Here is a 136337-nt window from a genome sequence, read left to right as displayed (position 1 = left end):
GCAGGAGGGAGTGCCCACAACCTGCTCTGTTCCCCACCCTGCACCCTGACAGGCTTCCTCCCAGCCCACCTCCCTGGGACTGACTCCACGCAGGCCACCCTGAGCTCTTCTTCCCACAGGATGGGTGCCAGGCCTTCTCCCTGAAGCACCTGGCCCTGGCATGGCTCATAGGAGGAACCTAGAGATTGATGGAGGGACGGGCAATGAGTTCATTGACAAATTAACAATAGGTCCAATTTCCACAGGAAATTGATGGAATGCAGAATTTCTCAGGCTTTGGTGGCGGGGGGTATGGGTTAGGTTATGGAGGGGCTTGTGACTAGAGTAAGGGCCTTTTTGAAAGGAACTGAAAATCATCTTCTTGCTGACTTGCTGGGCAAGTGGCATGACCACTCTATGCTTCACCTACACAAGAAGAAGTGGAAATGTTATGAGGGCCTGGGTTTGGAGTCAGAGAGATCTAAGTTCAAATCCTGTTTGGTTATGAATTGTGAGATTTGGGTCTCTGGTTCTTGCAAAACGGCAGAAGCCCAGGAAAGGCACATCGGCGGAGCTCAATATATGGATCAATGTTAATTGTTAATACATTTTCAGCTGGGTTTACAGGAAGGGGAAAGAGAGATGGAACAGATGGTGTCATATCCAGATGGTGAGCAAGGGGCCTCGGCTGACTTACCCAACATGGCTCTTACAAATAGGCAAGCCCACAAAAAAGAGCTGGGAGAACAAAGAGCTGGAAGAGTAAGGCAAAGTGAGGAGCTCTGACTCTGACCTGAAAGGCAAGTTACTCGGAAGCAGTCTTCCTATTGGATCAGTGTTGGTTATTCCGGTCACCCGAACCAGTGGAAGCACCCTAGGGCAGGGCGTCTTCTCTCTAGCCCCAGCTGAACACATGGTGGGTGCTGCATATAAGTATGTGAATAGAGTAGGGGGCCTTCTTGGCCCTGAAAGAGCTGCTTATAGATTCTCACAATAGACTCTGCCTCAAAGCTGGATGGGACATTGGAATTGGCTAGCCAATCCCTCATCATATAGATGGGGAAACTGAGGCCAGACAGGTTCCCCTCCAGAGAGCCATGAAAGAGTTGGAGTCAAGGTCCACCGCCTGGCTCCTTGTCCAATGCTTCTTCTCCAATTCACTTTCACAGTCCAGGCAGCCACTGGCCTGCCTAGGGCCTTGGAGAGAACTGGAAGAAGGTGCTCCATCCTGCTAGCGAGAGGCTGAGGCTGGATTTTGTAGTCATTATCTCGCTTGACCACATGCCCTCGTGCAGGGCACAACCCATACACTATATGTGGCACACTACACTGCCCACTCTTCCTGCAGCAAGGATCACACGTGCTTTCAAGAACCGCCCAGAGGCCTCTTCCACCAGAGACCTTCCCTGATCCTCTAGACAATGCCCCCCCCACACACACACACACACAACCATGGCTCTTTTGCTGGGGAATGGATAGATCTTTATCCATCTGGGATAAAGATGTGGAGGGGAGTCCGCATCCCTCCCCTGACTCCACTACCCACTTGCCCAAAGCCAATTCACCAAAAAACAATATGCTCAGCAACACCCTCACTTCCAATTTGACATGTGTCTAATATTCCATTTAAAGAATTTTTGCATCCTTTGAGTTTTTCAAGGAGTCTCTTAAGCCAGTTCTCATTAGGACAGTTCTGTCTTCACTCCAGGTCCACCAGTGCATTTTAGAAGCTTCCAGGAAGAAATGGAAGATCTTAAGAGAAAGTCATTCATGAGTAGAAGAAAGGGCAATCACTCCCCTGTAATTAGAAGAACACCAGCCTCGTATTTCACACTCTCCTTATTTCACATTCTCTTTCATCTCTGCCCCTGCCCAAGGGAGAGAGGGAGGGGACATTTCCGGGGGTGGGGGGCTTGGAAGTGTAAATGGGGGGCCTCTGTTCAGCACATCCCCAGAGGATGTGCTGAAGAACTAAAGGGTTGAATAATTTAAAAGCAAACTGTACAACTACTAGAAAGCAGAATCATTAACTTCTCTGGAAAGGGAAGGTTTTCAAAGCTGGAAACAGCAGACAACACCATAAAAGAGAAGGTGGCGAATATAATACATCCAAATTTCCAAAGGTAAAACAAAACAACAAAACATAATTGAGTGAAAAACAATGTCTCAAAAGCTTTAGAAATGCTTTCACCCTTTGAACCAGTAATTCAGTGTCTGGGAAGCCTGTGTGGATGCATTGCCTTGAAATACGGACTTAGGTTATGCATGAAGTTGTTTATTGCAGAATTATTTATGACAGTGAAAAAAAAAAGCCCAGAAAATAACCTAAATTTGTAGTGATTCAGAAATGGCTAAGTCCATTTAAAAGAATATTATGAAATCATTTTAAATGTTGTTTCTAAAAATATTCACTGAGAGGCAGTCATACATAGCTTTAGCTATGTATTAGGCTTGTGGTCAGTCAGACCTGGGTTAGACACTCAGTGTCACCTGTACACCCTTGTGACTTAATCTCTCTCTAAACCTTAATTTATACATCTGTAAAATGGGGATGAGAATGGTACAGACCTCCTAGGGTTATTGTGACTATCATATGAGATGATATACATAAAGTACTCGGCACAAAGTAAGCCCTCAATTGTCACGTATTATGATTAGTTCTTATACATAACATAGGAAAATATCTACGTTCATTCTTTCATTAATTCAGCAAATATTTATTGAGGTCATATTTGTGCCAAGTACTGCTCTAAGTACCAGAGTTAGAGGAGTAAATAAGTTAATTAATGCTCAATGACAAAAACAGAAGGCATGTTTGCAGCATGAGCACAATGTGTTAAAAATAAAAAGCTGCCCAAGGGTAAAAAGACTAGAAGGAAATAGACCAAGATATGAGCCGTGGCTGTCTTTGCATGGTGAGGCCATTGGGTGGTCTGTCCTTATGTCCCAATTTTCTTTAATGAGTATGAATTTATTATATGAGTAGTAGTGAGGTTTCTATAGATGTAAAAAGTCAGAGAAAAAGGATAGTGTGTATTGATTAGCCTTTTATGATCCAGTATCAGTCTGTGATATGAGTGCTGTGAAAAGCAGGGCACTGGGGCCCGCCTGGTGGCTCAGGCGGTTAGAACATTGCGCTCTTAAGGCCGAGGGCGCCGGTTCGATACCCATATGGGCCAGTGAGCTGCACCCTCCACAGCTAAGATTGTGAACAACAGCTCTCCCTGGGGCTGGGCTGCCATGGGAGGTCTGCGTGAGCCGCCAGCAGCCAGCGAGAGCTGCCCTAAGCTGCCCTGAGCTGCTGTGAGCCAAGCGCAAGGCTCATAATACCAGCATGGGCCAGGGAGCTGTGTCCTACACAACTAGACTGAGAAACAACGGCTTGAACTGGAGTGGGGGGGAGGTGGAAGAAGGGGAGAAAAAAAGAAAAGCAGGGCACTGTGGTCAAGCGCGTCTCTGAGACCCCAGCACAGGGTCCCTCCTCTATCAAGCCAGCCTCACCGTCACAGGGAACAACGTGGGGTCATGTGTTGATTTGACTTGCATGTCCACATTGCAAAACAAGGTGTTGTTGCAGAAAAAGGTGTACAGAATCAGAAGAGAGAACAGAAAAGCAAAAAAGGAAAGACCCGACCCAGACCCAAAGGGTTGCAGCTGATGTTTGGGTCTGCAGCACCCTGAGCCATGAAATACTTCTTGGCGATATGACAGTGAGGAGACAGCCTCAGTGGTTGGGGCTGGGGGAGGCCCTGGAATTTCCTCCTGGGGGCTGAATGGAGTCCCTGGGGCCTGCAGATGGACAGGAGGGCATCTTTTTTCTCTCCTCCAGGGGTGGTCCTCGGGGGCTGGCTCATGCCTCCTGCCCTGGATGCCTTCCCAGTACCAGGGAACCTCTCCTCACCCCACCCCGACCTCCTGTTTGGAGAGGCTTTGGCAGCACCTCTGATGTCGCCCCTCCTTCCAAGCTGTGAGGACACTTACTGAATCTCTTGCTTCTCTGTGGGTACCCCATGGACCTCCTACCTGTGTGTCTGTAGTCACACAACACCCAACCCTTTAACAACCAGGTTTCTGCCCTGCACCAGCAGGTGGCTTTTCAGGTAAAAAGTGTGCCTTTATTCCCTTCTTGAGACCCACTTAGGTATCCAAGCCATCATTCCCTGGGGAGTTTTCAGAAAAGCAGCCACCCCACTGCTCTGGGGAGGGGCAGGAGAAGGGCTCCAGGGCTCCAGGGCTCCAGGGCAGTATCTTGGTTACCGGCATTGCTGGGTCCGTGCATTCACCCCTTCCCACTCCAGGCCCTCACTTCTGATTTCTAAAGGTGTGGGATGTGTTGGGTGGCTAAGATCATTGCCGCAGCTCTAACAGTGCAGCCACAACACAGGCCCTTTTCATCCTCAAATCAGGTTACGTGGTGTCTTCATCATTACCCCCACTTCACAGATGAGAAGACCAAGGCCAACGGTCATTAAACCACATGCCCAAGGTCTGTCCGCTAGTAGGTGGTAGAGCTGGGATGAAAAGCAAACCAGGTGCTGTTGACCACACTGTTGATAGTGCATTTTAGGAGACCAGCGTAAGTTTTGGGGGAAGACCTCCTTCTATTATATCCTGGGGTGCTATCTAAAGGGACCCAGAACTGGGAGGCATGCAGCCTGGGTTCTGGCCTTCGCTTAACCCCTTTAGACCTTGGGTAGGTCCTTCTATTTCTGGGTGTGGTAGGCAGAATAATATTGCCCATCTTCCTGAAATATCCTCGTCCTAAGCCCCAGATCTTCATATCCCCAGAACCTGTGAATATGTTCCCTTACGTGGCAAAAGAGACCTCACAGATGTGATTAGTAAAGGATCTGGAGAGAGGGCGCATTTCCTGGGTTATCCAGATGAGGCCAAAGTAATCACTGGGGTCCTTTACGGGGGAGGCAGGAGAGTCAGTCAGAGGAGTTATGACAATAAAAGCATAGGTCTGAGGGAGATTCGAAGATGCTGTGCTGCTAGTGTTGAAGAGGGAGGATGAGGTCATGAGCCAAGGAATGCAGGAAGCTTCTAAAAGCAAGAAAAGACAAGGAACTGGTTCTTCTTAGGCCCTCCAGAAGGAATAAAGTCCTGCTGACACTTTGCTTTTAGGACTTGTGACCTCCAGAACTATAAGGTAATAAATGTGTGTTGTTTTGTCACTAAGTTTGTGGTAATTTGTTATAGCAGCAACAGGAAATGACAATACTGGGCTTCAGCTGTCCCCCCTGTAAACAAGTGGGTGGCTGCCCAGATGGGCTCTGCCTGCTGTGCTTTCTCAACAGGTATTGTGGTTCTAGGCCAGCGGAGCCTGGAGCTGCTTTGACTGATTTTGTGGACTTCCTCTGGGAATCTTGGTCCCTGGGCTGTTCTTCCTCCCCCACGGAAGGCGCTGTAGCTTTCCCTTCTGTGGCCCTGGGGGGTTTGGTCTGTGATGAGTGAGGTTGGGGATGGAAAGAGTGGAGCTTTGCTGGGCAGCCTTGTTGGGGGTTGCTGGGCCCCTGGGCTGGGTCTTGTCTTGGGACCAGCTCTCCAAAAGGCCCAAACTGCCCTGTGGCTCCCGGGCAGAATTCCAGCTCCCTGCACAGGCTGCCCTTCCCCAGAATGGCCGGGGAATGCCTCACACAGCGAGGGGCTCCGTGAGGACTCTGAACTCCATGTGGCCCAGTCCTCTTCTGTGTTCCCAGCCCAGGCCCAGTGATGTACGCAGAGCAGGTGCTTAAGAAATGTGTGTTGAATGAATGATTCAATGACACAGACACACATAGCTCGGCACATCACACGGCCTGTTCTGTACCTAGACACACACCTAGTGCACACACACAAACACACCTGCATAAGCATGTCCACACAGATACACAGAGCTGTGCACACACATGGGCTGTTGAGCCCATATTCTGAAGGAAAAGAGGACACTTCTGTCCCATCGAGGGAGCTGAAATGTCAGCTAGCACAGCAGGGCCTTGGAAAGTTTTATGACTCCATGGGCAGCCTGCAGGGGCTTTCCTGCGGGGCCCAGCACCAAGGAGGACCCAGCAGGAAGGATGGAGTAGATCTCCCACTGATAGGAGGCGGGGAGCCAGATGCTGGCTGCCGTTGGTGGGCACTACACCTGCATCTGACTGGAGCTGGAGCTGGCACAGATGTCTGAGTCTGCCCCCTGCAAGGGGAGATGAGCCTCTGAAGTTTAGGCCCTGACTCACAACCCACCCTGGATCTTGGGGAGGCCCAATTCTGGGGCTGACGTAGAAACGAGGACATGCAAGCTACAAATGCCACTGGTTAAGTGAGAGGGGTGGGATGCAGGGTACTGAGTAAGGAGGGCCCCTGCTCTGGAGTTGGAAAGGCCCAGTCTGTCACTTATCAGCTGTGTGACCTTGGGCTGGTTCATTAGTGTCAGCTTCATTTCTGATATGCGCTAATGAAGGCACCTACTTACCAGGGCTGGAGAGGGGATTAGATGAGAGTCAAGCATTCAGCTCATTGCCAAAAATCCAAAAAATGGTAGCTTAGGAAAATAGAAGCACTGAGTCCAAAGTCTGTCTAATCTATCCTGAGCCAGAGTAACCAGGAAGGAGGTGAGGAGTCCTCTCAGCCACCTCCCAGCGGTCAGCTCCACAGTCTGGAATCCTCTTCTGTGTTCCCTGCACTGCTCAGTGACTGACATGGAACAGCGCTGGGTGGGATGATTCCTAGGAGGGGTATGGCCCCATGCTGACCTGGTGCTGGCTTGCTGTGTGACCTTGAGTAAATTGGTTTGCTTCTCTGAACCCCAGCTGCCTCCTTCTCTCCAGCTTGGAGAGTTGTGAAGCTCAAATGAGACTGTGCAACTAAAACTATTAGAAGTGAGTAATCCTCACTTAGCTGGACACATCTCTGGACATCTCTGGCCATTCCATATTGATGATGTCACTCTGCAGGCCAGCTGACCTACCATTCATCCTTGAGTCCCCGACCACGGTTCTCTTGCCACCTCTTACATCTGGTTCATAGGTGTTTACGGAGGCTGTTGACAGGATTCAATAGCATCAGCAGGGCCTCTGTGGTCAGCCTTCAGATGCCCCCATTCCCTCATCCAAACTCAGAAAAAGGCCCAGGTAGGGCCCCCTCCCAGCACATCTCTTATGGCACACATACCCTGGGTGCCAAGAGGGGAACCCCAAGATGCCTGGAGTGTCCTGGCTTCTGCCTTACTGTGTGCTCCCTCCCAGAGATGGAGGCCTGGGGGAGCCTGGCTTCATCAGGAAGCATAAATCTAACAGGCAGGTGAGACAGAGCCTGGGCAACCCCCATGACAGCACCCAGTGCTAAGTGAGACCCTACTGTCTCACCTGCTGGCCAGGAGCTCCCATGGGACAGGGCCCAGGTCTGCTGCACCTTGTCCTAGCTCAGCACGGGCCTGGGGACTAAAGGGATGCTAAGATGGAGAGGAAGCTGGGACTGTCAGGTCCAGAGTCACTGGGTTTCATTCCTATTGCTGTGCCCCACATCCCCACCCCTCCATGCTAAGGGAGGAGGTCTGGGTCCCTATCAGAGCCTGGTCTCCCACCAAGGGCGATTGTGGGGTGGCCATGGCCTGAGCCCACTGCAGCGGCTGTCTGCCCCAGGCTGGCAAGAGCCGGGTCAGTGGGCGGCCCTGTTTCTGAGCGCACCACACCCTCCTTGACTCATTCTGAGATAGCTTTGCCACGAGGGTTTCTGGCCTCTGAATTCACCTTTGGTTTGGTTTCTGCTCGGGCAGCTCAGAGCAGTTTTGTTTTTAAGTGCAAACCCACAAAGTTGCTTTCCACTTTCTTATTCCCCCAAACAAACAAAGGATGTTGGTCGCATTTTGGTTTGTTTTGAAGCTGAGAGGAAAGTAAGGGAAACGGGTCACCTCAGGAGCTTTGACGGTGGCCAGGCCAGTCAGGGAGTGTGAGGGTGTCTAGGGAGGGGTGGGTGGTGGCAGGGATGGCGTCTCCCTCCCTTGGAGGACAGGCTCGCCAACCCACCCTGGGTGGGCCTTGCACCCATGGAGTTCCCCTATTGCCAACAGGGATGCTTGGAGCTGGGGACTTCTCACAGGGCCAGGGGAAGCCCTGAGTGGAAGGCAGGAGGCCTGGGTCAGAGGCAAGGTTCTGAGGCCCCTTGCTTTGTGACATTAGCCAAGGCCTACCCCTCTCTGACCTTCAGTTTCCTCCCTGGTAAAATGAGGCACCGGGCTCTATTTCACCCTGTTTCTCCCTGTCCCACTGACAGAGGGTGGGGGAGGCACCACTAAATCCAATGCCATTCATGGCGCTGACTTCCAGGCCCACCCTGAGCAGCCAGTTCTGGGTCCATTGGAAAATCCCTTTACATCTTGCTGGGACCTTGGCCATGAGGCTGGGTCTCCCCCAGCCCCAGCTTTCCTCCTCCATCTTTCCTCTGGTCAGGCAGTGGCCCCACACTGTCTGGGGCCCATGATTCACGATGTGCCCCCATCGGGCCTGTGACCCCTCCAATAGTGTACTTCAAAGCAGGAATGATTAGTTCAAAGAATTTTCAGCCCGCAGGCAGAGGGGTCTCTTTTCTGTCACCTTCCAGGGAAAGAAGTCACCTGAGCAAGGTGAGCTCCATCAAGCCCAGAGCCTGTGGATGACCAGGGGTGTTTAGAAGGAGGCCCTGGGCTGGCCAAGTCCTTGAACCACCAAGGAAAGGGGCTGGCAGTGGGGTGAGCAGTAACTGGATCCCAGATATTTTGAATTTCTTTATTAAAGTCCATCTGTTCTGACAGTTCTTCATTTTAATCTAATGAAAACTATAGACTTTCCTTGGTGGGGTGTGGGGTGCACAGAATTTTGCACTAGATTAAAGGGGTTCATAGCCCTCTATGTTGAACTCTTCAGTAGTCAAGCTAATTCAGGGAAAAATGACTTCCTAGAGTGCCCCTCTTTCTCTTTGGGGATTAGGCACTGCTGGGTAACTGGGTTTTTCTTCCAAGGGCATTTTGGAGAGATGTGGAGCCAGTGGCTTCTTTTAAGGTGTGAGCGCTGCCTGCTTAGAGGTCTGTCTCTTGGTTGCCAAAAGGGCAGGTAACTTTCTTTGTGGACCCAGGGAACGGAGGCTCCCCTACCCCTGGGTCCTCGGAGGGGCCTCTTTTCGTGTTCCTGGAGATCCGGTACCTGAAAGGGGTGGGCTGGCACCCCTTTTGTTCCCTTCGTTGACCAGATCATAGATGCATGGGAGTTTGCTCTGTGTGTGGGGGTGGAGGCACTGCTTCTGGGACAGGGCCCCTGCAGTCTAAGGCCCACCGCCGCTCCAACCAGGAGCAGCCTGGAAATTTGGGGGAAACGCCTCTGGGCCAACATCACACACTCTTTGGGTGAGGAAAGTCCCTACTGGCTGGAGGCTGGTGCCTGCACCCCGAATTCCGAGGACTTCGCTTCCTCCCACAGCTGGAGTTTGCGAGACCTGCAGCAGCCCCTGGTTCTTCTTCGGTCAGTTTGTTCCGCCACCTGGTGGCTAATTCTCTAATAGCAACCGGGCCTCCACGAGGCCGCATAAGGTTCTCAGTCCTGGCCGCACGGTAACATCCTTACCAGAGGGAGCTTTTCAAAATACAGATGTCGGGGATGTCATCCCTGACCAAATAAATCATCATCTCTGGGGTGCGGCCCGGTACCACTGTTTTTTAGAGCTCTCCCAGATGACACCGACGTGAAGGAAGGGTTGGAATCCCTGTGACACCAGTAGGTTGGTCCCCTGGTCCTCTGCCAACAAGCAAGGAAGGGTGGGCGGGGTGGAGAGGAGAAATTCCGGACGCTTCCTGAAGAACATGCTTCATTTCCCTTGTGAGCGCCGGCTACAGTGTCTGAAAATTCAAAGGTACACAGATCAGGGAGTCGTGCCCATGACAATGGAGAAAGCTGTAAATAAAGAACTGGTCTGTGATTGGGCCTTTACATTAGTGTCTGTGCACATTTCATGGGGGTCCACATGCTTTCTATGGGCATTTGCTCATTTTGTGTCTTATCTCAGTGATCCCATCCAAAAGTTAACATAGACACGCCTTGCCTACCTGGAGGGCTGTTCACTGACTCCCGAGGTTTTGGTGTCTGAGGTAGCTTTGCAACTTATTGATGCCAAGCAGAACTGCTTTAATTGTCAGGGGTTAATTAGCAAAGGGTGAAAAGGCTTAATTGTTGAAGGATGTGTCTGAACCAGGCAAAAGCTCAGAGAACATTCCAGAACATTTTACAAATGAGGGTTTTATAGCAATTTGAATTAAGAGAGGGCTTGGGAAAATTGAGTCATCTTTTCAAAAATCTTTTCATGTTTGCAAAACAACACTAGTTATTTTGAACTCCTAAGCATCTGCTGTCCCACACATATTCACATTGCGAGTGATGTTTGGTGGAGGTGGGGAGGGGAAGGAGGAGCGATTGGCATTTGGACAAGAAATAAAGTCTCCATTCCTGAGCATGGCAGGCAAAACCCTGTAGGCCCTGCTCCTGTCCTCCTTCCAATCTCCTCTCTCACCACGCCAGCCACACTTGACTTTTTCTGCGTCTCAGACATGTCAAGCTTGTTCCTACCTCAGGGCCTTTGCACTCGCTGTTTGCTCTGCCTGGACCACTCTTTCCCCAGATATTTACATGGTTTGCTCTTTAAGTTCTTTCAGGCCTCAGCTCTAATGACCAGCCTAACTAAATTAGGACCCTTGCCTAATTCTTTCCCTTGTTCTGTGTTCTCCATCACCCTTTTTACTATTCGAAATGTATCCTTTAAGTATTTTCTTGTTTGTGAACTTCATCCATTATAACTCCTTGAAGGTGGAGGCCATAGCTAGCATTGACAGCGTCCCTCTGGTATATAGGTGTGACTTAGGAAATACTCTTTAAAACGAACAAACAAAAAAATCAAGTCTTTTATTTAAAAAAATGTTTAATTGTAAAAATACTGCCGAGAGTTCAGATATACTCTCGAGAGTTCAGCTTACTCTGTCAATATCACTATAACCATAGTACTGATGTAGGGAAGAGGCATGAGGACTACTTTTTTTTTTTAATTCTACAATCTACTTTTATTTATTTATTTTTTAAAAGATTTTTATTCAGGAAGGGGAACAGGACTTTATTGGGGAACAGTGTGTACTTCCAGGCCTTTTTTCCAAGTCAAGTTGTTGTCCTTTCAATCTTAGTTGTGGAGGGTGCCGTTCAGCTTCAAGTTGTCCTTTCAGTCTCAGTTGTGGAGGGCACAGCTCAGCTCCAGGTCCAGTTGTTGTTGCTAGTTGCAGGGGGCACAGCCCACCATCCCTTGCGGGAGTCGAACCGAACCGGCAACCTTGTGGTTGAGAGGATGTGCTCCAACCAACTGAGCTATTTGGGAGGCAGCTCAGCTCAAGGTGCCGTGTTCAATTTTAGTTGCAGTGGGGGGAGCCCACCATCCCTTGCGGGAGTTGAGGAATTGAACTGGCAACCTTGTGGTTGAGAGCCCACTGGCTCATGTGAGAATGGAACCGGCAGCCTTCGGAGTTAGGAGCATGGAGCTCTAACTGCCTGAGCCACTGGGCTGGCCCATGAGGACTATTTTTACAGAAGAAGGAACTAGGAGGTTGGATTCAAAGCCTGCTGCCAGACACAGAACCCCGGTGGATGTTAATTACTCACACAGAACAGACCATCCAAAGTCTATTGAGCAAATAGTTTCCATTGTAATGGTCATTCCCATAATTAAACCTATTACGAATTAGCCACAGGCTGTACCTTACAAAAGTTAAAGGTAAACTTGCCCTTAGTCTTCTTGTACCTTGCAGAAGTTCTCCAAATCAAGAAGTTTTCATTGGAAACAAACACATATAAACCCCAGCCCAACAGAAGAAGGTGGGATCTGTCTTCCACTAGTGATTAGAGACTATCAACTCTGTTTGTGGGGTGGCCTTTCCTTTCCTTTCTTTCCTTGCTTACTCTCCGCTAAATAAATTTACTTTCACTTTAAACCCTATGTCGGCTTACATTTAAATTCTTTCCTGTGTGAAGCCAAGAACCTTCTTAGCCCAGGGTTTGAGTCCCCACTCTGAGGGGGATTCACCCCTCTCTGGCATTGGTGCAATGATCCAAAAAGGAATTAACATTGATCCAGTTCAATTCATTCATCTGCAGATCTTTGACCCCATAATGTCCTTTTTGTTTTTCTGGTTGAAGTTGCAATCCAGAAATTCCAGCTTGCGTTTAGTTGTCATGTCTCTTTAGTTTCTTCCAGTCTGGGACAGTTCCCCAGTCCTTCATGATCTTGACACTTCGAAGGAGTATTGGCCAGTTATTTTGTGAATGTTCCCCAATTTATGTTTATTTGATGATTTCCACAATTAGACTGCATTTGGGCAGGGGTACCACAGATGTAATGACGTCTCTTCTCAGAGAAGGAGCACAGGAGGCACGTGTGTCCATAAGTCTCGTTACTGGGGACGTTAACTCTGATCACTTAGTTAAGATGCTGTCTGCTGGTTTCTCTACTGTAAAGCTATGATTTTTACTCTGTAATTAAAATATATCTCATGAGGAAATACATCGAGACTATGTAGGTATTCTATTTCTTGTCATAGTTTGGCTTCCTAATTTTAGCATCCATTGACAATTCGTGCCCTGCAAGGATTACTATGGTGTTTGGCGAGTGGTGCTTTTCTATTTCCATCAAGTTCTTCTACAGGTAGTAATTGGAATTGTAATATAAGGAAGACTTGTCCCTTCTTCCCCATTTATTTATTTAATAGATTATGTATTATATCAGTATGGATTCATAGGCATTTATTTTATTCTGTGAGTTATACTTTATTCATATCATGATTTATTTTGTTGTTCAAATTGTCCTATGTTTGGCAATCGAGAGCTCTTTTAGGTTGGCTCCTATGGGCACCTATCCTTTCTCCCCCCTCTCCCCCCAGCAAATCTGTGATTTCTGGAAACACCAGGTATACCACGCTCATCTTGTATTTTCTCTTCCTCAGTCCTGGGGCCTGCCATTTCTCCAAGGAGCCCTGGTTCCTTCAATTGGAGCATGATGCTTAGAAACCAAGATCTGAGTGCCAGGTGGGCTCATCGTTACTGCAGCTTCACTGCTTCTACGCCCTCTAGTGGACAGAGCCTGGAAATACATATAGCTATGGACACATCACGGTCTATTTCTCTTTCAAAAAAATAATCATGAATTTAAACTGACACCTCTGATCCCAATTCAATACTACAGGGTTTATTTCACCCCTTTCCTCATTTGTAACTCCTTTCTTCAAAAGTAAGTAAAATAATCATGAATTTAAACTGACACCTCTGATCCCAATTCAATACTACAGGGTTTATTTCACCCCTTTCCTCATTTGTAACTCCTTTCTTCAAAAGTAAGAAACCTGGCCCTCTTTATCCACAAATATTTACTTATTTGCTCAATCTTGATATATTAGGTTCCTGAGGTTACCGCAACAAATGACCACAATCTGGGTGGTTTAAAACAATGCAGTTTTATTTTCCCACAGTTCTGGAGACAGGTAGTCCCGATCGAGGTGTCAGCAGGGTTGGTTCCACCTGGAGGCTCTGAGGGAGAATCCGTTTTATGTCTCTCTCCTGGTTTCTGGTGGCTGCCGGCAACTCTTGGTGTTCCATGCTTTGTTTCCACATGACCTTTTCCCTTGTGTGTCTCTGTGTGTCAAATCTCCCTCTCCTTTCTCTTATAAGGACACCAGTCATTGGATTTAGGGCCCATTCTCATCGTGATATCTTTAACTTAATTACACCTGCAGAGATCCTATTTCCAAATAAAGTCACATTTGTAGGATTAGGACTTGGACATACCATTTTTGGGGGACACTAGTCAATCCAGTGCATACATAAAGTAGTTTTCGAATTGCTAACTGATACTCTTGTGAAGAACAAATCTACTAATTAAAATATATGTGTATAGTTCTTTTTTTGTCTTTAGTCTTACCATGTATATCAAAATAATGTTTTCCAAAGTTACTTAGAGAACCTCTTTTTCCCCCCACTTCTTTGGTGTGGCTGGACCTGTTATTTATTTCTGATGTAGCTAGCTAGATTAATTTATTACTATTTTTATTCTGTTTGGAGCTCTTCCACATCTTGGTTGGTTTTAATGAATTTATTTTTTGGTATGTAGGTGAAATATTACCATGGTTTTACAAAAAGAAGTGTACGAAAAGATACACCCAGAGAAGTGGCAGTCCCCCATCGTTATATCTACCCAGTCTCCTTCCCTCTTCTCACCACCTCATTCCCACTTTCCCCTGTCGGTAACCCATCTCATTAATTAATAGTTTCTCCTCTCTGTTTCTTTTTGCACAACGAGCAGATACATGTATGTTTTCTTAAATTCCCTTCTTTCTTACATGAAAAGTAGCATACCTAGATACTCTTTTGCATTTTTCCTTTTTCACTTAATATCTCTTGGGAATCAGTTTGTATCAGTTTCCTCAGTTTTATTTACAGCTGCTCCATTCTACTCCATTATGTGGTCATACCACATTTATTCAACCACTATACATGCACACTTGGGTGGTTTGCTAAATTTTGCAATCACAAACAATTCTGCAATGAAAAACCTTGCGCATGCATATTTTGTAATGTTGGAGGTATATCTAGAAGGGTTGCTGGGTCAAAAGGTAAGTGCAGAGGTAGTTTTGTCAGGTAATATATTAATTTCCTAAGCGTGCGGTAACAAATGTACACAAATTGAGGGGCTTAAAACAGCTCAAATTTATCGTCTTACAGTTCTGGAGGCCAAAAGTCTGAAATGGTTTCACTGGGCCCAAACCAAAGTCTTGTGAGGGCCATGCCCCCTGCCAAGCTCTAGGAGAGAATCTGTTTCCTTGCCTTTTTCCAGCTTCTAGAGCTGTGTTCTTTGGCGCATGGCCTCTTCCTTCATCTTCATAGCCAGCGGTGTAGCATCTTCCTGCTTTGTCACATTGCCTTCTTCTGTATAGAATCACCCTCTGTCTCTCTCCTTATATGAACACTTGCGATTGCATTTAGGATCCATCCGGATAATCCAGGTTAATCTCACCATCTCAAGATCCTTAATTTAATTGCATCTGCTAAATCCCTTTTGCTGTGGAAGGTCACAGTCACAGATTCCAGGGATTAGGACCCGGATATCTTGGTGGACCCAGGAAGGACATAATTCAGTCTACCGCAGGCAATCTGTGCTATTTAAAACTAACTTAATCCCTACAGATTTACTCCAAGTCTTTATTTTCCCATCTAGAAAAGACAGGGATAAGACCAGAAGGTCTTTAAGATTCCTCCCTGTCTCAAATGCTCGGGTTTAGTTCTCTCTTGCTCATCTGGACTGGTCAGCAAAAGTCTGCTTCTAAAGCTGACTTGATCCCCACATGAGGTGGTTATCTAGGGCTTCCTTGGGACAAAGTGCGGGGTCTTTGTAGTCTGTCTCATGAGTGACAAGTGGTGGTAATGGAAGCAGTGGCTGGAGCACTTTTCCTGTTGGGTCCCTTTCATGCATTTAGCACAAATGGAGAGCTGAGGGGAAGATTTTTCTACCCTGAAAGCTGTTTGTCTGAGCTTCCTTATTATTAGAGCTGTCAAACAGAACTTTGTGAGGTAGTGAGTTCCCCGTCACTAGAAGTTCTGAACAGATGCTAAATAACCATAATTTATTGCAGGGGGATCTGTGCATTGTTTAGGGCTCATTATCCAACATGGTTGGCACTAGCCACATGTGCTACTTGATGCTTTAGGCTTATTTCATATTTTGAAAACTTCTAAAAAACTTTTAATATGAAATGATGATACAGTTACAGGAAGTACCCTTCATCCAGTTGCCCCCAGTGATGACATTTGACATTATTGTAGCAAAATATTGAAACCAGGAAATTGATGTTGTTACAATGTGTATAGTGCTGTGTCATGTTCTCACTCATGTAGATTTGTGTAACCACCACCATAATCAAGATACAGAACTATTCCATCACCACAAAGATCTCACATGCTACTGTTTTATGGTGCCACCTACCATCCTTTCCATCCCTAACTGCTGGTAACCACTTATCTGATTTCCTTCTCCTTAATTTTGTCATTTTGAGAATGTTATGTAAATGAAATCATACACATGCCTTATTTAAATTTCAAGTTTAATTCATTAAAATTAAATAAAACAATTTAGTTCCTCGGTCATACCAGCCACATTTCTAACGCTCAGTAGCCACACTTGGCTAGTGAGTGACTATCATATTGGGTAGCACAGATACACGACCACTCCATTGTTGAGAAAATTTCTTTCTGTAGGCCAGGAGATCAAGACCGATTCAGCTGTGTGATTAGGGCTCAGAGCTTCTTATGTACTTGCAGTGAAATATTGGGCAGGGCTGCGGTCATCTGCAAGCTTGTCTGGGGCTGGGGATTGGCTTGCGAGTGGCTCATTTATGTGACTGGAAAGTTGGTATGCCTGTGAGGGTGGCCATGTGTCTCCATTTGCCCAGGACTGAGAGGTTTCCTGAAGGTGGGCTTCCAGTATAAAAACTGGGGCCGTCCTAGACAAACAGAGCAGTCATTGGCAGGAGAATTCAGATCCTTCCAACACGAGCCTCTTCCAGGGGCTGCTCGAGTGTCTTTGTGACGCGGCCACTGGTTTGCCCCAGAGTGGGTGATATGAGAGAGAGCAGGGCAGAAGCCGCACTGCTTTTCTGACCTGCCTTGGAAGTCACTGGCATCACTTCTGCATTTTTTCATGAAGAGCAAGTCACTAAATCCTCTGGTCCACAGTCAAGGAGAGGGGAACTGGGATCTACCTTTCGAAAGATTGTGAAAGAAGAAGTGGAGATATTTTAAACCCTGCACACTGGCATATGCCTGAGATCTTGACTGGGCAAATGGGGCAGGGCGCCAGAATTTGTACTTTATCAAGGTTCCCTGATGACCCACGTGCAGTCAGGGTTGCCCGCCACCGAGTTGCCTGGTGGTCGTCCTCAGTAAGCACTCAGAGGAGGGAAGTGGGGACGGCAACTCCAGGCCGTAGAAGCTGCGTGTGATTCCTGGAGCTCTGTCAGATTACACGGCTCTCCCTTGTCACGTAGAAATGAACAACGATTGGGGAACCATTTAGATAACCCTCGCCACACTGAGACATTGAATGCTGTTACAAATGATCGTCACCAAAGTACATAGCAACATGGGAGAAAAAAACTTACGTACATATATCAGGGGTGCCCAAAAAATGTAGACCCGTGACTGGTATTCATCTTTTGTTATCGGTATATATTGAGCACGACAATTTTAATACCGTTTTTTCCTTTCTTAAAATGTGTTTACATTGTTTTGGCCCCCTCTGTACGTAAGAGATGGTTGAAATGCTGTAGCAATACAGGGACAAGGCCTGGAGATGAATTTATTGTACAAAAGAGCAATGTTGCAGTTGTGGTAAGTGCGTGGGGAGAGGACTCTGAGTAATTTAAAGAAATGCCTATTACTGTCGGTTACATGGTCTTCTCAGTAAAAGAGGGCCATTCCTTCCTTGTACCTTAGCTCAATTCTTATCTCTTCAGAGGGCTTTCCATCCTTCTTGGTTAAGGTTGGTCCCCTCAGCATTACGTGGTATCTTAGCATCTTGTTGGTCCCCACATAGCACTTGTCACGTTTGCAAATGCATTGTTGTCTCTCCCTTGTGCCTGTGAATTCCGTGAAGAAAGGCAGGGACTGTGTCTGTTTTTTTCCTCATGGTCTCTCCAGGGTCAGCATAATGCCTTGGATGCGTTTGCTGTTCAGGAACTATTAAGTGCATCATGAATGAGGTGAGATCTGAGGGAAGAAGGAAGGGGATGCTGCAGGTGAAGGAGACAGTGGGAGGCCTCTCACGGCTCCTGGGGGAGCGGGTGGGGGAAGCTGGGGATCAGCCTCCTCCAGTGGCCCCTGACCCAGGGATGTGTAGGACTTCCCGGGCCATTGACTCTTGAGAATCTGATTAAATCAGTGTTTCTCAGCCTCAGCACTGTTGATCTTTGGGGCTGGATAATTCTCTGTTGTGGGGGCTGTCCTGTGTAAAATCCCTGCCCTCTGCCTAGCAATTGCCAGCGCCCATCCTTCCCTGTCGTGACAACTAAAAATAGCTCCATATGTTGCCAAATGCAACCTGGGAGGTTGCCCTTGGGGCTGGATCAGAAAACCAGCCCAGCACCTTATTGGGCCTGAAATCTTTGCGTGAAGATGTAAATGTGGGAGACGGATGCCTGTCCCACACACTGGAAAAGCCCTTGAGAATGTATTATTCAGAGCCTGTGGGTGACAGTCACGGAGTGTGCTGCCACCTGCTGGTAAAAGGTGGGAGCGCACCCATGGCCGCATCCGCCCAGGTTCCCAGTGAAGCAACTTGCCTGGCAGGTCGGCTGCAGTTGGGCTGGCCCAAAGGGCCTCTCCCCAAGAATGGGCCAGGGAAGCTCCAAACAAGGCCAGTCAGGGTGTGCAGCAATCAGGAGAGTCAGTGGGAAGGCGACATTTTCCTGTCATTTTGGTCAACTGTTTAATGATGTACTTGTTGAAAAAAAATCAGGCTGACTTAATTTATTTCCCTTTCCCTTTCTCCTACAGACACTCTGGTTCCTCTTCCTCAGACTCTGCCTGATTTGGGGCTTCACCCTCAAGAGTTTGTGTCAGGACAGGGACCCTGTGAGTTGGAGTGATGCCCAGCTTCTCGCTGCTCAACTACTCCCCTTGGCCAGGCGGGAGGCAACCCTCTCCCCCAGGCTGGGCTTGGGGGAAAAGGCAGAGCTCAGCACCTCTAAAGGCCGAACCCAAACTCAGCATCTTTCCTGCCCCTTTCCCTCCTCAGTGCTCCCAGCTCAGTAGGGACAGCGACAGCCCCTCGTTACGCAGCCAGAAACATCACCTCTATCCTGCAGGTTCTACTTCCTCACTCAGTCTGCTTCATCCACTCTCGCCACCTCCACTGCTGCTCGCACCACTGTTTGAGCCACCCTCCTCTCAAGCCTGAGCCAGTGCAATGGCTCAGTTGTTCCTCGTGGTATTGCCTGGGGTCACAGTTGTGGTTGCATTTAACTGGGAGCTTGGCCAGGGCTGGAATGTTCTGGATGGCTATACTCACATACCCGGTACCTAGCTGGCTGGGGGTAGGGGTGAGGGTGAGGAGGCAGGTGGGCCTCTTTCTCCAGCAGGGTAGTTGGACTTCTTATTTGGGGGCACTAGGGCTACAGAAGACAGAGAACAGAATGGAAGCTGACTGGCCTCTAAGGTCTAGGCCCACAATTGGCATAGTGTCCCTTCTACCACATTCCGTTTGTCACAGAAAACCCAGTTGTAACAGGAAGGGACGTAGACTCAACATCTTGATGAGAGGAGTGGGTGGGCAGAATCGATCGCCATCTTTGCAGACAACCACCCTCAGGTCAGGTCAGACCCTCCATTAAATATCTACTCACTCACTTCATTCATTTCTGCTCAAAAGTCACCTCCTCGGAGAGATCTTTTCTGACTGTCCCCCACCCTGACTCAATTTTCTGCAGGACACTTAGCAACACTTGACGTCACCGTCCATACGTATGTATTTGCTGTCAGTCTTGTCCCTGAGATAGTGAGCGCCAAGAGGGGAGGGACTATGTTTAGCTCACTGCTGAGTCCCCAACACCTAGAAGAATGCCTGGCGCTTGGTAGGAGCTCAATGCCTATTTGTTGAATGAATCAGTGTTTCTAATACTTTCTTTCATAGCACTTATCAAAGTTCATCATTACATGCTTATTTGTATGATGATTTGAACAAAGTCTGTCTGCTCCGCAAAGAGAAGGGACAGTGTCTGTTTCCACCCGCCATTATATTACATCCCCAGTTCGGAGTTCAGTGTCGGGAAAATAGCAACCTGCAGTGACTGTTGGCTGAACGAATGAACTCTGAGTGGGAAAGACAGGATGGAGGGCCGACAGTGAGGCATCCTCCCATTGACTTATCCCTCTTCACAACACATAGAAGACGCTGGATCTTGGAGAAGAGGGGTGTAAATAAAAATGTTCTCAATTGATTTTTTTCTAACCCCTATGGGAGCTGGCATTCAGAGCAGCCACACCCTGAATTTCTTTCTGTGAGGCTATGTAAGGTCACACAGCCTGTCTCCGAGCCTGCTGCTTGTGAAAAATGCAGGTCCTGGACCCACCCCAGACATACTAATGGGAACCCTGAGGGGCAAGGCCTCACCACCTGCATGGCCCACCAGTCCTCCCGGTGATTCTCATGTGCACCACATTTTGAGAAATATGGCCTTTCTGTCTCTGGGTTCTCAGTTTGGATTTTCTTGGGTTGCTCTTTCCTTCAGACCACCTTGTGATTCCGAAGACCATGGTAGCTTTATTTATTCATTTTCCTCAGACGGCTTTGTAAACAAGCAGACTGCTCGCTAATCCCTGGAAAATAAGATGTTTCCTTACCTTTTGGGGAACCTGATGCTTAGGGTCGTGGAAAGGTCATACGGTCCAGTCCCCTGTGGTTGGACAGGATCACATTTAAACACCAGGCTGGGAGGAAGCAAACTGGGTTCTCTCCTTCTTCAGATTTACTGTGTGGAATTATGAGGTTTGTGTTTGGGGCTTAGGGAGAGAAGAAGTGGGGTCCCTGATGTAGGGGAGCCTTTACACAGTCAAGGGGAAGAGAGCATTTCCCCCGGGGTGAAGAAGAGCTGGGGAGAGGTAAGGGAGGGATGAAGGGCCTAATCTTCTTACGTAAGAGTCATGGAAGAACTTGTTTTGTAATCCCAGGGCAGCAGGGCTGCTAAGTTTAGATTTTAACCTGAAACTTCTGAACTTCGAGAGGCATCTGAGGCGGCTGCCGCCTTGGGCTATGCTGGCAGGGGCAGGAAGGGCTCTGTCTGTGGCTCCTAAGTCTCCTGTGCAGCTGGGGGAGATGGTGGGTGTTAGAGGAAGGGGGCACCTAACAAGTTTTAGGAGAGCATTTCCAAAGAAAACCCTAGTGGTCAGCTCCCCCTTCCCCAATTGCTCCTCCATCAAAGACCAGAGTCAGTCATGCACCTGGGGGGGTGGAGGTGGTGGTGGGTGGGGGTTGGGGTGGGTGGGGGGGCAGGCATGAGAGGTGAGAGGCTGGGGTAAAGACGATGACGTGGACACTTGGACTCAGCAGCCAACTTGGCTGCTGATTCGTTCTGTCTACCTGTCACTGCCCACATTGGAAAGAAAGTCCTTCCCATCTGCCAGGACAGAGGAGGAGGCACTTGTGGTGGGGCCACTGAGGGAGCAACTCCTGGAAGGGGCCTTCTGGGACTAAAAACTAGTGGGCAGTGTGGGCTTAGCCAGGGCCAGTGCCGAGTCTGACAGCAGAACTTGGTCAGCTGGGAGAAATTAGGAGAGAGTCGTCCTGGTATAGGAGTGTGTGTGTGTGTGTGTGTGTGTGTGTGTGTGTGTGTGTGTGTGTGGTACTGCAACACCAGAGGGAGTGCAGGCAACAGGCCACTGCTGACACCAAAGGCAAGTTTGGGCATCTCCATGACCACCCTTAATTTGATAACTCACTGGCAGGACTCACAGAACTCACTGTGATACTCACAGTTATGGTTTATTACAGGGAAAGGGGGCAGATTAAAATCAGCCAAGAGATGAGATGCATGGGGCAAAGTCCAGGAGGCTTCCAAACATGGAGCTTCCTGTTGTCCTCTCCCAGTGGAGTCGCAGACAGTGTGAACTCTGGCAATGAGGCATGACACTACACAGGGGGTATTGCCAACCAGGGAGGTTCACCAGAGCGTTGGTGTCCAGAGATTTGTTGGGGCTCTGTAGTCAATTGTCCACGTAGCTGACATCAGCTTCCAGTCCCTCCAGAGGTCCGGCTATGACTGTGTGACTCAAAACATCCACCCTAAATCACATTGTTAGCTTATCCAGTGGTTAGTCCCCACCCTCCAACACATTGTTAGTTTATCCTGTGTCGCCAGCCCTCACCCTAAATAAAGATACTCTTATCTGGCATGACATTGCAAGGGTCAGAGATTACTTCCCAGAAGCTGACATTAATGGCCAGACCTCTCTTGGGGTGTGGTTCAATGTTTTACTACGCAATCCCCAGCCCACACAAGGGCTGTGCTCTCCCTGTTTGCACTTGCCAAGAAAGATCATGTGAGGACATCCCCAAAAGAGGTTCTCCCCCAAGAACCTGACCCTGATCTCAGACTTGCAGCCCCCAGAACTGTGAGGAATACGTATCTGTTGTTGAAACCACTCAGTCTATGGTGTTCTGTTATAGCAGCCGGAGCTAAGACACCATGCGAACAAATCATTTGTAGTATTGTCCTCCAGAGATTCGCGCACTAGTTTCCTATTGGCGCTATAACAAACTACCACAACCTCAGTGACTTAAAACAACATAAACTTATTATTTTACAGTTCTGGAGGTCAGAAGTCCAAAATCAGTCTCACTGGGCTCAAATTAAGGTGTTAGCAGGGCTGCTACCTTCTAGAGGTTCTGGGGGAGAATCCTTTTTCAGCTTCCATAGGCTGTCTGTATCACGTGACTCATGGCGTCTTCGTCCATCATCAAAGCCAGCAGCATATTATCTTCCGATCTCTCCCTCTGTCTCCAATTTCTGCTTGTTGTATGGCCTCTCACTTTCACCCCTGGTCTTCTTCTTATAGGAAGGACCCCTGTGATTACACTGGGCCCACCCGGACAATCCAGGTTAATTTCTCCATTTCAAGATCCTTTATATAGGGGGCCAGTCCGGTGGCTCAGGCGGTTGGAGCTCCGTGCTCCTAACTCCAAAGGCTGCTGATTCAATTCCCACATGGGCCAGTGGGTTTTCAACCACAAGGTTACCAGTTCAATTCCTCGAGTCCTGCAAGGGATGGTGGGCTCCGCCCCCTGCATCTAAGATTGAACACAGCACCTTGAGCTGAGCTGCCGCTGAGCTCCCAGCTGGCTCAGTTGGTTGGAGTGTGTCCTCTCAACCACAAGGTTGCCGGTTCGACTCCCTCAAGGGATGGTGAGCTACGCCCCCTGCAACTAACAACGGCAACTAGACCTGGAGCTGAGCTGCGCCCTCCACAACTAAGATTGAAGGGACAACAACTTGACTTGGAAAAAAGTCCTGGAAGTACACACTGTTGCCCAATAAAATCGTGTTCCCCTTCCCCAATAAAATCTTAAAAAAAAAAAAGGTCCTTCATATAATTCATATAATCACATTTGTTAAGTTCCTTTTGACATGCAAGGTAACACATTTATAAGTTTGGGTGATTAGGACATGGGTATCTATGGGAAGTCATTATTCTGTCTACCATGGTTTGTGTCTCTCATTTTTAACGTTGTGGTTGCATTAATACTAAATATATGATTGCCCTCAGTTAGCATTGTAACAGAAATATTTCCCCACAGGAAGTCTTTGTAACCTTCTTTCCTCAAGGCTCTGAATCTATAGAGGGGATGTGCTTCAATTTGCTGAAGCTGGAAACCAGGCTATGTTCCATTCTGGGCTGCTATACATCTGCCTGAAGCTAGGCTGGGATTATTGCCATAGCATAGGTTCCCAGAAAGAGCCAGAGGGAGTAGGTTTTAGGTTTTGATTCTTATTACATATCGCCTAAGTGCTTTCCAGGATTGTGTCAGTTTACACAGCCTCTCCTGATTAACCTCATTTGGCTTTCTTAAAAATTTCTCTCTTTTTATAGTAAAGGTATTGTATCATTAATAGAATGCTTGGGTAATATAGAAAGGGCCAAAGGAAAAAAATCATAGTCTCCTAAATTGAAACACAATTTTCTCTAACACTTAATACATTTCTTTCCAACTCTCTCTCTCTCTCTCTCTCTCAACATGGATATGATATTGGAACTTCTTGGTACTATTTTAGATCTAGGACACCTCATATTTTGGGGTACGCAAGAGAAATATTTTTATTATGTTCATCTTGGGATGGTTTTCATCCTGTTTTCCCAGCTGACTACTGCTCTCCGTGTCAGTCAGAACCTGGAGGCCAGGCTAGGTCCTTCCCTGGAAGATGAGTGTCAGGGCACAATGTGGAGAGTGTAGCCTGAGATTCTCGACCACACACCCTCAATCCTAGCTCCTGCCTAGACTATAGTCTGGAATATGGTTAGAAAGGTTAGGTTTTATGACAATTCAGTTTTATATTCTAATTCATTCATGCTGGTTACAAGCAGAATATTTTTCTCTTTAAAAATTATATATATTACATCTTCCATTTCTACTTTCATAGACCTTATCTTTCTGTTCTGATTACTTGGCAAAGATGGTATTAAGAAATCATCTTGAGGTACATCTGGCCCTGAAAAGAAGTGTGGAAAGTGTTTCAACATAGGTTCTTGGTAAATATCTATATACCTATATAGTAGACACGTTATGCCTGTAAGCTAGATATAAGAATTTCCCTAGAATGAAATAGTCTTACACCAGCCAACCATTCCAGTATTAAAAAGAAAAATCTCATCTTCTCTGGATGTTGAAGGGAGGAGTGGAACTGAATTAGGCAGGACCTGGAAGAAAATCTCATCCAAACGGGACTAAGTAAAAAGGAATTTGTCAGCCCAGATAGCACAGAGGGTGGTGTGAGGCCTGGCTAGGTCCAGGACATGTTGTCCCCAGGACCTGGTGTCTCTCTTTTGTGGGCTGAGTTCATTTTTAAAGTATTTACCTCAATAGCCCCAGGAAGTCTGACTGGGTCTCACTGGTCCATCCCTGTGGCCAGGGGAGTACAGTGTATTGATTGGTCAGGGTGAGTCACAGGGCCACCTCAAGAACGGCCCTGGAGTCAGCTGCATGAGGATTGTGTACTGAGAGGAGAAAGGTCATTGCTCCAAAGAAAAACTGTTAGACCTTACCTGGGTTTCTTACTTCAAATTTACAAGAGAGGACCTGATTGGCTGGTCTGAGGTCAGGTGCCCATCCCTGGCCCAATCAGCAGTGGCAGCCAGAGTGGAGGTGGAGCTGGGGTGGGTAAGCCTGGTATGACAGATTGTCTTGGCTCAGCTCTTTCCTCAGGACTACAGTGGTGAGAGGTCGACACTAGGGTCTGAGGGCTTCTGTGTCCCAGTTGATTTCTTCACCGTTTTCTGAGTGCTTACTTGTTACACAATCCATTTTAAACTCACAACAACCCCCTGAAGTTGAAGCTGAGATGTTAGGCCCATAGTGCAGGGTCACACAGCCAGTAAGTGACCCAAAGGGTGCTCAGGTGATTAATCTGAAAGCAGCATGTAGGGGAGTCCCAGAAGGGACCCAGAGCAGGTGGGGCATGGGGAACTCTCCTCAGGTTGCAGGTCCTGGAAGGGGGGTTGGCAGGGAGGTGCTGGTAGAGCGGAGGGAGCAGCTTGGACATTTGGTCTAAGCAGCACATTTGGGCTTCACTGACCCAAGGTGTGGCACCTGCTCCTAGATCATGTGAGATTTCCAGAATCCCCTCTTCCGACAGAACCACCTGGTCCTGCCCTACTTCCCGAGGTCCTGTCCTCCCAAACTGCCTCATTGCTCTTGTGGGTGACTCTGTGACTTTCCCTGCCTGACCCTGTCCAAAAGTGGGCTGGGGCCTTTGTGTGTGGGGTGGGGACAGCCAGGTTGGGAAGCCCAGTCAGCCATGGAGCATCTTATGGTCCTGGGGAGAGTTCTAGCATAGGTCTTCTATTCTCCAGGACCTCGAGGGGTTCAGGGGCAACTCCTCATATGTTCAATCAGACCTGAGCCCCCTACAGAGCTCAGGGTCCCCTGTCAGCACCCCTCCCCCTCATAAGCTCCTTTCTTCAACAGCTGCCTCCACTGGAACACCAGTTGCCACTTGCCCATTTAAGTTTGCCGACTCTTTCCAGCAGCCGGCCTGATTGCTTCTTGGCACGCCCGGGAAGTGTGCCTACTCCTTTAACTTGTGCCACAGCTGGTTGTGAGCGAGTGTTCTGTCTCTGTAGTCCGGAGCCTCCTCTACCGGGCCCTAGACGCCTCAAGCCTTGAAGAAAATTGGCTGAAGGCGAAGGATGTGCAGAATCTTCACGCCACGAATTCGTTAATTCTTGACGGCGGCTTGGGGAAGTCGGCTTGGGATGGCCCTCGCGCGTGGGATGCCGTTGACACTCAGTGGTGATGGAGACCACACGCGTAGGCCTAGCGGGGTGACTCCAGACGCTTTATCTGAGCTCCGCGAGGAGGCAGGGCCCGGGTGGACGCGGTTCCGGGTTCCCCAAGAGGCCATGGGCTGGCTGTAACCTGTGGTACCTCCCGAGCACCATGAGACCCAGCAGATGTTCTTGCAAAACGCAATTTGCTTTTTTCACTTCTCAAACGCTCCGAAAATGATTTCGCTACCGGGGAAAACTGCTAATTTGGATTGCAAACTTGGCGCACAGGGGTTTTCTGGGCGCTGCCCCCCGGCACCGCAGGGGTCTACGAGCCGGGCGGGCGTGAAGAAGGGTCCGCGGCGCCGGAAACAATGTGTCGGGAGCGAAGAAGTAACAGTCGTGGCCGCTACTCTGTATCTGCGCTGCCTGGGCGCCCGATCCCCAATCCGGGTCTGGGAGCCCGATTTAAAGCCCCGCGCTGGCTTTGCTCTGGGGTACCCGGGGTCACCTCGTCCACCCAGGCTAGGTCCGGGTCCAGCGCCACCCGCCAGCCACATCAGCTCCTGGGGGAGAGGGGCTGTCTCCCAAACGCAAGGCCGAGCACGAGGTCCTGGACCCCGCGAGTCTGCATTAGCTCAGAGGATCCCTGGCCGACGCTCAGTTAACGGGAACAGCCCCCCGTCCCCCCCCATCCCGGACGCTTCAACCCGGTGGGATTTCCAGCAGAGACTGGCGGGCGCTGGTGGCCGGCACGCGTGTTCCTGCGCACGCACACACCGTGAGCACGTCAGCCCCGCCGCCCCGGGCCCGGGTGCACGCGGGCCCTGACGCAATCCCGCGCACGCCCGTGGGCTCTCGCGTCCGCAGCGGGCACTGAGGGGCGCAGAAAGGTGAGAGCACGGCTCAGGACCCGGACCGGGACCCCGGCGTGGGCCTGGGTGGTGTCCGGGGCGGGCCCTGGGGCGGAGCTCGCCGGGCTGGACGCGCAGGGTCGGGGCGGGTCCGCGCCGCCGCGGTCCGCGCCGCTCCGCCCTCGGCCCCGCTGTTCTCTCAGTTCCTAGCGCTGCAGCCCCCGCCGTAGCCGTCGCTGAGCCCATCGCCACTGCCTCCGAGGTAGGCGCAGCAGAAGGGCCCCAGCTCTGCCTGCGTCCCGGGCTGTGCGCCTTGTCCCTGGGGAGTTGGGGAGGAGATGGGGGACGGACAGGCGAGGGCAGGGGAGGGAGCCGGAGCGGCCCGCGCGGGCCTGGCGGGTCAGTGGCTGCAGAGCAGGCCGCGCGGGCGGGTGGCGAGCGGGCTGGGGTTGGGGAGCGAGAGGCCGGACATCCGGAGGCGCCTGCGGCTTGGGGCCAGAGCCCGCGGGGACTTAGGGCGGAGGGACACGGCCCGCCGCGTGGAGGCCCAGCCGGCTGCAGGTCTAGGTGACCTTTCCAGGCGGCGCCCTCTGGCCCTCGATGCCGCCAGCGCGGGTCGGGCAGGGACCTGTTTGTTACCCAAGCTCGCGGGGCCGGGCCCACGGACGTATGCAGGTCACGCTGTTGCCGAGAGGCGACCGTGGCGACCATGTCCCGGCGCCCCCAGTCCCTCACGCCCTGTCCGGCCTACGCCCGGAGAAGCTGGCGCCGGGCACTGTCCGCGCGTGCCAGCGCCTTCGGGGCGGAACGGGAGGCGGAGAATTGACTTAGGCCGCGGGGTCTGGGGCTGGGCCCTGGGCAGAAGGTTAGGCCTAGGAAAAGGAGGCCCCGCGGAGCCATGTGGCTGGTCTCTCGGCCTAAGCAGGGATTCCTGGTTCCGGCGCTCATTCATTACCAAATGAGGCTGTGCATTCTCGAAACTGGTTCAGAGCTTTCGATTTGAGGCCCGCAGCCCAAGTGACTTGTCCAAGGTCACACAGCTGGGAGGATACCACTCCTCAGTTTTCCCATCTATAGGTTGGGAGCAATTGTACCTCTCCTTCGTTGGATTTTTGGGAATAAAATGAGTTGATGGGCGAGAAGCCTTCAGAATAGTGCCTGGCAAGGAGAAAGTCTCGGTAGAAGCCTTGACAAGGCTTTTTGGGGAGGACCTTGCCCATTCCCTGCAGACTGGTTTGCTCCACGTGGCGTTCTGGAAAAGATTCAATAAACACAGCCCCTGATATTTTACATGTTAGGTAATATGAAGCATTTGTGTGCTAGGCATTGAGTAACTTTCATGATAATTCATGAAAAATCGCTGAAGTTTACAGACAGGATCAAGGTGGAACTGGAAATTGAATGTGGGTGCAGAGGTAGGCCTGTTCCACCTGAGGCCCCATCCTCTTGCCCACCCTCCCCAGAGGAGATAGGGAAATGGGCTCCTTGGCCTAATATGCTGTTGGCAAGGCCAGGGTAGACTGCCCAGGGCCTGCCTTCTTTCTGTCCACCTCAGCTGTGGACTGAGTTTCTACACCCTCTGGCATATGCCCTATGCAGCTTTGTTTTCAGTGCCTGTGGTGCCACCTGGCACACAGTAGGTACTTAAGAAGGGTCTGTGGGGTAAAGGCACTTTGCTTTTTATCTAGGAGTTGACTCACGCTTATGGACAAGATAGTGTTTGCTTTTCCAACATGTGGCTTATAGTAGGTGCTCATTAAGGATTTGTGGAGTTATTGAATGGGCGTGTGGAGCGACTGCAGGCCCAGACCATCGCGCCTTGATGCTGGACATCCTTTTTGAGGGACACTCACATCTCACTCACTTCCAGGAAGTAGCCTTGCTGAGCAGAGAGTCACACATAGTCAGGTTGCCAGGGTTTGTACAGCCCTAGAGCAGTGAGAGGCAAAACTTCCCTCATTTGAAATAACTCCTTCAAAGGCGTTACCTTCATTCTGTGACTTTCCAAGTCCTGTGGGAAACTTGTTGAACTAGTGTTTCTGGGTTTGCAGGGCGGGTGGCATGGGTGGCTGGGATGTTCCTAAAGGCCTTGGGCTGTCACCTCGTCCCTTGTACAGTGAATGGGCCAAGGGCTTCTGCTGGAGTTGACCTGAATGAAGTGCTTGACCCTGGGGACGGTGGCTGCTCTCAGTTGATTAGTTTTATTTCTGCTCTTCTAAAGCTATAGGCAGGGGCCCTTGATAGACACAGACGTGGGCTCACGGGGCACTCTAGTGAGGAATCGCCCGTGCGCTTCTGGTCTGGCGGGACTCTAGGTGGATGTGGACGACCACTGCTTAGTTGGTGTTGACAAGGCACATTCACACCCACCTTTCCTGGTCAGATGCCCCCTAGATGCTGAAGTCCACGTTGCCCTGGACGGCGCTGCTCACAGTGTGAACAGCTTTGAAGGTAGAGACTGAGAGAGGTATGTGTGTGGCTGAGGGCCAGCCAAGCCTGCAGGCAGCCCCTCCGGGCCCACAGGGCCTGTGGCTTTAGGCTCCCCACAGACTCCTCTGGTAGCCCCTGAAGAAAGGTGAGCAGTGGGGTCCTCAGCTGGGCCTGGGCACAATGCTCCCATTTCCTGCTTGCTCTCAGGAGGGTGAGGGTGAGTGGGAATCTAAGTGCTTTACCCAGACTGTACTGGAAAGAGTCCTGGAGAGCAGATTGAGCTTGCAACACAGCCATAGGGTCTAGTACAGATCTAGTCACTTTCCTGTCCCTCAGTTTCTCCAGTATGAAAGTGTCATCATCATCACATTCATTGTTTATTGATTGCACGCTTAGCACCCTCGTGGGGGCTTGACATATGTTCTGTCACATTGAATCCATCATCGTACGTGCCCTGGGAGAGAGTGACTGTTGCTTCCATTTCATGGGTCAGAAGGCTTGAGCACAGAGAGGTGAGGTGAGCATCCAAGGTCACACAGCTCAGCAGCAGTGGAGCTGGGGTTCAGGGTCCGGTTTGGCTAGTTCCAGTGCTGGTGCTTTCAAACTGCAGTTGTCGCTCCAGGGGGCCATTGCGAGGAGCTAGTAGATGGGAGTGCTTTTTGAAAAGGAGCATTTGCTGTTCAGAGGGGAAGCGCTATTCGTTCACACTGATCAGAGTTAGCCAGGTGCACAGCAGGCCAGCTGTCAGGGGATTGCTGTCAGGGGAGTCACCCCAATTTGTTGCAAGGAAAGTGGCACTGGGTTTCTATCAGAAGGGCCAGTTTTCCCGGGATAAGGTGGGAGTTATTCTTCTAGGACCTGGCTGGACAATATTCAACTAAACAATACCTCATTATGGTCACGGAGGACTCTGGACCCTGTGGCTCAGGGTGACCTTTCGGCCGCCTGCACAGCAGCCATAATGATAAGAAATATATAAAGTGAAAACCTGTAACAAAATGCTATGTTTGTTGCATGCTTCCCAGGTCCTAGCCACTGTACCTAGTGCTTTATATTAGCCTAATTTAGTCCTCACAATGATGCTGAGTCACATACTCTTTCCCCGTATTAGAGCTGAGGAAAAATGAGGTGCAGATAGGTTGGGACTTGCCCACAGTCACATGTCTAGAGGGTGGTAGAGTGGGATTGGAACCCAGGACTGCTTGACTCCTAGCACTGTCTGTGTTAACTGCACTGGATCAGTCAGGAGCCTTGGGTGCACCTGGGACCCAGACCTTGGCACGCTGCCCTTGATGGGTGGGTGGGTGGGTAGGCGGCCCCCAAGTCAGCTGCATTCTCTTGAGGCTTGTGGAAGGCTGTGCTGCTGGTGGCCCAGCTCCCAGGATGTTTTAAAATAGAAGCAACGCCTGGAAAGCGGGGCTGCCCTGTGTGAGACTGTCGTTGAGGGGGAGGGGAGGACAGCTGTACTGGGAACACAGACTTGCTACCAGAGCAAGGGGCATCGGCTTTGCCAGCATCCTGGACACCCAACCACAGGCTGTTCTCCTCGGCTGCCTCTTCTGGGTGAGAAAGTGTGGGGTGACTCCTGATGGTGGTGGCCCCACATAGTGGCTGGCAGAGCTGGGCTGGCCTCCTGCTGGGGAAGTTGCTTTCCCTGGTCCTTGGAGTTAGGGGAAGGTGCTTTTGCTCTAATCCCTGGTTTGTCTGATGCTCCTCCTATAGGCTGGCCCTGTTCTGCCCTGACGTGCCGCCTAGAGTGGTGGTAGAGAAACAGAGCCAAAGGCTTTCCCATAAGTCTCCCTTCCAAGGGGAACCCAGGGTGGTGACGGTCCTCGTGATGAGTGCTGTGTGGGTTGCCGTCCTTGCAGGAATCAGACCCACACTCGTGCGGGGTAATCAAAGAAGCACAATGAGGGATCATTTGCGAAGGTGTGGGTAGAGAGTGGCGCTCCAGACCAGGGGTGTCTGGGTCCTTTGGAAGTGGGAAGCGGCCCTTTGCAGGAGCCGTGGGCTTGGGTAGTGGAAAGTAGTCGCTGGCCACCCAAGGTCCAGCAGGGAACAAGCTTGGGTTGGGGATGAGCACCCCATCCTCACCCCATATTCTGCTGATGCTTCCTCTTGGCCAAAGCCAGCCATAGTCCCTTGATACCAGTCTATATGGTCAGGTCTTGGGGCACAGAGCAGGATGGAGGAGGGAAGGGCGGTGCGAAGACTCCCGCGCAGTGGGTTGTGGTTCCCATCCCACGTATTGAGCGCTCACCGTGTACCAGACATTCCTCTGTGCTCCACCTGTGAACGCACTTAGTCCCTGCAGCCAGTCGGGTGGAAAGGCACAATTGTTAGCTGCATTTTATAGATGAACAAAACGAGACTGGGAATAAAAGTTATACGTGGCTTGTCCACAGTGACACAGCTAGGAAAGGCTGGCGCCAGCTAGAACCTCTGCAGGCTTGCAGCCCCTTCCAGCAGTCACTTGTGTCCTGCGGCCTGGGCACCGGATGGGCTGGGAAATGCCGTGGCAGGGTGGTCCTAGCCCTGTGACACCCTTGCCCTTGGAGATGTTGTCGCTCAACCCATTGGCTGTTACCTGTGTTCAGAAGACTTTTCCTCCCAGCTGAGGTTTGGGGACCGAGGGCTACCCTGCTCCCTGTGTCAACCATGGCAATGGCTGTGGGCTCTCTGAGGGCACCAAGGCTCCCCTGCCTGGATCCTTCTGAGGGAGCCTTGGTAGAGAAAAGAACATACTTCAAAGTGGGGGTTCTGGGGTGGTCCTTGGTGCGGGGAGCGTGCCCTCTCTTCTCAGTGGCACATAAGGGCTGCCCTGCCTGTTTGTTAGGCAGGAAAAGGCTGAGAGGGAGGGAAGGAAGCTTCTGAACAGGTGCCTCAGGCGATTCTCATGCACACTGAAGTTGGGGGGCTCTGCCATCCTCCTTCCTTCTGGGCTGGGGCCCAAAGCCATAAGGGGTCACCTGCGAGTAGAATGTGCCCCCTACGGGCCTTGCTTGTTAACCCTGCCATCTCAGTGTGGTTTGACTCTGTTCTTGGAACCAGTATAGCTTTTCCTCCTGGCACCCCGGCTGCCACAGCCTTTTAGAATGTGACTTGTTGTGGCATTGCAAAGGCAACATGGCTTCATTTCAGGCACGTTGGTTGGATTTGTAACATATCCTTAAAACAAAAACAAAAACAACGTACACAAACAGCTTACACAATGAAGGAGAATGAAAAATGAAAATCCTCTTTTAACTCCACTCCCTAGACTCCCCTTTTCTTTGCAGAAGCAGTGCCGAGGCAGCCGCATTCACAGCTCGGCTCAGGTCCTTCCACGGCCTTTTCCGTTCATTCACACGTGTGAACATAGGAAGATGTGTATGTAAAAAGGGTTTCCTCTAACTCCGTGGAATTGCTTTTTTCATTTAACTATAGTATAGGCAGCTTTCTCTGCCACCATACATGTATAAATCCACCTCATTCTTTTAAAAAGATTTTTATTAAAAAATATAGCTAACATACAACATAATATCAGTTTCAGGGGTGCACCATGGTTGTTCCACCTCATTCTTTTTGCTTATCACATGGTGTTCCTTAGTTTGCAAGTACCTTAAGTTTTATTCATTTATTTCCCTATTGATGGACAGTTAGGTTGCGTCTGGGTTTTGTGTTACGAATAATGCTGCAGTGAGTGTCTTTGTGTACCCACCTTTGGGAGCCTTGGGGACTAGGGTGGGTGGGTCCCTAGCAGTAGAATTGCCCCTAGGGTTGGTTCGTGTACGCCCAAGTAGGACTGCCAGCAGTTGGTTCCAACAGGGCTGTACTGTACCTAACACGCCCACTTGGCGTGAATGGGAGTGCCCTTTTTCGACACCAACAGTAGATATTGTCATTTACATTTTTGGCAATCTGTTGGTTGAGTGAGTTTCCCAAGCAGGCGTGTAACTCACCCTCAGGGATCCCCAAAGCCCTTAGAATAAAGTCCACACTTGGTTCTGAGTTCAGAAGCGGCAGTGCTCACTTCTGAAGGCACTTGGCCTCCTCAGCCTGAGTTCAGCTCTCCTTAGGCCAAGGTGGGGGTGAGGGTACTAGTAGGGGGTCTCCCCATTCCCCATTCCCCTTCCCTGGCAGCCGTGCAGTTGCCCTGCAGGGAGTTCCTGCTTCCTCGTTACATTGTCATCTACTTAGTCTCTATTTTCAGATACTTAGTTTCTATTTTTTTCCTATTATAAATACATTTTGGTGCTCATTGCGCATATACTCTTTAAAAAGACATTTACATTGAATACCTACTATGTGCCAGGCCTTGCCATCTTTGTACGCATAGTGTTTTCCATGTTTTGGATAAATTTATGCATGACAGGCTCTGGGATGCTTTGAGTTCAAGGGTGTGATTTGGGGGTAGGTGTGTACTTGTGGGGTAGTGGGGGTGCTGGGGGTGCTGGGAGCAGAGCAGCTGTCACTGCCATGCAGCTGATGAGTCAAGGAGGATACCTCACCCCAAGACTGAGGTTATGTAAGCGTTATGCCAACCATGCTGGGCGATATACTGTCCCTCCCCTCTTAGCTTCCAGTATGGGCTGGATTTTCGTTCCTGAGCTGAAGTGGCGCTTGCATAAGCTGTTCAAGGTCAGCCAGGGAATGGCTGGATAGGTACGCTGGCACGCAGTGGAGGGGAACCAGGACTCCTGCCTCCTGGTGTGATTTATTGGTCCTTCTCAAAGTCACCAGTGACGGCAACCGGCCCTGCTTGTCCCTTGTTTCCCACTTAGCCCGGGGAACCAGGCTCCCAAGGCTCTGCCTTGAAGCCATCCCCCGGGCACAACCTGCGCTCCTGCCTTCTCCCGGCGGGCTTTGGGTCTGCATCTGTCTGGGGCTGGCTGCTTTGCCCATGTCAGTGTGCCCTGCTTCACGCTCAGCCCCTGGAGACCCTTCTGAAGGCTCGTGGGCTGCACGCTGTGGAGACAGATGGGGAGCGGATCCAGGTGGGGGGGGGGCGGGGTTCAGCCTCCGAGTCAGGGCGGGCAGCAAAGGGAATGAGAGCAGAATGCTGAATTCTCTTCCTTCCAGTGCTGGCCTGAAAAACAGGAATGGAATCATTATTTCTACCAAAAAAATTGTTTTTGAAGCAGGTGCGGAGAACTGTGTAAAATGGGCATTTTCTGGGTGATGTTTGCAGTTGTAAGAAAGCTGAGCTCAGAGAGGCAGTGACCTGAGGCCCTGTCCCAGTCCTTTCAGATAAATGCAGCAGGAGACCCAGAGACGAGAGGGGTGGGGAATGGGGAAGGTGCACAAAAAGCAGAAGGGGAAGCTATTAATATACTATAACCCACGGCAGTTGGGGGCCTTAGTGAAGGGGAGTCATCCTCCTGCTCCCTTGGTGGGTGTTACCTCAGGTCCAGGAGGGGTTTGGCTCCTCAGCCCGGTGCTGAGCTGGAGCCGCAAGGAGCTTGGCCTTACCTGAGGTCCCTGTGCTGTCCCAAGTCCCTTGTCCTTGGAGGTAATCTCCTTAGTGGCCACATACTTAGTGTGATGTTTGCTGTGCGGGGAGTGGTTTTTGACAGGTGGCTTTGTCCATTTGGGTTTGGGGATTAGTGATGAGAGAGGGCATTTGGGGAACGTTACATGATCAGTGTTCTGCCTTTTCCCTGAGGGACGGACCTGTCCAGATGTGAGAGCTGCTCGTGTCTGGTGAGGCTGGTCCTGGAGCCAGAGGAGGGTACTCGGGAACGCCGTGGTCCCCAAGGTGCAGGGAGGTCTTAGCTGACCCACAGATAATGCCACTGGACTGCTCTCCCCCTCGCCCCGGGGCTGAGTTTGTGGCCCAGCGGGGGAGCAGGCAGCCCTGAAGAGGGGTGCTTGGTCCAGTGATACGTAATTGCGGGGAGAATGTTCTGGGCTCTTTGCTGAATTGCTCTGCAAGTCCACTTGGGGCTTCCTTACCTCAGCCTTCCCTCCAGGGTTGTTTCATTGCTTCTCCAGGGAGGGGGCCACACTGGGGTATTTCTGGAGGGCCTGGTGGATGGTTTCCTGGTCTGTCCCGATGGCGGGTGTCCCGATTTGGGTGGAAGGGGAGAGCCCAGGCTTGAAAGAACCCGTGGGGGCAGCCTCAAATGGATCTTTCCCACATGTTCTTTGTGCCCTGACCCTACGTGGACTGAGCCACCCATGGTTCCAGTCTGACCATGTGTAAGAAATAACTGTACGCAAAAATACCATATACAGCTCACTGGGCTGCTTCTCTGCTCAGACACAAAAGTGAGTTGGGGCAGAATAAGCAAAACCTCTGAAAAAAAGTAAACTAGGACCTGGACCATAATTCTTATAATGTAAAATCATGCAAGTTTATAGTTGTTTCTTTTACAATGTGTTCATGGGTTCTGTGGGCTCCCTGCAGTGTCTTTGAAGGTAAGGCTTCAGTCAGGAAAGGGACTTCCCGTTGTGTTGTTCCCCTGGGGCCCCTTACCAGGAACATGCCATGCAGGAGTGTATTTGTGTGAGTACATATATGTGTGACTGCAGATGGGGAGTGTGCAGGCGTGGTTTGCTGGTTTAGGGATGCTGTATCTTACACATTAACGGAACCATCTTTGAGTTAATTGAATTTCTGGCTAGTTGAGGATAATGATTTTGGAGATGGAGAAGATGCAGAAGATGGTGCTTTCTCATGGCCCCTCTGCTCTTGGATGGAGCACCCAGCGTGCACCGTCCAGGATTGGGATTTTAATTCTGTGTATGTAACGTGCCCAAGCAAAGCCTCCCAGGGACGCAGTGTGGTCTTTGAGGCAAAGACCGTTTGAATTAATTCATCTTTGAATACCGAGCAGCCTGATACGTGCTTGCATTGCTTTTCATGTGAAGCGTTACCCAGTTGGTTAAATTTCACTGTATTCCCTGAGAGGATATGATGCTCTAAAAGTGAGTTCCCCTAAAATGCAAAAGTTCTGTGAAAAGTTGGGTCCATGCTGGCACTAGTAGGTACTCTGTAAATATTTGTTGAGTGAATGAAATCAGGACCGTACGGAAAATAGGTTGCCATGAAAAGTTCTGATTTTTCTTCAGTGCGTTTAATGCCTTAGCAGTCAGCATTCTTGTGAGAAGATACGTTTTATTGGCAAGAGTCCCGTAGTTCAGTCAAGTAGCTGGCTCATGGGACTGTGTCTTGGACAATTAATTCATTCAGCAAATATTTACTGACTCCTGCTATCTGCTGGGCCTGTGCTCAGCCCTGGGGTTGCTGGTGAGAAGAGGTCTAAAGTCAGGGTGATCTGCTGTCCACAGAAACGTGCTGGGTGTCTCAAGCTCTGACCACAAAAGGAAGCGTGAGACAGCACAGGCGTCTCTGTCCACACCTGGGAGCAATAGGTACCTAGACCTCAACGCTACTGATGTTTATTGGTTGTTCATTATACCTAATAATTATTATTGATGGAAAACTCATTTCCATAATTACCAATGTATTTAACCTGGTGGTTCTTTTATTGTAGCAGAAGATGGCTGTGCCTCCCACATACATTGACCTGGGCAAATCTGCCAGGGACGTCTTCACCAAGGGCTATGGTGAGTGTCGCATGGAGTGGCCTTTCAGCTCACAGACCAGAGTGGCATGTTTGCTCATCACAGTTTGAGAGCCTGGGTCAGTCAGCTCTCAGAACTTCCACATCCGGGGACGAGGACGAGCTTTTTATAGCTAGGAAAGCAGTGTGGGTTGTGCCCCCAGTAGGGTGCTGCAGACCAGTGGGCATTTTGTGCCCTCTCCCAGGCGTGGGGCAGCTCTGTGGGTGCCGCTGCAGTGAAGTGCAAGTTCTACATTTAGCCCGTCCTTAGGCACACGCCCACGCCATTCTGCACCTTTTTCTCAGACTCCGCTGGCAGCGCAGGTGGGCTCCAGGTGGGGCCTGTACCTGTGTTGCCTGCCACTCTGCCATGGCAACTGATTCCGTACACAGGCGGCAGTGGCAGAGACAGGCGCCCTCTGTACGCGTGGCATTTTGAAACAGCGTAAGGGAGGCAGAGATGCTGCTCTCGGGTTACTTATTTAACCTTTTAACAGTTACTATCTTCTTTCTTTAGGATTTGGCTTAATAAAACTCGATTTGAAAACAAAATCTGAGAATGGACTGGTAAGTTGTCTGACCCACGGAGCGCGTGGCTGTTTGTTGTAGATGGGTAAATAACTGCTGTGTCTTGGGTGGCAGAATCAAATGAAGGGAATTTTTTGATTGTGGCAGTTTGTGGTTGTCACATTCATTGCTTCCTGTGTGGGATGGGTGGTCCAGGGGGACCGTGCCAATAGGTTCCCCAGTTCAGTAGCTATTAATAGTCACAGGTATAGGAGGCAGGCATCAGTTTTATTTTTCCGTGTGTATCTTATTTCAAAACTGACCTGTGTTCAATGCTGCATAATTATTAAAAAAAAAAATCTCAGTAGCCCCTTTTAGACTGTGCATGTGGTAATTGTTGGAAGGAAGAAGTTTTGGGGTTGAATTACTGCAATGTCAGCTTCAGCTCAGTGCTTTTTCTCTGTACTAGGCTGGAGGCAGGATGGAAGGAAGAGTCCCTTCCTGTCCAGACTAAAGAGTTACAGGGGAAGAAGGAAGCTGTCTCCTGATAAAGAATTCCCCATGAGATTCCTTTAAGCAGCAGACTCCTTCACCCTGCTCTGTACTTTAAATATCTCATTGAGTTACAGAAGTAGCTTTGCCCCCACACATTCAGGGTCTCACCCTAATTGTTTAGGGGTGGTATCTGGTGAAGCCCTGGTGGGCAGGCTGTGACTCTCTCTCTCCTTGAAAGGAATTTACAAGCTCAGGTTCAGCCAACACTGAGACCACCAAAGTGAACGGCAGTCTGGAAACCAAGTACAGGTGGACTGAATATGGGCTGACGTTCACGGAGAAATGGAACACTGACAACACACTAGGCACGGAGATTACTGTGGAAGATCAGGTAATGGTCGCCTGCGAAGACAGTGTTTTAGTGCTTGACGTCTGCTGGCCTGCTCGTAACTAAACCTACTGGCACATTTCTTTTACGTTCAGCTTGCACGTGGACTGAAGCTGACCTTCGATTCATCCTTCTCCCCCAACACTGGGTAAGGATCTCATGTTTTCTCCGCAAGGACATGTAGCAGTGTTTTGTAGCAGTAAGATTCTGCACTGTTAATTGTTCTCCTGTCTCGGCTGTGGAGGCTGCAGGATTTCTGGTCCAGTTACGCTCCGTTCCACGTGAGTGAGGCGGCTGCTTACGTAAGTGGCCGAGGTGGTGGGGCAGCAGGCAGCCTTTGGAAGCAGGGCTGACCGGTCACCGGGGCCAGGGCCCTTCCCCGGCTTCCTGCTTAGGGACACTGAGAGCGTCCCTGATTTCTCTGTGGCTCCGGAGGCTGCATTTTTTACCCCAGGCTCTCCAGCCACAACCAAACGAGGCTGGATGGATGGTTACTGGAAACACCAGGAGGCAAGATGGCGTGTTGGTCGGCCTCAGCTCCTGGGTGCTTTTCAAAGTGGTCAGAAGGAATCGTTCTTTTCTAGAACACTCATGTTTCTTTCTGCCCACCGCAGTGAGTCTCCTAAACTCGGAGACTCAGATGACTGGCTCCAGGGCATGTAGCCATTCCATATTATTTTTCTCTCTCCCTCTCCTTCCTTTCTTCCCTTCCAATAAGTGTTTATTAGAATGAGGGTCTCCTGGGTTTTGACCCTGTACTGGGTGCCGGGTGACCACAAGGGGCTGGGCAGGCAGGCTCCTGTCTCTGGAGGTTGTAGTCTTTTTATAACTTGGTTATGGATGATCCGAGGTCCATTGGCCAGGAGCTGAATTTATTCTTGTTCTCATCTTTGCTGTAGTTTCTTCTGCGGGAGCATTGTCTCCTTGCTTGTCTACCCCTCTCCCTCCCTCCCCCCCCCCCCCCCAGCCTCGATGGAACAAGTTATCCAGAGAGAGCCTCTGGTAGGACGAGGCGCTGGAGGATGTCCCCACACAGATGAATTTGCTGCTTAGGACTTTGCTGCCCTAGATGGCACATTTTGCAATTTGTAAGGGATTTCCTGTTACCTTTGGGAGGTTTGCGGAGAAGTCTCCAGGTCCTGCAGTAATAGCCATAAGGGGAAATGTTTTTTAAAAATTTTAATGTTTTATTTTGAAATATTTCAGACTTCACGTAGACAAAAATGTTGCACAAATAGTGTGTAGGGTTCTCATTTATTCTTCACCCAGCGTCTCCTCACGTTAACATCTTACATAACCATAATATAATTATCGGAATCAGGAAAGTATGTTGCTATCCTACTGTTAATTAATTTATTGTCCCCCTGATGTCTTATTTCTGGTCCGTGATCCAGTTCAGGATGCTACCTGGCATTTAATTGTCGAGTCTCCTTTGTGTCCTCTGTTCTGGAGCATAGTCTTCCTTTGTCTTTCATGACCTCGACGCTTTTAAAGAGGACTGGCCAGTTATTATGTAGAATTCTTCCATTTGGATTTGTCTGATGTGTCCTCAGTTGAACTCAGGTTAGGCAGTTTTGACAACTACAGAAGTGAAGTGTTGTGTCCATTCTGTTGCTTGACAGCAGGAGGTACATGTCAATATGCCTCATTACTGGCGACACTAACTTTCATCACTGGATTAAAGTGTTTGCCAGGTTTCTCTATAAAGCTACTGTTTTTCTGTTTGTAAACAGTTAGTACCTTGTGGGGAGATACTTAGAGACTGTGCAAATATTCTATTTCTTATACTTCGGCTCACAAATATTAGTGTCCATTGGTGATGCTTGCCTGTAACAAATATGTTTGGCAAATGGTGATTTTTCTGTTTCCATCATTCCATTTACACTTATTAACTGGGATTCTACTGTAAGGAAGATCATCTTTCTCCTCCATTTATGGAATCATTTATATCAGTGTGGATTCATGCACGTTTATTATATGGGTTATAATCCATGACTGTCATTTACTTTGTCCCTCCTACTGTCCCCGGTGTGGCCACTGGGAGTGCCTTCAAGTTGACATCCTCTGTGTGTGTGTGTGTGTTTAAAATTTTTTTATTTTTCAATTACATACAATATCACACTAGTTTCAGGTGTACAACATAGTGATCAGGCATTTATATAGCTTATAAAATGATCACCCCAGTAAGTCTGGTACCCATCTGACACCATGTATAGTTATCACATTATTTTTGATTATATTCTTTATGCTGCACTTTACATCCCCGTGACTGTTTTTATAACTGGCAATTTGTACTTCTTAATCCCTCCCCCTTTCACCCCCTCAGCCCCCCTCCCATCTGGAAGCCATCAAAATGTTCTCTGTATTTATGAGTTTGTTTCTGTTTGTTTTTTATTTGGTTCTTTAGATTCCATATATAAGTGAAATCATATGTTATTTGTCTTTCTCTGTCTGACGTATTTCACTTAGCATAATATCATCTAGGTTCATTCATGTGGTTGCAAATGGCAAGATACTGCATTGAACATAGGGGTGCATATACCTTTTTGAATTAGTGTTTTGGGTTTCTTTTAATACCCAGAAGTGGAATTGCTGGGTCCTTTTTTTTGTCTCTTATTATAGCCTTTGTTTTAAAGTTTATTTTGTCTAAGTATTGCCACCCCAGCTTTTTTTCATTTCCATTTGCGTTAAATATCTTTTTCCATCCCTTTACTTTCAGTCTGTGTGTGTCTTTCGATCTGAAGTGGGTCTTTGCTTACTTTCTTATCCATTCAGCCATCCTGTCTTTTTATTGGAGCATTTAATCCATTTACATTTTATTATTTATAGTTTTGATCTTTCTTTCTCTCCTCCTCCTCCTTCTCCAAGTCCCTTTAACATTTGTTGTAATACTGATTTGGTGGTGATGAACTCCTTTAGTTTTTTCTTTTCTGAGAACATCCTGTGTGTTTTTGACAAGCCCCTATCATTTTTTTTTCTGGTTTTTGAGCACTTCTTTAGAAGATGTACCAGGTTTATCTTCTACTTATTTTTCCTTAGTCCTGCTGTCAGCCATTTCTCCAAGGAGCCTTGATTCCTTTTATTGAAGAATGGTGTTTTGAAACCAAGATTCGGGGTTCAATGTGTAACATTGCTACTGGGTATTTGAGGACAGTTGGGATGACTTGATGGAGATTGGAAATGAGAGGCTTGAAATGGCTTTCCAAAGCAGCTGAGGGGTATAGGCTGGGAAAGCATCACGGTTTCCATAAGGAGCTGAGTATAACCACATATGAATGAGGCTGCAGACCTCATTTAGGGACCAGCACCCATCCTGAGTACCTACCACAGGTAAAGCCAGCTTGTTAACTACAAATCAGTCATGCCTCTCTCAGGTGCTTGTCAAATTAGCACCACTGTTTAAAGAAGAAAATCTTAGGAATATCTGAAAGAGCAATAGCTCAAGAGCCATGGAATGCTGAATTAGATCAGAAATCTGGAGAGAAACCTGAGCCACTGTTCCAGCACTGCCCATTCTCTGGGGACCTTGTGTCCCTGGCCAGAACCCAGTGAGACACTGTGTGGAGGAGCTGTGTAAACTGTCCAGTGTGGCTGGTGTACCCCACTGGGCGGAAGCCCTGCCACAGGCATCACACTTCGTGCTCAGCAACAGCTTTTTACCTAGTAGTTGTAAGATGCTCAGTTTTTACATTTCTTGGTCTCCCTCTCTTTCTAAATGTCAGCCTCTGAGCAGCTGTCTTCATCAATCACCCCACCCACCTTGGTGCCAATTGGATACTTGGCCAAAATCCAGGCTTCTTCCCCCAGAGAGCAGGCAGACCAAAAGAGGTTTATTTTGAGTCTTTCCTCTTGAGAGAGAATTTGGTGCTTACGCCTTTCCTTTAAAGCTTGTGAAAATGTACAGAAGGAACTTGAACAAAAGTTGCAAGTTTCATTGTCACTTGGGCACAATGTTGGCTTTATTTTCAACTATGACCTCTGAAATTCTTATCTCATTGAGGACTTGGGGTGTTTCACCTTAATAAAATTTTTTATTACGGAAAATTTCAAACGCACAAAAGAATGCAGAAAAGTATATTAAATGCTCATATTCCCATCACCCAGCTTTAATAAACATGACCACGGCCAGTCACGTTTTATTTACACATTCATAATTAATGCCTCCCACCCTCAGATAATTTTGAGGTAAATAACAGATATCACATAATTACACCTATAAATATTTTAATATGTATTTTTAAATAATAATTCTTAATTAAACAGTATAACCATAATATCACATTGTAAAAATAGTCATAATTTCTTAATATTTTCAAAGCTGTAGCCTGTTCAGATTTACATGATTTCATGAATTTTTTTTTTTTACAGAATCAAAAATCGTTCATGCAGAATTGTAAAAAATTGGTTCCTATGTCTCCTAAATCTCATAATTTTTAGATTCTTCTTCTCTCTCTGTTCTCCCCTTGCCATTTATTTGTTGAAACGAGATCATTTATCCTGTAGAATTACATATACATTTTGCTGTTTCCATCTTTGTGGTGTCATCTAACCCATTCCCTGTCCCCTGTATTTCCTGTGAATTGGTGAGTGTAGAGGCCTCGTCACATTTTGATTTCATTTAGAGCAGGGCTGTGCTGACATACTCGTATGCTGGTAAGTGGTACTGTCTGCGCACACTGGGTTGCACGTAGAAGGCCTGCTTTTCTCTGTATGTTAGTGCTATTCAGGATCCTTCTTCATTTATTAGCCTGAGTATTTCAATAAAAGGAAACTTCTCAGCAACTATTTGGTTACCTTGCAACCTAGTACAGGAAAGGTAGGATAATTGTTTGATTCCTTTTTTATTTACTGTTTTCAAAATTACCAATGGGTACTCTCTAAAGGAGGCTGATTTGTGTGTATTTTGTCATTACGAGTTCATAGATTTACACATTCAATGTGTTTCAATCCATGGCCGACATTTTCTTCAGGACACTCCCGTCATCCCATGTTTGAAGCCCTTGTCCTCCTTGGGGTGGCTCCAAGTCCTTCTGCTTCCGCCTCAGTACCAGTCTTTGACAGATGCTTCAAGCTCACCTTGCACATTTCCTGCCCCGACCTGGAGCCTAGTATTTTTCCACGGAGCACTGGTTCCTCTTAGGAGGGAATGGTGCTCAGGGCCGGGTCTGGGTGCCGGGGATGAAGCTTTCACCTCGGTGAATGGAGCTGGGGTGGACATGGCTGTGTAGTCTTGGGCCTCTGAGCAGATCTGGCCTCCCCTGGGGGCTCTGCTGAGGTGGCAGCTGGCTCTCGGTGGGAGATGTCCCCTTTGTAGCTGAGTGACAGAAACACTCAGGTGCAAATAGTCTCGATTTTATCTGGTAGATGTGATCTTGTTTCCAGGATTGACTTTTGGTAAAAGGCATGGTGATACTATTATTTGCAGGTGACACGACTCACCTACTTTTCCTGAGGAAGCCTGGGTCTTGAATAATTGGCAAGGGAGGCACTGACCTGGTCATACGTACGCATCTGGGGTCAGCAGACTAGACCTGGGGTCTTCCTGGCCCCCATGATGGCAGGGCCCCAAGTTCCATATCAGTACCCAGTTCTCTGAAATATATACTCACTAGAGTCTCATGAATGCTGAATTAAAAGCTGTCTAACTTTGTTGTATTTACTTAGATGGGCTCTAGTTTTTATTTCTCTTTTTACTTAAGTGTGTCACAAAGTAAGAAGACGTCCATCTCCTTAAGAGCTGCTGCGTAGATAGTGTCTTCTCATGACATGGATAATTATATGGTGGCGCTCCACCTAACCAAGGCCTGCGTCGGCCCCTGCATTAAATACAGAGAGAGGATCGTGAGAGAAAATGACTGAGCTCATTTGTGTCAGGCTTGTGTTCTCACTTTGTCATTGCGTCCTTTTTGCAGACTGGATGTGTCCTGCCCCTTGTGGCACAGCAGCTGCCGAAGGGAGGTCTGGGACCCTGACTTGGGCCCCCTACCTCCTGATTTAAGCTGGGATTCTTTATTTAAAATGTACATTTCTTGGCCTGGTGCTCTCCATGTGAGTTACCTTCTGATGCTAATGCAATTTCTTTTCCTTAAGGAAAAAAAATGCTAAAATCAAGACAGGGTACAAGCGGGAGCACATCAACCTGGGCTGCGACGTGGATTTTGACATCGCCGGGCCTTCCATCCGCGGCGCTCTGGTGCTGGGCTACGAGGGCTGGCTGGCGGGCTACCAGATGAATTTTGAGACCGCAAAGTCTCGCGTGACCCAGAGCAACTTTGCGGTTGGCTACAAGACTGATGAATTCCAGCTTCACACTAATGTGTAAGTACGGGAGTGTGGTCGTGCGAGGGTGTGTGTGTGTGTGTGTGTGTGGGGGGGAATTCTGCTTCGCGATTGTTTCCTCAGCTCAATTTTTCATCACTGTCAAGTGAGTTTTTTGGACTCAGATGAACAAAATGGCCTGCTGGTATTTTTCTGTTTCCCACCTACTCATTCCCTGATGTGACTTAGGTTCTTTCTCTTCTGGGAACAGTCAGCGATGTCACTGGGACACAGAGAATGATCAGTGACAGCAAGGGCGTGATGTCCGTCCAGAGAGGTTCCTCTCCCTGCAGCTCAGTGGATATTAGAGGGCCTTTCGGTTTTAGTTAACAAAACGGGGGACAGGTGCAGCTCTCTCTCTGTCTCTCTTTTTCTGTTGTCTGTGGGGATCAGCTTAATGGAATGTAGACATGGGAGATCAGTCAGGAGATGCTTAGCTTGGTTAAGTACAGAGCGTCTTCTCTGCATGACGGAGCACTTAAAAGTTGATTAACTCCTGGACAGTATAGTGAAGGGAGGAGAAAATTACAGCTTAGGTTAGAGAGAGCCCTTGTAATCCAACTTGAGTTGAAGTAGAGTGCTGACTTATGTGAAGGGAAACAAAAATTTCATCAGTAAAATCCCGGTGCACACGAGGAATTAACCTGTGGCATAAATGAGGACAACTTTACCAAATTTCCTTCTTTCCACTAGAGGTCACTAAAGAAATGACTTCTTAACTAAAAGACTAGTAAATGGTGTTAGTGTCTAAACGAAGCACATTTCTGTTAACAAAGTTTTTTGAGGAAATTTCTATGATTAATAATATAATAAATGGATATTAATAAATTTAGAGTCTTTTCAAACTAAAACGTCACAGGAAACTTAGAGATGGGTTTCAGTCCATTTTGAGCAGAAACATTTTGTAGTGTAGCAGGTAGCGCTTTCTCATGTCCCACCAGGACCACAGAGGTTGCCGCAAGGACCAACAGAATGCGCAGGTGGACGAGTCTGAGTTGTAGGTTAAACTCTTTTGTAATCGCTTCTCCTCCAAGGGGCTGGGTCAGTTCTGGCTGTGTCCCCCCAGCTGTATAGCTGGTGGAGCTAAGGGCCACAACCTGCTTTCTGCACATGTGGCACAACCTTTCTTGCCATTTCTGGCTGTGTTCTCTTCTCATTTGCTTCCCCTCCCTTACCATTTCTATGATACAAGCATTTATTTTAAACATAGTAATATTAGCAGCAGAAGAAAGAAATCATTCAGAATCCCGAGTCCCAATGCCCTAGTTACTGCATCTTTTTAAAAGAATATTTTGGAAGCCAATTTCACCTTCCATGCAGCCTGAGTCGTTGACTGAGCTGCCTTTGGTTGTTCCCAGGGATGGCTGAAATAGCCTTCCCTTCTGCCCCTGAGCCTTCCCACCTCTGGTGTCTGCTCCACTCCTGTCAGGCTTCCTGTTATTTGGTGCCTGCTTTGGATCAGTTCACTCCATTCACAGCATCCCTGTCCTGTCAGACGTGGGCAGCCCTGACCTGCTCTAGCCTGTCTTCCTGGGCGGCTTGACATCTGTGCTGTGCTTGTTTGCAGAAATGATGGGACAGAGTTTGGTGGCTCCATTTATCAGAAGGTGAACAAAAAGTTGGAGACTGCTGTTAATCTCGCCTGGACAGCAGGAAACAGTAACACTCGCTTCGGAATAGCAGCCAAGTATCAGATCGACCCCGACGCCTGTTTCTCGGTAGGTACCTCTGGAATCGTGCATCGCCCAGGCCCCAACAGACCCCAAGCTTGGAATCCTTCTGGATTGCTGGAGTTCCATGCTTTGGCTAGAGATTTTCTCACTGTGAAAAGAGATCAAAACGAGTAACATAATACTAGTAATAGTACTTCCTGTGGGTGCCAGGCCCATTACATGTGGGTTACTGTAGTTAATTCTTACATAACCCATTGGAAGTAGGTGCCTTTCCCACCCTTCTTTAAAAAAATCATTCATTGGGGTGGCCGGTTAGCTCCTTTGGTTGGAGCGTGGTGCTGATAGCACCGGGGTTGCTGGTTTGGTTTGATCCCCACATGGGCCACTGTCATCTGTGCCCTCCTTAAAAAAAAAAAAATCATTCCATCTCTATTATCACAAATTAGGAACTGGAAGCTTAGAGAAGTTGAGTAACTTGCCCAAAGGCAGACATTTGGTAAGTGCTGGGGCCTGGATTTGGCCCAGACTGGCTACGGCACCTCCTTCTCTAACCAGTCCCTGTGCCATGCTGCAGACTGTAAAGGGGGGTTCCCTTGAGCCCTAAGCTTTTAAGTGTTCATTTCCCCCTCATTTGTCACTCTCTTGCCCAGCTCCTATATCACAGATTAAGAAAACAGGCCCTGGCATTGGGCAGTTGGAGTCTTATCTTGCAGACCCTGTAGCATTGCTCATGGACCCATCCTTGGGTTGCTGCATGCACAGTTTTTGTATTAAGTCCTGTCAAGCTCAATCTCTGACGTCACAAGTCACTGCCAGCTGTACCCCTTTTGGGGTGGAATGAGGAAATCTCATGTTGCAGGATGGTTTCTGGGCTTGTTTGTATAATTTACAGACAGCCCGTTTTAAGTCTCCTGAAATAGGAACTGAATTTGGCTCCTTGAATGTTAAGCATGTAAAAACGAAGGAAAAGGGGCCTTGTTACTTGGATGGTATGTGCAAAAAGGAAGGGTTAGACGGGTCGCTGCCTGCCAGGAGGCTCTCCTTACCCCCTGCTCTGCTCTTCTGAGGGAGATGTCAGGTCTGAAAACAGCCTTTGAGCAGAAAAACAAACTGCTCGGAAGCCCATCTCTTACCAGTATTTGGTGTTCTTGTGGCTTGAGCTTTCTCTGCTCCTGACCCCTTGTTATGTCACCAGAAAGGGGTCAGAGAGAGGCCCAGGTTTCCCGATGACTCCGGCAGAAGAATGAGGGCAAAATGGTTATGGACTCAAGCTGCTTTGTTGAACTTGATGATTCATCCACCTTGACTAAGTACTGAAATTTAAGTGACTGGCTGAGTCATTCTCTTGCTCCAGTAGACATTTTAAACTCGTTTGTCAGTGTTGAACTTTCTTCATGTCAGTGGGATTTTCGCTTCTCTTTTTCATGATGAAGAAATTCTAACAGTGTTCTGCCTTAAAAAAAAAAAAAAAGTCTCAAAACCCTGTCTAACATTTGCTCTGTTTTCCCTCATCCAAGCAATAGATGTTTAAGAAATCCCCCATACTAGAAAGCCTTTTATCTCTCTGGCCATACATGAAAGTGTCCTCATATGTTATAAATTAAATACAGACCTACTCAGTATACATGCAATTGGGGGAAGAAAAGAAAATGGGCATTCATACCTTTAGGAATCAAATGTAAAGAATTTCCTTTTAACTGAAAATTATGTTGACTCTTTGAGTTTCCCTTGTGAGACCAAGCTCCCAAATTTGGTATATTTCATATTGAATTTAATGAATCCCATAAACAAAGTGGTCGTGAAAAAAGACAGAATTTGATTCTGAAGTCCAGAGTTGGTTGATGAAAAAGCCCTTATGCATTTTGGACACGGAAGCGTGAAGTACTAAACATTTTCATTCTGTCTTCTCTTTTCCTTGACTAGGCTAAAGTGAACAATTCCAGCCTGATAGGTTTAGGATACACTCAGACCCTAAAGCCAGGTATGTGTTGGTTCTGTGTGAAATTAGTTCTTCGTCTTAAAAATTGTGGTGCTGGTTTGCTGCTTTATAAATGCCTGTATAGTACCTGGTAAATGAGTGTCTATAAAATTTTATAATGATGTGTTTATAAAGGAGTGCAGAGGCATTATACAACGTTTGGAGAACAGGAGAAGTAGCAGATAGGAGAGAAAAAGACCAAGGCTAACACACACGTTACATTTTTGGTTCTTTGCTTCCATCCTTTTTTTCCCCCCAGTGTACATAATGTTTGAAACTAATTTCCAGCAGGTTCTTAAAACTAGCCCGTAAGTCATCCCCACAGTAAAACTGGTTTGCAGGTTTCCTCTGCACAGTTGGTTAGTCCCTGGTATTTAGAGCCATAGGAGATAATACCAGCTTGGGGTTATTTTGGACAAGATGGGCCTTTGAGCCCTGGAAATCTAAGATTACATGTCATAATCAAGCTTTTCTAGGGAAGATATCAGTTGTGTGTGTGTGTATGTGTGTACGTGTGTACATGCGTATATGCATATGTGCATGTATACATGCTGTCAATGTGGATGTCAGACCTCGGCGTCTGGTTCCTGATTGGGGTTTCATTTCAAGGGGCTATTGCTGAAGGAGCTTACTGCTTGGCGCCAGTGGTAGAGAGATGAACTGTAGCAGGGGACAATGAGAAGAAAAAGGAAAGGGGAGTCCCTAGAGTGGATTTGGGGAGGCTGTGGAATAACACTGATTGTTTTATAAGCTCATTCTAGGCTACCTGTTAATTAATCAGATGGTGCTAAGTAGCAGGAATAAAAGGGCCATGTGATTTTTTTTGCCCCTGCTGATCACACACAGCTAGAACAGGTTCTGAATTGGGTGTGGTTTTGCTAGTGTGCTCCAGCATTCTTCCGTGTGTCAGTCTTTCTAGTCCGTGTCAATCTCTCTTTGCCCTCTGTGTTAACGTTTCTTCTCTTTTCCTTCCTCTATCCCTCCCCCTTTCCTCCTCCTGATTTCCCCCCTGCAGGTATCAAACTGACGCTGTCAGCTCTGCTGGATGGCAAGAATGTCAATGCTGGTGGCCACAAGCTTGGTCTAGGACTGGAATTTCAAGCATAAATGAATACTGTACAATCGTTTAATTTTAAACTATTTTGCAGCATAGCTACCTTCAGAATTTAGTGTACCTTTTAATGTTGTATGTCTGGGATGCAAATGTTGCTAAATATTATGTTAGACCTCCAGGTTAAAGATGATTCAGCTTTAAGGTGTTACCTTTTCAAAGGTACAGAAGAAACCCAATTCCCAAAAAGGTCCTTTCAGCTGTAGACTTGGCGGGAGCTTGGCGGCCCCTCTAGAGATGTCAGGTTTCTTTTTTATCTAGAAATGGCTGCAAGTGGAAGCTGATGATTTGTAAGCACTTTGTAAATTTGTATCGCATAAATGAATGAAATTGTGACTTCCTGAGAATTGAACCTTGGTTTCCCACTCTAACTGAGTCTCACTGTTTGATGTTGTGTACAAACTCATCGAAGGGACTTTTTTAGATAGATCTTCATGACCTGCTTCCACCCGGGTCCATCATCTCTTTTACACCAAAAGTAGTCTGCAGGGTGTCGTAGTTTCTTTTGTGCCATTTTGGGGTGGAGAAGGTAGATGTGATGAAGCCAATTATTCAGGATTTAATTCCCTCTCATGTTGTGGTTTTTTGCCCTTGCACCAGAGTGTGAAATAGGTTCTAAGAGCGCCAGCTGTAAGCTGGGAAGAGTCTCTGTGACTGTAATCACATGGTGACAACACTCGGAACCTAAATTAGACTTCTGTTGTACTCTCGCCACTCAGTTTATTTTTTAGCAGTTTAATGGGTACATTTTAGAGTCTCCCATTTTGTGTGGAATTAGATCCTCCCTTTCAAATGCTGTAATTAACATCACTTAAAATAAAACTTGAATAAAATATTGAAACCTCATCTTCCTCTGTTGTCTTTATTAATAAAAGTGTAAATAAACAGGGCATTTGGTCCCTTGCTGTGTGTGTGTGTGTGTGTGTGATATTTTTAGTTTTCTATTGCTGCATAACAAAGGACCACAAATTGAGTGGCTTAAAACAACACTCATTTCTTTCTTTCACAGGTGTGTAGGTCAGAAGGCCAAGTCCAGTGTGGCTGGGCTCTCCGTTAAGGTTCTCACAATGCTGAAATTACGATGTCAGCCACACTGTGTTCTCATACGGAGCTTAGGGTCCTCGTCCAGGCTCACACGGTTGTGGCAGAATTTAGTTCCTTTTGCTTGTAGGATAGTGGTTCCTGTTTCCTTGGTGGCCATTCGCTAGGGGCCACTGAACAAAGGGAGCCTCCTGTGTTCCTTGCCACGTGGTGCCGTCCGTCTTCAAAGCTGGACAGAAACAATCTCACCGTCAAATCCCTCTCACACCTCAGAACTCCAGGAAGAGCTCTAAACACTTTAAAATTTTTATTTTATTTTTTTAATTGAGAAAGAGCTGACATATTACATACTAGTTTCAGATGTACAACATAGTAATTCAATATTCGTGTACACTGTGAACTGACCACAATAAATCTAGTTAACATCTGTCACCATACGGTTACAATGTTTTCTTGTGATAACTTTGAAAATCTATTCTCTTAGTAACTTTCAAGTATACAACACAGTACCATTAACTATAGTCACCATGCTGTATATTACATCTGATAACTTATAACTACCCCACCCCTTTCAAGGGCTCACCTGGTTAGGTCAGGCCCACTGAGGATAATTTCCCATTCTTAAAATCAGCTGTGCCATATAACAACCTTAGCACAGGAGTGATCTCCCATCATATTCACGGGCCCCACCCATACTCAAGAGCAGGGGTTCATACAAAGGCATGGGTCACTGGGGGTGGTTTTAGGATTCTGCCATATATTTATATTTAAAAAAATGATTGTGGAAATTTCAAACACAAAATAGAATAGTAACAAACTACATACACATCCAGCTTTAACAAGTGTGAACTCTCTTTAATGATATATGTTTTTAGGTAGAATTCCTTTTTATGAAGGTTTGGAAGTGATTAATTCCACACAGGTATCAGATTTACTTCTAGCATTTTGTGTAACTGATCACTCCAAACCTGCTGGCCTCAGTATTTGTCATACTGGTCTTCACCAGGTTCATAAAGACATGCAACTATTTCAAAGTGAACTTTATTGAATTTGTCCAGAGATTTTTGTACGTAATTAGATACTGGGTACAGCCAGTCAGATGCCAGGTACAGTACTGGTATTTTGAAACATAAAGGGCCCTCTGAGTATGAGGGAATGTCTTGCTTGTTGTATGCGGCATGTTGGAATATTGTGCAAAATGCCTTCGTATCTCACCAGTAAGAGAATTGAAACAATCTGGTATGGGGACAGAGGAACAAAGCAGACAAGTGAGGATTGAAAGTGTGTTTATGACAGATAAAGGTCTGTTTAAGTCTGAATCCCCCAACAAGCAGCAGCTAGAATTGAGAGGCATACCCCTTAAACTGAGTGATGGTTTCTGTACTCAGAAGGGAAAGCTCCAGGGGAACTCCGGAAGACTTTGTTGTTCCCTGGCGACCTGGAAGGTTTGCGGCAAGGGCACCATTCAATCTCTGGGCTGCTGGTGGACTCGGGGAAATGAACAGATGAATGACCTCTTAGTTTTCTTAACAAGGTAGAGTTTGTGTGTTTCCCTGTCACCAGGGAAACCAGATTCAGGAGAACACAGGCCCTTCTCTCTCCAGACAGCTCAGCTGTGTCTGGGGCATAGCAGCAACATTCTGAAGGAATCATGGAGACCAGAGTGGTGGAACCGGGGGTTTAGTAAATGTCTTGCTTTGTGACACACTGATTTTCCTGCAATCTGATCAAATGGAACTTTTATTATTTGAAGACTATAGATCTTTACTAAGGAAACATTCACAGCACATACAGACCAAAGCACGGCGCCAGGGACTTAAAGGAACTCCCTGGAAGTTTCTAAATTTGCATTTTCATGTAGTGGGGATTTTAAGTTACAAAATTTAAAAAGTAATAGAAGTTTATTGTAGGAGATTTGGAAGCTGTTTGAGCCTCTATTTCCCAGCTTTTCACCATAATACCTTTTCCATTTTTATATAGTGTGTATTTTACACTACAGTCTCCCTCACAAGGAAATAAACTCCATAAAGGTAGGGGCTCGTTTTGTTCACTGCTGTATACTGAAATTTGGAGAGGGTCTAAATATTTGTTGAAGTAATAAATGATTATGGGGAAAGAAAAAATAAAACATTTACCTATAATTCCACCACCCCGATATGACCACCGTTAACATTTGTGTTTCCTTTGCCTTTGGGGATCAGTCTGTTATACACTTGGTTCTTCCTTTTAAAAATGTTTTAAGTCACTTTTATTAGCCGTGTGGTATCCCATCTCGTGGGAGGCAGGGAGGGGCTCGCTCTTCACACCTCACACCTTACACAATACATCCTTAACCCGCAGCCGAGTTGGGGGCCCCCCTTCGCCGCATCTCCCACTCTCCTCTCTTATTTCCTTCCTTTACCAGAGCCCCGGTGCAGGCTGTGACGTCATCACGCTGGGACGTACGGATCTAGGGCCGTGATGCCTTACGCAGTGTCTGACGTCATGACGTAGAGCCTAGCAACAGCGCAGACTCCCGGCCGAGTCCGTTATGGCCGCTGTCGCCCTGAGGAGGATGAGTGGGGTCGTGCAAGCGAAGCTGCCGCCCAGGCTGGGCGTCCAGGCCCCCGGGGGTTTGGCGCGGCCGCTGGTCCTGGCGTTCCTGCTTGTGTCCGCCACCATGTCCAGTGGTAAAGCGGGCGTGCGCGCGGGAAGTCGGGGAGGGCCGGTGCGCGGGCCGGGAGACAGGCAGGGCCAGCGACAGGGCGCTTCCTTGTGTCCGGGGCAGAAGGCGATGTCCAGATGGGGCAGGGGTCCCCGCGGGCCCGAGGAGGGAGAGTAGGCTGTCTGAAGTTCGGAGTCTGAGGAAGGGGGGTGTCTAAGCGGCCCGAGAAGTGAGGTCGAATGCAGGACCCAGGGAGCAGGGAGCGGAGTGTAAATGGGCGGGGAGGGAGGAGTGGCGGTGTCTGGAGTCCTGAGTGGGTCGCCACAGGGAATGGCGGGCGAGGAGCTCCAGAGTTCGAGGTCCTCTGACCCCTGCAGAATTAGGCGGAGGGGTTTGTGAGGAGCGTCTAGAAGGTGGGGCGGCGGAGACAGGTGCTGAGGGGATGGCCGAGGTTAGGAGGTGTGGTGTCTAGAGAGGGTCAGGCTTGGGAAGGGGCACCCAGGGGTCTAACAGGGCCAAGGCAGGCCGGTGAGGTCAGTGGTAAAGCCCAGGGTGGGCAGGGGCAGTGACCCGACGGAGCTGATGGAATATTTTGGAGAGCGAAAGTGCAGGGGAAAGAGCTGTCTTCCGGTTCTGGTGCGCGTCTCAGGCCTGGGAGGTTCTGGTGCTTGGTAAAGACCAGCGTAGTGAGGCCCTGGGCTGCGGAGGGGCCTGGGAGGAGGAGAGGGCTTGGGGCAAGAAGAGTCTTTGTAAACATGGCCCCCCTTCCCTGTACTGGGTTAACTGCACAACCCCGCTTCATTTTAATGGACCCATAGTATTTTTAAATTTAAGCTTTTATTATTATTTTTTACTGAGGTATAATTAATATATAACATTATATTAATTTCAGGTGTACGACATAATGATTTGATGTTGGTATACACTGCAAACTGATCACCGTTATAAGTCTAGTTACCATAGGTCCTCATACACAGCTACAAAAAGTTTTTCTCTTGTAATGAGAACTTTTAGGATTTACTCTCTCAGCAACTGTCAAATATGCAATACAATATCGTTAACTATCGTCATCATGCTGTACATTACATCCCCATAACTTATTTGTTTTATAACTGGAAGTATGTACCTTTTGACTCCATTTAGGACCCCACCCCCCCCTCACCGCCCCCAGCCACCAATGTACTTTCTGTATCTAGAGCTTGGCCTTTTTTGTTTGTCTTGTTTTGATTTTTTATTTTATTTTGTTTGTTTGTTTGTTTATTTATTTATTTATTTATTTGGGAAGGGGAACAGGACTTTATTGGGGAACAGTGTGTACTTCCAGGAGTTTTTTCTAAGTCAAGTTGTCCTTTCAATCTTAGTTGTGGAGGGTGCAGCTCAGCTCCAGGTCCAGTTGCCATTGCTAGTTGCAGGGGGCACAGCCCACCATCGCTTGCAGGACTGGAGGAATCGAACTGGCAACCTTGTGGTTGAGAGCCCACTGGCCCACGTGGGAATCAAACCGGCAGCCTTCCGAGTTAGGAGCACGGAGCTCTAACTGCCTGAGCCCCTGGGCTGGCCCTTGTTTTGATTTTTTTTTAAAAAGATTCCACATATAAGTGAAATTATATGGTATTTGTTTTTGTTTGACTTATAGCATAATGCCTGCAGGGTTCATTTGTGTTATCGCAAATGGCAAGATTCCGTTGTTTTTTATGGCCGAGTAATATTCCATGTATGTACTTGTATCTCACATCTTCCTTATTCATTCATCCATTGATGGGCGCTTAAATTGTTTCTATATCTTGACTGTTTGCAAACAATGTTGAATGATTAAGTATTTCTTTTCTTAGAAATGTTACATTGTGAATCAAGAGACTGAGGCTTCATTGAGAAATGAAGAAATCTGTAAACCAGGACCTGAGATTTAGGGGGAGCAAATCCACTAATAGGAACTTATAATGATTAAGCAGTATTTTGTTTAGTAGTCCTTTTTTTCTTTCAGGCCAAAACTCAATCCTGCTTTTCTCTCTAAATCATTTTTGAGTTTTGAGGTGAAAAATAGCCTGAAAGGAATAGTGTTCTCTTGTTTGTCAATAGGGGCTGTCTAGCCATACGTTCCTCTACTAAAGCGCTGTGGTTACTTAGGTTTTCCCAGCAGCACTGAGGGCAGAGCAACTGGACCATCCTCCCAGAAGTGTATTTATGTCTGGGGAAGAATTGTGGTCAATTTCCCGGAGGCCCTTTCCTCATTAGTAAACTGTAATGAGGGTTTCCCTAGCTGACGCCAGTCGTGCCTGTTCTTAAAGTGCCTAAGAAGCGTGCTTGTTTTGGTCATTTAATTCTCTAAGAAGAAACTAACATTTAGACATTTACATTTTTTGCTGGGCTTTAGTTGTGTTTAGTGGGAGGAATAGGGAATAGTGTGTCTGCTCCATCTTCCTGGAACCAGTCAGAATTCATTTTGAACATGTTAATTGGAATGTCAGACATCTAAGAGGAGATGTCAAGTAGGCATTTGGATTTATGAGTCTAGAGTTCTGGTAGTTCATGAAAGTCTTTTCTGATGACTTCATTTTCCCCAGAGAAGTTTAGTAAGTGATGTCATTAGTTGAAAACGAGGACAACAGAGAAGCTGTTGGAAGTTTGAGGACAGAGGAAAATATGAATGGTCTCCTAAGGGAGCAGGAGGGTGAATGGGTTAGGGAAATACTATATAATTGCCCACAGCATTGCATGTACACCTGAATTTTTGGCATTGAATTTGGAATGAAATAAAAACAGTGGCATGGTTGTTTATTTATTTCTGGCTATGCTCAGCTGCTTGGTGCAGATGGGGAGTAGTCAGAGGGTTTGATTTAACTCCGGACGTTGCCTTGCCAAGTAAGTGGGACAAAGGGAGCAAGGGGGAAGGGGATTGAAGGTGTATGTAAGAGCAGGATAATAGCTGATCACACAGTTGAATCTGGGTGAAGAAGGAAGAGAGAGCATTGGGCGAGGTGGGTTGTGTCCATGGAGGACTGAAAAGGCGGTAGGATCAGAGAATTAGGTGCTAATGGAGTTAGAATGCGGGGGAGGAATGAGAAGGCTAGGAGATCACGTGGAAATTGAGATTCTGGAAGAATTGTGATGATGGCTAATGACCATGGGAGTGAGAGTTTAGGGTAAAGGGGAGGGCTGGCGCACCAGAAGAGGAAGGTCGAAGATTTTGAAATCAAGATGGGAGCCCTTGAATAGAGTGACCTGGATCCAGGAGCTAAAATCATTGAGAATTAGGGACTTTGACCAGGAGTTGGTGGACAAAGGTGAGTGGGTGATAGCTGATGACAGGAGAAGCAAGGCTGGGGGCACGTAGGGAGGGGAATGGGAGAATGGTCTGAGAGGGGCTTCACCTCCTTTCCTGGAGGGTAGTTCCCTCTCCTCCAGACTCAGTGGTATAAAGATGTGGGAGAAAAAAGAACTGTTAATGAAAAGAGCTGCAGGGAAAGTGTGTCCTTAAGGGAGATTCAAGTTTCAGTTACAGTGAGACAGTGAAGGACGACTGGGAAGAAGGGATTTGCTGTGACTGACTGACCAGAGTGCGCAGTGAAGGGTTTCTGGACACGGAGAGGGTGGGAGATGGCGACAAACTGTGAGCATTCCCACCCGTCAGACCGTGCCCTTTAGCATACGTGGTTATGCTAAAAGTCAAGCACAGAAAAACAGTTTTTTAAAAAATTTAAGGTTGGTTTGTTGGCTCCCAGTTTAAAATTTTTATTTTAAAACATGTTTCCCCACACTTGGGCAGGAAAAATTAAGTATATCAGAGAAATAGCAATTTGTAAATGCCTGAATCATAACTAAGTTGAGGTGATAAATGTAAAAATCCTTTTAAGAATGTACTCAGTTGTAGTCCCTGTTTCTTCCAGTGAAAAATTTCAAGGAACCAACCGTGGAAAATGTTTTATGAGAATTTTACTAATTTAATACATTTTTTACTAATTTACTAAATTACTTTTTTCTGAGAGATTCTATTCAGTCCAATGGAGACTTTTAAAATTTTTTCTACACAAAATACATGTCAACTCTGATACACACACCAGAGTGTATTCACATAAACAAACAGTTGTCTGTTACTGCGTTCGTTTGTGTACATGCACACATGTTGGAAAGCGCAGGGATGATTTGGTTTAATCTTACCCCTATAAAATATTTTCCTTTACTTTGATAGACTTTAAAATATTATGAGTATTTTTAGATCTCATGGGACGTTTTTTAAAAAGTATGTATATTCTTGAAGTTGTTCAATACTACATTAAGTTATAAATTAGACACACTGTTAAATTTCAACAAGTATTACCCTGAACTTTTGGTATGTAGAGTGACTTCTGTAAGTAATTTAACGTTTACTTCAGTAAACCGTGCTGAGTGGGTAGGAAAGTAGGGAAATAAGAGCTTTACATTTTTGTGTCATCTCCGTACTTAGATTGCCGTCCCCAATCTTTAAAATAGTCTAGTTCATACTTAGTTTTTTGAAGTTCCACTTTCCAATTCTTTTCCTTTAGAAGTTTTCCCTTTCTTCTCCCTAAGAATACTTTTCTTTTTTTTAAGTTTGGGAGAGGAGGTTTTCCAGTTCTAGTGTCACTTAGAAATGCTGTCTACATTAGCTTCTCTAGAATTTGTTGTAGTGTGTTGGAAATATTTAAGTTCAAATTTCATACCTAGTTTGTGACCTATTTGAGCTCGGATCAGCCACCTCTCTGTCTGGGAATGGGGTGGAGTCTGGCTGGGCAAAGCTTACTGAAGTCCAACCTCTTTGCGAAATGAAAACAGAAGGGGTGGGTGAGAGCTCTGTGTGGACTTTGCCTTTGTGACCGGAAGTCAACCTCTTTCTGTGTTTCCTTTTTCTCTCTCGGTGGCTGGCTCTGTAATGCAGTAGGTCTTTGCTGCGTTAAGTTGTTACTGTCTGGCAAGGCAGTTGTTATCTGATGAATAATTGACTAAGAAGAAAGGTAACTGGTTGCTGGCTATTAATAGAGACACATTAAATAATCCTCAAGAGCAGGATATAGGGATTTAGCAAAGAGAAATGCTCAGTGAAACATTTAGGTACATATGCTTCTAGCTTGGTGGAGATAAAGTCGGAGATTTCACTTTGATGTTCTTTATTCACTTATTTTAGCTCAGTCGCCGTCTGACTCACAGAGCCAAACTGTACTCCAGCCAGATGTTTCTACTTCAAATCTGAGTGCTGTTTTAAAACCTGAAAACCAAACCAAACCTTCCATTTCCCAAACCAGCACCACTCTCCCTCCCACAACTAGTACAGAGAAAAGTGGAGGGGCCTCTGTGGCCCCTCATCCCTCACCTACCACCACCCAGTCTCCAGAGGAAGCTGACAACAGTGACGCTGCCAGCATGGAGGAGGAGGACCTTCTCACCCTGAACAGTTCTCCGTCCACCGCCAAAGACACTCTGGACAATGGTGATTACGGAGAGTCGGACTACGACTGGACCATCAACCCCAGGGACGATGAGTCCAGCGAGGCCTTGGAAGAAAAAAGGGGCTACATGGAAATTGAACAGTCAGTGAGATCTTTTAAGACCCCATCCTCAAGTGTAGAAGAGGAAGACAGCCATTTCTTTTTTCATCTTCTTATTTTTGCTTTTTGCATTGCTGTTGTTTACATTACGTATCACAACAAAAGGAAGGTAGGTTTGCGATTTTTCAGCCCCTCTAGTTGCCTTTTAATATCTCAGTCGTATTTCTTATCAGTACTTTTGATGACTCAGTTGTTTACTTTTGTCAAGTGTCAGTGGATGGTAAAATATTGAGATGTCTGATCTGTTTATAAATCTGGTGCATTTTAACAAATTACAGAATTAACAATTTACTGCATGTACTTTTAAGAAAAGGAATCAAATTACTTTTTAATGAGCAAAACCAAAACCCAGTGATTTTTTTCTTAAAAAAAGGTTTTATATCTTAGTTTAGCATTTCTACTTCAGTGGGAATACTTTTGGAGAAAGATTGTGAATTTAGTACTTTTAATTAATTAAGCAGTGATATTTTAATAACTGTTTTTCCTGGTTGTAAAAGTATTACATATTTATTTTAGGGATTTCAGAAAACACAAAAAAGCATAGAAAAGAAAATACAAGCTATCACCCCAAACTGAGCATTGTTAACATTTTGGTGTGTTTCTGGTCTATAAATATGTATATAATTCGGACAGATATGTGTACGTTATCTTTTTAAGTGAATTTGATCTCATGCAGAGTTTTGTATCTTTTTACCTGATGAATCAGCATTTTCCACTATCATTAATATTCTTTAAAAATGTGATTTAACAGTTATTAATACATAATTTATTTAGCTATTTTCCAGTTGAACATTTAGTTGGCTTCCAATTTTGGGTTCAGAAATAATGTTGTGATGAACATTTCGGTACTGGAATCGGTTTGCTGGATTCCATGAGGCAAAGGGGGTGTAAATAGGACTGAAGGGATAATTGAGTGTGAGGGTTCATCTTGGCACTCTTAGTCCCAGAGCTGCATAGTTAAGCTTTTCAGATATTAAAGGGAGATCGAATACACAATGACCTTTTTAATACTTACTGGTCAGAAAAATCTCGGTTCTTGACTTTATTGTAATTCGCTTTGTGATTCCTGGCCAGCCATGTTCCCCTTCGGGTGTTGATTTTCTCACCTGAGAAATGACAAAAATGGACCAGATAATTTCAAAATGCCTTATTTGTGGTTTTGAGTTAGAAAACAAGCAAACAAACAAATCCTTTTGGTTATTTGCGGTTTAGTGGTCTATCACAATGTGTGTAAATATTTGTAGGTGTTTGAAACTTTGAGTGCCAGGGATATGCTGTCCCAGTGCTCAGTGGTGGGCCAGCTCTATTACAAACACCTAAGCGACTTGTGAAAACAGGTAGGTTCCTGGACTCCACTGCAATCTACTAACTCATCTCCGAAGATAGAACCCAGGAGTCAGTCTTGAATGGACACTCTATGTACATTAAAATTCGAAAATCACTGTCTAGCCTTGTTTGCATGACAGAATACAAAATAACTCTCTTGTTGTTGATATTTTACTTTTTGTATTTGGGAATCTAGGAGAGAGATATTTCACTTGTTATAGAACTTTTTAACATCTCCATTTTCTCTTTTGTATATATATATATAAAATTTATTTTGTTTTATTCCAGATTTTCCTTCTGGTTCAAAGCAGGAAATGGCGTGATGGTCTTTGTTCCAAAACAGTGGAATATCATCGCCTAGACCAGAATGTTAATGAGGCAATGCCTTCGCTGAAGATTACCAATGATTATATTTTTTAAAGCACTGTGATTTGAGTTTGCTTATTATGTAATTTGATTTGCTTGACTTTTTATACAATACCGTGCAGATGTTTGCCATAGGCATTTGGTATTAAATGAGAGGTGGGTCTCTCTTTATTTGCCTTGGTGCTTTGGAAATCGAATGTCACAAACAAGGAGTATATAATTTTTTATCTACATTTTTAGAGGTGAATTCAATCAGGTGTCCAAAATGTGGAGCTAAGCATTATCTGTTAGTTTTTATTGTTTTAGATTTCTTTATTGTATTTCTGGCAGTATTAGTAATGCTACGTCAAAAAGTTCCCAAACTTGTAACTAAATTCTAATATGTCTGGTACTGCTGACTCAGATTCTCTTTCTGCCATCCAAATACTTTTTTTTTAAGGGCACATTTCTTTGTGCTCCCAAACTGTAATCTCTAAGGATGTATGTAATAGTTTGCATATAAGGAACATTTTTTTCTCCAGGAAAATTGCTTTGGATAGTTTTGGATAATTTAAACATAATTTAAGATAATGATATTACTCAATCTGAACACAATTTTAGGTCAATTAATAAATGTTTCTAGAAATTCTGGCAATAGAGACTCTGCAGTTTGCAGTGGACATAGACAAAATGTTAAAAAGATATCACTTTTTGGTTTGAATTACTGAGTTAAATTTAGAGGTGGAAGTTGTGGTAAAATATTAAATACATGTACAATTGCTTTTCATTAGCAATTGATTATAGCACGGGTTCCTCCAAGCTTTCAAGCAAGGGGCGGAGTTTAAAATTACATCAGATTTTTTTCACTTTGTTAATTATTTTATAGTAAGTTTGAATAAATTTTAGGGGCTGTTATCACTTAAGTATTATATGCAGGTCTTTCAAATTAAAATTATACCTGAATGAAGTTGTATACATAAAGAATATATGTATACGCTGACTTTTTCTCCCCCTGTATTTGTTTTCTTCCTTTTTTTAACAGCAACTAGACATTATTTGCTGTATTTCATTTTAGCCTGTCTATCACAAAGAATTGATCAATGTGTAAATATGTGATTTGAACCATGGTTGACTTACAAGTGTCACTTCAATTTTTTGAAAAACAATAACCCCTAATATATGTTAAACAAAGCCCAGGTGAGCAAGTGGGCGTGTGCTTTGGGTAGAGATGGCAAAAGCAGGGCAGTCCATCATTTCTCTCGGGTGGACAATTTAGTGTCCTAATAAGGAAGGGAAGCACAATGGAAATACACCTGAGCTGTTTTATTCCAGTAATTTTTTTCATATCTGAAATTGTATTATTTAATATTTTGAATAAGATTTTAAAAAATAAATGGCAAAGATATCAACCCATGATTTATTAGTGTGTTTCAATTTAATGATGGCATGGGGTCCTTTATTTGGGTGGTGATAGAGCGTTCATGCTACGTCTGGAGGAAGCTAAACTGACTAGCTTGCTTTTGTTCCTGTTAACAGTAGAACTCTAATTCCTCTGAATTTCTGTCCAATTTACAGCTAAGTAGTGAAGTTGTAAAGTGTAGCAAAGAAGGATTGCAAAAAGCAGTAAAGCAGCTAAATCAGTGTGTGCTTTCTAGGATTTGTCTCCCTGTCAAAGGCACCCCCATCCTGGAGAATTCCCCTGAGTGGATCCAGGGTTCCTGGGGACATCCGATGGCACAGTCTGTGCTTCTCACGTCCCAGTGCTGAAGTTGGAGCCTCTGACTTTTAGAGATCAGATCGTAGTTTGATTGAAAATGCGCCCAGAGTCACAGAGCACCTCAGCTGTTGGCCTATAAATATATAATTTGGACATTTATGTGTATAATTTTTAAATGAATTTGATCTCATGTAGAATTTTGTATCTTGCTTTTTACTTAACAAATCATGAGCATTTCCCATTTCGTATCATTCTTTGAAACATTTAATATCTACCTGATTTATTTAGCTATTTTCCTGTTGTATGTTTAGATGGTTTGCAATTTTTGGTTCAGAAATAATATTGTGACGATCGTTTCCATGCTGGAATCAGTTTGTCGGGTCCCATGAGGCAAAGGAGGTGTAAATGGGGCCAGATGGCACAAGTAAGACCCACATTTGAGTCTTAAAGCAGTGATGTATTCTTCTCACCTGTGGAGTCTGTACCCTTCTCCTCGTGCCACTTTCTGGATAGACCAGGAGCTCTGCACCAAATGTTGGTCCTAGTGGCCTAATAGGTTACCCTTTAGCTCCCGTTTCTGTTCTTACTGAAATGGAATGTGTGGAAACTTGTGAGACAGACAGAAACATATTTAGAATTTGTGTCGGCACGCATGTCTTGACTGGGGTTTTGACTTTAGACGTGCACTCACGAGAGAGAGTGCAAGCTCTTGTGGAATGTGTGCGTGCAGGGGGTGGCCCTCTCTCTAATGCCCGTAGAGTGTGAGCTGGAGAACAGAGACTGGTCTGACTCGTCTCTAGCGCCTTATTCAGCACTGCCTGGATTCAGGCACTGCCTGGCACCAACTAGGCCCCTTGAAACGGTTCAGTGGCATATTTGCGAAATTAGATGGGGAGAAAACCAAGGCAGATCAGGCTCTGCACGGACTCATGTGGTTGGCACACAGTCTAATTCTACTAACACCCAGGGCCTAGAACTGCGTCCAGTCGGGGAGAACCAAGGTGTGGTGTGTCAGCTTTACCTGAACGTCCACGTGAAGCTCAAGCCCGTGTTAATTGTGTGAGATCTCACCCTTCCCCCAGATCCCAGGTTCTCATCAGAGCAGCTGCTGCCCAGGAGGCAGAGTGGGTGGAGAAGGTTACTGCAGGCAGAAGCTGCCAAATGTTTCAGTTCTCCCTCTGCCTCTGGCTGGCTGACTGCCTTTGGCCTTCTCTCAGCCTGGTCTGGTGGTGCCCTTCTGGATTCTGCAGTAAGACGTTCCATTCTTCCCAGCAGAAGTTCAGGCGGTTAATAAAAGTATTCTTCTGAGGGCCGGACGTCTTCCAAGGGAATGGAAAAGGAGGCTGTGCCCTGGTTTGAGTCCAGTCTGTAGTGGGATTGTATTCACCTGGGTTTTTACTGACCTTGACACAAGGAGGGAAGTTGCTGGGGCACATCCTGGAAATGGAGCTGGGGCCATTTCTGACTCCCATCTCAGTGGCCCCGTGTGGTGGTGACCTGTTGTCTAGGCTACCGAGTGACTCATGGGGGCCTGATTTTGGACCAGTAAGTAGCAGCTGCTGCCTCATAAGCCCCAAGCCCACCCGTCTTCCAGCTCCCTCCTAAGGAGCCCCAGACTCTTTCGCCACTAGGATGAGGCTGCAGATTTAAAAGCCTCTGCTCCTTAGGGAGCCTTTCTCTGCCTAACACCCTACTGTGTCTGCCCTGAAACCCTATGCTGCTTTTTCTCACAACCCCTAAACTGCCTCATTTCTCAGCTGGGAAACCCAGAGATGCCAAGTTCTGGAGCCCTTTACTTCCTGCACACCCTTCTCATAGGCCCTTGTGCTTCTCTCCCAGGCCACCCCTTGGCATGCGGAGTGGACAGCATTCCCATCCAAGACCCTTCCAAAGGAGGCAGGAACCTGGCAGTGCATTAGAACAATGGGGAGCCCCGGAATCAGACAGGTCTGGGGTGGATTCCCACTCGGGGCTTGACCTCTGGGCTCAGAGTCCTCCCCACACTGCTTTGCAGCCTCCAGGGAGAGGCCAATACATTTCCTGATTCCCTCGGGAGTGAGGAAGGGTCTGGGTTCTCGAAGGCTAAGTGGAATGTGCTGGGCTTTGCTGGGGCTGAGGCTACCTGGCCCATGTTGTACCTAGCTGTTATTCTAGGCAGACAGACCTGGGGAGAAATGGAGGGGAAGGAGGAGTGTGGGGTGAGGTCAAGGCCGGATGACGTGGGTCTGAGCTTCATGTTTGTACCAGTCTCCTTGTAAAATGGGCAATTGATTAGCTCACAGTTTTGTCAGCAAGCGAAAATGGATTTATGTCTGTGAAAGGACTTTGTGCACGGAGAAGAGTTTTCAATGTGTCACTGACCACAGAAGAGCCTGCTTGAGCCTTGGGCTCACCAAGGAGTGAGAGCCTGAAGGAGCTACCTCCCCCAACCCCCAGTCCTGGGACTGCCTTCCGGGCTCCCCTAGGGCTCCCTTGAGGCCGGCAGCTTGTCACAGCTGGGTTCATCCTGAATCATCCAGGCATGTATGGCCTGCTAGGTGACAGATGGGGTTTCCTTGGAGCCTCCCAACCCCATTCCCTGTTTCCATCCTCAAGGCCAAAGGGTTCCTCCCATCATGCCCTGGGCCGTTCCCAAGAACCTTTGCCTAGCAGCAGTGGGACCCAGGACCCCAGATGGAGCTACTTTTAGGCTATTTAGCTAAGCCTAAATATATACCTGAGCTAAGGGACCTTACTACACTGGGGGAGCAAAAATGGAGGCGGGGCTTGGGCTCTGCGGCTCACTCTCAGGTGTCCATTCTGCCATTACTGCAGCATCCGTTAAAAGCAAGACACCTGGGCTCTTTTCACTCTGGCCTTGTGCCGCGAGCTGGGGATGGCTGTAGGTCAGGACAGACACTGGCTCTGTCCCCATGGTGCCCACTGTCAGGCAGAGAAGAAGAAGAATTGAGTGATCACAGTGAGGTGTGATGAATGTTATACGCCCAAAACTGGGTTTCACTTTTGTTTCTTCGTGGTAAAGGTAATTTAGACTCATTACAATAGCAGCTAACACTTAGTGAGGACATATGATGGACCAGGTACTCACTCACTGTTCTCTGTGTGCCCACCAGCCCAATATAGATAGCCCCTAACTTAAGATGTTTTGACTTGTGTTTTTTGACTTTATGATGGCATGAAAGTGATACAAACTGAGTAGTCACTGCCCTTCGAGTTTTGAAAACTGATCTTCTCTTGGGTTAGTGGCAGCGAGCTACAGCTCCCAGTCAGGTACGCAATCACAAGGGTAAACAACTATGGGGACAGAGCCCCAGAGAGCAGTTTCTAGGCTCTCGGCCTCACATGGAAAGATGCTGGCTCAGGTAGTAGATGGTCATCAACTGTGACTAATTGGCCATCAGCTGTTACTGGTTAGCCATTAGCCACTAATATAACTGCCGTGGCTACGCTAGCAGAAAATGGGGGCTAGCAAGAAGATGGTGGCTGAGCTAGCAAGAGCGGATTGCAGTTAGCACGGTGGGTTGCAGCTAGTAAGTGAGATTGGATGTCAGAGAAATGGACAGCGGTTGCGGACAGTGTGGCTCCTGCTTCCTGTGTCTCCAACCCCGCCGCCAGCGAGACTATAGTGGTATGACTCCCCTACCTATGGCTCCGTGGGTGTTCCTTTTTGGCCTCACCATATCCTGAGGAGCGGAACCAGAGACCCCGCATGCCACCCTGCACGACAACAACCCACACTCTATAGTGTATTCCTGTGTGAGATGTTTCTGCCCACTGTAGGCTCCTGTAGGTGTCTGAGCACCTTTACGGGAGCGAGGCTAACCTATGATGTTCAGTAGGTTAGGTGTATTCAATGTCTTTTCCACTTATGATATTTTCAGCTTATGGGTTTAGCGGGACATAACCCCATCGTAAGTCAAGGAGCTTCTGTATCACCCCATTTCACAGATAAGGAAACTTTTTATTGCTGAGTAGTATTCATTGAACGAATAGACCACAATTTGTTTATTCATTCTCCTATTAGTGGACATTTGTATTACTTGTAGATATATACATCTATATCTATATCTGGGTGTCATGCGGGGGATCCTGCTCACAGCGCCATTTGTCATGCGGGAGACCCTGCTCGCTGCGCCATTTGTCATGCGGGGGACCCTGCTCGCTGCGCCATGTGTCGTGCAGGGCGGCCTGTGGGGTCTCTGCTCCCGCTCCCCATACAAGAACGCAGGACATGGTGAGGCCGAAAAGGAACACCCACGGAGCCATAGATAGGGGAGTCATACCACTATATTCTCTACCACTATATTCTCTCTGGCGGCACTATACTCTCACTGGAGGCTGGATTCACACTGTCCGCAAACCGCCATCCACGTTTGCCAGCCCAGCCGCCATCTTCTTGCTAGCCCCCATTCTTCTCCCTCTCCCCCTCCTAGCATAGCCACAGCAGTTATATTAGTGGCCAATGGCTCACTGGTTACAGCTGACGGCCAACTAGCCACAGCTGATGGCCATGCAATCACAGTTGGCCATTTACTACCTGAGCCAGGCACCTGTCTATGTGAGGCCGAGAGCCTGGAAACTACTCTCTGGGGCTCCGCCCCCACACTGGGTTTAATATATGTTATACATATATCAAATACATTAATTATATATTTTAATAATTTAATGTTTTATAATTAATACAGTACATATATATTACAAATATATACAACATTAAACTTTGAATTTTGAGATAATTATTAATTCACAACTGTAGGAAATAAAATAGAGATCCTGTGTATCCTTTACCCAATTTCCCTTGATAACATTTTGCAAAACTGTATAGTACACTATAACAACCAGGATATTACCTTGATACAGTGAAGACACCGAGTTTCCACTCTTACAAGGATTCTACTTGTTGCCCTCTGACGGCTATTCCCACTTCCCTCCCACTCTCAATCCCTCCTTAATCCTTGGCAACCACTAATCTGTTCTCCATTTCTATCATTTTGTCATTTCAAGAATGTTATGTAAATGGAATCATATAATACATAACATTTTGGGATTGTTTTTTACATTCAGCATTATCCTCTGGAGATTCAGCAGATTGTTGCAAGTATCAGTAGTTCCTTCCTTTTTACTGCTGAGTAATAGCCCATGATAAGGACGTTCCGCATATTCTTTAACCCTTCACCTGTTCAAGGACCTCTGGTTGCTTCCAGATTTTGGCTATTATGAATAAAGCTTCTATAAACATTAGTGTACAGATTTTTGTATGAACGTAAGTTTTCATATTTCTGGGAAAAATACCCTGGACTGTAGTTGCTGTGTTATGTGATAGTTGTATATTTAGTTTTTTAAGAAAGTGCTAAAGTGTTTTCCAGAGTGACTACCATTATACATTCCTACCAACAACATATGGGTGATCCAGTTTCTCTGCATCCTCGCCAACATTTGGTGGTGCCATTTTTTTATTTTTTTACTTTAGCCATTCTGATAGGTATGTAGTGATGTCTTATTATGGTTTTAACTTGTATTTCCCTAATAGATAATGATGTCCAACATCTTTTCATGTGCTTGTCATCTGTATATCCTCTTTGGTGAAATCATGTCTTTTGCCCATATTGTAATTGGATTGTTTGCTTTTTTGCTGTTGTTTTTTAAAAAAACTTTTTTATTGTGGTAAACAATAACATGAAATTTATCATTTTAATCGTTTTAAGTGTGCAATTCAGTGGCATTAATTACATTCACACTGTTTTGCAACCATCACCACTGTTTACAAAACTTTATAGAAACAGAAACTCTGCAATCATTAAGCAATACCGCCCCCACCACCCCTGCCCCATAATCTGTAATCTTTCGGTCTCCATCAATTTAGCTACTCTGGGTATTTCACATAAATGGAATCAGACAATATTTGTTCTTTTGTGTCTGACTTATTTCACTTAGCATAATGTTTTCATATTGTAGCATGTATCATTCCTTTTATGGATGAGTAATATTCCATTGTATGTATATACCACATTTTGTTTGTCCATTCATTTATTGATGGACACTTAGGTTGTTTCCCTTTTGGCTTTTGTAAATATTGCTGTAATTAACATTGGCATACAAATATCCATTTGAGTCTTTATTTTAGATTTTTCTTGGTATATACCTAGGAGTGAAATTGCTGTGTCTGTGGCAATGCTGTGTTTAGCTTTTTGAGGAATTGTCAAACTACCACAGTAGCTGCATCATTTTTACATTCCCACCAGCAATGTAAGAAGGTTTGAGCTCCACGTCTTTGCTAACACTTGTTTTCATTCATTCATTCATATCGTAACGGGTATGAAGTGGCATCTTACTGTGTTTTCCACGTGTATTTCCCTAACGATTAAGAATGTTGAATGCTTTTCCTTGTGCTTCACAATCACTTCTATTTTTTGGAGAAGTTTGAGAAAGAATGAGGTCAATTATTCTTTAAATGTTTGGTAGGATTCACCAGTAAAGCCACCTGGTCCTGAACTTTTCTTTTTTGAGAGGTTTTGATGTCTGATTCAGTCTCTTGACTTATATGTTATATGTATTACATACTGTATTCTTACAATAAAGTAAGCTAGAAAAGAAAATATTAAGAAAGTCATAAGGAAGAGAAAAATGAATTTATAGTATTTATTGAAAAAATCCACGTATAAGTGGACCTGTGCAGTTCAAACCTGTGTTGTTCCAGGGTCAAGTATAGTTAGATCATGCTTTTAAAAATCTATTCTGCCAATCTCTGCCTTTTCACCTGGAGAGTTTAATCCATTTACATTTAAAATAATTACTGATAAGTATGGACTTCTGCCATTTTGCTATTTGTTTTCTGTACGAGTATACCTAAAACTTTCTTTGTCCCTCCTTCCTCCATTACTGCCATCTTCTGTGTTTAGTTGATTTTTTGTAGTGAACCACCTTGATTCCACTCTTTGTTTCTTTTTACTTTTTTTACATTTTTTTTTTTTTTTTTTTTTACATTTTTAAAAAATTTATTGGGGTGACAATTGTTAGTAAAATTACATAAATTTCAGGTGTACAATTCTGTATTACATCATCTATAAATCCCATTGTGTGTTCACCACCCAGAGGTAGTTCTCCTTCCATCCCCATAATTTGATCCCCCTTACCCTCATCTCCCACCCCCCACTGTTTTTTAATACAAATTTTATTGGGGAATATTGGGGAACAGTGTGTTTCTCCAGGGCCCATCAGCTCCAAGTCATTTTCCTTCAATGTAGTTGTGGGGGGTACAGCTCAACTCCAAGTCCAGTCACTGTTTTCAATCTAGTTGCAGGGGCGCAGCCCACCATCCCATGTGAGAATTGAACTGGCAACCTTGTTGTTCAGAGCTCCTGCTCTAACCAACTGAGCCATCGGCTGCCCCCCTCTCTCTCAGTTTTGAAGGACAATTTTTCTGGATTTAGAATTGTTGTTTGACAGTTTTTTCTTTTAGCACTTTAAATATGTAATGCCACTGTCTTTTGGCTTCCTTGGTCTCTCATGAGAAACTGGCTGTTAATCTTAGTGAGAATCCCTTGGATGTGATGAGTTCTCTCTTGCTACTTTCAAGGTTCTTTCTTGGTTTTTCTAGGGTTTGATTATAATGTGTCTCAGTGTGAATCTCTGAATTTATTCTGTTTGGAATTTGCTTTACTTTTTGGATTTTCAGATTTGTAGATTCATGTTTTTCATCAAATTTGGGAAGTTTTTGGTTATTATTTCTTCAACTATTCCTTCTGCCCTTTCTCTCACTCTTCTTCTTCTGGAATTTTCACAATGCATATATTGGTCTGCTTGATGGTGTCCCACAGGTCCCTTAGATTCTGTTAATTTTATTCCCCTCCTAACTCCCTTCTACTCTCTTCGCTTGAAAATTTCAGTAGTCCTATATTCAGGTTTGCTGATTTTATTTCTGCCTGCCCAAATTGATATTGAATCCCTCTAGTGAATTTCAGTTATTGTGATTTTTAGCTGAAGAATTTCTAAATGTCTCTGCTGAGGGCCAGGAGTAGTAATAGGGTGTTAACATGTGTTAATGAGATTTCTTCACTCTGGCAGGGCCATACATCAATTTCCCTCAGCACTTTTGCTCTCAACCCAGTAGCAGCATCTATCTGGCAAGCCGTAGGTGGTCTCTTCCCACATATGTGTAACCGAGCCATCAGCCACAGATTTACAAGGAACTCCTATGTTGACCTATTGGGCCCCCTATCTGCACAGCTCTCTTCTCTCCAATTCCTTATCCTTCAGATTGTAGTTGCTTTTATTGCTTCTCAGCCTTTTGGCTAAGATCAAATGTGTATAGTTGCTTCAGCTGCTTTAAACTGTGGTTTCTGCTTCTCAGCTCAGCGATACTGCCATGCTCTATTTGAAACATGTTTAGCAATTTGAAACATGATTGGGAAATTGCCCTCAATCAGAGAGCTGGATGGTGGAGCGATTGTGTAGCTTACCTCATGAGTTTCCCTTTCTCTCAGGGATCATGGTCTTATACTGCCTATTGTCCCTGCCTGAAGAGTTGTCACATATAAATGTACCAGTCACGTATATGTATGTGTGCATATGTGTGTGTGTGCGCGTGTAGTTGTTTATGGTGGGAGGGCTAGACTGGTACCAGCTACTCCATCACAATTAGAGGCAGAAGTTTCCCTCCTTCTATCTTGATGAAGTGGGTTATGTGTTGGCCAAGATGGTGAAACAGACGTCAGGCAGAACCAACTACTCTCTCTGAGCCCCTGCTTTGTCAGGTCCCTGTGAGTAATAGAGCAATCATTTGTCAGGCTCTGCAAGTGCATAGATATGATATCTTGCATCCCCTGTCCTTACTATACTTCAAATGAAGGGACTTCTACTACATGAGCACTGATGGCAAGAGTCTCTTGGATCCTGGAAGCCATCACCTTATTGTTACTAATAAATAGTATGTTCATTCCCCATGAAAAACTCATTTGTGTCTGTATTAGCGTGTGTTTTTGCATCAAGGAAGTTAAAAAGGTTGATGGTGGATGGGAACATAACACTTTCAAAGGTCTATCTGGCTTCTTTGCTGCTCTAAGTCATTAGCACATGGACCAGACTCCTGGCCTCGGGCCTGCAGGCAGAAAGCCATGTAGTAAACTGTGTTGCAGCAGAGGAGGACACACAAGGGAAGTCTTTCACCCCATTAGGAAGGAGGCACGCCAAGCCAAACACCAAAACAGAGAAGTTACTCTGAGATGTGCTACGCCTATAAAGGCATATGAAGCTTGGCATCTCACCCTGTTCCAGGGGCCCACAGGCAACTCATTTATTCAGTAGACATTTAATGCTTGCCTGTGTTGGGTTCTGGGAATGTAGAGCAAGGGGAAGATTCATCAAGAACCTGATGCTTGAGTTGGCTCCTGGGGTCAAATCTTGGTTCCAAAGAAAATTGAGGAAAAAAATTGCAATGATTTCATCTTTCCATATTTCTGTTAGGATACAAGATCCTACAAACTGAATTTATTTTCTGGAAATGGACCCAGAGATTTCATTTCGGAGACTGGGACACTGTTTCAAGGAGGACCTCGGGCCTTGTCTAACCCACACACACAGTCTTGGAATAGGCCTCTGAAAGCCCATGCCTAGTTGTGTCTCCACAGCTGAGAATAGAATGGGCTCTGGGCTCTCTGGAGGGCAGAGGACTCCTGGTTATCTTGTTCCTCCTCCCCTCCTTTCTCCAAGAAATAGTCTGAGTTTGAGGTGGCCCACCCCACAGTGCAAGGTTAGCTGTGGACCTTTAGACTCCATCCCTGGGTTACTCCTGGGACTGGACCCTCTTCACTTGTCCCCCTGGCCCACTTGGGTAGATAGAAAAGGGGAATTTCTATTTTGGGTATCATGGCCTCACTCTGGAACAGGGAGACTGTTGGCTGGGTGAACATTTGTGGGTCTGTGTGTTCTTTGTATAAGTGAAACCACCACCCTCAAATAAGTTCTTGGTGTATTCTCTGAAAATTCAGTTTCTGTTGAAGGAAGGTCTTTGTAGGGCCTAATGGTCCTAAGACTTCAGAGACGTTCTAGGTTTTCAGAGATGATTTCTGGCTTCCTTTTGGCTAGCTTTACAAATACCTTTGACTTCTTTTCTCGGTCATATTCTGTGAGCCCTTTGGCTTAGGGACCTGGAGTCATAGAATAAGGGAGGCAGGCAGGGCTGTCTTGCCTGCTGGGTGTGGTTTTCGGGTTCTTGTGGTCACATTGGTGGATAAAAACTCCCGTTTGGGGTCTGTCGTGTCTGGGCAACACCCTTGACCATTCCTTGTCCTGCTGTCCCCATCCTCTCTCTGCTCCTCGCACCAGGTCACACAGCCCTCTCTATTTTATCCATAGTCAGTGGGGTGATGATGATGACGGTGCCTTTCCAGGGACAGCCTTAGGTTTTGAGGAGACACAGATTTGGTTTTTTTCCTTGAGGGAGGAAAAGACTGATAGATGGTCAGAATGAATTATGATGGACATTTATTGATCTAAAAATAAAAGAAAACTATTAGGTCTGCAAAAGATACCTTAGAGGACGTTGTCTCAGTGGAAATACGTGGACTACGGGGTATGGAACGGGATTGTTACACCAGGAGGCCGGAGCCTGCACTGAGCTGCCACAACCACTAGAGGTCCTCAGAAGTCAGAGCCGCGACATTCCCGGGTGGTGGTCACAACTTTGGCTCTCTCTCTCCTCTCAGGAGAGTAGGTGTGTGTGCTAGTCAAGAAAGGGGAAACTGTTCTATCAATTTGCTCTATTGTACAAAGCAAGTAAACCATTTGGTAATACTCACCAAGGATCACGAGGGAGTAATGGGACAAAGGCTTAAAAATGGTGCTTTAGATTCTCCAGGAATGTACCAGAAGAGGTGCAGAAGCGGGGGGAGAAAGGGGAGTTTACAGTTACTTTTGACGCAAGCAAAACAAACAAACAAACAACCCCAAACAGATAAATGAATACGGGAAATAAATGAAAACATGAGCCAGTATTGGCCAAACGTATCCAAAGCTTCCTGATAGACCAGACTTTGAAGAAAGGTTTTCATGATGCATAAACTGCTTGATGTCCTAATGAGTCTGATTCCTCTCTTCTCGCTCTCCTGGCACAGTGAGAGGAAGCTTTTGTATAATTGGCCCTTGAAACATTATTACAATCACTTTGTGGACTCCTTCAGCTTATTTTTAATTACAAGTCCTATTGCATTGTTAAATTATTAACTCTGACAATTACTTATCTTGGCATTTTCTTATCTTGATGAAAATGAAAACAGCAAGGTCACGTTAGCTCACTGGAGATTTTGGTTCACCACAGTTTAAATTAAGTTGTATCAGCTCAGCAAAGTTTGCAGTGGGGAACGGGTGGGTTTGCAGAAGGTCTGTTAATGGAACCAGGGCTGAGAGGACTCAGCACCCACAGGAGCTTGTAGTGGGGCATTTGGGGCCAGGCCTCTGTGGAAGGGGGAGGTGGGCTGTGTGCTGCTTCTTCCCCTCTAACTTGGAGGAAGGTCTGTGCTTAGGGCTCACACTCTGAGAAGCTATCTTTCCTGGGAGAGAGAAGGCCCCAGGCAGAGTCAGGAAGTGGAGTGCATGCCTCTGCCTTTCCTGATACGTCCCAGCTCTGCTCCGGCTCATTGTCCCCCTATGCTTTCAGACCCCTTCTTCCCTGACCCCTCTCAGGACACACTGACCTTCTGTGGTGTTCACTGTATGACAACACTGGCAACCATGACCATGACAGCACCTAGACAGTGACAATAACTAACACGTATTGAGCGGTTACTGTACACCTGGTGCCTTGCCCACAGCAGGCTCTTGGCAAACATCCTCCAATGCAGAGCACGGTGGTCTCATCGTCATGCTACCTTCTGTCCAGCAGGGGGTAGTGTGACCACACCATAGGGGACCCTCCTTCTCCACGTCTCAGGAAAAGGGAAGCTGCGGAGCTTCCCTGGATCCTGAAAGAATGCTTCTGGTGTGGACAGTGGATCCAAGGCTCTGACAGACAGTGAGGGCAAAAGGATGCACAACTACCGCGTTTCCCTGAAAATAAGACCTAGCTGGACAATCAGCTCTAATGCGTCTTTTGGAGCAAAAATTAATATAAGAGCCAGGTCCTATATAAGACCCAGTATTATATTATGTAAGACCCGGTCCTATATTATAGTAAAATAAGACCAGGTCTTATATTAATTTTTCCTCCAAAAGATGCATTAGAGCTGATGGTCCGGCTAGGTCTTATTTTCGGGGAAACACGGTATCACCCCTCCACGGAGGGCAAAGGGCAGGCACGACTTGGGGAAATGGCTTTGGCCTCAGTTGACAATGCTGATTCCACGGCAGATACTTGGCTCCTTGCTTCCTTAGAGGTACACAAGTAATTCCCAAACCAGGTCTGCTGAGTTTTTACTTCAGGAGGGAGTTTTGGTATCAGGACCCCAGCAAGGATAGGCTGAGGGGTCTTTCTGACTAACTTCCGTGAGGAGTTCAGATCCTGGGTCCCTCCGTGCAGCCCACATCTGAGCCTCCAGCTCTGATGAACTTAAAGATCGATGGTGATGGCCAAATTCTCAGCTTCAGAAGTGCTTTTGGTGCAGATGTTCAAAGCAGGTATGAGTTGTCTCTGTAGCTTCTCCAAAGTCCTTCCCTATTTGCTAGGCCCCTGTGAAGAGAAAATACTAATCTGTCATTAGCTCCTAATGACCTCCCCACAGCGGCTCCAACCTACTGAGCCGGCGGGAAGAGATCTGTCAGAAAGCGTCCGCGCTGTGAAATGTCTGTGTGTCCAGACAATGACCACATTCAAGGCCTCTTGTTACCCTCCACCACGCCTCACCCTGAACTGGCCATCACTGTACAAACGTCTCAAGTTCAAGGAAGCTGTGTGTGTGCTCACCCCAAATTCATTTTGAGCTACAGTTGGGGAGCCCATATTCCCTGATTCCTGACCTGGGAGATCAGTTGGGATCATTTGTGTAGTCTGGTTTAAAATACTATGACTACTACTATTGCTAGTATTGCTACTATTATTACTAGTACTACTGATACTACTATTACTAGTACTGCTAACTGGCAGTTTTGAGTACTTTAACACTAGCTAGGTTCTTCACGTGGATTACCCAATTTAATTTTCACAAGAACCCTATGATGTGACTGCTCTATATAACATAACACAAATATATATGTTTATATATATTTTATGTGCTTTATACAGAGGTTGCCAAAAAATGTATACACATTTTAAGAAAGGAAAACTGTTAAAATTGTAATACCCAATATATACCAATAACAAAAGATGAATACAAGTCACGTTGACTTCTGCAATTAAAAGAGGTGCCCAAAGTGGTTGCCATCAGCATCCAGACACTTCTGACTACGGCGAACTGCTGCTTGAGCAACGTTGACCAAAGTGTCCACTTGTATCCATTGTTTTGGCACCCCGGGTATAGCGCCACCATTATATCAGGTGGAGCCTGAGGTGTGTGGCAAGGTTAAATTAAAGGTCTGTCAGGGAGGAAGTTGCTGAGCCAGAAACTTGGGGAAGGGGCGCAGAGGAGGCTGACTGAGGAGCAGGAGACAGTTTCTGACCCCTGCCAGCCGCAGCTACTGGCATCCCCCTGATTTGGAGGGACACGGGGCTTGGGAACCACAGCACAGTCTTAGGACCATGGAGGAATGGCTTTGTCCTTCAGGCTTGAGAAACGACACTGTTCTACCACACTTTGATCTGACAGATGGATTGATTCCTTGGAATTCCAGAGGATGGCAGAGCAGATGTCTAGCAGATGGGGAAACTGAGGCCAGAAAGTGTAGAGTCTGCTCACAACTAATCAACACTCTCTAGTCTGGTTCACTAGTCTCCCTCACTCTCTGGGAATTTGGGGGTCTGTCTCATTTAGGTTGGCCTCCCTCTTCCGGGCTCTTTTTAGACCAGCCTTCTGGTCCCATACCTGGTCTATAAGAACATTTATGTAATAGTGGCCTTTCTTTTGGCCAAAGCACAGTTGGCTCCAAATGACTGTCTGTCTCTCTCAATCTCTCTCTCTTTTCCTGTCCTCTCTTCTCCAATCATCTTCTCTTCTCTCCCCATCCACCCCACTGTATCTCACGTGTAGACTCTTCAGGTATATAGCATGTTTCCCTGAAAATAAGACCTAGCCAGACAGTCAGCTCTAATGCGTCTTTTGGAGCAAAAATTAATATAAGATCCAGTATTATATTATATTATATTATATTATATTATATTATATTATATTATATTATATTATATTATATTATAGACCCGGTCTTATAGTAAAATAAGACCAAGTCTTATATTAATTTTTGCTCCAAAAGATGCATTAGAGCTGATTGTCCGGCTAGGTCTTATTTTCAGGGAAACACGGTATCAGACACCAGCCTCCCAATTCCAGAGACCACATCCATGCCATTGTCCTGAAGCTCCTCTTGCTAGACTTGCAGCTCTGGGGACCTCAGATGAAACTTAGGTAGAGGGCCCCATTTCAACAATGTGTTACCCTTGCCTGTACGATTTATATGCATGAATTGTCTCCGGAAGGACCCACAAGAACCATGATTATATCAGGAGAGAGGAAAGGGGACTGAAGTGGGATGGAGACTTAGTTTTCACCACTTACCATTGTATACTGTTTGAATTAATTCCTCATGCACATGTTTTAGCAATTCAAAAAGTACAAATTAATTCACATTTTAAGTTAGAAATTTTGTAAAGTGACTGCCTTGCTTCTAACCTCACTGAGCTGAGTCAGAGCTCTAAAAGAAATTGCCTCCCCTCTTTCCCTTTCTTCTTGTCACAATGCTCAGTGATGCCTATTTAATGGGTCGAAAGTGAGGTCCTGGGCATCTTTGTTGAGGTCTTGAGAATCTTATTTGGTGGTACAACTTTCACTCGGAATTAATGTACTGTATGGTGAGGGGGATGAATAAACTCATTAAGAGAGCCAGCCGATGTCCTCATTGTCACCTAACAGGGTTCATTGTGTATGCTTAGAATAATGTCTTTTCTACAAGCCAAAAGGGAAAATGCTCTAATGTAGTTCCCTGAATTTGGCCTGCCATGATTGTAAATTACCTTGCTTAGTGGACTTTGGGATTCTGTTATCTGTTTGGAAACTTCTCAACCCCTGGAGAACCCAATCAAGTGCTTTCGTCCCCTAAAAGGGAAGGCAGGCTGAGAAGATTTATGACTCCATGACCATCGTTATTGATGTCTGTTGTGTTTTGCAAACAACTTTCCTGTGGAACAAGTGCTTTTGATGAGGCTGTGGGCCCTTTTTTTGATGTCATCCTGAAGTAATGACTACTCATAAATCCCCTCTGGAAATCAATATGCCAGGAAGGTATTTGTCAATGGTTCTACCCCCACTCCCACCCCGGCTGCATGTAGGAATCCTGCCAAGGCTCTTGGCAACCTTCCAGTCATGTACCCAGAACAGCTAAAATAATCATGATCACCACCACCACCACCACCACCACCACCACCACCACCACCACCACCACCACCACCATCACCACCACCACCACCACCACCACCACCACCACCACCATCACCACCACCACCACCACCACCACCACCACCACCACCACCACCACCACCACCACCACCACCACCACCACCACCATCACCGCAGCTCACATCTATGGGGCCCTTCACAGCTGGCAGAAGAATTCAAAGGCCTTATCTCACCTGGTGAGATGTGGAAAGTGAGGCCCAGAGAGGTTAGCCAGGAGCCTGCACCTCCTGACCTGCTTCCACAGTGTTTGCTTTCTAACAGCTGGCATGGTTAGTTTTATGTAAAACTATGTTTTTATGTGTTTTATGTGTTGACTTGACTGAGCCACTGGTGCCTAGATATTGGGACAAATATTATTCTGGGTGTTTCTGTGAAGATGTTTTTGGATAAGAGTAACATTTGAATAAGTAGACTGAGTAAAGCAGATTGCCCTTCCTAACGGGCCTCATCCAATCCATTGCAGGCCTGACTAGAACAAAAGGCCGACTCTCCCCTGAGTAAGAGAATTCCCTTGCCTGATGACATTTGAATTGGGACATCAGCTCTACAGATTTTGGACTTGCCTCCAAAATCATGTGAGCCAATTTCTTATAATATCTCTCTTTCTCCCTCCATTTCCCTCCCTCTCCTTCCTTTTCCTTCTCTCTCTCTCTTTCTCTCTCTCTGAATGTTGGTTCTGTGGGAACTCAAATATGACCCCTTTCTCCTCGTGTTGTTAGTTCCATGACATGCCCTGACTGCTGGTCCCTGAGCTGAGGCACAGGCCTGAGCTGGGGGATACGAAAAGGCTAAAATTGGTTGTAAGAGTAAAGGTTTAAAAAATTTAAAAAAAATATTTTTAATTGTGATAAAATACACATAACATAAAATTCACCATCTGGCCATTTTTAAGTGTGCAGTTCAGTAGTGTTAAGTATATTCATGTTGTTGTATAAAGTTTTGATTTAAACTGAACTAGACAGGACTTTTTAATACCTGAAGGTGAGCTCATCCTTATAGCAAGATGTAACCCTCCAAATTAAGGGATTTGCCCGAGATGGCTGGAGGAGCACCATGCCACCCCCGAACGCCCCTTGAGCTTCCAGTCCACACCTGAGAAGCAGCATTTTATAAATAACTGTGTTGACAAACTTTAATATAGCACCCTGGGAGCTTAATTACCGAGTGGCAGAGCTGTAAGTAAGTACCATCTGGGGTGTGACTGTTACAGCTTGTGGTGCAGGGAAGGGCAGGGCTTCTGAAGTGCGGCTGGGCAGCCCTGGCTCCAGGAGCCCCCAGGCCTCCATGCCCTGACCCTTCCAACCAGGACCAGCCTGGAGGAACAGAGCTGTAGCCCCCTGGGAGCAGCAGCCTTTGGCTACACATAGAGAAGCGCCTTGGCCCCCTCTTGTGGCCCCACTCAGTCCCGCATCCCTCTTCTGATCAGAGAGACACCTCTGGGTCCTCTGTCTTGACTAGCTTTTCTCAGAGACCATGAGCTAGGAGAGGTCACGGCCAGGATAGGTTGGGAGGAGCCAGCTGCCAGGGTCAGGCCTAGGACCCTGCTTGGAGGATTCTACCTGAGCTGTTCAGACCCAGGAAATGGACTGGATCCCAGGTCTGGAGGGTCTGACTCCGGCCTGTTCTCAGCGCCCCCACCCCACACTGTGCTTTCCACACTGTGGCCAGCGGCACATTCTTTGGGCACCTCACAAGCACCAAGCCCAGACTCCGCCAAGCGCCCCTCTCTGTGCCCAGAGCACCCTCCTCTTCTGCTCCTCTAACCGGCCCCTTCGACACACCCTTCACGTCCAAACCTAAATTCTGCCTGTGGGCTTTCTCTGACCACCGCACACCTGCCCCGGCTGAGGGTGGGACCCCTGGTACACTTGTGAGACATTGTGTTTTCCCAGGTACCTCAGATTTCTGTAGTGAAGCCCTCATTGGTGAAGCTGTTGGCTGAATGTCTGCCACCTTTGCGAGACTGCCTACAAGACAGGCTGTGGAGAGGTGAGGCCTCCTGGGAGGGGTACCTGTGTACCGTAGGCTGTCCAGCCTTCAGGAGGGGAGGTGCATGACTCCAGGGTATGGCAGGAGACACAGAGACGAAGTTGCAGGGAAGACACAAGGATTGGCTTTAGTTCTCACATACGGAACTTTTTCTGATGAGTCCAGGCTTTGCTGACTACACCAGCAGCCTGATGACTCAGTGATTTAGATCCTCTGCTGGAGAGCTGGAAGTCTGGCACCTCTGGGCAGCGACAACCCAGTAAGTTCCGGGGGTAAGGAAGAAGATTAGCCAGAGGGAACAGTTGACCCACCCGGGGCCACAAGTCTCCACAGCTTGCAGAGCTCAGGTATCTGAGAGGAGGGGGATGGGAATGGGGGAGGCAGAGGAGGAGAGGAGAAGCATGGGAAAGAGGAAGAGGACAGGAGAAAGGAAGTGGGGGGACAAGGCATGTAGTGGGCCTGGTAGAGACCCACCTGTCCTCATGGCCACCGGGACAGGTCCTGGTCAGGCACACACCTGGCCCCAACGCTCCCCCTGGAGAGGCAGGGCCGAGCCTGGTGCCAGGGGCAGGAAGCCTTCCGGCCTGAGCCTCACATTCACAATCACCTCCTCACATTTAGACTTTAGGAATTATTCCAAGTGAGGTTTTAATGTTAAAAGCTGTAATTTGTTAAACGTAAGCATTTGAAACATGCCACAGGTTTTGCAGCTCTATCTTGTCATGTCTCTGCTTTTTAATCTATTAGAGGCCTAGAAAAGTGGACATGGTCTAGACCTCTTGTCTGTGGGCAGCCCAGCTGGGAGAGCCTTTCTCAGGGACAGAGCCCCGGGCTGCGGGAGCCCTGGGCCCGGTCCTGACCTGCATACATTCGCTGGTGTCTCACACTGCTGGCTCTGCACAGCTCTGCACGGGCCACGAGGCCTCCCCTGCTGAGAGAACCTAAGGATGTTTGTATTGCCTCTTATTCACTGCATTGGTGAGGCAGGGAGTCCTACCCGAGGGTGATAGGGAGGGGTGGCTAAACACACAACATCAGACACTGGACAGATGAGAGTGACAACACTTTACTAGTCACGTACACTCACAGCCTGGGGGAGGAGGCACAGACTCCACGTGGGGCCACACGGGGTTGCATGTGGGAACAGAGTGAGCAAGCAGGGGCTGCGGGAGCAGACTTTATAGTATCAAAAGGGTGAGGTGGCCCCAGGTTCCTGTGGGAGGATGCGATTGACTTGTTGAAATAAATCCATGGGCTGGCAGAAAGCTAAAACCTGCTACTCAGAGACAAGCAGGAGCTGCACCTGGACCCCTAGATAAGGAGGGTTATTAGGCCCAGGGACCTTATCTGTGGGAGCAGCGTGGGAGGGGAACTTGCACTTGGGCCAGTCGAGGCCCACCTGGTTTCACCAGATATCGGGCAGCACATAATATTAGGCGACAGCTTTAGGCCTCGTACCACCAGAGAGGTAATGGCCTTAGAAGTCCTGCCTCACGTGCAGGGTAAAGCACAGGCCGAGACTGAGCAGACAGCTCCATGTTCGAGGGGCTTGTGGGCGGCTGCCAGGGCTTTGGGAGGTCACCCAGGAAGACAAATGACAGTTGTCCTCTGGCTGGCATTTTCCGTAGGTACTTCTTGAGGCTGCCCCTGCTGTGTTTAAATCAAAACTTACTCCCAGTGGAGGACAGTCCCATTTTTTCTGACCTGATGTCAAAGCATATATGCTAGGGTATCTTTGGGGCAGGGGTCCCAAGGCTAGGAGCACAGCTACCAGGAGGGTGGACTGACCCAGGTAGGTGCAGCCTCAGGCTCCCGGGAGGGAGGAAGCCCTCCAGAGTGTCCTCGGCTGTTTCCATGCCTCCTCGTCGCCATCCCTCCTCATCCCCCCGCCCTGAAACTCTGGATCCTCAGGGAGAACGGAGGCACCGTGGGCCTGTCAGAGATCCGCCCTTGATGCTGCCTCAGGGGTGATAGGGAAGACTGAAAATATTACGATCCATCCTGAATATTTTACTCTCTACAGGACCCCCAAGAATATTGAGTGACTCTAGGGAAGGAAAGAGGCCTCCCTAAAATCTGACAGATGTTGGATTCCTCGTCAACCTTGGTGAGTGACGTGCTCATGAAACACGGCGTGCTCATTTCTTCCTAAGTAATTTTTCTTAGAAAATTTGGAAAATATGGAAAACTACAAAGATGAGCGACTTCACCCAGAGCCCCACCACCCTGAGGTAAGCACTACTGCCCCCTGGGTATCTTTCCCTCCAGTCATACTTCATGTGTATTTAGATATGGGTACGTCCAGTTTACAGGATGGGGATTCCACTGTAGGGCATTTTGCTTACTGCTTTTAAAATTGGCCCAATATTCCGCTTGGAGGGTCTGTAATTATATAACCATGTCCCCTATTTTGGGTTGTTTGGATTGTTTCCAGTTTGTGGCTATTATTAGTAACGCTGCAGTAAATATCCTTGCACATCAATCTTTATGTATGTCCCTGATAAAGTGATTTGTCAAGTGTCACCATGCAAAGGCCCTGCTTGGGAGTAATTGGGTCTCCAGACCCAGAGGTCCACAGCCAGAGGCAAACGCCCGTTTTCAGAGATCTCTTCCATTTAGTGAGGGTGGTTAGAGCGTGTGCTGGTTAGAGCTACACTTCTCTTTACCTACGTGACCTCGTCCAAATCAACCGCATGACTTTTTAAGGTGGGTACTATTTCTGCCTCGCATTGACAGATGGGGGAACTGAAGCACAGAGGCCAATAAATTGCCCAAGAGCACCGAGCCCACAAGTGGCATTGCTGGAACATAAAGATAAACAAAGCAAACGACCGACCCACGACTCACACAGAGCAGAGAGGGGGCTCCGACTTGAATGCAAATCAGATGGTCTCTAGCAGGCAGGCTCCCGCACCCACCCCAGCACCGCTGTCCTTCACTTTCCCCGCCGCCCGCATTTCACACACCCATCTTTTTGGTGGGTGTTCGGAACACTCTCAATTCAGGACAATTGAGACTGACACTTCCTTAGCATTTGTTTAGCTCAAAGCTGCTGTCCACCTCTACCTACAACATCTGAAGCTGTGAGAAGGTCCATCTCCACCTACAACATCTGAAGCTGTGAGAAGGAACCATGAAAATGCCACTGGAGCAGCAACGTCACGCAGTGACTCATTATTGGGCTCTGAGACTCTGGAAACACTCCTCTTGGCGGGGGGGGGGGGGTCACTGTGGCCAGTGGAGCTTTGTAAACCCAAAGCCCTGCCTGAACTACCCCCAGAAGAGAGGATACCCCATGGTGCTCTAGAAGCCACCCAGGGTCTCGCAGGGGACCACGCCTCCACAGCCTCCTCCACACAGGCTCTGAGGAGAGAGATCCAGACTGTGGGTGGTAATCGTAAGTCCCCAGTTTCCACCACACACTCAGGGCTCACCCCAGTCCCAGGATCTTGCAAAGCTGGACTTTGTTCTTCTGGAACATTCTTCCTGACAAAGCTTGAGGTGCTGATGAAGAAAAAGCAGAGTCAGACCATGATGCTGGAGAACATGTTCATGGGGGCTGTTGTGGGTTGAGTTGTGCCCCCCAAAAAGATATGTTAAAATCCTAGCCCCCAGTACTTCAGAACGTGATGTTATTTGGAAATAATTTTCAGATGTACTGTATTTCCCCGAAAATAAGACCTAGCCGGACAATCAGCTCTAATGTGTCTTTGGAGCAAAAATTAATATAAGACCCGATATTATATTATATTATATTATATTATATTATATTATATTATATTATACTATACCCGGTCTTATATTATACTATACTATACTATACTATACTATACTATACTATACTATATTATACTATACTATATTATATAAGACTCAGTCTTAATATATTATAGTACAATATTATATTATACTATATTATATTAAAATAAGACCAGGTCTTATATTAATTTTTGCTCCAAAAGACACATTAGAGCTGATGGTCTGGCCAAGTCTTATTTTCGGGGAAACACGGTAGTTAGTTAAGATAAGATAATACTGGATTAGGGTGGGACCTAAATTCAAAGACCAGTGGCCTTATAATTAGGCCATGTGAGGACACACAGGGAAGATGGCCATGTGCCAATGGAGACAGAGATTGGAGTGAGGTGGCTTCAAACCAAGGAACACCAAGAACTGCTGGCAACTACCAGAAGCTGGAAGAGGCAGGAGGGATTCTCTCCTAGAGGCCTCAGAGGGAGCACGGCACTTTGATTTTGGACATCGAGTCTCCAGACACTGAGTGAACCAATTTCTGTTGTTTTAAGCCACCTATTTGTGATAATTTGTTATGGCAGCCCTCGGACACTAATATAGGGGGTAAATTGGGGTGCTTGGCCTGCCTGAGGTACTCCCAATCCTGGAAGAGGGGAAGGTGTCCACAGGAGAGGAAGAAAGTGTTTTTAGAGCTGGGTTTTCTACCCAAAAGTCCAAGCAGAAGAAAACATAACCGAAGCATCATCCCTCAACTTGCCCTCTTGGCAGTCGGAAGTTCTCTCTCTGGAGTCTCCCCATCTCTTCAGATTCTCCGACCTGTGTGGACCTGGTGGGGCATATCTAATGCCCGAGGACTGGTCTGGCAGAGACATTTTTGTAGTTATGGGATCAATACTGAGATTGGACTTTGTATGTCCTAACGCAATTTTCTTTAAATCACCTCAAAAATTTCTGACTAGGATTTTAAATCTTTATCAATACAAGGGACTCTCTATCACTTTCTAAAACACCATCCTCCCCTGTTCTTTTTCTTTTTTTAACCAGAAAGTAAAAACAGTTTCACATAGTCATAGCAGAATGGGGAAACCACCTGGTTCTCACCTTCTTTCCTTTCTCTCTCACTCTCAAAGGGAACTTGGAGACGAGGAGTGCTGGCTAGGGGAGGGAGGCCCTGGCCATTTGCACCTACGAGGAAGAAACCTGGGCTGGGTCCATGGGGGCTCAGTCGCTGTTATCGAGGCCTCAGCCACCTTAGACCAGAGCGAGTGTTAAAGCATATTTTGGTGGTGGTGGGGGGTGTGAACCACACCCAAATGATGTGGTTCAGAGTAAAAGTTATCTTTCCCTGTTTTTCTTTTGTCCTTTGTCATATTTGAAAATCCTTCAATCCCTTTTAGAGTTCAGACCTCACTGGTGTTGACACCACTTATTTACTTGTGTGGTTGTTGATTATGTCTGCCCACTCTGAACTGTCAGCTCCAGGAGGGCAGGGGTTTGTTCCTTGTATTCACTGCTGTGTCCCCAGTGCCCAGGACGTGCCTGGCACATAGTGGGTGCTCAGAAAATATTTATCGAACCAATAACTTAGAAAAAAGATTGTTGCTTTACAGAGACGCATGGGGACTGTGAGCTCAAATCCATGTGGAAAGGACAGGGAAAGCACAAACTTTTATCGTTGAAAGAAAAGAATAATCAATACTGTATACTTACAGTGCCTTCACCTTCTTCAAAGTACCTTCATAGTCCTAAGGTGGGTAGGGCAGCCGTTATGATCACCATGTGACTGGTAGGAAAACTGAGGCAGTGTGGGGTGAAATGACATGCCTGCGATGACACAGGGTTGGGGCAGGACTGGGGCAGCGACCTGCTCTCCTGCCTGGAGCCCATGACTTGTCGCCTGGATCTGTGAGGAGTGTGAAAAGTGTACTTATTAATTTTGATATTGAAAAAGAAGACAGCTGGCTCCTTCAGTGTTTTCCAAAATGTGTTCTAAGAACTTTAGGCCCTTCAGAAGCTTTGTGCAAAGTCTGTAAACTCCGATCTCTCTCATAGAGGATATAAGGACATGTGTCACACACACCTATAAGAACCTCTGAGTATTCTCACAGGAAGGGGCCCATTTAACTTCCTTGAGGGCTGTGTTTCCCTGTGATTTTGGACTGAAGAAGCCTCCCTCTCTCCCTCTGCCTTCCCTTCATTTCTAGTAATAAATAAACATCCCACAGTAGACGACTAGTTCGCCGTCAATTCTTTGGTTCCTTCTGTACAAGAAGAGCGCGCACTCGCCGTGTGAGCTGGTAGCACGGAAGGGGTGAGGGCTCAGGGCAGAAACCTCATGGTTGGCAACAAATCCTCCTGGGCTCTAGTACTTTGTGCTCTGCTGGCGAAGGGTGGCTGGGCTCCCTAGGAGGGGGCGTGCCTGGGGGTAGCTGGGAGCAGGGGCGGGACAGGGAAAGAGCTGACTCCTGAGGTGGCAGCCACCCTCCTTCCTAGAGTCTAGGGGAGCAGTTTAGGTGGTTAGTCATTTGCTTCTCCCGGCAAGCACTGCCCACCCCAACTTGCAGCTCCCAGGGCCTTTCTCCATGCGGATTCCTCTCAAACTTATTTGATGCTTCTCCAAAGAGCTCCATCTGCTTCCCGCACCATTGCTGACAGGTGGCTAACACGGCTCTCCGAAGCCCCCTGAACACCAGGAAGCATCTTCTGCAGAATTGACTTGGCTTTTATGTCATGTTTCTGTCTCCCTGTCGTGTATTTGTCACAACCACAGACATTTGTATGAAAATGGAATCCATGTTTATAGAAGCTCAGGGGCTCAGGCCGCCTGCTGAGGAGGCACTGGGGGGCAATCTGCCCAGCCCAACACCCACCCACGTGGCTCCCATGGCCCCTCATGTGAGACTTCTCTGGCCTCTTAGAGAGAGGGATGCCATCCAGCCAGATTTATGGCTGGAATGGGCCTCCTTGGGCCACAGGAGCATCTGCCTCAGCCCTGAAACGACGTCACTCCATCTCCAAGCATATATCCAGACCTGGCCTTGGCCTCTTGGGCTGCAGGCTGTGTGTGGAGTGCTCGGCTGGAGGACGGGACAACCAGCTGGGCTGGGAAGGGCCAGTGGGGAGTCCTGGGGCCAGATGACTGTAAACAGGCCAACAGTGCTGAAAAGCATAACAAGAGAGGTGTCAGGGCCTGGCTGAATGCCAGCACAGGCCGGGCCTGATTCAGATAAAGAGTGAGCACATGCCCTTTGCCGTCTGTCTGTGTGAGCAGGGAAACGTCACCTCCACTTGGTGTTTTCAGGCTGGGTGTTATGGACTGAATGTTTGTTTCTCCCCAAAAATTTTATGTTGAAGCCCTACCTTCAGTGTGATGGTATTTGGAGGTGAGACCTTTGGGAGGTGATTAGCTTTAGAGGAGGTCAGGGTAGGACCCCCATGATGAGATTAGTGCACATGTGAGCAGAAGAGGCCATTTGTAAACCAAGAAGAGAGCCCTCGCTAGAACCCAACCATGCTGGCACCCTGACCTCATATCTCCAGCCTCCAGAACTGTGAGAAAAGTCTGTTGCTTAGGCCACCCAGTCTACAGTATTCTGCCATAGCAGCCCAAAGCTGACTAACACCACAGAAACTGCAGTTTGCAAATAAAGCAGGTTTGTCTGCTGCAGGTCACACAGCCCTGGTCTTGCAGTTCCAAATCCCAAACTCCTTGCCTTGCACCAGTGAGCTGAGGGCCAGGGGATTACATACAAGAGACAGAGAATTCCCAGGAAGGCCAGGTTGAGAGGGGCACCCTGAGGGTGGGGATGGGGATGACCCACCCTGATGATGGGGGCCCACTCTGCCCTGTGGTTGGGGGAGGCCCTGCCTTGGGGAATGTGGTTCAGAAGGGCCTCCCCCACGCCATCCCCACCTCCAGGAGTGTATTAGGCTGGGCCTGGCCAAGTCAGCAGTTGCCTCTTGAGCACCTACTATGTGGCAGGTGCTGGGTATATAGCAGTGAACAAAACAGGCAAATATCCCTGTCCCTGGGGAGTTTACCTTTCAGTGGAGGAAGAAAGACAATAAAAAAGTAAAATATCAACTGTCTTAGGAGGTTAGGAATGGTTGGGAAAAAAATAAAGGTGAGCAGGGGACGGGGAGCATATCAGGGAGTATATGGAGTGGGAATTGAAGTGGGTGACAGGCTGAGGAGGAGACATTTGAGTAAAGACTGGAAGGAGGTGAGGAAAAGCCCAGAGCAAGTGTGGTGGGAGCTCCCGGCACAGGGCACAGAGAGCGCAAGGTCCCTGAGGTAGGAGCAGACCTCAGGGCTTAAGGACTGGCCAGGAGCCTGCTGTGATTGGAGGAAAGGGAGGAAGGATTCGGAGGTGGGGTGCAGGTAGGACTTTGGTTTTACTCAGAGCTGGGAAGCCGCTAGAGGGTTCTGAGTGCAGAAGTGATGGCTCCTCGCTCAGGTTTGGCAGGAGCAGTCTGTGTTGAGAATGGATGGTGGGGGGCAAGGGTGGGAGCAGGGAGGCCTGTTAGGAGTCTGGTGCAGTATAATCCAGGAGAGAGATGGTGGTGGGTGGCCTGGACCAGGGGAGTGGTAGTGGAAGGAGTCAGATTGTGAAATATTTGCTGGCTATTTGGATGTAGAATGAGAGAGAGGAAGTGCGGGTGTTCTTGGCAGAAACAAATGGAAGGATGGATTGGCACTAACTGAGAGGTGGACACATGTAGGGAGAACAGGCTTGCAGCAGAAAGACAGGATTTCCATCTTAGACATGTAAGGTTTGTGATGTTCATTAGAAGTCCACATGAGTCTGCCGAGTGAGTAGCTCAGGGGTGAGTCTGGGCTGGAGATAGAAAGTCAGGAAGGTCAGCAGATGGGGGGCACTTAAAGTCACGAGACTGGATGTCACAAGTGGATGCTTGTTGGTAGAAAAGAGAAGAGGCCTGAAGCTTGTGTCCTGAGCTAGCCAATGCTAAACAAGGGAGAGCTCTGAAGGAATCGACAAAGATTCTGAACAGAAGCCACCAAGGAGGTGGGTGGGAGACCAGGAGGGCATGTTTGCTGGAAGTTAAGATAAGAGTTTCCCGGAGGAGGCTTTCTGAGTTTTTCATTCCTCTGGTCACAGTGCTTGGTTCAGGCACATGACCTAAGGTGGTCTAATTGCAGTACATTCGGGGCTCTTATCAGAATCATACAGAATGAGAAGCAACTCTCTTCTGCCTCGTGGTGTGTGGCTGGGGGTTGAGCCTGGGGCTGTCTGCAGCCGTTTTACCCTCTGGAGTGAACAGGCAGCAAAACATCAACACCCGGAGACAGGGAGACAGAACCCTGATGACAGCATTTCTGCCCTGGATCCAACCATGCCTGAAACCCCTAGACTTTCAGTTTCCTAGTTTTGCTTAAGTCACTTTGAACTGGATTTCTGTCTTTTGCAACCAAAAGAGTTCTGACCAAAGCCGTAATACACCCTTACTCTGATACCATTCGCGTGAAGAACAGCCCCCACTGCCGTGTTGAGGCTCCCCCCTCCCCCAAGTTTCATGTGGCACTGACTCCTCTTTCCACAGGGACCTTTCACAATAGTCACCTTTATCTGAGGCTGAGCCAAGAAGGATTGAGGAGAAAATGATGGCGAATTAAAGGAGAGGATTTTTTGTTTGTTTGGTGGTTTATTATTTGCTTTTTAAAATTATTTTAAAAATTTATTTTTATTTTAAATGTTTATTAATTTAAAAATGTTTGTGATTTATGTATTTATTTTTAAAGAGGGGAAATGACAGGACCGTACCTGTACTTTCCACCCGAAGGGCTGTGATAGAGATGAACTTGGAGGGGCAGAGGGAGGGGTGGGGGGGAGAGTGGGAAGATAAGCTCCAGGAGAAGTGGACGTCTTTTTAAGAGTTGTGCCATTCTGACCTGAGGGGTTGGGGGGAGAAAGGAGTCAAGGAGGACTCCTGTTGTGTTTGTTGTTGTTGTTGTTTTTAGTTTTGCTAAGGAAGCTGGGTGGGCAGTGGAGAGCCACTGAGCAGAGACAGGGTTGAGAGACCAGTCGTGGGAGAGGCAAATGCAGGCCTGGCTCCTGAGGCCCCCTCCCCGTATTATTAATCTCTTGCTCTATTTACATGTTTGCTTCTGAAGGACATTTTCCCTCCAAGCCTTGGAGCCTCTTAATTCATTAGTTCTTCATCATTTTTGTCCTATTTCATTATGTTATAATCTTTCCAGTTGTTAATTTGCATTTCATTTCCTGCAGTGACAAAAACACACAAACAAAAACAAATCCTAGCCATGGAAAATGTTACTGTTATAAATGTTAATACAAGTCACAAATGGTCACCATGCCCCATTTCACATAGCAATGGCTCCTTTAGTTTGAGGCTAGGAGGATTGGGGTAATTACCAAAATCAAGAGCTCGGCATGCCCTGAGGGCTGAACCAGACAGAACCAGTCACAAGTCCTGAGATACTACTAAAAAAAAGAGGCAGAAGAACCAGCATGTAAAGACAGCCACAACCCACTTCTGCACCTGGTGTCACTCCTGACAGACCCCACCCTGCCTGCACCTGAGCTTCTGAGGCTAAAGGGATGGTTGCCTCCATGCCCAGTGGGTGGGGGAGAGCCTGTGCCTGGAAAGATGAGGAGGAGAGAGCCTAGGTGAGGCCTTCCCTGGAGCAGAGCCAGGGAGGAGGCAGGAGGTGGCTCTGGGAGGAAAGGAGGGTGGGTGAGGGATGAGCTGCTGCGTGTGTTCCAGACCCAAGCCTCCTGGCCCAGGACAGGACACTCGTTCTGTGCCTTTTTAAGAAAAATTGCCATGCAAAGAGTCATTGCTGTGCCCTGGAGATCAGCGATGGCTGAAACTCCTAGACCCCGTGTGAGCTGCCTCAACATCTAGATGTGAAGAAGATGGGGACCTGTGAGAAGCCCTGGAGCCAGGACGCGGAGGCGGAGTCAGGAGTCCCACTGTGGCCCAGCACTGTGTTGGGAGGGGAAGGTGGGTCTGTGATCCTGGCTCTGCTCCGAACATACATGGGTCCCCACTCTGATGACTGACTGAAACCTCTCCCTCCACCCTGACCCCAGAATGAGCCCCAACCCCGGTCACAGACCTCTCTGGACCCAACCTCTGACTAAGCCCTCACCCTGGCCCCTTACTCCTCCTCCAGTTACTGGTCCCAGATAGAGTCCACTGTTCCACTCCCTCCTCCCAGTGTAGCCTTGGCCTTGGTGGAACACATGGATCTCACTGTCACTCACACCAAGCTCACAGATCCATCAGACCGGGGCAGGGCCTGCAGGAAATGCCTCCCCCAGGAGCCCTCTCCCCACCGCTGCACTGCTTCCCGTGCTTCTTAACTTTTGCTGGTAACTCCGGTCCCTCTTTCTCCAGAAATCCTTCTCCAGTCAGCCCAGCCCTCAACGAGCTCTTCTGCCAAGAGCAACCTGAGGGCTGGTCCTCCCCGGCTTTCCAGTTCTATGTGGTTCTCTTGTGAATGTTAGTAGCATTAGTTGTTATTAATTAGGACTTAATAGGCGCCAGCCACTGTGCTGAATTCTTCATATACCTTAGCCCGTCTAATCCTCCCAATGAGCCCAGGACGTGTACAAAGGGGAAGGCGGACTCATCGAGGCAGATGAGTTGTTCAAAGTCACACAGCAAGGAAAACACAAATCTGGGGTTTGAACCAGGTGCTCTAGCTCTTTTCTTCTAAAAACTTTCTTCTTTCCTTTTTTTTTTTTTTTGAAAGTTTTAAACTGACAGTAAAGTTGGAAGAACTATGCAGTGAGTACCTGTATATCCCTGTTAATATCTTGCCCTCCCTACTCCATTTCCCTCTCTACACACACACACACACACAGTTTTCTTTTACCAAATCATCCAAAAATGGGCTGGGACATTGCCATATTTGACTCCTGAGCACTCCAGCACGTGTTTCTCAAGAACATGGATTTCATGAAGAGTCACACTGTGCATTTGGCAGTGAGGTTTCTGTGGTGTCCCTCCATCTAGGGTGGTGCCCCCGCTACCTTGTTCTTCAAACGGTTGGCTCTTTGAAGTGTTTCGACTGGTGGTCTGCACTGGATCTCACAATCTGAATTTCCTCATGGTTAGATTCAAGGCAGACATTTCCGGCAAGAACACTGGCCATGTTGGGGACTTCCACCACACCATCCAGGAGGCACATTGCCAGGTGGGGCCTCTATTGGTGAAGTGTGACCTTTTGGGTAGGGTGGTGACTGCCTGATGTCCCCACTGTGATGTCCCTTTTCCTCTTCATAAATGTGAAGGATTCATTGCGATTGTGTGAATACCCTGTTCCCCAATAACTTTTCTCCCTGGAGTTTTAGCTGCTTTCAGTTTTCTAATTGTATCATTTCTTCTACATTTATTAGTTGGCGTTCTCTGATGAAGAAGAGATTGTTTTTTTCTCCTTTCTTACTTCCCTGGCCCTCTTTTTTGGAGTATCACTATGAACTCATGGATTCTTTTCCATTATATATTAGAGGACACTTTTTGATGCTAAATGTGTCCCAAATTTGGCCAGTGGGATCCTTTGTAGGTTGGTTCTTGCGTCTTTTAAACATGACCCCATTAAGTTTTTGATCAGTCCCTTGCTTTCTGGTCCAAGGTTCACTTTGTACTTTCCCTGCTCTAGAACTGGAATTAGCTGTTTTGCCCAGAAGCCCTAGTTTTTTTTCCCTTTGGTCTCCCCACAGGCTAAGTATAGAGAATACACCTATTTCTTGTAGAATGCGTCTGTTGGAGAGATCTTCTGTGATACATGGGTCACTATTTGAAGGTGGTCTGTGGTGATGATGGTTGTGACAAGTGGAGATGACCTTTAGGCAGTAACAAATCACCAACTGGCATGCTAAGCATGGACTAGGGTACCCACGAAGCAGAAGCACTGAATGGGTTGAACAGTGCTCCCCAAAAGATATGTCTATATTCCAGACCTATGAATGTGACCTTATTTGGAAAAATGGGTCTTTGAAGATGTGATTATGTTAGAAATCTTGTGATGAGAGCATGCTGGACTGCCCAGGTCCTAAATCCAATGCCAAGTATCCTTATAAGAGACAGAGCAGAAAGACACAGACACAGAGGAGAGGCCATGTGAAGATGGAGGCGGAAATTAGTGTTATCTGCCACAAGCCAAGGAACACAGGGAGCCAGCAGAAGCTGCAAGAAAGAATTCTCCTGTAGAGGCTTCAGAGGGAGTGCGGCCCTGTTGACACCTTGACTTTGGACTTCTCATCTCCAGAACTGTGAGAGAATACATTTCTGTTCTTTTAGACCACCCAGTTTGTGGTACTTCATGAAGGCAGGCCTAGGAAAGTCTTATTGGCACCAAGAAAAAAATTTGCCTGAAAAAGCATCAAAGTAGTTATCATGGGGGAAATCAGAATGGCGCTAGACCACCCTACACTTCCAGTATAGTTTGCTACTGTTTTTATCTGGAATCACTGCTTGGAGCCTCTAAGGTTTTGACCCAGCTCTGCTGTGTGTTCCTAACGGCTGTGGCTATGGCTTTGGCTTTGTGGTGTTTGTCATGGTTTACAGTAGGGCTGATGTGACCCCCCAGATGTGGGGTGGCCTGCTCTGGGTGCTGCGCCCAGGTGTCTGCGGGCTGCCTCCCGAAGGGGGCTGCCACTGCAGCCCGACAGCCCTCCCCAGTGCAGCAGGGCACCTGGCTCCTGGCTGTATCCCCCATTCCCCGTCTGTGCACCCAGGGCCATCTAAGGGGAGAGGCAACAGAACAGGATTGGGACCTGGGGGACAGCACTAAGGTGACACTGATGTGAGGTTGGGAGCCACAGTCATTACAGCGGCACATTCCCCCACTAATTCTGAACTGCGCGGCTCGGGGAGCAGCCCCCCAGTGTAGGCTCGTGGGCCAAACCGTACAGCCAGGTGGGGGCTGGAGAGGCCAGAAGGCATCTGAGAGAAAATCATGGTGCTGTGAGGCTTGGTGGCCCCAAGCACCAATCTGATTTGGTGAGGGGTGTCTGCTGCAGGGTGCCACGCCCTGAAGTGTTGAGAAGGCAGGCTTGTGGCAAATTCACCTCGGTGGCTGCCTGGTCTGACCCAGGGAAGGTATCTTATGGGCTCAGTGTTTCTCTCAGAAGAGCCAAAGCTAATCACTTGTTGAGATGTGTCTGACTTCAGGCTTTGTTGAGTGGTTTGGGACTTTTGAGAAGGTGGGTCCTCAGAGATGAACCAGGCCAGGTACCTCGGTTGGTCTGGCCTCGAGGCCAGGACCACGGGAATGAGGGGTCCCCAGAGGAGAGGTGTCTGTAGAAGGTCCTGCCCCCATCCCTGGGACATGCACGTCCTAGGTCTTCAGACTAGAGGAGGGCACCTTCGGTCCGAGGTTAGCTCTCCAGCTCTGAAAAAGTGACACTGGTATGACCTTCCCATCCCCCCATCTGCACTAACAACCAAACAGACCCATAAATTCCGATTAGGGAAAGATGCTGGTTGGCAATGACATACAAAAAAGTTTGTGATTAGTGAACTGTAAAAGCTAACTTGACATGCTCATAATTGGGATGTATTTACTACGTGAAAAAAACGCCACGCTGCCGTTTGAGCAAAGTGACTTTGAGGGAACTTTCTAAAGGAGACTGACACAACTTCCCTCTTTTGCTTACCAAACAGCAATAACCATTATTGATAGTGCTTTTCAAATGGCAGCTACAGAGAGAGAGGGGCTGTGATTTCTTGTCAGAACTGCTTTATGGTGTCGTATTTTCTGGCTGTTTAAGAAGCCCTGTTCATTTGCGGCATTATCCCTGGTGATTTATGGACCCTCAAAAAGCTTACTTCATTTCAATGTTTTAGGCATTTCACTTTTTTACAACAAACCTTATTCCAATATAATCAATAGAGGTTTCTTCCTCTGGCCTGGGAGGGGAGTGCCGTGTGAGTTTATAGCAAAATCAATATGAGGATTAATGGACGGCAGAAAAACTCCATTGTCAGGGTGGAAAGAGGCTTGTCCGTCCCTGGCCCAGCAGGAAAGCCGTCAGCAGGGTTTTCTCATCACCGATCAGCACAGAGGGACGTTGGGGACAACTCAGCCAGGCAACTGGGGGAGGGCTCAACCACATTTTAATTAAAGAAGTTTGTTTATAAGCTACCCCCCTGCAAGTCTCATTAATGTTTTATATTGTTTGAATATGTTTTCTAATTAAAGTAAAAAATAATCCCCAAATACATCAGTGTTCTAACATTTGCTTTCTCGGGGATGAGAAAGCACATGAGTAGCTCATAGCTGAGTCTGACATTCCCTGAAGAAAACCTTGCAGTAGTGGGGGCCTCTGGAGGAACCCCATCTCCTGCTGCTCACCCTAGTCCCCAGGCAATGCCAGGGGATTTTCTTTGGAGACGTGGAGGGGCACCGTAGCAGGCCACCGCTTGCAGGGGTCACAGAGCTGGGGTGAGTATGAGCACAGGGTGGGGTCCAGTGCGAGGTAAATGAGGTCACTTAAGAAAAGTAAGAGTTTGCTTTCTTAGGAGAAGGAAAACTTACTGGCCTCTTGAGGCTCCTTGGTAGAAGAGAAAATACTGAATTGAGGAACAAACAAAGGAATTTCAGGCTAGAAACCTAGCTCCAGGCAGAGTAGACACACATATAGGGAGATGCTTCCCTCCCCTGGGCAGCCTCGTGGTACAGATAGACCCTCACTGTCCCAGCAGCTGGCCTGACAGTTGTTCACTTATGCTTTCATTCTCTGAGTACCCACTGTGTTTCCCCGAAAATAAGACGGAGCCTGACCATCAGCTCTAATGCATCTTTTGGAGCAAAAATTAATATAAGACCCGGTATTGTATTGTATTGTATTATATATTATATTATATTATATTATATTATATTATATTATATTATATTATATTATATTATATCAGACCCAGTCTTATATTATAGTAAAATAAGCCTGGGTCTTACATTAATTTTTACTCCAAAAGATGCATTAGAGCTGATTGTCTGGCTTGGTCTTATTTTTGGGGAAACATGGTAGCATGGGCCAGGGCCCTGCAGACGCAGTGATGCCAGATTCCAGCCCTCAGGAGTCTAATGCAGGAGTAGATTCTGAAGAAGTGAGCACGGAAGTAAATATATAACTACCAATGACAAGGGTCATGGAGGAATATTACCCCGTCAGCTCCCCAGTCCTGTAAAGCACTCGCTCTGGCCAGAAAGACCACTCCTATTCTAGCGCTTGATGGATGTGGTTCGGCCCCAGGTCTTTATTGAAGTAACCCTACCTCCCAATAATCCTTCAAAGGAAGATCACAGAACACTCAGGGCTACCCCTTCCCCCTTCTCTATCCTGTTTTCCCCAGGGAGTTTAGTTAGAATGGGTGGAGATCTTGTGAGGTTTTGGCGTTATGCCAGTTCCTGTGCTGTGCGTGGAGGATTCAGCTTCCATCACACAGACACAGTTCCTTTCCTCAAATACTCTACACCCCCTTCTTTGTGCCACGCACCATTCAGCATTTGATTATCCCCTGCTTTGGGCTGGTGCCTGCTGATTTTATGCATTAGAGTCCCAGCAGGGCTCAGGGTTCCTAGAGGCTGGGGCCTCACTGCCTCCTTCATGGTCCCTGGAAGCACATCTGAGCCAGACTCAGAGCTGGGACTCCCACTCGACTTGTTCTGCCTCCCCCAGGGGACTCATTACCTGCTCTACACTACAGTGACTCTCTGTCATTAGCCCATCAACAACTAAGCCTAGGCCACATGTGGTAGAGATAGCTGGCTGCCCACCCAAATCCACCTCCCCTGGCCATAGCAAAAAGCAGTAGCTGGAAAGCCCATCCAGCGACACTTTCCAGGCATACCCCCATATCCCCACCTTCATTCCATGCCTCTAAGCCCGGCTATGTGCCCAGTTTCTTTTTTGAGACCAGTTTTTGACAATAGAATGTGAATGGAAGGGATGCATGTTGCTTCCAGGCCCAGATTCTTTCTCTTTTCATCAGCTGCATGAAGATGACCACAAGCCATAGGAGATGGTGGAGCCACAGATATAAAGATCCTGGGTCCCTAATCACTGCGTGGAGAAAAGCTATCCACCCGCCTTGGGGCCCTTACTTTAAGCTGTAATGTAAGCAAGAAATACATTGAGTATTTTGAGTCTTTACACATATTTAGTTCTACTTGTTGGATGCCTGTACACACTGTACCAGCATGAGACTAGTATCCAATCAAAGACCAAGCGTTGCAACTTGTTGTTGCCCATGACCTTTTGAGAAGCGCAGCAGCCAAGGTCAATGACTCTGCCAGGCTTGAGGGGAAGATGTTTGGACGTGGAATTTGGCTGTGGGTCTGAGAAGATAATTATTCATTACCGAGAACAAGCACAAGTGAAACATCAGAACACTCAGGCGTCCATCCTGGTAATTTATGGGCCCCACTCATCGAGCACTTATGTTTCTAAGTGCTTTACATCGTTAATTAGATACACCCGGGAACCCCAGCAAGGGCAAGTCAGCTTGGCCAGGGTTACCTCCGGCAGAGCATGACAAGCTGACTGTCCACTCAAAGTCAGCAAGTAGGTCTGGGCCTGAGTGTGGGCCTCTGTTCCAAGAGCAGAACTGGACTCCTCTCCAAGCATAGAAGCCAAAGGCCATTCAGAGAGGGGCCGGGCACCAGCCTGCCCTGGGCCAGCATTTCCAGGCCCAGGATGGATTTAGCCTCCTTCTCTGGAGGGGAACCTGGCAGTACTGCAGCCAAGGGCACTCAGGGGCAAACAGAGGTTCCCATCAGGTCATAGGCAGGACACCAAGCGTCATAAATCAGATCACATTTTAAATTAATTAAAGAAGTTTGCTCAAACTCCAGGTGAGTCCTTTCCCGCAGTGAAAGAACTCTCTGTTATGTAAATAATTTGTCCCTTAAGTGCCAGGTGTCTATGAATTGGGTTTTCTGAAAATGACTGTAAAAACATGGGAGTGTGGGCCCCTGGATTCCAGACTGTGCCTCACCACAGGTGGCTCGCCTGCATAGGCCTCAGTTTCTTTGTCTATAAAATGGGATTATAACAGTATCTATCTCAAAGGGTGATATGAGGATTATGTAAGATGATGCTTAACTTAGCAGTTGGCACACAACAAACAACAAATGCTGGCTAGCTGTCTCGTTATTATTATGTTATTATCTGTTGCCCAGACAGACAGACAACCACATGAACAAAACTGTACAGGATTTAGCTTAGGTCCAAGGTTCCCTGTAGGTCACCCAGACTGTACTAAAACCTGGAAGCAGTCCCCAGCGTACGAGACCACAAGCTTGGGTTCCTAGTAGATGTAGGATAGGCTATCAGAACAGGAGAGTAGTGCTTAGAGCTTGGGAGGGTGTCTGGGCGGACCGATGCATTGTCCATCACAAAACACCAGAAAAATTCCAAGCTTAGGTCTCGTCCAAGATTCATGAAGGACTAGACAGTCTCAGGCTAGCTCAGGCCTGAGGCTTGGCCGTGTTCCTTCATCTCCCTTTGGCCTTGGTTTCCTTGTCTGTCAAATGAGGACAATGATGTCCGCCTCCCAGCGTGGTGAAGACCGAACGGGAACAATAGAGAATGTGCTTCGTGCAGGGGCTGGGTCAGGGGCTGGGTAACTGCTGTCGTGTCCTGGTCGTCCCCACCAGGTCCAGGCCTGCGTGATATTCCCCTCCCCATGTTCCAGGTTGGGAGTGGAGAATCCCTTGTGGAGTGCCCTCCTGTTGGGGCGAGTGGTCCTCTGGCTCTAGATGCTCCCAGCTGCACAGGCCCCTCTCTGAGAGCCGTTCTGGGTGCCGCAGCTTGCAATTCACAGTGAGTTGCTTCCCCTGCCACATCATTTTTCAAAGCAATATCCCAATAAACCAATTATTGTTCCAATTGGGATGAAGATCTTTGCAGCCTGCAGCCAGCATGGCCTCTGCAGCATCTGTTACTCTCCATATCTCTTCCTCAGACTTGCCAAAGACCTCCATTTTCACACCCATTGAGGGTCTACAAAGGCTCCGACAGCAAGGCTAAGCGAACACTCGGGACAATTTTCCTAAGAAAGTGGGCTCCACATTGTCCCAAGAGCGTTTGTGAAGAAGGCTTTGATTCCACCCATGCTGTTTGGATTCCAAGAGCAACCTGAATGAAAATTCCATTTTATTGGTAGTCAATTTGTGACTACAGTCTAGAAGCTTTAATCGTGGAAGAGCAGGTCCATGATGCTTGGCCAGGCATTGCTGCTCTCTGAAGGACTGGTGCCTCCAAACTACCCTCAAGCACAAATACTAGGTTGGTGCAAAAGTAATTGCTGTTTAAAAGGTTAAAAATAATTGCAAAAACTGCAATTACTTTTGCACCAACCTAACAATTCTGGAGCAGAAGGAAATAAGCTGGGGAAGCCCCGAAGTTGCTTCTGTAGATTCTACTTCTGCAGAGTATGTGGACATTTCCACTGGAGAGGCAGGGACCATTTTACAGGGTGGCGGTGGATTCCCAGTCTGGAACTGCAGAGAATGAGGCCATCAGACATCCCAACTGCACAGGGAATATTAACTGCAGTTATGGGACCTTGAACTTGGAAGCAAGCAGTGTGGGCAAGGCGATTGCTGCTTGACTTTTCTCATGAGCCTTCTGTTCTCACTCCCACCTTTCCAAGGTGCTCAGCTGGCTCTGGCTCAAACGGTCCCTTTGTGAGCCCTCCACCGTTGTCCCCTGAGAAGCCTTCTGTGGGCAAAGCAACAGGGAATGACTGTGCCTGGTGGACTACTCTGTCCAGCTGCTCCGAGGAAGTGACAGTTCCCGAAGGCTGTGTGTCCTGTGACCCCGCAGGGCTCAGCCACTTCTGTAAAGAATGTGGACCCACCTAGGACATGGGGTGGTGGCGTCTTTGCTCCTGCCTGGCGGGGGTGTGTGTGCAGATTGTCTTGAGCCTCAGAAGAGATGTTAAATCTACGTGACTAACAGGTCGCTTACCTGGGGAATGGAGTCCGCGAGGGACTGTTTCCTGATACAGTGCAGAACTTCTCCCAGCTGTGCCCTCTGAAGCCCCCCAATCACCCACCCAGAGGGATGCAATGGGCACCTAAGCTTATCAGCAAATCCCAAACCCTGTGGCAAGGATCCCCAGCTTCTCTCAAAGGGCCTGGCTCCAGAGCTGTCAAGACAATGATGGGGTGTGGAATACCAGTGCCCCGGTGTCCCCGAGGGGGACTCAGAACCACGTTCACCCAAATCAGAAGCAGCGTGACTGTCATCACATTTTGTTTTCCTCTGCCTGCATTTACATAACATTTCTGCAAAGTGCTTTATAATCATTTCATTAGTCATTCATTTACTTAATTGCATAGCTTTCAATTCAGTTAGGGAATCTGATTTTAAATTCAAGTTTCCATGACCGCAAGTTTTAATTCAGAAAAACATTTTTTTTTTAAGAAGGTGGAAACACTTGCAAATGTTGAGTCCCATCCCACTAGCAGTGCCTGGTTCTGGAACATCGCGGGAAAGACATTTAAAAGTGGCTGCAATCGTGGCCTGGTTCGAAGATCTAATTTAGAATGAAACCCTGCCCACTTCTCTGAGACAGGAGGAGTGCCAGGCTGTGCACTAACGTGGCAGTCAGATAGGTTCGATCACTAATGAAGACTCACAGGACCCCCATATCGTGGTGCCAAAGAATCTACGGTTTATTGCAGGACGAGGATACAATATAGCAACAGCCCTACAAAAAGGAAAATGCAGCACTGCCAAGGCTGCCTCGTGGCACCGTCTGGCGAGACCAGGCTCCAGCTCCAACTATCCTCTGTGAGAGGCCTGGGTGCACTTTTCCTGTTGGACCAGCAACCTCCAACATGTACACGCAACCACTTGGAACTAGGAGCCCAGAATGGAGTCTTGCCTTCTTATACTCTGCTGGTCACACAGGCTTGTTTCTCACTGGGGTCCTTGGCCAGTGGTACAGCCTTTTGGGGATCTCAGTTTAGACCAGATGCAATCCTCAATCTCACTGTTCTCAATAAACATTGCTGTCGAGTTGGTACAAAGTGCCAGGAAACTCCTCGACCCACGGTTGCAAAGCAACACTATTAATCAGTTTCTACTTTCCTGCGTTGGTCACAGGGGCAGTGCGGTGCAGATGTATCTCTTATTTAACTCAGGCCAATTCCAGGCATGCTGGGATGAACCCTCCCACCTCAGTTCCGGAAGTCTGTGTGACCAAGAGGGAAGAGGGCATAGAACCCACCTGCTCTGCCAGTGTGAGCCTGGGAGCTCCGACCTTGACCATGGCCACAGCCCCCAGTGGCTCCAGGACTCCAGTCTGTCTCCCCTCCCGTCCATTCTCCATTTACCACCCGAGCCCCACTCCTGAGCTTGCAAATTCGGTCCTGTCCTTACTCCGATGTCCCCATTTCAGCGAGCCCTTCCCTGCACACCTATGTAACATGGCAGCTCCCTCCACACTCCCTATTCCAGCTCCCTGCTGGATTTCCGGTTTTCACGCATAGCTAACCCATTTTCCTTATTGTCGCCTGTCCCACGGGAGTGTAGGTGCCACGAAGCACGGTTTTTATCTGTGTGCTCATTGTGTCCCTGTGCTTACGTCAGTGAGTGCCTAGCACGTACTCACTGACTGTCTCTACTTGCTGCCTAAAACCCATCGTTATTCGGAATCCTAGCCTCTCAAGCTGGGCCCAAACTGCCTTTTGGTCTTTCCTCCTATAGCTTCCTGCATCCCACCCAACATGGACCTGCCATTTGTCACCAACAGCTTCCTGGTCATTTTAACCCCTCCCACCTCACACATGTTGTTCCCCTGCCTGGAAATATTTAGGGGCGGCACCACTGCCCCTAAACCCACTCCCCCAGCTCCTATCCATCTGTCAAGGCCCAGTTGAAATGTCACTTCCTCCCAGATGCCAACCCGTACCCTGCTTCCCCCGGACCAAACCCACTGTCATAGCAGCCCAGCCCTGTCCTGTGGCCTGATGTTCTGTCTGTGACCAGCGGCTTGCTGGCCTGTGAGTCCTCCAGGGAAACGCCAGGACAGTGGCCACCACCATCAGGGGCCAGACGCTGGGTTGAGCTTGGTGTGGATGATTTCATTTGATTTCTTCATCTCCCCATGGAGCATCCTTTTTACAGAGGAGGAAATCGTAGGTTCAGAGAGGCCAAGAATCTTACTGAGGATCGCACAGCTAGTAAGTGGTGGAGCCAGAAGTCAGACCCAGGTCTAATTCCAAACACCTGTGCGGTTCAGAAACTGTTGCTCTAGCCACCTCCTCCCCTAGCTTGTTTACGTTTTCATTCAGCATGATGTCTGGGGAAATCCCACTTCCCCAAGCCTCTGGTTTTCCCTGACTTCTCTGACCCCTTGCTGTACCTGGTTGATGGGTTTAGGAGAGGAAATGGGGGTGCATGCCATGCCCCTTTCTGTTCTCTTGGTCCTCGGAGCCACGTTGCCCTCAGACAGCACATGCTCTCCTCCCATGATGTGTCCCACCCTCCCTGGGGGGAAAACCTACCCAATTTTAAGGTAGAAGACGAGAGAGCCTCTCGTCCTGACACAAGTCCCCTATTCAGCCTACTCAGAAATAGAGGTAACATGTTGGGCCCCCCCCACCCCACCGCCTTAGTATCTTACTTGTCAATTGGTTCCGAGTTCAGGCAGAGAAGGGGGGAGATATTTACCAGGTCCCTGAACATGGGCAGCATTAAATATTTCCTGGATTGAACTAAGGTAGGAGAAGAGAGCGTGAGGAATGGAAGGCTCAGGAGAGGGAGGGGCTGGACAGAGAGCAGGGGAGCTGGCTCTGTGCACAGAACGGAGGTGTTCTCCAGACATAGGAGAGCCCAGGGACAAGGGAGAAGCTCCAGCAGTGGTTCTGGGGGACGATTCCGGGCCTCAGGTGATCCCATGCTAGGGCTCAATGAGATTGCGGTTAAAGGAGAAGCTGGTCCCTTCAGGGCAGCTCCCACGCCGGCATTCTGAAGGTGCCTCTCCCGTTGGGTTGGCCTCCATCTGGTTAGCATACTGCTGGCGGTGGCCAGTCTGGAGAGCATACGTGAGGCCTGGGGAGCAGGCAGAAGTCCTCCCAGCCCTATGTGCCATGTCCTGTGCCTGCTCCAAGCTCAGGCCCCACCTCCCCATCCTCGAAGCTCCCGCCTGTGAAGCTTCCACGATTGCACTTCACCATGTGGCCCCCTTGCCCCCCTGAGAGCAGCGTCTCTAGCCCATCTGCCTGGCTGCACTTGGCTGGCCCATCCTTGGAGGCTTGGAGTCACAGAGCCTGAGCAGACCACCTGAGGAAAGCACACTCCTCCACGCCAGCACGGCTGCTCAGAGCTGGGCACTCAAGGCTGCGTGGCTGTTCTCTCCATTGAGTTTAGTTTCTGAGCCCAGGCGGTCCGCCCCTGGGGCTTGGCCGGTGGAAGAACGCAGAGGCTCAGGGGCTTCCGTGGCTCAGCCAGAGCCTCAGCACCTTTGTGTTCCCCACTTCTTTCTGTCTGGGACTATCAGCCAACATTTAGACAGGCTTATTGTGTGCAAAGTGCCTTACTTACCTCTCTGCAGCCCTCTTTTCCCCATTACAGCTCGGGCCAGAGAGGCCAGGCCTGAGGCCTGTGGCTCTTGCTGTGCGCTGGGGCTTCTGCTTCTCTCTCCTGCCCAGAAGAGCCACAGCTGCTCTGAGCTATGTGGGGACTGCTGAGGACATTTCACTTCCAGGCTGATCACTGCTTGCAGTGAGTCTATAGCAGCCAAGGCAGGGGCCGTGATGAGATCCAGTTTTTCAGGTTAGAGTTTCCCTCATAGAAGTCAAAGTACCATAATGAACTTGACTTTGCAATAACAGTTTCACCTTTGGTAGATCATTCAGTTCCCCTGGGAATACCATTAGCATCTGTGGGTGCTTCTCTTTTTATAGGTGAGGGGTCTGAGACCCAGGGGGTAGGCAGAGGCCCTGGTGGGAGCCAGGTCCCTGAGGGCAGGTACTTCTCCCTCCAGGCTCTCCTGCCTCCTGTTGTGGTCAGATGTGCGTGATCCCTAAAAGGCCCCTCCTGGAGCGCAGGTGTGTCTGTTCCTGGAAAGTTCTGGCCAGGACTGAGCCCCCTAGGGCCTCCATTCCTTTCCGGTGTGGCTGATGTCTGCCCCTCGCTGGGTGCCTGATCCTTAAACTGTCACTGCACTGCTGAGACAGAAAATCCTTGACATTTCAGTGGCTTAGACCAATAATGCTGTAAAGTTGACTTCTCACTCACACCTACTGTGTTTCCCCGAAAATAAGACCTAACTGGAAAATAAGCCCTTGCATGATTTTTCAGGATGACATTCCCTGAACATAAGCCCTAATGCGTCTTTTGGAGCAAAACTTAATGTAAGACCTGATCTTACTTTCGGGGAAACACGGTAGGTGGTCCAGTAGGCATGACGCTGGTCAGGTGCTGGTTCAGAGAGTCAGGGACCTAGGTCTCTTCCATGTCATGACTCAGCTGACTTCAATAACCCATGGTCACTAAGTGGCCATCTCCACTTCAGCCAGAACAAAAAGTAGCAGGGTGTAGCTCCCATGAGGTCTTTACATGGGCCAGGCTTGCAAGGGGCACACACGTCCTCGTGCCACATTCTGTTGGTCAGGACTCAGGTGTATGGCCACACCTAACCACAGGCCAGCCGAAGGACCAGAAAGAGAGAGAGACAAGTTCTGGGGAGCGCTCAGTGCTCTGCTATCAGGCCTGGCTTGGCCAGGTGGGGGCCAACTGTAGCCTCAGAAAGCTGGAGTGTGTTTCTGGGGTGTCTCTCAGGCCAGGTGAGCCGTGTGCTGGAAGCCTGGTGCATTAAGATCAGGGGCCCTGAGTAGAGAAGGCGGGGCTCCTGCCCTGACTGCTGTGTAGGTGACCACAGGTGTGGTCTCACCTCTTGTGGCTCCAGTACCTGACGAGCCCAGCCTGCCTCTCTGAGTCATCAGAAGAGCAAGTACAGTCACCCAGAGAAGGTGACGTGCTGAAGGGAGGAGGAGGAGGAGGAGGAGGAGGAGGAGGAGGAGGAGGAGGAGGAGGAGGAGGAGGAGGAGGAGGAGGAGGAGAAGAGGGAGGCAGTCCCAGCTGGACACACCCCACAGAAAGACTGTGGATACTCAGGTACCCAACATGCACGGTTCATTCCACAACCAGGCTGTCCACTTTGACCCTTTATCTGATCACTCTGCACCTTACACAGATCCTCCCAGGGGATGTTAACATCCCAGTGGTGTTTGGTCCAGGACTGTTTCCCTCCTGTTACAAATAAGGCTCATAAATTGAGGCCATGCCCTAGGGGACAGAAATGTCATAAGCTTATCACCTGATGATGTTCAAACCTAGTTACAAAAATACACAGCCCCTCGGCACCAGGGAGCCAGCGACCTACTTTATACCTCATGGGCTGACACTAAATCCGTGGGGGCAAGGTCCAGGCCCTTGTTCTGTTGTTAAATTTCTGACAGCCCGTAGTCTCTGGCTGATGCTCTTCTTAAGGCCAGAAGCCCCTCGCCAGTGTGTTTTTCTTGGACTAATGCTGCAGCATGCTCGGGTCTGGGTCCACACAGCAAGGTGCCCTGGAGCACCGGTTCTCCGGGCATCTGACCGTGAGACTTCCTGGGTTTCTTCCCATCTCCACCATCAGGCTGTTTGTCCCCTGGAGTGAGGAACAGGCTTCCCCAAGTGTTGGAACTGCTCCCTTCACTGTGCCTGGTGTCGAGTTCCCAGCAGGATGGGGCTCTGTTGTCTTTGTTCTCATGACTCCTGAGTCTCCAGTCAGCTCTGAAACCTCCTGCCTCAGAGCCTCCCCTGGGCACACAGCCCAAGGACACAGAAACAAACATCCACTCACTTTCACTCATTCATGCAAGTCTTATTTCTTTCCTTTTCTTTCCCTTTCTTTCCCTTTCTTTCCCTTTCTTTCCCTTTCCTTTCCTTTCCTTTCCTTTCCTTTCCTTTCCTTTCCTTTCCTTTCCTTTCCTTTCCTTTCCTTTCCTTTATCTTCTTTCTTTCCTTCCTTTCTTTTTTTCCATCTATTTATAGACATATACAAGTATATCTATATCTGTATCTACCTACCTACCTACCTACCTACCTACTTAGACACATGCGTACACACACACACAACAGTGTTATATACAAAGAAAGGGAGACACATACATGGTTTGGTACTGGCAGGGCCTACAGCATGGGGATTTGACCTACTCATTGAAATCAGGGATGGCTTCCTGGAAGAGGTGATGAGGATGCTGAGATTGGAGATGAGAAGGAGTACACCAGGTGGAGGAGAGTGGAGAATCAGGATATAGAGCAGAGCATGGTGGTCAGCTGAGGCAGCCTTCCCTGCGACCACCTAAAAACAGCTGCATCGGGCTCCTGCCAGAGTGTGTGAGGGCCTCCTCTGGACCCTCCTTCTCTCATACCCCTGCCTCCAACAACCTGGGGCACACAGTGAGGGCGCAGCAAGCCCTTGCTGGGTTGAATACAAACATAATTCTTCATTTTTCTGTTAACTGCCTTAAGCCCTCAAGGTTTATGAGCAGGTCCTCGAATAACATCCTTTTGTTGAATGTCTTTTCCTTGTAAAACTGATGAGATGCCGTGGGCACTTAATAACTCTTGTTTATATCAATTAGCCTGTGGCAAAACTGGTTTTGTGATATGTTGTTTCACTTAGCCGCAGACACTACCCGTGACATTGAGGACTTACGGTGGCTTCTTCGAGGTTGTAATACAGCTTAGACTCCCCTGTCGGGACGAGGTTGCCAGAAGTGCGGGCACATGCCCATACCTACCTCTGCCCCTCCCATGAATTTTAAATACAGGCAGCCCTCTGAAGTATTGAGGGTTCAGCCCCAGACCCCTGTAAAAAGGCAAATATCATAGTAAAGCCAGTCACATGACGTTTTTGGCTTCCCAGTGCATATACTGTAGTCTGTTGAGTGTACAGTAGCATTATGTCTATAGAAAATAGCACATGGCTTAATGAAAACATACCTAGTTGCTAAAAATGCGAACCATCATCTGAGCCTTGAATGAGTCATAATCTGTGCTGGTGGAGGGTCTGGACTTGACGTTGATGAAAACGCAATACAGTGGTACCTCGGTTTTCGAACGTAATCCACGAGCTCTGAAACATTTGAAAACAGCGACAGCGAGGCCTCAGGATCTTGCACTCAGGAGAAGCTGTGTGACATATTGACTTCTGAGTCGTGTTCGAAAACTGAAGCATTTATTTCCGGTTTACGGCATTCATAAACCAAAATGTTCGTCAACAGAGATGTTCGAAAACCGAGGTACCACTGTATCTGTGAAGCGCAATAAAATGAGGTGTGCCTGTCCACTCCCAATGCTCGTGTTTTAAAGAAGACATTTATTTTCCTGCAAAAACAAAGTGAGGAGATGGCTTGCTTGCTTTGAGAGGGGAGGTGCCGTCAGCTTTGATGTATTTGGAAGTTGGACCTGAGAATTTAGATTACTCCTTTCAGCCTGCTGCCTCCTCGTTGATTTCAACTTCTGTATCAGCGTAGGGTCAGAGGGCTCTGTAGTCAGACTGTGGGTGTCCAGCCTGCTCACCAGGGCTGGGTCTGGCCTGACAAGGCTCCAGGAAGAGGCCAGCGAGCTCGTGGGCGCAGCTATCAGGAAGAACACTAGGGCAATGGTCCTATACATTGTGGGTGGCTGGCAGTGACAGGGGAAGTTGTCTCTCTGGAAGGTCAGCTGTCAAACCTGGAGGACAGGAGATCCATAAATGCCTCAGTCAGCGATCACGCCTCCTCTCTTTCCACACTTGACACAGCGCTCTTGTCAGCTCTGCCTTAGCCTGGAAGGGGCCTCGCTTGTGGTGCGGGAAATAACGGTCCTACAGCCTGTTCATGCTGGAACTGGACACATCACCTCTGTAATGATTTCCAAGGCTGCACTCAGCCTGTTTGTAGAAACACCCAACCTTTCAACCTGGCCTTGGGGAGGCAGCCTTCCGGGGGGAGAAGCCCTCACAGCTTCTGCCAGTCCAGGATCCCTTGGAAGACCGAGGACAGGAACCGGGTGGGGAGGGCAGCAGATCTCTAAGGGCCAACACTTGGCATTAGGGATATGGCTAAAGAGGCCATTGCTAATGTGACTGTCACCCTTGGTGGGACTGCCCTGTTTCCCCAAAAATAAGACCTAGCTGAACCATCAGCTCTAATGCGTCTTTTGGAGCAAAAATTAATGTAAAACCCTGTCTTATAGTATATAAGACCCAGTCTTATATTATAGTAAAATAAGACTGGGTCTTATATTAATTTTTGCTGCAAAAGACACATTAGAGCTGATGGTCTGGCTACATCTTTATTTTCAGGGAAACACGGTATTAGAATGTAATCAGGTAAATGAATGAATTGGACAATGCTGGTTTTACTGTGGTACAATTATACTACCAAAGAGCTTCCTCAATTGGCCTCTCATTTACTTCCCTCTAGAACTATGACATACAGGTATTGCTCATCCCATTTGCCAAAAGAGGAAACTGAGGCCAGAGAGGCGGCTTGACTTGCCCAATTTTCTCTTCAGTTCACGGCAGAGCTGTGAAGCCCTAAGACATTACACGCACCTGCCCATGTTCTTGCAGCTGGCCACGTTCTTGGCGGCATGGATGGAGAAACCAGATCTATCACATAGACAGGGAGGCACTTTCTCCCCTCCCATCTTATCTCCCATTGTCAAAGTCTCACAGAGAGGCAGGACCCATGTGGTGCTACCCTGCTCCATCAGAACCACTTCAAGACCTCCCCTGAGAGGCAGGGGTGACTTTGGGGTCTTGGGGTTCTATAGACTGCAAGCAGATTTCCGCAGAGTAGAGAAGGATTGAGCTAAACAGACGTGAATGTGATGGCCTCCCAACCAGACCCACTCTAGCTCCGAGGACCAGAAGCCTGGCCTCTGTGAAGTCTGCTGGTTCACGACTGGGGTAGAGCTGAGGGATCAGAGGGGCTGACGGAGTGGGACACCTGAAGGGAGAAGCAAGGACCCTCGGAGGCCCAAGCAGACCCATCCTCAAGGAGGAAACGTAGGTGTGTCTTGGGGCAGACCCTGGCACTCCTCAAGGACTCGTGTGTACTGTCCATCCCGGAAGGACCCTGGGGCGTGGGACCCTCCCACCGAGGTGTCCAGAGTCCTTGCGCTCCTGCTGCCCAGCCCACCCTGCCTGATGCGTTATTAATGAGGCAGCCTTCATTTCCAGTTTTTTGGTAGCTAATTTGTTCCTACAATCATGATTTCAAATATCACATGAATAATTCAGAAAATTATTTTACTGTAGTTAGATAAGCCTGTTAGCTGTCACGCATCTGAATCAATTAGCTTCTCCATCCCATGGGGCATGGAGAGGAGGTGCTGGCCATGCAGTGGGGGTCGAGCCCAGGCCGGCAGAGCACTCAGATCTTGGCTTCGAGAGGAGAGGTCTGCCTGTGGGCCGACGGGATAACAGGCACCATAATTTGTCATGGAGGAGCTTGGTTGCTGCTGAGAGCGTGTCAGTCTCCAATGACAATCGGTCCCAGCCCTTAGCCCCTCATCTGGGTTGGAGATGTGCGTGGCTGCTCAACAAGCCCTGGGTGGTGCAGCTATGACCCCTCTGGCTCAGAAACGCATACCAGTGTCGCTTGTTTGCATGTGAAGCAGCCAGCTCTGCCACATGGCAGTCAGACACAGAAGGACTACTTCCCACACCCATACACTCCCGTCAGGAAGGCTGGGCACTGATAGAAATTAACCTGATTTTTTATTTTGGTGGGGGGAGTGCCTGGCTCCATCCCTTACTAACGGTTTTATATTAGGAAATTTGCTTTCTTTCTCTGAGTCTTGGTTTCTTCATCTGTAAATTGGGCCCAATATTCCTAGGCTGCCTCACCCCACTGTGAGAGATAAAAATAAAGTAATGGGTGTGCAGAAACTTTGCAAACTACAGCATGCTGCAGGGCCATAAAAGAGACTCTGTGTCTGCCTCCTTCAGGACAAGGGCTTCTCTGTGTCCCTTCTTGGTAAGTATCTGAGAAAAGGCAATTCCAGCTCCTTCCCGACATCCTTTCTGTATTTGAGAACCTACCCAGTTCCCCATTTATGGAGCATTCACTGGCCTGTCTCTGACCTCTGTCCCTGCACCCCCATATGCCACTCCCAGGAACAACCCTGGCTAGGACAAACGGTCACCTAGACCAGTGGCAGCCAAGTTTCTGGCCCTGGGGATGGTGCTGGCTTTGGTATAACCACCTAAGAAGCTCTGTTGGTGAAGAAAGAGGAGTAAGGGGGCCCCTGGGCCCCAGCAGGGAGCAGCCTGAGGGCCAGAGAGCAGGGGAAGGGAAGGCCTGGCCTGGCAGTGCTTCTGCTCGTGCCTGGCACAGTCCTGGCAGCACATATGCTCACCAAGTGCCTGTTGGAAGGATGACCAAGTCCTTCTGTCCTGCTCGGGTAATGTGGACGCTGCCCCACATGGGTCCCAGCTTGAGCTCAGCTTAAGGGGCGGGTGGGGAGCTGCCGGGCCGGGCCTGTGGGAAGGGAGCCATGTCAGAGGCTGGGGTGACCAGGGCCCCTGGCTGAGGTAAGGTGGCCTGGGGCTCCCTCAGGGAGGGGAGGAAGGAGGTATAGGGAATGCAGCCAGAAGGCAGGAGAGAGGACCAGAGGCCAGGGCTACAGGGACCACACTGAGTGCCAGGGAGCGTGAGGGCAGGGGAAATGGCCATGGGCAGCATGGCTTGGGGGGTTAATGACGCAGGCTCCTAGTTCAGACCTAGGCTTAGTCGTGGTGCCACCCCTGGGCACCGTTTTCTCGTCTCTAAAGTGGAGATGACAATCGCACTCATCTCTGGGCATGTGGGGTGGCTTCCATGAGATAATGCCGTGGGAGCAGTCAGCTCAGAGCCTGGCATACAGAGTGTGTGTGTGATCAACTACCAGCACTACCCTCATCATCGTGCCCAGTACTTTGATCACCACTAGTGTCCAAGCACGTCTCTGCTCCCCAAACTGCAGAGCTTTCCCTGCAGGCCTGGGGACATGCACCCTGCCTGCCCCTGTCACAGCCCCTCCTGAGTCTGCGGTAAGCATTTTGCTCTGCTCAGTGCTTGGGAGTCCAGAACCTCCTCATTGGTTCCAACCTTTGCCTTAGCCTGTTTCTCTGGGTCAGACCCTTGAGCCCAGGTTAGGTGACCCCAGGGGTGTATTAGGGGAGGTAGGGAGACTGTATCCTTAAAGACACTTGGCTAATTTAGTTCAGAGGTTGTCCATGGAAGCATCCAGTGCTGGCCAAGCTGGGGCCAGTGGAGGATGTTCTGGGGGGGGTTTTCTCTCTCTTAGGGAGCTCCAGGACAGAGTGCGGAGACCAGACATGCCCAGGGAGGAGCCGTCTGGGCACTATATGCAGGAGGGGTCCGTGAGGCTGGGCAGAAAAGGGGGTGGCTGGGCTGTGATCTTCCATGTTAGTGGGGCTGCTGAGCAAACCATTTATCAGGATGTTGGCGATAGGAGTTTAAAAGGAAAAAATATTTGCATGTGTATGTTTTTTTCAAAGTGATTAATATTCAAATTAGTGTTAGAGATCCAAATGGCTAAAGTGTAACTAGGCAGAAAACTTTTCTGACAGCTTGTAATTTTCATTCCATTCCACTGTCCCCCACTCCCCCACTCCAGTTCCCAGAAATATCTCTGGGCTCCTACATACTTGTCCTGGAATGGCAGCAGGTCTGTGGGAATTCAGTTCCTGAAGCGTACCATGCCGTGGGCTTGTGTCTCTCCAGGCCGGAAGCATAGCTTCTCTGTCACCAGCCAGAGCCCCTGAGATGCCCACCTCCTGACAGGCTCCACCTTCCTTCCCACATCACAATCCGAGGTGCCATCCTAAGTCACAGCTATAAACAGTCCCCCCTCCCATCCCTGCTCCCACACACCAGTGTCACCCGTAGTTTACAGAACAAAGCCTGAGTTCCTTTTTCTGGGAATCATCCCCAGGACTCCAACTAGCTTTACCTATATCCCTCTAACCTCCGCTTGTCTCTGCCCAGCCAAAGCAGGTCCCCCTGGCTCCCTGGGCACGCATGCCTTCACCCCTCCGTGCTGTGGCCACAGTGGGAGTGCTTGCACTGTACTTATGGCATCTTGTTTCAAAGTTCTTTAGGGTGCTCGTCCCCTTAACCAAATGTAATCCCACTTCATGGTTTAGACAATGAACCTGGCAGAAGGTAGTCACAATAGTTACTTTTCTTTCTCAGGTTTACAGCAGGCTCTAAAATGTGCATTTCAGCTTAGAGATTGTTTTATCCTATCAGATACAGAGGAAGGACATTCACTACAGCATTCGTCTCATAACCTTTGGCAGATCGTAGGTTTTACCTATGACAGATGTGTCTGAGGAGTGCCCACTGCGCACGTGTCCCAGGCACCAGCCTCTGTCAGACTGGTGTCACATGCTTTACGCATTCAGTCACCTGCTTCCTTCTTCTTGGCTTGTTTTTCCTCTTATATACTGAGCGTTTCCCGAGGGCAGCTGTAGTGTCTTCTCAATCTCCATGTTTCAGCACTTAGCATCTGTCCAGCTATCCGTTCATCCATCCATTTGTCCATTAAGCCAACCAATATTTACTGAGCACTTAATGGGCTTTAAGCCCTTTGCTAGGGGAGGGGGAACAGAGCAGGTAATGATCCAAATCCATTTCCTGCCCTCAGTAAGCTCCAAATCCATTTCCTGCCCTCAGTAAGCTCCTTGTCTAGTGACAAAGGCAGAAAGGCGAGCAAGCAATGACCACACAGGCTGGTCAGGGGACTGGGAGCCGGGGGGGCACAGACCCAGGCAGGGTGGAAGGGAGCAAGGGGGAGGGGTCAGAGAAACCTTCCGGAACCAGTGGTGTCTAGGCCAGAAAAATGGGTTTTGAGAAGAGGGGCTTTGGGGTCCGGTGGCTCTAGATTTAAGCCCCAGGTCAGCAAGCAGAGGGACAGTGGACCAGTGAACTAAACTCTCTGAGCGTCAGTCTCCTTCTCTCTGAAGTGGAGGTAATAATATCTATCTCATCTGGTTATTGTGACAGTTAATAAAATAATAAGGGAAGGCACAAAGCATAGTGCCTGGCACTTGTGCTCAAATCTCTAGCTATTAAGTTGAGACCTGAAGGGTCAGAAATAGCCAAAGGCAGAGAGTTCCCAGTAGTGGAATGGGCACCAGCCAAAGAAGCCAGAGGCAGGAGAAGGCCTGACAGTACTCTCTGGTGGGCGTCTTCGTGCTGTCTCCTGCCTCTGGGAGTGGAGTGAGGGGTGGTGATGACGTGGGTGGTGAGACAGGCCCAGAGCCAGGTGGAGTGAATACAGCGATGGCATGGTAGCTGGTTGGGGTAGAGCGGGTCCATCTCAGGAGAGGAAGGGCTGGTCAGACAGTAGGGGGCGCCATTTCAGAGAGCTAGAGTGGGTGCTCTGAAGCGGGTGGCTTAGCCTCTTGGGCGTCACCGGAGATGGATAGAGAGCCACACCAGGCCCCATCTTCATCTGTCTGGCACTTAGAGGGAGGTCCCTAGACTTCTGTTATTGCACCCAGCCACTGGCTTCAGACAGGGAGAGCAGGCACCTCTGTCACCGTTGTGACAGGGATGAAAACATTCAATTCCACTTCTCCACGTTCTCCCCACTCCATCCACAACTACAGGGCTCAGCCTTTGTGTGGTCAGCTCAACAGTCAAGTTTCCACTGGGAAGGCCAGAGAACCACAAGTTGGAAGCAGAATGAGTGAAGGAAGGAGGAGAGGCAGAAGAGTCAGGGAGCCTACAGGGCTTGGGTGGGAGAGATTTTCAGGGTGGGCAGGATGCTAAGAGAGTGAAAGGTGGAGAAAGACGATTTTAAGAATTTTTGCTATGCTTTATGAAGGATTCTTTCTTTGGAGGCAAAGGTTTCTCTTGCTTTGCAATTATATTTAATTTTTGGCCTGGTACTTTTTTGAAAGCAAAGTTATACCCAGACTGGCTTGGGAGGCAGATCAAATCTGCGTGGCTTACATGCTGGGGCACCCCGCACAGGGGGTTGAGCACATCTCTGACATAGGTTGAGCTAATGATCACACCCAGTGCCATTTCCTTTCCCCCTAGAGCATGCTGGACTGGGGGTGAAATTCCATTTACCACTTTCGCAACCATAGCTGAAGAAGGTCAGAACAAAATGAAAAGTAATTTTAGGGTGCACCACTATATGAATATTTTTTAAAAATTGCCTTAAGAGATGCCTGAGTCAAGAAGAAAATCCAGAGCAAAGAGTCAGAATAATTTTAAAGAGTACAAACTATCAAAATTTATAGGATGTTGCCAAAATAGTGCATTTAGGAAAACTGTATTTTTTGAAATCCCTATGTCACTAGGAAAGATAAAAAAGAAAAACCCACACTTAGAGATGTAAGAAATAGGTCAAGAAAATTAGGAAAGCAAGCAATAATAAAACTGAATAAATAAGACAGCAAAAATGAGTATTGATGGACAAAACCAACAAATTAGGTCTTTGAAAAAAATCCACAAAGCTGTTAGTCAAACTGATCAAAGAAAGAACCAATATATAAATAAATAAACAAAACCAAAAATGAAACATGAAATGCAACAAATAATGTAAAAGAAATGTGTAAAATTTGAGGAGAATATTGATTTATTTATGAGAATGAAGTCGCAGATATGGACATGTAACTGCAAAAGCTCCCAGGTGTGGCACCTAATGCCACTAGCACGCTTGCAAAGACATTGTATCTGCTTTGCCGCTGAGTTTTGTTACAGGTTGAATTGTGTCCCTCAGAAAGACATGTTGAAGTTCTAACCCCTGGTCCCTGTGATTGTGACCTTATTTGGAGATGGGCCCTTTGCAGATATAATCAAGTTAAGATGAAGTCCTTAGAGTGGCCTGAATTCAATATGATTGATGGCCTTAGAAGAAGAGAGGAAATTTGAACACAGACACACAGGGAGAATACCGTGTGATGACAGGGGCAGAGATGATGACAGGGAGAGATGTAGCTGCAAGCTAAGGAACTCCAAAGAGGGACGGCCACTATCAGAAGTGAGGAAATGGTAAGGAAGGAGTCTACCCAGAGTCCCAGTGGGAGCACGGCCCTGCTGACACTTTGCTTTAGACTTCTGGTCTCCAGAACTGTGAGAGAGTGAATTTCTGTTGTTTTAAGCCATTCAATTTGTGCTGTTTTGTTACAGTAGCCCTAGGAAGCTGACACAATTTCCCTCCATATGTCAGCTGGTGGACCACATTTGTCACATTCCTCAGGTCTGTAGTTTCTCGATTAGTCTTCTTGATTTGTCATCCACAGAGTAGAATGTACAGTCAGGGGCATTTCTGTCCATCTTTTGTGCATCTATTTTGTGGCTGTGGTGTTTGAGACACATATTTGTTGGGCTGCCATTGTTGGTTCATTTAAAAAAATATATCAACTCTATGCTTATTTTGTGTATTTCATAATTCTCTTTGCTACCAAGTCTACTTTATCTGTTATAATGTAACTCTTACTTACATTTTTTTTTTTAAAAGATTTTATTGGGGAACAGTGTGTACTTCCAGGACTTTTTTCCAAGTCAAGTTGTTGTCCTTTCAATCTTAGTTGTGGAGGTGCCATTCAGCTTCAAGTTGTTGTCCTTTCAGTCTTAGATGTGGAGGGCGCAGCTCAGCTCCAGGTCCAGTTGCCGTTGCTAGTTGCAGGGGGCACAGCCCACCATCCCTTGCGGGAGTCGAGGAATTGAACTGGCAACCTTGTGGTTGAGAGCCCACTGGCCCATGTGGGAATCGAACTGGCAGCCTTCGGAGTTAGGAGTGTGGAGCTCTAACTGCCTGAGCCACCGGGCCGGCCCCTACATTTTGTTTTTGTTTGATTTGCATGGACAATAGATATAAGGGCAACATTTTAGCTTTTACTACTTAGGGTTAAGGTTTGTTAAGGTTTTCATTAGGGTTTCTATAGGCAGACTACATGTTTATTTTGTTTTCGAATTCATGCATGAATATTTTCAAGGATTAATTATCATGCAGGTGTTATGTGCAGGCACAGGATTGGCACGGGGGACACACAGAAGACCCCGTGTTCCTGGCTATGCCCTCCCAGATCTCAGAGTCCAAGGAAATTCAGCCAGTGGTGGCTCTTCTCTTAGCAGGGACGTCAGCTCATCTGCATTTCATGTTAGAACTGGTACAGACATACAGTCCTCTGTCACTGCCAGTAAAGAGGGAGTGCACAGTGGAGAAAAGCAGGAGGAAAAAACACAGAGCAGGAGAAAGGAAGAGAGGCCAGACAGGGGAAGAGCAAAAGCAGGGTTTGGGGTCTGTACGGATATTTAGAGAAGTGTTGTCTTGCAACCAGAGGCTTAGCAGGTGGTGTGCCTGGTCCTGTTGTGTGGATCAGAAGTAATTTGGCCGATGTGGGATTAGTGCTGTTCTGATCTCACGTTTCTTCCCAGCCTTCTCAAGCCTCAGGACCCTTCCTGTCTCATCCATTGTCTCTGTGCTCGGGGAGGCTGAAAGCAGCTAGATTGTTCTTTGTTCCCAACTCCAGAGTGAGCGGGATTTCAAACCCTCTGCTCTCATCATGACTAGGAATTCCCTGGAAAATAGGGCCCTGCTGGCTGGCGCAAGGCACCTGTGTTCCATCTTTGCAGGCAGGGGTCATGATCTGCTTGCCCTCACGGCCCTGACTTTATGGCGCTGTGGCCTTTAACACGAGGGAGGCTCCAAATCTCAGCTGGCTCATAGGACACATGAAGAGACTGACCCAGTGTGGCAGTCACCTGCCTGACACCCACAGTGAGCCGGTGGCAGGTGGCCTGGCGCACAGCCATGTCTCCCTTGGCCCTCTGGGTGGGTACCAGCCCTACTCTCACTGGACACCCAACTCTCTCTCCCCAGATGGACAGCCAAGCCTGACAGACAGCAGTCAGTCTCCTGGCCCTGCCCCTGCAGTCCGCTTCTCACCACCAAACACGGCACGTTCACGCGTCACTTTGATTTCCAGTGCCCGTCCAGCTGTTAGAGTGAGAACATCCATCACCCCTACAGCTTCCACCCCAGAGCCTTCACAATTTAAGAGGCCTTTGCTAAAATATGCTCTAGTAATAGAAGCCATGGGTCCAAGTTCTTTCCTGACCTTCTCTAGACTGGGATTTCGAACTTAGCAAATTTATTTATCCCAGTCTTGATCGGCCATGAGGGGGTTCTCCTAAAAGCCCACAAACCCAGCAGCATGGGAAAGGGGTGAGCAACTCAGAAATAAATCACCAATCTGGTGGCTGTGTGCTCTGACTCTGAGACTTAGGACTCAGAGTGGCTCCTCTGGCTCGGTCTTAGGCTGCTGACCTGGCCAGCTCACTGCAGAGGGTGCTCTGGGTATATTCTAGAAGAAGCAGTGGTGAATGGACCCTGCAGTGTCAGAAACATGGGCAAAGCAGCAGCCTGCCTCCACCTGATGAGGGCTGTCTTGCCCAGGGCACGCTGCCCACTGTCTACTCCCGGAGCAGGGGACAGACAGCATCTCCATCCCAGCCCTGGGCGTGCCCCTCAGGGTGGACTCTGGAAAAGCAAACGCTTTCCGTGTAGCACCTCACTAAAGACTCCCTGATTCCAGGCCCAAATCTTAAAGCCAGACAGTGGCAGAGGTAGGGTTTGAACCCAGGGGTCTTTGACTCCAGAATCTGTGCTTTTAAGTTTCCACTGTCTTCCACTCCATAACTGAGGCAGGCACGGTCGGAAGGGAGGCTGAGTCCTAGATCCTTTCTGGACCTTATATTCTTTGAGTCCCTTCTCTATACCAGCCAGATCTCCTCAGGAGGAGGAGGATGTTCCTTAGGTTCGGCCAGCTCTGGAGGCCACTGGCCTGCTGAGTCTAAGGCCAATAGGCCAGAAGTGAGTGCTGGCTCAGTGACACTCACTCAGGGCTGCTCCCCACAAGCCTCCCATATGCCACCGGCACTTGAATCCCAGTCCCTGCCATCCTTAGAGACCAGAGAGGTGTCCCAAAGGCCAGAGGGGGTTCAGCTTGCCTCTGGTTTGTCCCTGAGTGTCCTTTTCTGGGACACACACCCAGAGGGCGGGGGTGGGTGTGTGGCTTCTTGGTCCCTCTGCCAGCCTCCTCCCCCTCGCTCAGCCCACTGGACTAAGGCCTGGGACTCTCGTCAGAGATTATCTGAAACTGACTGACATCTCCCCCAGCCCGCTCAGACACTCAAGGGTGGCTTTGGGACATACCCAGGCTCCACTATTGGTTTTTATAGCTGACAAACACCCATGTAAACGTCCCTTCTCTGAATCACTGGGCACTGAGCAGGGCCAGAGGGACACAGAAACCAGCATGTAAGTTAAATGTTCTCTCAGATAATTCACACTTGGAGAGAAGCTGCCTGTGACAGCTCTGAAACTTTGGGAAAACTGTGGAAAGTTGAAAACCTCATAGGGAATGAAAAAGAATTCCTGTGATTTAATCCTGGGATGCTGTGTCAGTTTGTACATCTTCATTATTCCAGTTGGCCACCTCCGAGTCTCCCGAGGAACAGACCATAGTAGACGTGGACTTTGGGCTTTTCTGGGGCTTCTCTCATCACACTGGTCCTCCTGGGTGGATGTGGAACGCCCAGTGCACTGAGCATCTGTCTCAGTGCGTCCAGAAGAGACCTATAACCTGTGTGAGTGTGGAGGAGGAGAGTTAGATTTGGGGAGGCTGGTGGCTGGTCCCTGAGCTCCCAGGGAAGGTCACCCAAGAGGTCCCTGAGCCTGGCACCCCCACCTAGCTCCTCGTCTCTCCCCAGCAGCAGCTGAAGTGCAGCCCCCGAGCCTGACCCCACGAGAGGGGACCAGTCCCACCTCTGCTGCTCCCTCCACAGACTCACATCTGCTATCTCCACCCCAGCAGGGCCCCGGAAGGTTTGCAGCCTTGGAAATAGATGGATTGCGCTAAAAATGCAGTGACAACAGCCGTGTTTGGGTTATTTTTAAGGGTGATAGGATCTGAGAGTCATTAGTGCCCCAAACGCAGGTCTCATCTGAGTTTTAAAACAAAATGTCACATCTTCAGATGTTCCGACACATACGTCAGGCCACCTCCTGAAATGACCACACCCCTGGCCTCTGCTGAGTGCCGGGGACACAGAAATCAGAAACCATGCTTGTGGGACGCCCATGTTAGGTCCCAGTCTCCATGATTCCTTCTGGGACAGAGAGTCTAGTCTGAAGGGCAGGGCTCCCGTCTCAGCCACCCCTCCTTCCAGCTCGGGCACATTTCACAGGAGACCCACCCCAGGGAACAGCAGTGTTTGAGATGGGCCTGAGGGCCATGCCTGGCAACAGGAGCCCCACATGGGGCAGGAGTGGCTGACGCTGCTGGCCAGTGTCTGAAGCCCAGGCCGCAGGGGACCCAAGCTCTGTCAGCAGCCACGTGCCACTGCTCCCTGGCTCCCGAGGACGACCCAGCCCTCTTGTTTGCTGTGATGCTTAGAGGCCTAATGACATCGGTATTTATCCCGGGTCAGATTGAAGGCCGCAGCAGGCTCTGGAGCAGAGGTGTGACGTGATCTGACTTAGATTTTACAAGGCTGTTGGATGGGGAATTGGACTAGTTTCTTGTTGCTGCTGCAACAAATTACCAGAAATCTGGTGGCTTAAACAACACAAATTTGTATCTTCCAGTTCTGTAGGTCAGAGTAGGACATGGTGTCACCAGGCTAAAATCAAGTCGTGGGCTGGGTTGGGTGCCGTCTGGAGGCCCTGGGCAGGCTCTGTTACCTTGCTTATTCAGGTTCCAGGCGGTTGGTTGTAGGACTGAGGACCCCTTTTCTTGCTGACTCTCAGCTGGGGCTGCCCTTAGCTCCTCCAGGGCACTCGTCCATCCTTGGAGCCTGCTACCTCTTAGAGCCAGCAATCGGTGCTGAATCCTTCTCATGCTGCCTTCCCTTTGACCTTCTTCAATTGTCACGTCTCCTTCACCAGGCCACCCTCCTCCTCCAGGGCACTCTCCCCATCCTGAACCTTAATCCCTTCTGCCACATAAGGCAACATATCCCCAGTTTTCAGGGATTAGCGCATGGGCACCTTTGGGGTGGGGGTGGCGGCACCGTTTTGCCTGCCACAGGAATAGACTAGATGGTGGTGGGTGGAGGTCAAAATGTGGAAGCTGCGAGATCAGGAAGAGGCAGGTACAGTAATCCAACAAGAGAGGGTGTTGGCTTGGCCCAGAGTCATAGGATGGTGGTGGAACAAAACAATCAGATTCTGCAGGTGTTTTGAAGATAGAACTGACAGGATCGGCTGACAGATTGGATGTGATGTGCAAGAGAAAGGAAGGCATCAAACGTGATGGTGATGGCGGGAGTGGTGGGGCTGAGTGACCGTGGGTGAGCTGGGACAGATCAGGTAGGGCCTTGTAGGTCCTATGTGAGATACTGGCTTTTACACTGATGGAGAGGGAAGCCATTGAAAGGTCAGAGCAGAGGGGTGACATGTCTCGATTTGCATTTAGTAGGACAGCTTTGGCTCCCATGTTGAATAAGCTGCAGGAGGGCAAGGACAGAAGCAGGGTCAGTGGGAGACAGATGCCGTAGTTCACACGGGAGATAGAGGTGTCTGGAGCCACTGCGGTGGTGAGAAGGTTGCCTCCAGTCCAGTTTCCTCTGTTCCAGGTGGGGACACTGAGAGGCATGAGAGGAAACCCTTCTCAAGACCCCTCAGGAGCTGGTGGCCTGGAACAGCACCGCCCAGTGCCATTCCCCTGGGAGCCCTGTCTGGAGTGGACCCTTCCTTTGAAGGGTGGAGGTGTGGTTTGGAGGTCCAGGGTGCTGCTTTGTCCTCTGTGCCCAGCCCCACTCCAGCACCTCCTCCTTCACCAGGCCACCCTCCTCCTTCAGTTCTCCCTCCTCCTCCATCAACCCCACCCCCCTTCCCCCTCCTCTTCTATCAGGCTCTTTGCCTCATCTTCCTCCTCCTCCTTTTCCCTCCCCTGTTTCTCCTTCCCCCTGTCCTGGCTGAAGGAGGCATTGAAGGTGATGTGGGGGTAGCTTGTTGCTGGAGTCTGTGTGTGGGCGGCAGTCAGTGCCCACAAGCTGCCTGGGCCCTGTTGTGGGGGACAGAGGAGATTCCTGATGGTCTTCTCGCCCCAGCTTTCTGGCTCCTAGGGATGGGGTGGAGGACCTGGCTGCCTGTGTTGGGGAACCCTTGAGTCAGGGAGTACCTTGGGGGCCTTTGCAAGCTGAGGGGAGCATCTCAGAGGGAGGCGTGTGACTGTGACCTTTATGGGGCTCCTTTGGTTGGGCTATGTGGTGAGTAACGTCATGAAGATGAATGTGTGTTTTGGTAAAGGGTGTAAATACACGAGCAGTGTCCTCTCAGTGCCATATATCACGCTGTGTTTATTCAGTGCTTGGTGCATAAGCTAGAAGGCAGGCATTGCTATATGGGGCTGTGAGTTTGAAAGTACATTACAGGAGTTTACTGAAAACTCTTGGCAAACAGATAAAATACAATTACTCTAATTCCCAAGGCATTGCAGACAGAATGTCCTGAAAACCTGCAGTGTAATAATTCACAGGGAGCCGTGGCAGGCAGCCTTTGAGGCATCAGAAGCGCTGCTTTTGTAAACTTCAGAGGCAGCCAAGAGCTGTCCCCTGGGGGACCCTTGTCCTGTGTTTTATTAACCTCCCTGTTTCTAGCTGAGGAGCTGCAGGGGGAATGTAGCCAGCAGGGCTGGCCCCTGCCCTCATGAGCTCTTCCAGGGTGACCGTGCGGGGAAGGGATGAGACCTTCATTTTCTCTGGCTGCATCCCCCCGTCCACGTGACCTTCAGCAGGCTCTGCTTGTCAGTCACCTTGCATGAGGAGGAATTCTCACTCCCTGTGATGTGTCCAGGACTTTTAGCCCCTTCCTGGGAAATGGAGGATTTTGGTGGGACACCTGGAAAAAGGAAGGATATTAGTGATTCAGTGTATCATCTTCCCAGAGGATTTGAGGTTGATTTCTAAGCCACAGGGGACATAGGACAATTCCTGATGCAGAGGTGGAGCTGCCACCCCATGGATTCCTCAGATGCTTGGGTCCGCCTCACTTACATCCACTTGCCAGGGAGATGGAACATGTCCCCAAAGCCTACAGATTCTAGGTGCCTCTGGGCAACTGGCATCCTGTGCCCAGGATGGGCACCAGTGCTGTTCTCCAGAACTCAGGGAGAGCGCAGGCCCTCCTGGGAAGGAGACTGGTGAATAGTGTGTGGCTTAGCTTCTGGGCGTCTACATGGTCAGAGTTGGATAGCAACCAGAGGGCCGGAACTTTGGGAGCCTTGGACCGTGGTTTCTCGGAGAAGGAGGAGAGGGTGGGCTTCCTCGAGCAGGGCTCCTCCCAAGCTCTCAGGCCTGAAGCTGAGGGCTGGCCTACTCCTCAAAAGCTGGGCCTGGGTCTGCTGTGCTGAAGACCATGAGCAGCCCAGAGCAGGTGGTGCAGAGAACAGGTTGAGGATAGAGTCAGGGGCAGCCTGGCAGGTTGGGTGAAAGCCCGTGCGTCACTCGGTGACCAAGTTCTCAGAACAGAGCAGACCCCTTGTGGGGGAAGGGCCTTCCATGGACATTGAACATTGCATTGAGGAGACATCATAGTGACCAAACCCCAGTCAGCTGCATGAACTGAAATGTTGGGAGCGGGTGCTGAGGAAGGAGTCAGGTGGGATGAAAGTTTAGAAGAGGTGATTTCTGGAAACTGCCATCTACCTGCATTGATAATTCACTGGGAAATTGCTTTCTCACTTGTGTTGCAAAAATACAATAACAGTAATAAACACCTCCCCAAAGAGCAACAACTGGGATTTACCAAACACACTTCCAGGGGCCTCTGGTTGCTGGTTAAGGCCCAGAGAGAGCCTGGTACCTGTGGCTGCCTCGCTGGTATGCGCAAGCACTGTCTTTTGGGAGGTGGCCCCAGGGCTTCCAGCCAGAGTCTGGCTCTGATGTGTCTAAACTTAGCTGCTTGTTTTCTTTTTCTTCAAGGTTGTAAATGAGGCTTCTAGCAGCAGATGAGTATTACCTGTCACTTAGTACTCACAGCCCGTAGTGAGGCATCCTGCTTGGAGCCCAGTCAGGGGGTGTTCGGCGTGGGGATTGGGATACCCCAGGTCGTCCACACGGATTTAACCCAGGACTTCTTCCAGTCCCACCTTTACGGGGGCCTAGGAAATTGAGAGCTTTGGCTGAGATTTAATCGCTCTGAAAGAACAATATGCAGAGTCTCTCGTGGGAGATACAGAAATCAAACCTGCTTCACTCGACTGCCCTCTTCTCAGCCATAGCCACTGTTTCAAAGTGCTCTGTTCTACCACCAGTGAGACCGTGTAAGTGGTATTGTTTAAAGGAGTTGTTCGATGGGGCTACTTATTAATCTAGCATTAGTTACGGTAGTTAAGCTTCTAGAGATAATGAAATGTAAATGTGCCTCCAGAACATGCCGCGGTCCCTGAAACCGAACATTCGTGAAGAAAAATGGTTGTGGTAAGATTATGGAGGATATTAACTGTGTGGATTTAGATGCACTACAGATGGCCGTGCAGATGTGGGGTACAGTCCAGAGCTATGCCGAGGGCCAGCAGGACAGGGGAGCAGGGCTTGCTTTGCCCATCCCACTGGGGATATCGCCTTACCTGGCCCCTGAAGGTTCCCCACCAGAGTTTTTCAGATGAAGAAACAGAGGCCTAGCAAGTTTAGAAGCCTGTCCAAGGCCACACATCGGGTCAGAGGCACAGCAGGGCCTCGAGCCTGGGCAGCCGGACTTGGATTTCCGGCTCGTCACCAGCTGCCCACAAGTGGACACTTGGGCTGCCCTGTCCACCTGTGTCCTGGTGGGGACCTCAGCTAGTCACTGCGCATCTCTCCTGACCACCACCCTCCTCACAGCCCCCTCCCACCTGAATCAACAAATGTGAAGTATTGAGTGCTTACCTGTGCCAGGTCCCATGCCTCGCATTGAGGTCACTCTCACTCATGGAGCTGACATCTCAGCAGTCAGCAAATAACCACCAGGTGGATATGTAGTTACCAACTGTGAGAAGGGCTGTGAGGGCAAAGCAGGGCGTGACAGGAGGCTGTGAAGTGATGGTGATAATAATAATGGCTGACACTAATTGTTGACTACATGTTCCACAGGGTTCAACACACATAGAGTGGATTATGTCCTCTGATCCTAACATTTCTATGAATTAGCTCCATTTTATAGATGAAGCAATGGAGGCACAGAGAGGTTAGGTAACTCGCTCACAGTCACAGCAAGTAAGCAGCAGATGTGGGATTTGGCTCAGGAAGTTCTCTGCTGCTGACCACGATCCTTTACCACCTCCTAAGAAAGAAAGTACATTTGAGCTACACAGGAGCTAGGAAAGACTTCTCAGAGGAAGCCTTCTCTAAACTGGACTTGAGAAGTGAGCTGGCCAGGTGGGAAAGCCCTGGAAAAGGAAAGGGCGTGGAGCCTTTCTGGAGCTATGAGAATCCGTGGGCTGAGGCTGGGAGAGCTGGCCATCGGGTGCAGTTCGGTCACACGGAACCTCTGGGGCTGGAGAGCTGTGAGTCCTTATCCTACAAGCCTCGAAACCACGCCAGGGTTTTAAGCCGGGGAGTGACAGGAACCAATCTTTCTTTCCATAAATAATTCCTCAAAGAGGGGATAAAGTCCCTCTGCTGTACGGCAGGTCAGTTTGGTGAGCTGGTGTTTGGTATCTACATAGAGTATCTCGGTCCAGGGAAGACTGGAGGTAGAATCGTCACCTGCTGGCTTGGCAGACTCCATTTTCAGACTTTGCAGAGGGAGGGGAGATCCAGGACGTGTCACACTGAAGGTGGTACAGTCCCCAGTGTGGCAGATGGAGGCCAGCTAGCACTGGGAGCGGTGTGTGTGTGTGATGCGTCTGAAGCAGGAGAGTTGGTGAATGCATTAGGCCTGGGCGTGCACATTTATCTCGGAAGGAACTGCAGCCCGGCTAGGGCTTATTTGAAAGATTACAGCCCCGAGGAAAGAAACACATTGATTAGCATTGACCTGTGGTTTATGAGTCCCAGGACCCCTGTCCCTTAGAGAGGAATGACTCTATTTGTAGCGTAGAAGGATGGGTCCCTTTCTTTGTATTAGAAAGGAAAAGGCTACAATGCATAACTTGGTGGCTGCCATGCACTTATAGCAAGAAGAGACGGGGATTGAGGAAGCAACCAGTTCTGCCCTGGGGTGGGCTCTTTGGTGGGGAGATATTGGTGGGTGCATTATTTTATCAAGCCCAGGGAGAAGGCCAGGGTCTGAGATAGTGACTGGAGTAGGTAGAAACCTGAGAACGTATAACACACTTTTCATAGAAAATAGAAAAATATCAATGGTCTAATTGAAGAGGTGAGAGAAAGTGAACTCATTAGTTGTAAGAAGGTGGAAATCTGGGAGTGCTTTGTGGAGGAGGCAGGCCTTGAGCTGGACTCTATGACTCTCAGGATGGTGGTCCGTAAAGCCTCAGCAGGTGCCTGGCCCTTGGGAAAAGTCCCCTTTGTGTTAGATCCTCATGAGGTTCCATGAGCTGAGGTTGAGACGATAGCCCTGGGGAACAAGTCCAGACTTCTCATTCTGTCTGCCAAGCTTTGGGGCAGCTCGAGTTCCTACATAGATGGAGAGGCTCGGGGGCAGGGGTCTGCAGAAGCCTGGGGCTGGAGGACTAGACGTGTTTGTATGGCACTTCACATGTGCAGGGAAACATGGTCAACTGTCTCATTAAGAGTGGGGGCAGGGCCAGCCCGGTGGCTCAGGCGGTTAGAGCTCCATGCTCCTAACTCCGAAGGCTGCCGGTTCGATTCCCACATGGGCCAGTGGGCTCTCAACCACAAGGTTGCCAGTTCAATTCCTCGACTCCCGCAAGGGATGGTGGGCAGCGCCCCCTGCAACTAAAATTGAACACGGCACCTTGAGCTGAGCTGCCGCTGAGCTCCCGGATGGGTCAGTTGGTTGGAGCACATCCTCTCAACCACAAGGTTGCCAGTTCGACTCCCGCAAGGGATGGTGGGCTGTGCCCCCTGTAACTAACAAAGGCAACTTGACCTGGAGCTGAGCTGCACCCTCCACAACTAAGACTGAAAGAACAACAACTTGAAGCTGAACAGCACCCTCCACAACTGAGATTGAAAGGACAACAACTTGACTTGGAAAAAAAGGCCTGGAAGTACACAGTGTTCCCCAATAAAGTCCTGTTCCCCTTCCCCAATAAAATCTTTAAAAAAAAAGAGTGGGGGCAGTGATAGAGCTTAGAGGGTCCCAAAGACACCCCCAGCCACCCCTTAGCTCTGCCCCTGTTCTCAGGATCTGGTCTGAGGCCGTTGCTGGGCTGAAGGCTGCTCATCAACACCAGCCCTCTCTTCTGTTTTGTTCCTATTTCCAAGGAAATAGACTTGCACATTTTCAATCTACCAAGGGCTGTTCTTGACCTAGAACCACATCTCATTCTTCTGTGTCTGTCCAAATACCAGCTACCCTTCTGGACTCTCCACCAGTGCTTCCTCTTCCACTCACCATGGTTTGCACAAGCACAGGGGTTCCTGGTTTCCCCCCTGGTGCTTTCCTAGCCTATAGAGCAGGGCCTGGCATGGAGCAGGTGCTCAGTGAGTATTTGTGCAATGGATGAGTGAAGCTTTCTTATTCCTCCAGCCTCGGGAGTCCCATGGATTTTTATGAGCCCCAGTTGGCATTTATTGAGTTCCTTCCTGCAGAGAGTTGAACAGTGCCCCCGATCAAATTCATGTCCACCCAGAACCTCAGAATATGACCTTATTTGGAAATAGGGTCTTTGTAGGCATAATTAGTTAAGGATCCTGAGATGAAATTATCCTGGATAGACCCTGAATCCAAAGGGTCTTGTCTGAAGAGGAGAAGACACAGAGACACACAGAGAAGGTAATAAGGAGATGGAAGCTGAGACTGGAGCGGTGTCTAAAAATCAAGGAATGCTGAGGATTGCCGAACCACCAGAAGCTATGAAAGAGGCATGCGACTGGTTCCCCTTAGAACCGCCCGAAGGAGCCAACCCTGCTAACACCTTGATTTTGGACGTCTAGCCTCTTGAACTGTGAGAGAACAAATTTCTGTTGTTTCAAGTTCCCCAGTTTGTGGTAATTCGTTACACCAGCCCTATGACACTAATACAATCCATACGGTCAATATTTGGAATGTTCTCTTCTTTCTAGACCAAGCCTCCATCAGGCCGGGGAGCAAGTCTGGGTCACTGCTATAAGCCCAGGGCCTGGCATATTGGGTGCCCAGCCAGCCTGGTTTACCTGGTACTGACAGGTATCCCAGGATGCAGGACTTTCAGAGCTAAAACGGGTCATCTTGCTGGCATGGTTCCTGGCATCTGCCGGTGCCTGAGAGGTGGTGGCAGTTGTGTCTCCTGCGTGCACAGAGTGCACAGGCCGGGCCACGGTGCAGGTGGTGTGTGCAGGGACTTTATGCAAGATAAACCTGGAGTTGAGGAGGAGAGGCCTGAGAAAGTGGAGCCATTCTCTCTGGGGTAGGGAGCCATGGAAGGTGTCTGAGGGCTGCAGGGTTTCTCCTGGGAGACCTGGGGATTCCTGTGCTAGAATGCAGGCTCCCTCAAGGTCTGCTCTTGGGAGGCCCGGGTACTTCTGCTCAAGACCTCCTCCCACAGCCCTCCCAGGAGCAGCCTCTCGCCACTAGGCTGCAGCCGGCACTAGGTGGGCCAGGGAGCTTCCTTCTAAAACCAGTGCAGAGAAAGCCTTGGCAGTGCCCAGTCACCTTCCCCCCATTTGAATATTCTGAATGGAGCTGATTGCCTAAATTGAAGGTATTATGCTATAATGATTGTTATAATTAAAACTATTATCATCTGAAAGAGACCAGAACATGGGAAACCATTGCAAAGACTTTTCAAGCTTTTCAAGCATGTTTTCGAACCAGATAAAAGCGCCTTTGTGTGGAGTGTTTTAAAAAGAGGGAGCCTGTGAGTGGGCACCTATGGGCTCTGAAATGCAGCCTCTGCTGCAGCTAGGACAGGGAGCCTTGTTCTCAGCTAGGCAGGTGGTGGCAGTGGGGATATTTGGTCAGAGGGTGGTAGCTGTCTTGTTGGTTGACCCAGACCCAAGAGGGAGCGTTGTTCTGAATGTGGGGCCTGTTGAAACAGACGTGTTGCATCCTCCCCATTTGAGAAGGACAGCCTGGATCTGGTGGGAGAAAGGGGTGCATTGTCTGAGCCTGTAGGTGTGAGACCTCTGGGCCTCCAGATGGCAGTAGGAGGGGACAGTGGTCCCGGGGATGGCAGGACTTGGGTGGCAGGAGACTTTGGACTTGGCAGTCTGGGGCCCCTTTGCTCAGGTGACAGATGGATGAGCCCAGTGGGTGTGGAGCTGGAAACACAGCCTGAGAGGAGTTGGTGCTGGCACATTGGGCAGCAGCTCTTCTGGTCTGGTTACCACACACTCCCCTCTGTTTCCCCACCCCCACATTGTACAGGTGAGGAAACTGAGGCTCAGAGAGGGAAGGGATGGGCCAGGCTCTGGACCGCCCCCCACTCCAGGGTACCGTGCCTGTCTTCTTGGGCCCCTCTGGCATCTGGTGGGGGTGACCATGCTTGGTTTGCAATTTCTTGCGTTGCTGTGTTATGTACCAGCTCTTGACTTGGCCAGGCACAAAACAGTCCCACCTTGGTTTCAGTTTTTTTTTTTCTTTCTCGTTTTCCTTCTTAAAAAAATTACACAATTAATACTTGAAACTATTCTTATTAAGAAATCAAACATTATGGACGATAATAGCTAACACAGCACTGATCTTAGACCTGCGTGTCTGTATATATGGTATGTATATAATACATTTAATCCTCATACAACCCTATGAGGTAAGTATTATTATCCCTTATAGAACAGAAAACTGATCCTTGCGAGAGGCTACTTGCCTGGACATAGAAACAGAGCCTGTGTATCTGATTCTTATGGAGAAAGTGAAAGTCCCCTTGGAGACTATTCCCCTTCCCCCACAATCCTACTCCCTCCCCCTCCTAAAATAAGGACCACAGTGACTGGTGTGCCACCTTTCAGCCCTTTCTCATGAATTTCCACATACGCAGAGTTTTTGTGTATGTGTTTTCAAACATAAATCTTATCATTTCGTATTTATTGTTTGCAAATTGCTTCCTTCACTGAACAATGCTGAGTTTGGAGATATTTTCATTCCAACACATGCGAACACGTTACTCTTTTTATTAAAAAAAAATTTTTTTTATACGTTTTGTTCATATTGAAGGTTTGAAATGCATTGAATTGACATTGATGGTGTATGGTGAGATTGGTCAGTTTTCCCTCATCTTCAACAAAGGAGAAAAGTTAACAAACATGGCTATTCAAAGTCTTACATTCACAAATGACAACAGAACAAAGCATTGAGGGCAAATAGTCAAAAGTCAACAATTTCACTGGCAAAGTTGTCATTTAGCAAATAAGAGAACTAGTTTAGATGCATTTTGGGGTCTTCACCAAACCAACTTTTGGACCAAACTCTTAGAAGGAACATAACCTAATTTTTATACTGTAGGAAACATCAACTGGCTGTTGGATTTTTAAGAAAATACACAAATTCAACATCCTGACCACTTCCAACACTCAGGGAGAATAAGGGCGAACACCTTACTCTTTTTAAATGTTGCGGTGTATTCCCTAGCTTATTCATTATCAAATATATTCTAGAGCCATAGACGGAATGTTTGTCCCCCTCCCCAAATTCATGTGTTGAAACCTAACCCCCAAGGTGATGGTGTTAGGAGGTGGGGCCTTCAGGAGGTAATTAGGACATGAGGGTGGGGCCCCCATGAAGGTATTAGTGCCCTTATAAAAGGGACCCCAGCGAGCTCCCTTCTGCCATGTGAGGACACAGCAAGCCATTTAGAAACCAGGAAGCAGGCCCTCATCAGACATCAAATCTTTCACACCTTCACTTGGACTTTCAGCCTCTAGAACTGTGAGAGATCAATGTCTGTTGTTCATAAGCCACACGTTCTATGGTAATTCTGTTGTAGCAGCCAGAACAGACTTAAGACTACTACTAATCACTGAAGATGTACATTAAAAAAAAGGAGCTGTAGCTTTTTTGCCTGACAGTTTGGCAAACATTAAAAAGATTGCCGTCCTCCCACATCAGCAAGGATGAGGGAGACCGCTCGCTCTCTGCCAGTCGGAGTGCATTTTGGCAGTATCTATTGAATTTAAACTGGCACACCTCTGTCCCGGCCCCCCAGCTTCTAGAACTCTAGTCCAGAGAAGTATGTGCCTAGGTGAGCAAGGAGGTGTTCACTTAGTGCTGCTGTAACAGCACCACATTGAGCACAACCTGTTGTCTTTCTTGGTTTTGTGTCTCCGCTGGATCATAAGCTCCTGAGGCAGGTTTAGAGCTGCCAGAAGTGGGCACAGACCTGCCCATGAGATCAGCAGACAACTTTCTGTTTTCTTGCTTTTTAAGCATTTTTTAAAAAATCCATGTTCTGTGTATGTAGGTTTAGAACCCAAACAGAACTAGTGGGCCTATAAGGAAAGATGGCAGGGACCTGCCCCCTTATTCACACTCCCAGCTCCCAGGAATCAATTGCTTTCAGTGTTTCAACTGATTTTTCTTGTGCTTCTTATATTTTCTCCATATTTCTGTATTACTTGATTTAACTGCTATTTCTTCATTTTTTTTCCTTCATTTTAGATATGACTTTCTTTCGTGAAAGGGAAGGATTTTTAATTTTTATTACCGGCAAGCCATCCCCTCCTCTGCTCCCTTCCACCAGCTTCCCCGTCACTGTCCTTCTGAGAATGTTAAATCTTCATTTTGGGTTAAATCAATATTCAGTGTTTACACTGTTATGACTATGTAGCTATTAAGAGAACCACATATAGTTCAGTACTTACCCCTTGGAATATATTCCAAGACCCCCAGTGGATGCCTGAAACCATGGATAGAACTGAGTACTATATATACTATGTTTTTTTCCTGTATACACATACCTATGATAAAGTCTAATTTATAAATGAGGCACCATAAGAGACTAACAGCAACAACTAATAATAAAATAGAACAGGTACAACAATATACTGTAATAAATGTTATGTTAATGTGGTCTCTCTCCCGCTCTGTCTCTGATAACCTAGCTGATAACGGAGATGGCTACTAAGTGACTAATGGTCAGGTAGTGTGTACACTGGATACACTGAACAAAGGGATGAGTCACATCCTGGGTGGGACGGACCCGGCCACTCGAGATTTCATCATGTTACTCCGAATGGTGTGTGATTTTAAAACTTACGAATTATTTATTTTTGGAATTTCCCATTTAATATTTTCAGATTGCCTTTGACCACAGGCAACTGAAACTGCAGAAAGTGAAAGCGCAGGGAAGGGGGGACAATTGTACTATGTTTATAGTTTCTTGTACAACTTTTTTCTCAGGAGCTAAGAGCTGCCCCTTTCTTTCCCTTTGTTTTGTTTTACACGTACCAATTACAAAGTATTCCCCAAACTCCTTGACAGAACTGAAAATCTCTGACTAGAGTCACGAGCCACTTAACGGATGGGGATATGTTCTGAGAAGTGCGTGGTTAGGCGAAATCCTAGAGCACACGTACACACACGTAGATGGTCTAGCCCACTGCTGTAACTGTATGTGCTGTACTTCTTTGCGATGGGCTGCATAGTAGGTGTGTTTATACCAGCATCCCCACAAACACGTGAGAATGCGTTGCCCTACGACTTTTACGACAGCTAGGGCATCACTAGGCAATAGGAACTTTCCAGCTCCATTAGAATCTTACGGGACCACAGCCTGAGAAGGGGTGACGGGGAGGTAAGTGTTTTGAAAACCTGTTTACCTGAAAATGTCTATTCTAGGCTCACATTTGATTGATAGTGTGGCTACTCTAGACTGGAAGTCGTTTTCTCTCAGAGTTTTGAAGGCATTGTCCTATTGTCTTCTAGCTTCCATTGTTGAGACATGACATACCTTTCAGCTTCTGAGGTTTGTATGTGACCTGCTTATTTACTTTGGAAGTTTTCAGGATTTCTCTCCATTTCTTTGTTCTACATTTCATAATGGTGTTCCTTGGAGTGGTTTAATTTATTACAAAGAAAATTTTATTATTGTTTTTAAAACTTGAACTCATGTAATATACTTGGAAGATCTGTTAAATGTTGGATTGCATTCCCTTGAGTTCTGGAGCAGTATCTTGTGTTATTTTTTGATAATTGCATCCTTTCTGTTTTCTTTATTTTTCTGTAACTCCTATTAGTTAAATGATGGATCTCTTAGATTAATCCTTGAATTTTCCTATTTTCCATTTTTAATGGAGGTTTCTTCTACTTTATTTTTCAAATAGTCTGTTGATTTAAAAAAAAATTTCTGCTACCATACTTTTAATTTCCAGGAGTTTTTTCGGGTTTCCTGAACATTCATTTTTATAGCTCCCTCGTTCTTACTTCATGAAATGTAGTGTCTTCTAAATTTTCAGAGGTTATTAAAAAACATACATTATGTATATATTTTTTCTGTTTTCTTCAATCTCTTTATTTTCTTTGGAATTCTTTTATTTCTGGTTTGCTCTGATCTGTAATTATAGACAGTCATTTAGAGACTTTTCTCCAACGTCTGATGCTCTTTGACTTTCTATGTACATTTAAGAGGGTGGCACTAGATACCCGCTGGCAAGCTCCCTGTGCTTGGGTGAGGCTTGATGACCAGTGGACTTCAGTACAAGGTGATTGGGGTGGGGTGAGTTGGCTATTTCTGTGTGGGATTCCATAGTGTTAGTAGCTTTAGGTCTTTCCTCTTGGAGTGGTCAGTTTCTCCAGAGAGAAATCATCTGCCTGGAGGACAGGTATAGGTGTGGCTTAGAACTTTCTAGAAGCTCAGTGGGAGAAGGTGGCATGAGTCTTCACCATTCAACTTATAGATTCCCCTTATCCCTCCTGTGTTTCATATGGCTCTCCACCCCATGCTCAGTTTTCTGTTGTCTTTGAGTCCAGAACCTCTTTGGCCCAAACTCTGCAAAGAGTTGCCTTCCATCTTTTTCCATGGTGAGGGTAGCGTGGCCGTCTTGTTAGGAGGTGAGAGTAGGGTTCTTAGTTCTCACATGGACTTTCCACAAATACTCCTGTTTTTAACCCCACCTATACCTCTGAGGTATTTGTTGCTTCCTCAATTCCTGGGTCTTTCAGGATTCTGAACGGGCTTGCTCATCCAAATGCAGGCTTAAGTTTCAGCTTTCTCTGCTCTGCTATGCCAGTTGGCCCTTGCCGATCTACTTTTTAGCTTATAAATTATTGTTGACATAATGTGTTTTCTGTCATCTTCTCTTTTCTTTGTCCTTGTGGGTTTCTGTCACTTCTAGACCTGCACTGCTACTTTAGAGGAGTTTTTCCTTTTTTGGGGGGAAGGGGGTGCCAAAAAAATGTATACACATTTTAACAAAGGAAAAAAAACCTGTTAAAATTGTAATAGTCGATATATACCGATAACAAGTCATGTGTATACATTTTTTTGGCACCACTGGTATATGTGTATGTTTAGTCTTCTATGTTTACCCTGATCTCCTATGTTTCTTCTTTACAATGGGAGCATAAGGAGAGGCACAGCTTCTCTGTTTGTTATGTGTCCTCACAAGGATGGCTCTTATCAGGGCCTGTTTCCTTGCTGACATGCTGTTGTATGTGAGCAATAAGAAACCCAACTCAAGTGGCTTAAAGAGTAAAGGGGTTTATTTCACCTAACAAGAAGCTCTGAGTTAGGGCAGCTTCAGGTTTGGTTAATTCCACAGCTCAACAATGTCATTGAGGGCACAAGTGTTTCCCATCGCCTCACTCCGCTATGGTGCCCTTCCTGGTCACAAAATGACTGCTGTGGTTCCACCCAGCCTGCATGTCTCTGTATTATACATAAATGCCCCCAGGCAGAAAAGATAGCATCCCTTTGTTGTTGTTCTCTCTTTAAAACTGTATAATTGTGTCTTAGTCCATTCAGGCTGCTATAACAAAATACCACAGGCTGGATGGCATAGAAACAGCAAATATTTATTTCTCACAGTTCTGGAGGCTAGAGGGTCCAGAAGCATGCTGCTAGCAGATTCCGTGTTTGGTGAGGGCATTCTGGTTCATAGACAGCTGTCTTTTCGATGTTTCCTCACATGGGTAAAGGGGTGAGGGATCTCTCTGGAGCCTCTTTTATAAGGACACTAATTCCATGTATGAGGGTTCTGCCCTCATGACCTAATCACCTCCTCCAAACCCCATCTCCTATACTATCTCCTTAGGGGTTAGAATTTCAGCTCATGAATTTTTTTTTGGGGGGGACACAAACATTCAGACCGTAGCAAATTGTTTGAATAGCTATGACATCCACAGATATGCAAATCTAAAACACTTAAATGATATGCAATAAAAAGTCTCCATATTATTCTTATCCTGTCTTCTTACTAATAGGACTTTCTTATTTATTCTTCCAGAATCTCTTCATGTAATAAGGCATATTACAAGCAAATATGAATATATAATTTTATCTCTTCCACTCTCGTTGTCCCCAAATGATAGCATACTGTAGCATTTTTCGACACTGCTTTTTTTTCCACCAAGCAAAATATTTTGGTACATAAAGTGCATCTTTAATAATGTTTTATAGCTATATCATAGTGCATTATATGCCTGTAACCTAATTTGTTTAACCAGTCATATTTTGATAGGCATTTAGGTGTTTCCAATATTTGCTATTATGATAAATTCTGCAAATCTGTTCATTTTCATATAGGATAAATTCCCAGAATTAGAATTGCTGGGGCAACAGGATATGTATTTGTGACCTTGGCGGATGTTGCAAATTGCCCTTCCTGGGGTTTGTTCTCCCATCAGCAATGTGCAAAGGGCCTGTTTCCCCACACCCACAGAGTATGTTCTCAACCTTTGGGATTCTTGCCAATCTGATAGGTGAAAATGGCCCTTGTATCTCTATTTAAGAGCTAAGAAGCCATCCCCAGGAGCTTTTCCAGCAGACATACTCTCCTGAGCATTGTCTCCTTGTTCAGAATTTGATAATTTGCCTTTTCCTAAGCCAGTCATTGGCAAAAGGAATGCAGTGACTCTACTTGGTTTAAGGTTAATGCAGATTAACATTCTGTGGTGGGGCGTGGGTAGGGGCCAGTCTTCCCACAGTGTGGATTCCTAGACAGCACTGGGGTTCTGTTAGCAAGGGAGATGGGGTGAATGCCGTTGGGTAGGCACCTGGTGGTGTCTGGGACACTATTCCTGGTTCACCTACCTGCTAGAGGGTTTGGCCTCAGACCTGTGCCTCCAAGGCCAGGCAAGGCTGCTGTTAGGACCCCATTCTCATGTGGTCAGTGCTGCTTGTCTGCCTGGGATGGGAAGATGGTCTGTGGTTGTGGAAACAGCCTGATCTCTGATAAGATTCATGATATTGGTTGCATAAACCAGGCCAGAGAAGAGTCTAGACTTTAGAACTGGGCAGCTCTGGGTTCAAATGCCCACGCTGCTATGGACTAGTCATGGGACCACTTAGCCTCTCTGAACCTCAGTTTTCTCAGTTGTAAAACAGGGCCAGGAAGTCCTACCTCATCAGCCGGGAGGTTGAGAGGAATGTGTGTCACATGCCCAGCCCAGGGCCTGTCCCACTGGGAGTACTCAGCAGAGGTCTGCTTTGACTCAGACCTGTCTCCCAGAAGGCAGGGAAGGCCCTGGGTCATGAGCTCCTGGGGTGTGCTAGGAGAGGGGGCTCAATCGTCCCGTGTTTGCTGCCCCAGCACACGGCCAGAGCCTCAAAAAAGGTGCTCAATCTATGCTTGTTGAATGAATGAGAGAACAGCAACCCCCCCCCCCACACACACACACAGCTGCTGCTGCTACATATCCTAACAGTGTTTGGCTTTCTTGGCCATATTGAAGCAGAATTTCCCTTGATACCAATCTGTATCGAATAATTTATACACGCTGTGCCTCCCCATGACGCACACTGTTTATCTACAGCATCAGCTTAGTATTGATTTATCAAGACCCATTTTGCACGAGGATCAATAGCTTAATTGCATCTCTGCCAACACGGATGGGGACACAACCTGTTTGCCACGTAGAGCGCAGCTCTGAGTCGAGAGCCTGCTGACGCCTTTGTTTGCTCCTTGGGAGTTTTCCTACAGTGCTGCCCCAGTCTGGAGTGACCAGCCGTCGTCACTGCCCTGGCAGAGGTCAGGACCATGAGGGATGTGGCGGCTGTGTTGGGTGGGTGTGAGGTGACCGAGTGGATGAGCGAGAGTCACCACATGGGTAGGGCTGGTGTGTGTGTGAGGGTGCCTGCTCCTGGGCTTCTCTGTGGTGCCCCTTCTTGGGGTGAGTGTCACCCCGTTTCACCTTACCTCTCTGGTCACTTCTGTAGATTGAACATTTCAGAGGAAGGATATAGTTTAGCTTGTCTGTATCCCCAGGCTTGCCACACACACAGTAGGGGCTCAGTGAAGATCCTCAGTGAATGCTTGTGGATAAAACACATTTCCTGGGATTTCTGGCGGCTTTCCTAGGTCTGGGAGCTGGTGAGATGAGGTGGCGAGGCTCGGGCAGTAGGTGGCACTCTGTCAAAGTCTGCGATCAATGTCTGGAAGGAAAGCCCGGCAGGAGAGCTTCAAAATCCACCCAACTTTAAAATCAAACAGAAAATGATGATTAAGCATTTCTTACTTTTAAAATCTTGAAATGCTATTGAAAAGCTCTATTTTATAAATGTTAGGGAATTGCACTCAATCAACTAACATAATATCCATTTATTAAGCACCTACTAAGTGCCAGGGATGGTGTTCGCACATTACTTCTGATGGAATACTCCTCTTTCTGTAACATGTCCCCCTGTCTAATCTATCTATGTTACTTACCTTTTAGAGGAACACATTGAAGAATTGCTCTATTAAAAGAGAATAAGGATATTTAAAGTCTTTAATGGGAGAGAATCACAAAGGAGTTTTAAAGACTAACTTAGAATTGGGTGGAACATTCAGCACATTATGCTAATTTTTTCAGAGGCTGAACAACTTGG

General features: G+C 47.8%; 2 protein-coding genes and 1 long non-coding RNA gene across 6 annotated transcripts; all 3 read left to right on the top strand.

The window, feature by feature from the left end:
• The first annotated feature begins 25989 nt into the window (after positions 1 to 25989).
• VDAC1 (voltage dependent anion channel 1) lies at positions 25990 to 50183 on the top strand. 3 transcript variants are annotated; one of them, XM_019740333.2, is made up of 9 exons: positions 25990 to 26929; positions 36799 to 36871; positions 37385 to 37434; positions 38108 to 38260; positions 38353 to 38405; positions 44348 to 44575; positions 46143 to 46293; positions 48172 to 48229; positions 49242 to 50183. In XM_019740333.2, exons 2-9 carry the CDS (start codon positions 36805 to 36807, stop codon positions 49331 to 49333), a joined length of 852 nt encoding a protein of 283 aa, XP_019595892.1. In that variant the 5' UTR covers positions 25990 to 26929; positions 36799 to 36804; the 3' UTR covers positions 49334 to 50183. The 3 variants fall into 3 exon arrangements, with proteins under 3 accessions (XP_019595892.1, XP_019595893.1, XP_074169610.1); XM_019740334.2 differs by having other exon boundaries at positions 26853 to 27152; XM_074313509.1 differs by lacking the exon at positions 25990 to 26929 and adding an exon at positions 36598 to 36676.
• A 2678-nt stretch (positions 50184 to 52861) lies between these two features.
• Positions 52862 to 61670, top strand: LG10H5orf15 (linkage group 10 C5orf15 homolog). Its single transcript, XM_019740383.2, has 3 exons — positions 52862 to 53047; positions 58163 to 58692; positions 60198 to 61670. The coding sequence occupies exons 1-3, from the start codon at positions 52909 to 52911 to the stop codon at positions 60327 to 60329; spliced, it is 801 nt and encodes a 266-aa protein (XP_019595942.2). The 5' UTR covers positions 52862 to 52908; the 3' UTR covers positions 60330 to 61670.
• A 19302-nt stretch (positions 61671 to 80972) lies between these two features.
• LOC109451753 (uncharacterized) lies at positions 80973 to 83221 on the top strand. 2 transcript variants are annotated; one of them, XR_012489783.1, is made up of 3 exons: positions 80973 to 81117; positions 81517 to 81724; positions 82230 to 83221. It is a non-coding gene; the product is annotated as an uncharacterized LOC109451753 (long non-coding RNA). The 2 variants fall into 2 exon arrangements; XR_012489784.1 differs by having other exon boundaries at positions 80973 to 81121.
• The last annotated feature ends 53116 nt before the right edge of the window (positions 83222 to 136337 follow it).

This window comes from Rhinolophus sinicus, linkage group LG10, assembly GCF_036562045.2.
Source record: "Rhinolophus sinicus isolate RSC01 linkage group LG10, ASM3656204v1, whole genome shotgun sequence".
In the NCBI taxonomy this organism is placed as follows: Eukaryota; Metazoa; Chordata; class Mammalia; order Chiroptera; family Rhinolophidae; genus Rhinolophus; species Rhinolophus sinicus.
The sequence above is the reverse complement of the archived record's forward strand: the minus strand, read 5'-3'. Positions and strand labels throughout refer to the sequence as shown.

Bases quoted from the DNA above. Each gene is read 5' to 3' on its own strand.
- VDAC1 (XM_019740333.2), top strand. From the start codon at position 36,805: ATGGCTGTGCCTCCCACATACATTGACCTGGGCAAATCTGCCAGGGAC. The intron at 37,435-38,107 runs GTAAGTTGTCTG...TCTCCTTGAAAG, and splicing joins CAAAATCTGAGAATGGACTG to GAATTTACAAGCTCAGGTTC. The intron at 38,261-38,352 runs GTAATGGTCGCC...TTTTACGTTCAG, and splicing joins AGATTACTGTGGAAGATCAG to CTTGCACGTGGACTGAAGCT.
- LG10H5orf15 (XM_019740383.2), top strand. From the start codon at position 52,909: ATGGCCGCTGTCGCCCTGAGGAGGATGAGTGGGGTCGTGCAAGCGAAG. The intron at 53,048-58,162 runs GTAAAGCGGGCG...CACTTATTTTAG, and splicing joins GTCCGCCACCATGTCCAGTG to CTCAGTCGCCGTCTGACTCA. The intron at 58,693-60,197 runs GTAGGTTTGCGA...GTTTTATTCCAG, and splicing joins CGTATCACAACAAAAGGAAG to ATTTTCCTTCTGGTTCAAAG.